Source organism: Hibiscus syriacus, unplaced genomic scaffold, assembly GCF_006381635.1.
Source record: "Hibiscus syriacus cultivar Baekdansim isolate YM2019G1 unplaced genomic scaffold, ASM638163v2 tig00110499_pilon, whole genome shotgun sequence".
Lineage (NCBI taxonomy): Eukaryota > Viridiplantae > Streptophyta > Magnoliopsida > Malvales > Malvaceae > Hibiscus > Hibiscus syriacus.
The window spans coordinates 181,876-326,054 of NW_024062761.1; the positions used below are offsets into that span (position 1 = coordinate 181,876).

General features: G+C 32.9%; 2 pseudogenes; one reads left to right on the forward strand and one right to left on the reverse strand.

Moving 5' to 3' along the window:
- Positions 1 to 27,075: 27,075 nt before the first annotated feature.
- Positions 27,076 to 65,395, forward strand: LOC120129403 (annotated as a pseudogene).
- A 211-nt stretch (positions 65,396 to 65,606) lies between these two features.
- LOC120129401 lies at positions 65,607 to 67,230 on the reverse strand (annotated as a pseudogene).
- Between the last annotated feature and the right edge of the window lie 76,949 nt (positions 67,231 to 144,179).

The following is a 144,179-nucleotide window of genomic DNA, read 5'->3' on the forward strand; positions in this document are numbered from 1 at the left end:
TTGCCATTTCATCATCAACCATCATCAACATCCTTCATCAAGACAATACAACTTCATTATTCCGCAGCCATCTCTATCTTATCTTTATTTCATTTCTTTTCATTTACATTGCTTATATTATTATTCATTTCTTAAACCCATCATTAATTCATATTTCTTTCTTATTTTATTGTAGCCCAAGCTTATTAATTCAAGGACATCAGTACTTGTCAATCTTAGATCGGGAGACAATAAGGCTAACTACTCTTTTCACCAAAGCGTGTAGATCGCCTTACATCATTTTGAGTCGCATATTTGACAGAATTTAAAAGAATGTTTGGAAAAGTGTTGGAGTCGCCATTAACAATATACTTTATGCATGAAAACAATATGATAAGAAAATCAAAATTGCATACCATTTATATCTATAAAACTATACTATATTATTTACAACACTATAAACTATATTTATACTATGGAAATTATACTAATTTTGCTTACAAAATTATATACAATAAAACCATATATCATATATTATATTTAATAATAGCCCACTAATATGACAGATAATGAAGCCATCACCCTGATTAAATTGGTGATGACACTATCTAATCACTCTGAATTTAGAGCACACACAATTCTCATCGATGAAATCACCCATAAAAATCATGAGATCACATCAGAGTTTCGAATTTGATATGTTCACGAAGACGTCCATCACAATTATTGTCCTCGAGGGCATGATCGAAATCAGAATAGGGAATCAATTCTTAATAGCAATGATGTCTTGTTGAAATAGTTTCATGGGTTACCAACTTAAGAATGAACATTCACTTTTCTTCTATAATGTTTCAATTGATTAATTGTGGATCAAACAAACAATTTAAAAAAATCAATTATTCATTCTCAGGCTAATTAAAATATTTCATCTTCGTTGCACACTCTGATATTCAAAATAAGGCTGAATAAGAACTTGCAACCTCACTTTGCATCAACGATACCAATTAGAGAAAGACATATAGATTTACTCCTATTAGTAGGAACCACTTGTCACTTTACCAAAATTACAACTCTACACATATCTTATTACCAACTATTTTTTTTCATTCTAATCTCACCACATCACTTCTAACAAGTTTACCTTAGCACTTTTATTTATTGATTTAGAAAACATATTCCTAGCTTATTAACTAAATGAATAGGTTCCTCACTCGAACCTTTTGAACTCAATTTAATATTTTTCCTTTTACACTGAAAAGAATTTAACGCTCGATTTTTAATCACGTTAGAAAGTTTTATTAGATTTATTACTATTTTACATTGATTTCACAAGGATAATATATTAACTTATCGATCAACAATGGACGAACAATATCAAATTTTCAGTATGCGAGTACATATTTCAACTTTTAAAGGCACGTGGGACTCAACCAAGTTAACCTAGAATAGGATAAACTCTAGCTCTGATACCATTAAATATAACACCCTCAACTCGACCCGGAAGATGAACCTGAATTGAAGATGTCACATTATACCATTGAGGTGATCCCGTAATCACAAAATACAAAAAATACAAATTACATAAAATATAAAACAAATAATACAATATACAAAAAATGTAAACATTTACAAAAGACAGAGCTCCTTTATTTAAAAACCAAAATTCATAAATAAGTGATTTGCAACAAACTCGAATAAAATCAAAATTTCTACATGTCCACTCAAGTTCTAATCATTGTACTCTAGTACTTTTGTTATGACTCCCCTAATGATATCGTTATCCCATCGTGGTCTATAGAACCTATGATTCAACTATATTCATTTAAGTCTCATAAAGATAAGCATGTTATCCAATTATAAACTTATAACCATAAATCTTCTAATTTTATATCATAATCTCTTATACAAATTTACCATAATTCGTACTAGGAGTCTACCTAGATTCATTATACAAAAGTATTATAATCCTTTTGGTCTAAAAGGCCACATTTACTCATAATCATCAGTTTTATCCTGAAGTATAATAAATAAATCATGCTTTTATCTTAAATATGATAATCTCATGCTTGAGGTCAAACCATATATACAATCCATGTACATGTTATAATAAAAGCCATGTCATGTTTACACAATAATAAATCATAATCACAAGAGTGCCCGAAGTAACATAGAAGAGCTACCTTAGGATACACGATTTGGCAGAATGGCGTGAATGCCCATAATGTACCAAAGTTCTATATAATGCACTGAAGTGCCACAATGCATCGATGTACTATAGAATACACCAAAGTGCCCAAATGGAGCTGCTAGACTCTATGGCATGCAACTTGTACCCTAATGCCCATACAAATTATTTGGGTATTTTATATCACAATGTATATATTGATGAACATGGTACATAATGTTGTAATGGTAACATAATATGAAAAATCTTACCTTACCCAAATAGGGATCATACATGAGAAATATCTTACCACAAGCCTCATAAGTCATCATGTAACGTATGATATATTACAATATCTATAAATAAATTATAATACACATTCAATCTTTCTTAACTATTAGAGATTCATCTCTTAACCATAAGGATATTTTTTTGTAATTTTCCCTACTCAGGGGTATTTTAATTTTTTACTATTCAAATGGATTTTCAATTCATTTTCAACCATGTAGGTTGTATTATTAGTCATTCCATATTTACCAGCACATTAAACCATTATTTTCTGATCATTTAGGTATACAAAGGCATATAGGTTATGTTTTCCTCTAACAAGTCTTTTTGTAATACTCCAAACATCAGGTTAGTGACTATAAAGAAAAAAATAAAATTTGGATTGTTAAACTGAATAAATGGTAAAGTACAGAAATAAATTGGGAAAATTGTGCTTAAGACCTATTAGTAAGAATGGATGAATGAAGTGGGTATTTTGGTTCTTTAGAGGGAAATAGATTTAAAAGTTTATTTTATTAGGGATATTTAAGAAGTGGAAAAGGGGAAAATTAGTTAAGTTATTTTCTTCTTCTCCGTTCTTCTCGTAATGTGCTCTCATCCACAGCCAAAGGTAATTTTGCTTCAAGTTAGATTTTGCTTTAGTTTAAGTGCTGGTTTTGAACCCTTAAGTGATATAGAGGCTTAAGGAAAATTCAAATATGATTAAAACTAATTGATTAGTGAATTATTTGAGATTTAAGAAAATGGGTTTTTGAGTGATATGATGAAATATGAGTTTTTATGGAGGTTTACAAGTAAACTTGACTTGTAAAAGATGTAAAAAATATATTAGAAGCTTTGGGTGTGATTAAAACATGTTTGAAAATATTGTGTGATTCTTGGTTTGGAATGTTCTTTGGAGATTTTAGATATTATAGGAAGATTAATGGAGGAAAGTCAGTAAAGTTTAGTGATGATGAGTTTAATGGTATTGTTGGTGGTAAAAGTAAGAGAATTTAACGAAGTTTGGGCAAAAATTGAAATGAAAAATGAAAAATCTGGTAAGGATATAGGTACTGGAAGAACAGTACCAATACTATAGGTTTAAATTTAAGGAAATAGGATGAACAATATCGATACTGATACAATTAGTATCGATACTGATGTGGGTATCGATACTAAGAGGAAGGTATCGATACTAAGGATTCTAGAATGCAAAAATTGTAGCGATACTGAAGGAAGTATCGGTACCATAGTATAAAAGTATTGATACCATAGTAGGGGTACCGATACTATTGATTCAGGAAATTTTAGATGAGATTAATTTTAACAGAAATTGAATATAATAGTACTTTTAAGTAATATTAAAAGTATAAATTTAGAGAGTATACTAACATTTGTATGGTATGTATAATTAATGGATGCTTGTGTAGATCATAACCAAGCTCCAGAGTCAAGCAATAAAAAGGGAAAGGATAAAGTTGTCGAGTAGTCGGACATCATTACAGCATACTAGTGAAGCATATCAGGTGAGTGCATTTGTTGTACTTCTATGAAATGAAGGAAACTTACGATGAGTCACCCTTTAATGTTATGATAAAGCATGTTTTACAATACATTGATATACTTTCATAATGTTTATGGGAATGAGATTATGAATAAGTTTTAGAGTATGAACTACTCTAAAATAAATAGAATAATGTTGATGTTGTTCAATGGTTATTGATATTGAAGAAATAAATGTTTAAATCTGTGAATTTAACTTAAAAGCCCATTGTAGGTATATTGAGAGTCATAGGTGCATTTCGACATACTTCTTGTATGATGGTATTGATCGATTTTGTTTAATGCGTAACGGTGTATTTTTGTATCAGTATTATGTGTACTTTTGGCACTATATGTGCAATTATGGTATTCATAATAAGTTTGTGAATTACCATGTAGATACACAATTGTATATATAAGTTATCGATCAATTTTGTTTAATGCATAACGGTGCATTTTCAGCACTAAATGTGAAACCTATTGTATTCATAATGTGTTTATGAATGACCATTTCGGCACTATGTGTGCAATCCATGGAATTCATAATGAGTTTGTGAATTTCTATTTCGGCACTTCGGTGCAATGCATGTACCTTGCATTCTCATTTGGCATACATTGGGCAAAATAAATAATAAATTGGAAAATATTGATTGATAGGTATGCTAGGCATACTAAAAATAGTTTATCATGCTATTTGAATGAAGATTGGTTAGCCAAGCCAAGTTAATGTAATTGATATAAATTATACGATTTCATTCGTATTTTGACAATTTATGATATGCTTATATTTATGTATAATACTTTTTGTATTATTATACCTCACTAAGTAAATACTTAGCATGCGTTGATTTCACATGTAGGAAATAGAAAAGACTAGCAAAGTAAGGAGTGCAACGGACATCATTAATCAAAGGTTGCCTCATCAGTAACTGTAGGACATTTATTTCTATTTTGATAATTAGCTGGCATGCATATGGACTTAAGAAAATGCTTTGGAATGTATTAAAGTGATCATTTTCGTAATATGTTACTACAAATGTTTTATTATTATTATATAAATGAAAATATTTTGTTTTATTTTTGAAACCATAATTTTATGAGTTTACAAATAAAGAAATGTTTTTAAAGTCATGTGACACTTGTGACTTGTGTATGGAAACATAAAGGAGAAATGGGTATTACATTTATTGGTATAGAGCTATAGGTTTAGTCGATTGTCGACCGAAATCGGGTTTACTTGACTTTTAAAAAGGGTTACATGCCACTAAGATTGCCAAGGTTTCTGATATTGTGTCATTGGAATATGATTGATGTCAATCCTTACTAACTTTAGTGTTATTATTATGTATGTCCTATGAGATGTCGGAATCTTCAAACTCACAAAGAGCGGCTGAACAAGAAATTTTGGAAGGATCGGGTAGCGAAAGCTATGAGGCTAATAACGAGCATCTGATTCCATATGAAAATGCTAATGCGCCTTCACATCAGGGAATGCCTTTGCCAGAGTTTGGAGCTTTTATGCAAGCTCTTGATGCCATCTAGACTCAGTGTCAACCTCTTCCGCCTCCCACTGGTCCTCCAATACCGAGGATATTGATCCCACAAGAGCTGAAAAGTTTGGGAGCTCTTAAGTTCCAGGGAGAAGAGGATGAAGGTCCTATAGAGGCTGATTTATGGCTAAGCAATGTTATGGTAATGCTTGAAAGTCTTCACTGCTCGGATTCTGAAAAGCCAGGTAGAGTTGTATCTTTACTTCAAGGATCAGCTCGAGTGTGATGGTCAAATACTACGATGTATGCACCACCAGAGAAAATGATCTGGCAGTTCTTTTAGGAGGAATTTAAGAACAAGTACATTGGTGAGCAGTTTAGGTGGGCGATGCTACTGAAGTTTTTTAATTTGAAACAAGATGATCGAACAGTTCATGAGTACGAGGCTGAGTACAACAATCTGAGCCGTTTTGCTACTAAGGTAGTTCCCAATGACAAGGCTCAACGTAATTGGTTCATTGAGGGCTTGGGACCAAAGTTGAAAGAGATGATGTTGACTTTAAACTTGCCTAGCCTGTAAGAAGTTATTAACCGAGCTAAGGCTATTGAAAGAGCCCAAGAGGAGAATTTAGTAGCGAACCAGAGTATGCAAATGAGAAAAAGAGTTGGAGTGTCTTCAACTTCCCATCATGCTAAAAGAGGCAAGGTCTTGAGTTCCTAATATACTGATAGAGATAGTTCTGCTACAGCTTTACAGAAAACTAAGCAATCACAGTCTTTTACTGTTAGCTCAGGTAGAGCATTTGGAGAAAGAACTACTCCATTCCATACATGTGATAAATTGCACCGTGGAGTATGTAGATTTCTAAGTGGAGCTTGTTTCCAGTGTGATGAAATTGGTTCTATGCCCGAAACTGTCTTAAGAAATCTGGGGATAATTCAGCACAATATGAGAGATTGGTGGCAGCTTCTAATAGAACAAGAGGAATGGGTATATCCAGAGGATAATCTGAGTCATTGTTTGAAAAGAGAAGGTGTCGCCAAAATTTATAATATTAAGACCAATGAGGATCGGGATGACCCGGAGATCATAACATGTACATTCCATTTTTTTTGATGAACTTGTATTTGTTTTAGTTGACCCTGGTTCTACACACTCATATATTAGTACAAAGTTATTTATATCTAGAGGAATTCTTTAGAACCAATTTTTAGTGAGATGATAGTAGTAAACCCTATGGACACAGTGCGAGAGTAACGTGGGTATGTAGAAAATACCCGATAAAGATTCAATGGGTTGTGTTCCTGGCAAACTTGATGGAGTTTCCTTTTGATGCGTTTGAAATAATTTTGGGAATGGATTGGTTGTCTCCATATCATTGATGGGTTGATTGTCACAAGAAGAGTTTATTTTTTAAGGATGCGGAAGGCTCATAAATCGTAGTGATTGGCGAAAAAGCAAAATCACCATCCAATGTGATATCAACCATGATTGCAAAGAAAATGATGTCAAAAGGGTGTATAGATTTTCTAGCTAATATGATAGACACTCGAGTATCGAAAGCGAGATTAGACGATATTCCAACGGTAAGGGAGTTTTCATATGTTTTTCCTGAAGAATTATCTGGTTTACCTCCAGACCGTGAGGTGGAATTCAAGATTGAGGTTTACCCGGGTACCAAACCTGTTTCTATGGCTCCTTATCGAATGGCTCCAATGATGCTAAGAAAATTAAAAGCCCAACTGAAAGAGCTAATTAACAAGGGATTTATCAAACCCAGTGTTTCTCCTTGAGGAACACTTGTGCTTTTTGTGAAAAAGAATGATGGGTCTATGCGATTATGCATCGATTACCATGAGTTAAATAAAGTAACGATAAAAAAAGTATCCTCTTCTGAGGATTGATGATCTATTCGATCAATTGAAAGGCGCAACAGTATTCTCTAAGATAGACCTGAGGTCAGGATACCACCAATTAAAGATTAAAGAGGAGGATATATCAAAGACAACTTTCCGGACTCGGTATGGACATTATGAATTTGTGGTGATGCCTTTCGGATTGATTAATGCTCCTGCAACATTTATGGACTTGATAAAACGAGTATTCCAACCTTACTTAGATTAATTCGTGGTGGTATTTATAAATGATATCTTGGTGTATTCCAAGTCAAGAGAGGAACATGATGTTCATCTTTGTGTTATTCTTCAGAACTTCGAGAAAAAAAGTCGTATGCCAAATTATCCAAGTGTAAATTCTGGTTAGCTGGGATTTCTTTCCTTTGCCATGTAGTCTCCGCATAAGGCATCAGAGTAGATCCCAAAAAGATTCAAGCCATAGTAAATTGGCAACCCTAAAGAATGTTCTGAAAGTTCAAAGTTTCTTAGGGCTTTCTAGTTATTATAGACGGTTTGTGAAGAACTTCTCAATCTTAGCTTTGCCACTAAATAAGTTGTTATGGAAAGATGTGCCTTTTGTTTGGATGGAGAAATGCCAAGAAAGTTTTGAAATGTTAAAGAGAATCATAACAGAGGCCTCAGTGCTTGTAAAACCTGAGTCGTGTTTGCTTTAAAAATTTAGTGTCATTATCTGTACGATGAACGATACCATATTTATATTGATCACAAGAGTATAAAGTATTTGTTGACTCAAAGAGAACTGAATTTGAGGTAGATAAGATGGATCGAGCTTTTAAAAGATTATGATTTGATCATCAATTATCATCTAGGGAAGGCTAATTTGGTAGTTGATCCACTTAGTCGAAAGACTTTTTCCACTCTACGGGCTTTGGATGCACGTATATCTTTTAAGGAAGATGGTTCCTTGATTGCTAAGCTTAAGATAAAACTGATGCTTTTGAATCGGATTGAAGAGCTACAATGACAAGATGTAAAATGCTTGCCTGAAATTGCGCAAGTAGAAAAAGGTGAGTATAAAGACTTCGAAGTGAGGACTGGTGGATGTTTATATTATCGTGGAAGACTTTGTATTCTTGATAATGATGAATTAAAGAAAAATATTCTTTTCTAGGCACATTATACGCCTTTAACTATGCATCCAGACGGAAATAAAATGTATCAGGATAAATCGTCGTTATTGGTGGCCTAGCATGAAAAGAGTTGTATCAGAGTTTGTTATAAGATGCCTAACATGTTAGCAAATGGAAGTTTAACATCAAGTCTCGTCCGAATTACTACAACCAATATTCATCATCGAGTGGAATTTGGGAATGAGTTACAATGAATTTTGTTTCGGGGCTACCTTTGACCCCTAGTAAAAAAGACTCGATATGGGTAATTGTGGACAGATTGACCGAGACAACTTATTTTATTCCTGTTCGGGTAGGTTACTCGATGGATAAATTTGTAGAATTGTATATAAAGGAGATAGTTTGACTGCATGGAGTGCCTATATCAATAGTGTCCGATCGACACCAGAGGTTTACTTCACGATTCTGGAAGTCCTTGCACGAGGCATTGGGTACTTGATTGAATTTCAGTATAGCTTTTCATCCACAAATAGATGGGCAGTCAGAGCAAACTATTTAGGTATTGGAGGATATGCTAAGGGCATGTGTGATTGAATTCAAAGGATCATGGGAAAGGTATTTGCCTTTGGCGGAATTTGCTTATAATTATAATAATAGTTACCAATCGAGTATTATGATGGCCCCATATGAAGCCTTTTATGGGAGGAAGTGCATAACACCTTTACATTGGTTTGAATTAAAAGATCGAGATCTGGTTGGGTCGTATTTAATGAAAGAAATGGAAGATAAAGTGAAAGTTATCCAAAATAATCTGAAGATTACCTCCGATCGACAAAAAACTTATGCTGATCTAAAAAGAAAAGAGATTGAATATCACGTGGTGGATAATGTATTTCTAAAAGTATCACCCTAGAAGAAAGTGTTACAGTTTTGGCGTAAAGGAAAGTTGAGTCTGAGATTGATTGGACCATATGAAGTTCTAAAAAGGGTCAGACTGTAGCTTATTAGTTAGCTTTGACTTTTGATGTGGACCAAATCCACAATGTTTTTTACGTGTCGATGCTCAGAAAGTATTGATCAGATCCATCTCATGTCATCACACATGAAGAAATATAGATTCGGCCAGATTTAACTTACGAGGAAGAACCAGTGCGGATCTTGGCTAGAGAAAACAAGGAATTGCGTAACAAGAAGATTCCTTTAGTTAAAGTTCTTTGGCAAAACCACAAAGTAGGATAACCTACTTGGGAAAGAGAGGATGAAATGAAAAAGCAGTTTCCACACCTCTTTGCATCAGGTACGACTTAAAATTCGAGGATGAATTTTCTTAAGGGGAGAATTGTTATACCCCAAACATCAGGTCAGTGGCTAACAAGAAAGGATTTAAAATTTGGAGTTTTAAACAAAATAAATGGAAAAGTACAAGAAATAAATTGGGAATATTGTGCTTAAGACCTATTAGTAAGAATAGATGAATGAAAGGGGCATTTTAGTCTTTTAGAGGAAAATGGATTTAAAAGTTTATTTTATTAGGGATATTTAAGAAGAGGAACAGGGAAAAGTTAGCTAAATTATTTTCTTCTTTCATTTCTTCTCGTCTCGTGCTCTCCTCCATAGCCAAAGGTAAGTTTTCTTCAAGTTGGTTTCTCCTTTAGTTTATGGGCTAGTTTTGAAACCTTAAGTGATATAGAGGCTTAAGGAAAGTTCAATGATGATTAAAAATAATTGATTAGTGAATTATTTGAGATTTAAGAAAATGGATTTTTGAGTGATATGATAAAATATGAGTTTTTATGGAGTTTTACAAGTAAAATTGACTTGCTAAATAAGTAAATGATAGATTATAAGCCTTGGATTTGATTAAAAATATGTTTAAAAAGTAGTGTGATTCTTGGATTGGAGTGTTCTTTAGAGATTTTAGATATTATAGGAAGATTATTGAAGGAAAGTTGGTTTAATGGTCTTGTTGAAGCTAAAAGTAAGAGAATTTAATGAAATTTGGGTAAAAATCAAAATGAAAAATGAAAACTATGGGTAAAGGTATCGGTACTGGAAGAACAATACATATACTATAGGTTTAAATTTGAGGAAATGGGATGAACAATATTGATATCTATGTAATTAGTATCGATACTGATGTGGGTACCGACACTGATGTGGGTATCGATACTAGGAGGAAGGTATCGATACTAAGGATTCCAGAATGCAAAAATGGTATTGATACTAAAAGGAGTATCCATACCATAGTACAAAAGTATCGATACCATAGTAGGGGTACCGATACTATTGAGTCTGGAAATTTTAGATGGGATGAATTTTAATAGAAATTGAATATAATAGTACTTTTGAGTATTATTAAAAGAATAAATGTTAGAGAGTATACTAACATTTGTATGGTATGTGAAATTAATGGATGCTTTTGTAGATCGTAATCAAGCTCTTGAGTCAAGCAAGAAAAAGTGAAAGGATAAAGTTGTCGAATAGTAAGGCATCATTACAACATACTAGTGAGGCATATCAAGTGAGTGCATTTGTTGTACTTCTATGAAATTAGGGAGACTTGCGATAAGTCACCCTCGAATGTTATGATAAAATATGTTTTACAGTACATTGATATACTTTCATAATGTTTATGGGAATGAGATTATGAATACGTTTTAGAGTATGAAAAACTCTAAAATAAATTGATGAATGTTGATGTTGTTCAATGGTTATCGATATTGAATAAATAAATGTTTAAATATGTGAATTTAACTTAAAATCCAATTGTATGTGCATTGAGAGTCATAGATGCAACATACTTCGTGTATGATGGTATCGATTGATTTTGTTTAATGAGTTTGTGAATTTCCATTTCGGCACTTCGATATAATGCATGTACCTTGCATTCTCATTTGACATACATTGGGCAAAATAAAGGTTAAATTGGAAAATACTGATTGATAGGTATGTTGGGCATACTAAAAATAGTTTATTATGCTATTTGAATGAAGATTGGTTAGCAAGCCAAGTTAATGTAATTGATATGAATTATACAATTTTATTCGTATTTTGACAATTTGTGATATGCTTATATTTATGTATAATACATTTTGCATTTTATGCCTCACTAAGTAAATACTTAGCATGTGTTGATTTCATTTGGCCCTAAAGTGTATTTTTTTATTTTTCTTACAATTAGATACTTTTGTCTTTTCACACTTAATAGAACTTAATCTTTTATCTTAGTACAATTTGTTCCATTCACTTAAAAACATAAGGGTAATTTGGAAATTTTAACCCTCTAAGGGCATTTCGATAATTTATCATACTGTATCATACTCACAAGCATATTAGGTTTATTAAAGCTTATAAAAAAGTACTTAATCATTTATTAGTGTATTTATACCTTTTTACACTCATATCCTTACTTAACAATTATTCTCGTGCTTTATACATATTCTATCTCATTTATTATCATATTAACATTTCGGGCCTAAATGACCATTTATAGTCATGGGTTTTGAGGTTACAAAACCATTATGCAAAAAATGTTAATTTTTACATTTGGAAAATAGGTTTCAGAAGCAGTCAAAGGGGTTTCAAAACCTCTACTATATATTACCATGTTTTGGCTTCTTAATACCCTACAATCACCTCCAAACATCTTCTGATTGCTACAATATCTTCAAACATACTTGTGCCACTTTCCACATATTTTATGACTTCCATTACACTTACCAATAATCCTTTTACCATCAATAACTCATACAAAATCTCTAGCAACCATGAACAAAATATAATCTCAGCTTAACTTATTTGATCATTTACCTGAGTTATTTATCTTCATTTTTTTAGTGATAGACAACCCTATCACTAAGGCCTCATATTTTGAGTTGTTATTAGAGCATGGAAACTCAAATTAAAAAAAATAAAGATGTCCTTTTGGTTCTTTCAAAACTATTCCTACATAAAATTCTTCCTTGGTTATGGATGATTCATAAAAGTATAAGGTTCATTGCCCATATTCTACTATTACAATATATTCTATCTCACTAAGAAATTCTTCAGAAAACTCAATAGAGACTTTTTATGGGCCAATATGAATAAAAAAACTTGACAGCTATAACAACCATCGCGTTGTCCTTCCCGATAGGGTTGGGCTTGACAACAAGTACCTTATCGAATTAGCCCCCACAACCAACTTTATCTTATGCACCAACATAAATGTCTTAACTTTTGGACTGCATATAAATAATATATAAGTGCTAAACAATTTATCTATGCTTTAATGTATCTAGCTTCAATGTTCATAAATTGAAGTACATAAGTTTAGTGTACTCACCTCAAGCAATCATCCAATACCTTCATTAAAGATCTTATATTTGTATCATAGAAAAATCACCTTCTCATTTTCCCTTTAATCTTCTATAATACTTTTAGCACAAAATCAACCCAACATAACTAGATATACGTTATCATCCTTAAAACACAAAGATATAGCATGAATAAATAGATAAGCATAGAAACTCTTAGCCTTGATCTCCAACCTCCAAGAATTACTTCTCTCATAACTTGGTTTCTTCACTTACCTCAAGAGAATTCAACCTTGGAGGTGGAAGAAAATCCTCATCACTCTTCATTCTATCAAAATCTCTCAAATCCCTAAACTCTCTCACTAAAACTTTTAAGGATAACTTACGGTTTGAATATAACTCATCCAAAATCTTCATTCTTGTACTCATCTTGAAGGAAATTAGGAGATGAACACTTTTTGTCTCTCGCAATCTAACCTCAAATCTAAATAGAAATAGAGGAAATAAAGAAAAAAAGACATAGCTTATCTTGTCTCACTTTCTCATATTAGCTTAAAGAATAAGATGAATGATTCTTTTCATCTTTTCTTTCTTTAACCCTAGACATATAAACCCATTTTCTCATTTAATATAAATTATAAAATCTTCTAAATTATTTGATCTAATGGCTCTAATTAAATATGAGAACCATCATCCAATCTAATTGCTTATCTTCACTCAAGTAAAACATCTTATAACTTTTAGGGATAATTAATTCATTAAAGAGTCCAACTCTTCCCTTATTTTTACTTTTGAGATGCATAATTCATTTATTTCAATTTAGTCACTAGTCTTCCACAAACTAAATTCTAATAACTAATTCTTGATCCCATAATACGAATTTAATCTCACAACACATAGAAACTATCTAACTAGTCCTTTAAATAATTTTATTTACCAATTTAGTCATCAATGAAATTTTGGGGCATTACAAATTTAATGGTATCAAAGTCAAAGTTTAGTCGATTTTAGGTTAATTTGGTCGAGTTCTACATGTCCCAAGGTTGAAAAGTATGCTTGCATATTAAAACTCTGATATTGTTCATCCATAATTAATCAATAAGTTTAAAATGTTAAACTTGATTAATATGTGTGTAGAGAAGGATTTGATTGACGAACCTATTCCTTATTGTGATGTGGTGAATCTGTTTGCAAGGCAATTAATGAGAATGTTGAATAAAAAATAGTATTTTCATACTAGAAGAAGAATTTGTGCCCAAGTGATGGGGTTATGTAAGGAGGTTGTGATTCCTTCCTAACAGAATATACAAGTAGTTAGTTATGTGGAAGTTAGTTAGTTAGGAAGCTATTGTAAAGACTATATATATGTGTAAAATAATTAATGGAATACATAGCAGTTTACATTTTACTAAAACATTTTTGCATAATTTAATATGGTATCAAAGAATTTTGATTCGTCTAATACGTTAGTTTCGATTCAGCTTTTCAAGAATGATGATCCTAACAATGAATACTACATACATCCTAATGAAAATCCTTCACTAGTCTTGACTTCAACATTGTTGACAGGGAGAAATTATCATAGATGGGCAAGGCCTATGTAGATTTCTTTGATCTATAAGAAAAACTTTTGTTTTGTTGATGGTTCGATTAAAGAACTGAAGAAATATGATCTTTGGTTATCATGAATGATTGAAGTGTAACAATTTGGTTATTTCTTGGATACAAAGAACCTTGAGTTCTGAAATTGGGCAGATTGTGATGTGGATAGATTTTGTATATGATCTGTAACACCCTAAAATTTTGGTTAGTGACCAAAATATAAAATTTGAAAGTTTAGTGGCCAAAGTATAAAGTTTAGAAAAGCTTAGGGACTAAAAAGGTAATTTTAAAAAGTTTGGGGACCAAAAGTATAATTTTCAAAAGTTAGGTTTTGAACCCAAAAAATGAATAGCTCACCCCCAAGAATGATGTTTTGGTGGGAATCAGATTTTTGGTCCGGAATTTATGTTAGAAGTTATAAAGTGTTAAAGTTCAATAAAATTTGGTAAATGGGATCAAATAGAAATTTGAGAAAATTTGAAGGGTATTAAATTTATCTTAGACATATTATTTCCACATTTTAAAATGATGGAAAATAATATGGATCATTTGATTTGAGAATTTATTTCCATGTTCAATTTGGATCGTTAGATGCAAAATGGCAAGATAGAATTTTTTTTAAAGTTGAATGGATAAAATTGTAAAGGGTATAATATTTTTTTCATCATTGACTTTGGGAAGATGATAAGTGTTTTGTGTCTTGATATGGATGTAATTATCAAGTTTCATTAATGGTAAAATTATCATTTCCCATTAAATGAATTTTAAATTCATTTAAGCTTAATAAATGGAACATGTACATGAAATTAACTAGAAATTTCATGACAATTTCATCTTCAAAATCAGCCATGGACAAGAGCTTCACAAGTTATGGAGGAAAATTTTTATTTTTATTTTTGAGCAATTTCCTTTGGTTTTTGGATTAAGACGTGAAATATAAAATTGTTCTATTCGAAGAGCTCTATCATTTGGTACCATTATTGCATGCTAACCATACTTGAATACTTATTTCCTAAATTTTAGGGTTTATGTACATATTATGGTTTTATGAATTGATGATGATTTTGAGGTTAGTGATATTGTAGAATCATTTCCAAGCTTGATTGATGATTAAAACCACCTAGAAATACTTCCATTAAATTCGACCTAACCTAGGGTTTGGGGAAAAGTTTTGATTTAGTTAAATTAGGTTAGGGGTTTAATTATAGAGGTTTTGAAATGTTGAATAGATGTTGATTTCATGCTTGAATCAATTGAAATCAAATGAAAATATGAAACCCTACACTAAGACTTTCGGCCTAAGCTTTTGGAAGTGAGAAAAATTATGGAAAAATATTGTTAGGGTTGGAAATGATGTAGAAAGATTTTATAAGCCTTAGAAAGTTATAGGGACCCTATTGTAATTTTGGGAAAATTAGGGGACATATTTGGAAATTATAGAAAATTATGGGATCGATGTGTAATTATTCAATAATTGATGGAATATGCTAGAAATTAATGTTAGAGTGTTGAATTTGATGTTAGAGCATGAATTTGGGCCATCTTGGAAAGTTTGTAAAAGTTAAGGATCAAATCACAAATAGGAAAAGTTGGGAACTTAAGTGAAAATGTTATGTAAAGTTTGGATAAAAAGAAATTTGAATGGTCAATTAGAAGTGGTAAGGTCAACATTTATGTTGTGACATGGAATTTGTATCAAATAAGCATCGAAAGATTTTTAGGAATTTATTTTCTAATATGTGTCTGTGTTAGTAAGATTATAACACGTGGTTTGAATTGTATAGGTTTTGTAAATGGTGTTCATTTAGATTATGATTGAAATCAAGATCAAACAATATTAAAGCTAAGGAGAAGCTTAAGGATTAAATGTGAATTTCTAAGCAAGATTGCAAGCTAAGAACACCATGTGAGTGCATATTCAATTTGTACTTATGATATCGGATAAACATTGGCTTGCGATAAGCTAATGACAGATTTTCTATGGTAACAAGTGACACCTAATTTTATGTGACTTTGTGATTTATGCATATATGTGCATTTGGTGAGCTAATAGAATTCGTGAATAAGTTGAAAATACAAATTGGTGAAATTTGCCTAGATTTGTGATATGAACAGTAAGTTTATAAAATACCATAAATTCTAAAGAAATGATTAGAGGATGATTTTTATATTGTTGAATTTATATATCAATCTAGTATTTTTAAAATAAATGGCTACTGATTTAGAGGTGTATATAAAAATATATGAATTTTTAATCTAGGATAAATCATAAAACAGGGAGCAGATTTTACTCAAAATAACTTCTATAAGTCAACTTTCAAAAATTCATTATAAATTGTACAAATTGAACTGAAGGTGTTCCTTATATGGTTGGATTTGTATTTTAGTCTAGTTTATATTGGTGTAAATTGAATAATTTTTAAGTGTTTATGATGTGATCCTGTCTAGCACCAACTTTTTGGATGACATACTCACACCATTGAAGATCCATCAACATCAATCTAAGGGAGTTCTTCCTTACTTTATATTATATTTACTCATTTATGCACTGTATATTAGTATGAACAGATCGTGCACGTTAGTATTTAAATATGTTCAGCATGTTAGAATAGTTTAGCATCTCATATCATAATAAGCATGTTTTCATTCATTCATCAACTCATGTCATGCATGTTATTTTCTCATATTAGTTTTTGCATTCATCTAATATGTTTCAATGATAGCATACTTATCATTCCATCATACACATTGATATTTAAATATGTTCAACATGTTAATATAGCCTTGCATTCACATTCATCATGACATCACACATACATTTGTGTAACTCATTTGGATTCATCTTAGTACGTAAGTTTCACATGTTGTTTAATAACATTTGCAGTAAATAAACATGCAAAAAAATTCACAGGCACAAAACATGCACAGCAGCAAGTTATTTCGTTCATAATAGATTCATACCATTAAATAACTTGTTTTTCATACACATATAGGAACATTAAGACTTACCTTATTTTGGGACAGCAAGTGGAGCACTTAGAAGACCCATCCAGCTCACAAACACGAAAGCAAGGTTTATAGGAGCATGAAACAAGATTGGCAGCTTGTTTGAGCATTAAAGAAAGCATGTACAACCACCAACAAATCATCAAAGACATGGAAAAACGTGGGGCACTAAGAAATGTTTATTTCGGCTAGAAATGCACAAAGCTAAATGAATCACCACCAGGCCTTTATTTGTTAATTAATTATTCACTCAAAAAAGCTTGGATTCACTCCACAAACACGTCCAAACTGCTGCACATGGACAACATTCATCTGCTGGAACAAAACTGCACTAAAAGGTACAAACAACATGGTACACGTTGATATCACTTTAGTGGAGCATTATAGAGACATAAACAATTCATTGGACCATAACTCGCGTTGGGACAAATTGATGAAACACTTGGAAGACATAACTCATTACACTAAGCAGTCCATGTTCGTAAAACAAGATGCTTGTCTCCACTACACAGCCCATGTGCGTGACCAGCAAAGCAAGGTGTTTGTTTCCACCAACTTGAGAGGATTCGTCCATGAAGACTTGTTCCCACACTATGACCGAACCAACACCTAGTTATATATGATAATTATGTTTAAATTATACATTTAAATTATGTTTGATTATGTGGAAAGGATAGCCACATCAACAAGCACCATTCGGCCAAATTATAATGTATCATTTGGCCATATGCATTCAAGTCCTATAAGTAGGCATTCATATTGCATTGTAAAAAACATTATATTTGAATTAAAATTGAGAGTTTTCTCTTATTGAGTCCTTTGTGACTTTTATTGACTTATCAAGTAACTTGTTACTTATGGCGACATTCCTTTTTCACATTGATACTTGTGGTTCCTATCTCTTTTTCGATAGTGGGTCAAAGTCCTAATTACTATCTTTCATATTCATTTCCATCGCGTTCATTCTACTTCCATTACCATACTTCATCATTTTCATTAAAACAATATCACCAATTTACATATATATTTCGCTGCCATATTTATCTATCAATTCCATTACTTCCATTTAACCATTCTATTTTGAGCTTCTTATTTGTTCAGGATCCTTGTTGCTTTCCTAGATCGAAACAAATCAAAGGTATAACCTTGTCTTCAAAGGAATGCTAGGTTGGATTATATCATGCGGTAATCAGAGATAAGGTGGATTGCAACAAGAACAAGCAAAAGTAATATCCTACCATTAAAAAAACGAAAATCAAAAGAGAAGTACAAAAATTTCAGCAAGTTAATCCCAGCATCAAAGAGGGATTCCAAGCAAAAGCACTTCTTTGCCAAAGGTGACAAACAACATCCTCTAGAAGTTTTCAAGACCTTTGATTGTTTCTTCTAGAAGGTGGTGAGTATCTTTGCATAGTAACTGAACCTTTCTTTCTTTTAAGACCACCCTTAATTATTTAACCTTTCTACCTTTCTATTTTTTTTCCTCTACACTAATGAACTTTTCAACCATCGTCCATAGCACTTGTAAGGTCTCGAGTTAGTTCTTTTAAGAACTTTGCAAGAGAGGAACGAGTGGAAAAAAGCTAATCGAGTGTGTGAGTTCAGAAGAGGACAAGTAAAAGCCTTAAAAGTCCTAGAGTGAAAACACGAGCAGATTGAGTGACATTCAAATTTTCCTTGGAGTGAACTCATAGAGCTTGTGAGAGTATTATCTTGGTAAGGTCATTTTTACACATTTCCATTCTTTATTTTGCTGAAAATATTTTTCATCTTTTCAATGGAGTACAAACAGAAAAGAACAAACATATTTCATACTCGTTGCCATGTAAATGATAAAGATGGTAAAGTATGTCTTGTAGCCATTAATAGTGGAAGTTGTGCAAACCTTGCTAGCACATATATGGTAGATAAGTTGGGACTTATAACATTCAAAGATTCCAGTCCATATGTTTTGCAAGGATTAAACGACGAGGAAGAGTTAGAAGTCACTGAATAAGTACTTGTTCCATTCTCAATCGGAAGATATGAAGATGAAATCTTGTGTGATGTTGTTTCCATGGATTCAAGCCATCTTCTTTTCGGTCGACCTTAGTAGTTTGATAAACGAGCAACACATAATTGCTTCACCAATCGATTCTCATTCATCCATAATGAAAAGAAGATCACATTGGTGCTAATGTTACCAAATCAAGTGCATGAAGACCAAACTCAACTGAAGTCATGCATAGAAGAATGGGAGAAAATGAAGGCCATAAAAAGAAGCTTTGATGAAGATGTTTTGAGGTGACAAGTACAATTATAAATAAATATGTTGGAGTTGAAAATGAAACGATTGAATCTTGGAGCAAAGAGGAAAAGGAAAGTGAGGGTGAAAATAGATTTTATCTAATCCTACTCATATTCTTTCTTTTGTTGTACAGGAAAATCCAATAGGCATGCCACTTCAAATTGAAGATTCAAGAAACATGCCTTTTGAAGAACCAACAGTTATATCCCTTGACGTTCCAAAGGATATATCACTTGAAGTGATAAGAGTTGGGATCATTACATTGCACATATTGAAGGGAAATTAGCAACCAATGGAGTTTTTCATCATTAAGAAACCAACGCCCATTAAACATCCACCCTGGCTTGATATTTCCATTCATCTTGTCAATAGTTTTTCATTTACTAACTTTGATTTTTTTTGCAGCAACGTATTTCATCCTTATGGTAAAGAAATCATACCAACCTTCAAGGCATACAATTTGGAGAATTCACTTTTCGATTTGAGGACAAATCGCTCAAAAGAATGGGAGGATGATGTGATCCTGTCTAGCACCAACTTTTTGAATGACATACTCACAACATTGAAGATCCATCAAGATCAATCTAAGGGAGTTCTTCCTTACTTTTTATTATATTTACTCATTTATGCATTGTATATTAGTATGAACATATCGTGCACGTTAGTATTTAAATATGTTCAGCATGTTAGAAAAATTTAGCATCTCATATCATAATAAGCATGTTTTCATTCATTCGTCAACTCATGTCTTGCATGTTATTATCTCATATTAGTTTTTACATTCATCTAAGTATGATGGAATGATAGCATACTTATCATTGCATCATACACATTGCTATTTAAATATGTATAACATGTTAGATAGCCTTGCATTCAATTTCATCATGACAGCACACATACATTTGTGTAACTCATTTGCATTCATATTAGTACGTAAGTTTCACGTGTTGTTTAATAAATTTTTAGTTAATAAACATGCAAAAAAATTCACAAGAACATGCACAACAGCAAGTTATTTCGTTCATAACAGATTCATACCATTAAATAACTTATTTTTGTACACATATAGGAACATTAAGACATGCCTTATTTTGGGACAGCAAGTGGAGCACTTAGAAGACCCATCCATCTCAAAAACACGAAAGAAAGGTTTATGGGAGCATGGCACAAGATTGGCATCTTGTTAGAGCATTAAAGAAAGCTGGACAACCACCAACAAATCATCAAAGACATGGCAGAACGTGGGGCACTAAGAAATGTTTATTTCGGCTGAAAATGGACAAAGCCAAACAAATCACCACCAGCCCTTGATTTGTTAATTAATTATTCACTCAAACAAGCTTGGATTCACTCCACAAACACGTCCAAACAACTTCACATGGACAACATTCATCTGCTGGAACAAAACTGCACTACAAGGTACAAATAGCATGGTACACGTTAATATCAATTTGGTGGAGCATTATAAAGACATAAACAATTCATTGGACCATAACTCACATTGGGAAAACTTTTTGAAACACTTGGAAGACATAATTCATTCCACTAAACAGTCCATGTGCGTAAAACAAGATGCTTGTCTCCACTACACAACCCATGTGCGTGACCAGCAAAGCAAGGTGTTTGTTTCCACCAACTTGAGAGGATTCGGCCATGAAGACTTGTTCCCACACTATGACTGAACCAACATCTAGTTATGCATGATAGTTATGTCTAAATTATGCATTTAAATTATGTTTAATTATGTGTCAATGATAGCCACATCAACAAGCACCATTCGACCAAATTATAATGTATCATTAGGCCATATGCATTCAAGTCCTATAAGTAGGCATTCATATTACATTATAAAAAACATTGAATTTGAATTAAAATTGAGAGTTTTCTCTTATTGAGTCCTTTGTGACTTTTATCGACTTATCAAGTAACTTTTTACTTGTGGTGTCATTTCTTTTTCACCTTGATACTTTTGGTTCCTATCTCTTTATAGATAGTGGGTCAAAGTCTTAATTACCACCCCTTAGAATGATTTTTAAGGTTGGGTCTTTTCTCTTTATTGCACTGTTTCTTCCATGGTTATTCTAAGATACTATCATTTTCACCATTCCATTATTTCATAAACCATATCATAACCACAACCAAATATTTTCCGCTACCATCTCTCATAACTAAACTGACCATTTACCATCACGTTTACCACCTTAACCCCTCTATTTGAACCATTTATCTTAAGTATGTTATTTTGCTTCCTTCCTAGATCCACAATCAATCATTTAGACCATGCCTTATTACATCAGTTTATATTAATACAAACTAATATTTCTTTCATGGTAGCATAAATTGTCACAATATGAAATTGTGATATATTTTAGGATCAAACCAAGACGAAAGCAAATGATCAAGCTTAAAGCTTGGTGAGGCTTATATTTTTGACTTGTTTATATAGTGTCAAAGTGAGTTAATGCATGCATGACATTATACATGGATGTTTTATACATCATTAGGAAGACTCGCGATGAGTCTACCTTGTTAGTATTAGCATGATACTTATGCCATTTATCATATGTTTGACATATTCTAAATATGTCAAAGGTTGAATATAAAATGGATTGATCACTAAATATATATATATGATGTATTGCTATGGATGTTATTTTGGGTATGAATTTTTCCAATGTTAAATTATATTGGTATACATTAGCATGGAAGGAATAAAAATAGATTGTATGCCCAAGAAAGTCATTGAGGGAAAGGGTATAGTTGGCATGCCATAAAGTCCAGCAGTAGGGCTGCATATCCTAGTTAGCACTAGAGTGTATACCCAATACACTTAGTGCAGGTGGTGGGCACAACCTTATATCTCATAGCACTATAGTGCAGGTATTTTACTCAAATATCCAGGGTCCTCAAGGTTTAAGTTGGGCTATGGTTTATTGGTTAATAATTAATATACATGTGAATAAGCTTATGAGCTTATGGAATAAATGGCAAGTATATTGGTAAGAAATATCATATGTGGTTCATATCATGTTAATATTAGTAAGAAATATCATGTTAATATGTGGTAAGAAATTATAGGTAAAGTGATCATATTGCATTAATTGTTGTTACTTATTTGGTAAAATGCTCATAATGTCTTAAATATTGTTACTCATTTACATTTATGTGTTGAATATTTATATGATTGCCTTACTAAGTGTATACTTAGTGTGTGATTATTTTCACGCATAGGTAAAAGATATCGAGAGGAGAAAGGAGATGAGCTTCACATCAATCATCAAGGAATATTTACAGGTATCAATAATCGCATCCTACTATTGTTTTGGAATTCTATTTGGCATGTATATGTGTAGAAAAAGTTTGTAATATTTTTAAATATTACTTTTCGATTTTACACGATTAAATTATTTATGTGAAATTGTCTGATTTCTAAAGAAACAAAAAAATTTACAAATTTTCAAATGTAGATTGTCTGTAAATGTTTTTGTGACATCTCTGACTCGTGTTCGAGGTCAGATACGAGAAAGGTGTGTTACATGATCTTTGGTTAAAACTTTTTTAAAGATTTTGTCAAGGGGATCTCATGTGTATTTCAGATCTTTAACAAGATTTTTTTTTCTTTGCAACAAGGTTCTTTCACTATGACAACTTATTATATTCAGTTAAAGATAATATGGGATGAAATTTGAAACTTCAGACCTTTACATGCTTTTGAATGTTCTGCAAAGGAGTATAGAGAACACTTAAAGTGGTGACATGTATAACTATAGACGCCGCTATGAGTCAAAAAATACTTTAGACACCTATTTATAAAAAGCGATATAGTTTGAATACTTATTTTGGTATTAATCCTTCTTTTAACTAAGAACTTATAAATTCCCATTAGCATGTGAAAGCATTCAATGCAAAAAGGAAAACAATTAATTATTTTAAGGTACAATGTTTTCGAAAATAAGAATTGTTGGCACATGTCGCAGCCGTCTTTCGGTTGGGCCCCGAATTGGACTTCAACTTGAATAATGAGTTAGAGTCGCTACCGATCATTTATTTTAAGAACAAATGTGTTGATTGGATACCTTGATTTCTTACCTGATCTGCATCTTACCAGCGATATGTCAGATTCGAGAGTCGGTTACAGTCAAGGAAGAGTTAGCACCCTTGAACTGTCCTTTCGGTATTAATTAATTTTTAGTTGTCTTAATTAAGAAAATTGAAAGTTAAATTAAAAGGTAAAAATTGATCCAAATTACTTACCTTCAATGGTTTTAAAACGTACCCTTAAAAAATTCAAAAAAGTATTAGGTGATTTAAAGTGCATAATCGAATTAAAATATAAAAACAAAATACATGCTGATGAATTAAAGGAAATAAAAAAAACATAAAACAAAATAAAAATAAGGAAGAAAACAAATACCAGAATTATCTCCAAAACACAAACACCAAGAAAAAACATATAATAAGATATAGTATTTAATAAAATAAGTAAAAATAATAATAAGAATATATATATATATATATATATATATATATATATATATATATATATAATATATATATATATATAATTAGGAAAACTAATAAAAAAAGATAGTAAAAAATAAAGCGAATAAAATGAAAAAATATATATAATAATAATAAGGGAAAAATAAAATAAAAATAAAAAATAATATATATATATATTAATAATAATAGGGACAGGGAAAAAAATAATAAATATAATAAAAGAATAAAATAATACATAAATATATATAAATGAAAATGTTAAATTAAATAAATATAAAAGAAAATATAAATTAAGTAAAAAAGACTAAATTGAAATAAAAAATTAGGTGGCCATATTAAAAAATAGTTGGTGTAAAAGTCGAATTTGAGGGCGAGAACAAAAGCTTTAAAAACTAGGTGGACCAAAATTATAATCCCCTTTGTTATTGAAAACGAGTGGCACCTAAAAGTGGATCAGGTCGCGCGCGGGTCGCCTAGCGGGTTGGGTATATAACCCAAACTCTTAAACACAATTTCAAAATTTTCTCCCCCTCTTAAAAGATCAAAACCAAAAACCCAACCTTTCCTCTGATACCTTCAACTGTGTTCTTCATCATGAAGAACACGGCAGCCCCAAACCCAAAAACCGACAGCCACCGTCTTACCGGCCGTCATAGATTGGTGCCGGCCTCCGTTCATCGATGGTGGCCCCAAAACAAATTACACCATTTTAAAGGTTTTATCATCCTTTTTTATAAAAAAATAGGGTCAATTTTTGAAAAATAAGCCTCGAGAGGGCTAGATCTAAATAAAATATCTCAAAAATCCCTCCCCCGGTCATCGGCTGATTTACCCTTTTTGGGTTTTTTTTGAGTCGAAATCGAAGAGAAAAAAACAAATCCTTCATACAAGCACAAAATCAAAAAAATATGAGAACTTTTACCCTTCTATTGCTTTTTGAAACTTTTACAATGCTCGTATTTCCTCTTCGTACTTTCCTAGTATTTTCTGAGTATTTCTTACGTAATTTTCTTCCCCTTATTCGTGTTGTTACATGCTTTATTTATAGTCTAAAGAATACCCTAGTTTTAGTGTTTGATTAGAGTTCTATGTGAACTAAAATTTCTATTTTGGGTGTTTTTGGTGTCACACGTCGCCGATGTGTTGTAGCACCGAGAAAATTGGCGTTGGTTACGGCTGGGACGACTCTCCTCTTATGACGTTGAGAAGAGAAAGGGTTAAGGTTTTGGAAACCCTAATCTACCAGTTCAAGTCAGGCTTTAGTGGACCGGTTCGGGTTAGGTTCCAGATCCGGTCTGCAAGGGTGTTGCATCCGGGCTACTGTTGGGATTGGCGTGTAATGGATCAGCATATTTGTAATGGCTTTGGGACTGTAAAAATAAACATGCATTATTTTAAATTAAATAATATATATATATAATATGTATTAACAAAAATTAGTTTCCACAACACAATATTGGAGTTTTCCTGGAAAATAATCACTAGAAAAATGAAACAAACGAGTGAGAAAAGAAAACAAAATGATGAAAACATATGTTGGTATAAATGGACAGTGATGGAACTCTCCCTCACCCTCTGGCCTCACCTCCTCTTCTCTGCGTATGTACACTGGGAAAGTTTTAGTAATTTAAGCTTTCATTTTCGTTCTTTTTTACTTATTTTCTTTTCAAAAGAGGCACAAGAAGGAAAATATCAGTTGGAAACTCTGTCTCCGGAGCTGCAGTTTCAAGGTGCGTCACCGTTTTCTTTTCCATTTTGATTCCGGTTATGATACATGCTCTTCTTTTTTTCCTTTTGGTTTTAAACAAGTTTTTACGTGCATTGGCTTTGCAATATAGAATCAGAATAGTGGGGGGATTTTCAAGTGTCAGTAACTTCTTTGTTGGTTTCCATCGGAGATTTCCCCAATATAGAAAATTTCGGTTACTTCCCTCCTTCTCTATTGAACTACGTTTTCATTGTTGAATCTTAATTTCCTTGCTCTTCCTCATAGTTTATATTTTCATATTATATTCTTCTCTTTTTTACCGTCTGGGAAAAGATAAATTGCGAGTGAAATAGTATTTTTGTAGTTTTCCATGAAATTTTTTTGGTAGCATTCATGTTCCTTAAATTATTCATTCCTTTTGGAAATTTTGGGTTTTTTAGTTTTTATTAGTTGATTAAGCCTGCCATTAACCATTCATGAGTGAGTCATAGTGGAATCCACCCTTTTTTTGGTCACATTATGTTTATCGATGTTGCAGATATGACCTGTGCTATTGTGGTAGTAAATTTTTTAAAGAAGTTGATTTTTCTTTTAAAAATGAGCTGATTTGTTTTAAAGAATTAAAATAGCATAAAAAGTGGGTCTGCTATTGTCGCCATTGGCCTTTACTGATTAAATTACTATCACCATCCATCACTATTGGTGTGATTTCACTTCACATTGCTATTTTCCATAAACATTAGAAGTCCATTCAAGGGGATAATCAAAGACAACAAGTGCTACAAGCAAGATTGGGTCAATGGATTTTGTTTCGGCTTCCAGTATATTCATCATTTGGGTGTTTTTGGCACTACATTATGTTCCACTTATGAACATAATTTCTATTTTGATTCATATTTAAACTTTCATTTCTTCCAGGATATTTGCTCTAGCTTTCTATATCTTCTTTGCTTCTGCTCTTCCTGTTATAGCCTTAGGAGAGAAACTGAGTCGAGATACATATACTGCATTTGTTTTGAGAAAGTTTAAAAGCTAGCATTATCTGAGGCTACTTCAATGCAAATCATATTATCTCAAAGATTATTATTGTGGGATGTTAGTGCCAAAAACTCATTTATCCTATTTTTTCTTGAGTTTATGGCTTTTCATGTATAAACCTTAATATTGTTTATGTTTTTCTTGTTTCATATGGTACCCTCAGCACAGTGGAAACATTATCTTTTCATGAATAAACATTTGTTGATAGTAGGTGTTGAGGAACCATCAATTTTCATGAACACTTATTTGTACAATTTCAGCAAAGGAAGGCCAGAGTTGGGCCATGAACTCTTTTTGGCTTGGACAACATGGTAATGAATATCATTCCCTCTCTTTTTCTTGTTGTAATTTTAAGATCATTATTTAATATTCTTCAAGATTTTTGATTTAGTTGAAATGTTCTTAGTGTTAAAGTTCATTTCTTTTCTTATATTTCCTAGGGTTTGCGTATGGACAGCTATGCTGCTCATTCTTCTTGCTATATTCAATGCATATACCATAATCACCAGATTTACAAGAATTGTAGGAGAGCTTTTTGGCATGTTAATAACTGTCATTTTCCTTCAAGAGGTTGTTAAGGTCATGAGATAGAGCGCTAGAGAATTCGAAAGGACATTCTCCCTCCAGTGAGGAATGAACAATATTCGTGGATAATCTATCAATAAATATACAACAAAAGCGTTAAAAGAACTCTTCCTTTACCATAGTCCAACCGTTAGGTTCTTTATACGAGTGTTATGAACAAACCAAAGTACGAAGCTTCGACTTTCACTTTTGATCAGTTTGCTAATGATTCTGGTATAAGGAATGCTATTTTGAATTCAATAGTTCATGGATTGATGGGAGGAAAGTCTTTGTGGGGGTTGCTAAGTATCAGAAGGTTCGTAAAGTAGTGGCCGACGCAAGTAATGTCCAAGTGGAAGCAAGAAAGTCATACGAAGGTGGAAGAATATTTATCAGAGAGAGATTAGAGTCTCTGAGGAGTTTAAGGGATGATAGATCTTACAAAGAAGTGGTGGTCTCAGATAAAAGGTTGGGGATGAACCTAGGATAGTGGTGGACAAATGGGGTAATCGGAAGGTTGCTTTAAGGGTGAGGAATGTTTTGGAGATGCATATCCCTCCAGAAGAGTCGAGTTGGATGAAATATTCTTTAACAAGGACCATAAAATCTTCCTTTAAGTTGGAACTGGTGCAGAAGGCTTTATCCAGTGATGGTATCGAAACAAGGGTCGTTAATTGGGACTACGTGTGGAATTCATATATTATCACCTTTAGATCAATAGAAGAATTATCGGAGACGTGGGATTAGAAGAAAGATGAGTTGTATTTCTTGTTTGAATGGTTAGCTCCACTTCTGAATGAAGACGGAGTTCTATTGCCATAATGCTCGATTGAACTTAATGGAATCCCTCTATTTTTCTGGTATGAGCCATTCTTGGAGAGGCTTGCTAGAAGGTGGGGGTTACTAGTTTGCATTCAGGAGTCGACCAAGAATATAGAGGACTTGTTGGCGGCGAGATTGCTGGTGAGAGTTGTGAGTCCCTTCAACGTTCTGAGTGTGATTACTCTAGGTTCTTATGGGAGATCATTCAAGGTGAGAATTAAGTTGAGTTTGGTTTTTAAAAAGCCATGTAATGTCATGGTGAAGTCGTCGGAAGGAGTCTTAGATGATGGATGGTATGAAGGTTTATCGTCAGAAGATCTTAGCGATTATTGGAATGAGTTGTTTGAAGTGGAAAACGAACAGATATTAGAGGAGCCTTCAAACAGGGTGGACATGATGGAATGTGGCTTAAGGAGGGAAGGAGAAATGCTATCGAGGAGGATGCTTTGGGTCAACAATCATTGCTACCGGAGAAAGGAAATGGTGATATTAATGACCGAGGGACAAATATCCTCGGTAATGGGAAAGACTTTATTGGTGAATATATGGGTTTGGGTTTGAAGAATATAGGGGATCTGAATTATAAGGAACAACCCCAATCAATTGATTCAAATGAGCCCATTACTCCTAATTTTAGGATTTGTCCTAAAGGGCCTGTAGTAAACATAACCCAATATGGGTTTCCTAAGGAAAATGGTATTGGGGCCCATTCACAAGTGGATCTGGAGCTAGATGTACGTGAAAATGTGGAGATAAAGGAGAATAATCCTATACTTGATGGAAGGGATGGTTTGGAACAAATCTGTGAAGTTTTGAAGAAAGGTTTAGAGCTAGAAGATGGGATGATGAGTCTGCAATATGGAGATATTATCAGAAGGCCTTTGTCCCGAACTTCGTGTCATACCCCTTTTGTTATGGGCTCACTTTATAGGCTGGGAAATGTCTTTTTTGATAGAGTTTATAGTAGGTCCAATAAGAAAAGGAATAGGAAGGGCCCGGAGGTGGGCGATTCACGGGGAAAGTTCCTGAAGAGGATGATGAGTTGAATTCTACATGGCATGTAAGCAATAAGGCTGTCATAACTTTCAAGGGTGGGAAAAGAGTTTTCCAAAAAACTTTTAGAGTTGAATAAAACCAAGGTAATGGAGGTTGGGTTTTAATTTCCAGTTTTTGTAGCAGGTGTTAAACTCGTTTCCTCATGTCAAGATTCTCGTGTATATATTAGAATATTAGGGGTTTAGGAAGGAAGGAAAAGGTGAGATTGGTGAGAAGTCTGGTAGTAAGTAGGAAACCAGGTGTTTTATTTATACAAGAAACAAAATTGGATCTAGTGAGGCCATATTTAGTGAGGAAATTAGGTGGATGATCATTAAGGGGTTTTATTGTGCTCCCTTCTGAAGAAGCGACATGTGGTATTCTCAGCCGTTGGGATGAGAGTTAGTTTGAGATGAAGGAACAATTTATATTTAGTAGGTTTATAGCAGTGAAAGGGAAGTTTAAAGTCAATCTTGGGGATTATTGCTTTGTTAATGTGTATGGTTCGGCTGTGGAATCAAAGAAAGAAGCTTTTTCTTTGAAGTATTGTTAGATTTTTTTAGGACAAGTGGATTGACTAGTTTATGTGGGAAGGGATTTTAACACGTATTTAAAAGAGAATGAGAAGGAGGGGAAGTCACAGAATTTTCACTTGATGAGGTTATTTATAGATTTTGTGTTTCAGGCGAAGCTAGTCGATTTACCTTTAGCCATAGGTATCTTTACATGGTGTAAAAATAGGGACTCTCCATCCTATATTAGACTGGATTGTTTTCTGGTGGATTCCAATTTCTTAGTATCTTTTTGGGACATTGTTCAGATATTACTTCCGAAGTTGTTATTAGACCATAATGCTATTTTAATGGAAAGCTGTGAGACTAATTGGGGGTCAAAATCGTTCAAATTGTTCAATTATTTGAGGAAGATAAGGTTTTAAAGAAATGGTGGCGTCGTCGATCAGTGGGTTGAAGAAGGATGAAAAGACGATGAGAATCATGAATATGCTAAAAGAAGTTAAGAAATGGATTAATAGCTTGTCTAATAATAATCACTTGAAGCTGTCGAAAAGTATTTCAAAGCTGGAGAAGGCCATCTTAGAAATGGAGCTAGTTGTTCAGCAAGGGTCTGATTTTGTTTTGATGAATCAATTATGAAAGAAAAGAAGGATTTGTACAAAAAGAAGAGCAAATCTAGTTTTAAAAATCCCAGGCAAAATGGATATCTGATGGCAATCGACACTCCAGTTATTTCCATTAGTGTGCATCAAATAAGGGAATGATTAGTGCTTTAAAGATCTTGAAAGTTGATGGCAACATGGTTTCGGACCCGGATCAGATTAAATATGAAGTTTTTGGATTTTTCAAAGAGGTATACAATTCGAAACATACCTTAGAGGAGGAGGACTTGGATCTGAAATTTTTGAAACTCTCCGAGGCTCAAGTTTCCTTTCTTGAAAGGAATTTTTCGGAAGAGGAAATTTGGGAGGCAACGGCTTCGTCAGAAGTAACAAAGTACTGGGCCTAGATGGGTTGAACATGGGATTTTTTTAAAAGGTTTTGGCCACAGTTGAAGAAAGATATATTTAAGTTTTATTAATGAGTTCTATTTGGGAAAGAAGTGGAATAAAAGGGTGAACCATTAGTTTATTATGTTGATTCCAAAAATGTCCAACCTTATATGAGTTTATAGGATTAAAGACCAATTAGTCTTATTGGAGGCTTATACAAGATTGCGTCCAAAGTATTAGCGAGAAGACTTAGGACATGTATTGATTCCCTTATTAGCTCGGCTCAGTTTACTTTTATTCCAGGTAGACAGATCCTAGATTGTTCGTTTATAGCCAATGAAGGCATTGATTAATGGAGGAAAAAGGGACTGAAATGTGTGTCTTCCAAAGTGGATTTTAGACAAACGTATGATACAGTGGACTGGTCAATTTTGTTGAAAATTATGGAATATATGGGTTTCGAGAAAAGATGGCGGTCATGGACTTACCTATGCTTATTTTCAGCCTTTATTTTAGTATTTGTTACTAGATTCCCACGGAAGTTTTTGAGATTTCTATAAGTCTTCTTCAAGGCTGTTCGTTATCACCGTTGCTATTCAATCTCGTGCGAGAGTTGCTCAGTCTCTTGATTTTAAGGCAGTAAAATTGGGGATCTTCAATGGGTTTCAGAGCTTCAACTAAATTTAACGAAGAGCAATATCTTTGGTATTAATGTTGAAGAACCTATTATCAAAGATTTTGCAGCTTCGATTGGTTGTTCTGTAGGTGTTTTTCAGACAGATTATCTTGGGCTTCCCCTTGGTTCCAGGAAAAATTCAGCTAGCCTGTGGGAGTCAATTTGTAAGAGATTTTACCACAAATTGGTAGGGTGGAAAGCAACCATGATATATCTCTTGCTGGTAGGGTTGTTTTGGTGAAATATGTTTTAAATACTCTGCCTATATATTATATGTCACTATTTTAAATCCCATGTAGTATCCGGAGGAAGCTGAATTTTTTCTGGCCAATTTCTTATAGGGGTGGTTCGGCTCAGAGAAACTGAATCCATTTGGTTAAATGGTCGACAGTGTGTAGTGTGAAGGACTATGGGGGTTTGGGCATCATTGATTTAAACCTTATGAATAAGGTTCTTCTTGGGAAATGGGTCTGGAAATTTGGGAATGAAAGGGATCATTGGTGGAGGAAGGTTATGTGTTGCAAGTATGATTGTAGTCACCAAATTTATCCCAAAAAATTAATTTAAAATGCAAAGTTCAATCAGCCATACCTCATTGTCACTAAATCCCAACATCATCTTTAACCTATGCCCGATTACATCTCCAACTACAACACCACCATACACTGCTACACAAAGAAGAAAAATTAGCATTGTCAAGGGTTTGGTTTCTTTTTTATTATTGTAAATAAGATCATAAAACCCAAAAAATGAGGGATGTAAAGGGGGCTCTCCAGATTCGAAAAAATAGAAAAGATGACTCCCCATCTCTCTGGCCGATTCCTCTAAAAAAAAGGAGAGCATTGTAACAATTTTTCTCCCCATATTCGAATACAAGCATACTAAAGGTTTCTTTCTTCATTTTTTTTTTGAAATTTCTTTCCATTTTCAAAATAAAACTAAGTAGAAAGAAAAGGAGAGGGTCGATTACCTTGGGTGTTTGAGCTCCTCGTCGGAGTTTTCTTCCATCACCGGGGTTGGTTCAAGTTTTTTCGGATAGATAGGAAGGTGATTTATGGCCATGAGAGGGGACTTTGAGCTCCCGGTCGAGAGAGGAAAGGAAGAGGGGAGAAGAAGAGAGTTTAGTGGCTTGGGGGAGTTTGGTTCTGAAAAAAATAAAAGAAAAAAGGGGAATTTTTTTTGGATTTTCACGTGCTTAAGGAAGGAATAAAAGGAGGGGGTTTTGTTTTTAAACTTTTGGGTAAATTAGGTATTAGGTCCCCTATTTATAGCGTATTTCAAGATTTTTCCCTAAAGTTAAGGGTTAATTAGGCTTAGGTCCTCTTACTTTAGACGCATATTTATGTTTTGGTCACCATTCTTAGGGATAAATCACGCTAGGGTCCTAGACCTTTAGCTTGTTTTTACATTTAGGTCATTATTTCATGGGTTAATCACTAATAGGTCCTCAGAACTTTGCCTTGTTTTTATATTTTAGTCATTAAGTGCTTATTTTGTTTATTTATTTTGATTTTAACATCCTATAGCATTTTATTTTAATTAGGTCATTAATCTATGTTTTTTCTTTATTTCAAACTAATTGCTGACTTTTATTTTCTTCCATTTTTTTAATTTGAGAACTTTAGTTCCCTTTATTTACATTTGAGTACCTTTTATTTACTGTAATTTACTTCCGTCTCTTTATTATTTAAGCTTTATTATTTAGCACTTTAACTTTTGTAATATTTCATTTTAGTATTTATTTCTTGTTTGCTAATATTTTGTGATGTTTATACATTTGGCTTAATAATTTTTATTTTGGCCCCACATGTTTTTTGTGATTTCAATACCTACATTTATGTTATTTACGTTTTGATTTTGGGTACCTTGGCATATTTGCATTAATAACCTAGTTAAAAATATTATTACGTACATTAACTTGCATTACCATATATTATATTATTTAAGTATTTATATATGTATATATACATGTATGTTCCATATTTTTATCATATTGAATACCTTATTTTGCTATCTTGCATTGTGATCCTTATGTTATTTACTATTTCATTTTATTTAATCACTTATATTTGTGTGGTACTTATTTTTGGGTCTTTGCTTTTTATTGAGTTTATATTTTTTCCATTCTAGTTTAATCTTTCATAATCTAGCATGATTAATATAATCTTGATTAATTGGCTTAATTTTTATTTAGTGGATCAAATTATTTTAATCTTGAATTTTTGGGAGAAATTATTATATTCTTTTTTTCAGTTCGAAAGAGAAATATTCGTCCTAAAGTATTTTAGGGATTATTTTCTCTTCGATTAGACATATTAGAATATTTTATATTTCTCCTTAGAATTTCACGTTAAATAAAAATTGCATGGTTCAATTTGGAATAATAGCATCGTAACTTAAATTTATATTCGAATTCTTAGATTTCCACTATTAGAGACAATTTATAATCAACGGGGTACCAATTTTGGGCTTTGTGGGGTGCATATTCTTCCCCACGCATAATCGACCCTTGAAACCCTTTTTTATTATTTATAAAAAAGAATGAATTTCTGGTTACACGTATACTGATGCATCTTTTAAAATGGGGTTTTTCTTAAAAGCTCTTTTGAAAGGCGATTTATGGGTATTCGACTTACTTAACCCAAAAGGCCGATGATGACTCTTCACATTTCAAAACCTTTTCAAAGAAAACCTCCCAAGTTGTACCAAGTTTTTCCTTGCCCAGGCGAAAAACGATGTCGTCATCTTGGCGACTTCGCTGGGGAATTAGTGGATCAAGCCCTAAATTGATTATATAGTCTCTATAGTTGGAAATTGAGAATTCAGTTTTATTTAATTCACGATTCTTTTGATTTCTTTCAATTATTTTATTCTTTTATTCTTTTTATTTTATTTATGTCATTGTATATTAATGTTTGTATTTGATTGATTTTCAGATATTGAAATTTTGGATTCATTTTAGCTCGATTTTAATGTGTTTGTTTTTCAAAGGTTTAAGAATTTCTCCTCACACACAACACGTGCATTACATAACATAAACTCTATATCTGAGCTCTTCTTTTTAAGTAGGAGTGAAAGTGACGTCTTTGTGATAATTTATTCTCGGTGTCAGGCCTAGCAAGTAGCTTCCAGGGTTCATATGCCCTATGTCTTCGTGAGGATTTATTCTCTGTGTTAGGCATAGGAAAATGTGCCCTCTAAAATTGAACTCGATCCACTTAAGCATATAATGGGTGAGGATTGAGGGTCTGGCTCACACAAGGGGGCACCGACAAGGACAATTCGAGTACCTTTACTCCTAAAACCAAAACTCTACATATAGTAAACTGTCGAAACCCACCCGATCTAAGATCATCCTGAAACTCTGTCCATAAGTACACAGAGGAGAAATGAACTCTAACCTTCGTCTTTTAATTTTTTCGATAGATTATTTTTTAATAAATGTATGTGAACTAGAAATTATGCGGTTAGGGTTTTAATTTTCTCTATGTGTTTTATTCACTGTATTTTATATTTCATTTACCAGTTGAATTTAATCTTTTCATATTTCACTAACATACATTTCCTCTCTTTGATTATTATTTTTGCTAACATCTTTTCCTTGTCATGTTCCTTTATTTGTGCATAAACATGTTGTTAATGCCCGAGTTATTTATCAAAATTGGAAGCCTTTTAAAAGGACAATGCCACACGAAGGGGTAAATATTTTATCTGCTTTAACATGTTGGGACATTATGAGTTCTTTGAAAGTTGTTCTAGGATAATTACCTTGGAATTAACACATGTTTCATACATGTCATGTCATAAAAGGTATCGATTTTCAAATTAATAGTTACATTAGAAGGCTTCAATACGACAATGTCACTCGAATAGGTAGAATACAAATGCAAAAATATATCAATGGTTCAGAAGGGTGCTCCAGGAAATAGCTGAAGATATACATCAACCTAGAATACATGAAGCTCAAATGATGCAATAAAACAAGCTTTTCAAGGGTGCTACGAAGATGTTGATACAACTAGCCGAAAAGAAATAATATGTTTAAAGTCGTCAACCAACAATGATAGACAACATGATACAGTGGATGATGTTAGTCGAATATGGTCGCTCAACAAATGCATTTATAGAAAAGAAGTCGAAGCGTTGGAATTTTCCATCAATCCAAGGATAACAGAAGATTGTTTCCTTGCATGTTCGATCAAAATTAAAGAAATCAAGTAGTATGACGTGAATTGTAGTTTCCATATGCCTCGGTGTATTAAGACATTGTGTGTTCTTTGGAAGTTGTTTTATGACAAATATTTTGGGATCAATTCCTTTGTTGTATTTATATTTTACATTTTGCATTCCCATTTTTGCATCTTTACATTTGTTCATCTTCGCATCTTTGCATTAGCATCTATACATTGTACATTGCATCCCAGCGTGCATTAATCACGGATCTTGGGAGTAACCCATAGAATTTTTAAGGTAAATTGAAGTCACCCCTTCGTACTTAGAAAATAATTGAGAGCTAAAGAAGTTATGTTAGTGTTGTCTGAAGTTTGAGGCACATCATTGAGATCTTTGGGGCACCGAAGAGCAAGGTCTAGAATTTGTTTGACCCAGGGGTATTGACCTTTAACGTGTCATGAGACATTCTAGTGCCGATCAGGAAAAAATCTTTCATTCACAATGAAACCATATTACACTGGCATTGTCATGTTTGAACATGTTTTTGTTTTTTCTTTGTATACTCAATAAATATTTTGTTGATTGAACTTATATCGTTTTCCAAGGTTATGAGTAATGAATCAAGTTTTAATCTCGTAATTCTTTGAATAGTGAAAGAATTAAATGTTCTTTTACTACATCATTAATTATATGCTTTTGACAAGCGATAAGATTAGACATTTCATACCCCATCCAAAGCCAAAAAACATTACTTGGTTTCTTACCTAAAATAACAGAGATCGAAACTTGACATCACTTCCATCTGAAACAATAAATTCATGTATTTATCCTTCTCGAGGCACCGAAATTTGTCCTTTTACCTTCCCAGACAGAGTTGCTCCCTCCTTAACACTACATTTTCCAAGATAGATGGATTCAGATTCACTTATTTCCCTTCCTAAACAAAAAAACCAACATTCATTTCCCAACCTCAATAAAGCTTGGAGGCATAAAGTAAGAGATGTTCGTGTGTATGATAACTATTCCTACAAGAAATACAAGATGGAATATTACGGATTAAGTTTTTGCAAGAGAAATCGAATAATTGGGGCATACCAGGGGCAAATGGAAGAATAAAAATAAAAGGAATCATTGAAATAATTCTATCATGCATTAATTACATTGTTTTCATGTAAATAAGGTTAATTTTGATTACTCGTCTCCCTGGGGATACCTCTTTTACAAGGACTTCCGTGTATGAGATTATGAACGACTTTGTTTCATTTATCCTTTATATATATATATATCCTTTGTTGTCCCCATTTGAGCCTATAGTATTTTTCTTCTGATTCAACCGTAACCAAGGATCACCCTCCATACCAGGGCAAGGTGAAGGAAATCTACTGGCAAATATGAAAGCCATCAATCCATATTTTGTTATAGAGGCAAGTCATGGTGAGAAATAACAAGACACCACAAGGTAGACCAAATATGAAGGCTCAAAGATCAAATTGAGTTGACAACACAAAGAGAAAAAAAGAAGAGATACAGGAAAAAGAAGAAAAAACATAAAAGAACAAAGAGATAAAAAAAGAAAAAGAAAAATACTTCAAGACGATTGACTCAATAATTTGTAAACCAAAAGGGTTATCAAGTACGACTAGTTTGAAGATTCAGATTCAATAAGAAGATCAAGAATGTGATGACATAGCGAGATGGAGATGAACTCTCGGGTGAAAACCCAAAATGGGTAGTCTAGAGGGATCCAAGAAAATGAATAAAATGAAATTGTTGTAAGCATTTTCAAACCATGCATAACAAGATTAAAGATAGCAGAACAATTGATCATTGGTTTGATCACCCTTAAACACTTTTTTGGTCCTATTTATCCTTTTCTTTCATAACCGTAAGCCCTAGCCTACAATACGTGCCTGAAAAGTCCATTATAATCATACATGGATTTTTAAGTAGAGATACTATCTTTAGATTTCATTCCGCCCCTTAGGGTTAATTTTACTTGAAAAAAATAGTTTTCTAAAATCTTTAATCCATGCTAGGGAAAAATAAAAAGAGGGTTCAGGACGTAAAATTTTAGATAACGTCTTGAAACCAAAGGAGAATTGAGTTAAAAAACTCAAAAGGATGCTCGAATATTGAAGATTGACAACCACTGCACATAAGACGATCTTATTCATCTTGATAAAGCACTGCATAACCCATGGGCGCTCAGAGGGTTTCGAACCAATGAACATTTCTGAAAGATAAGCATAACGGCTACTGCATCAGATAAATAAGCACTAGAATCAAGGACATGAGAAGCCAAAAATATATTACCTCATCAAATTAACCTGAAACACATTACCTTCCCAAGGCATCCTAAGCCTTATATCAACATTAATCTTTACACTCTTCAAATGTATATAATTTTTGAAGGATTAAAAGAGAAGTTGACTTATTTGATATTCAATGAACTCTTATTTTTACAATTTGTTTTGATTATGAGCCTGAAGAAAATGAAAACATTTTTTAATTTATTTAACAATTTTTTTCACATTTCTAAAATAAAAGAAATGAGAAAAACATTTTCAAATAGGACAATCTCAAGTGAAAAAGGTCATTGAAGCTGGTAAGGGTCATTGAGCCTCGATCAAAGAAAGAAAGAAATTATGCCAGAGTAATTAAGACATTTCACATAATTTTAAAGATCAGAAAGACTGTAGGATAGATTTTCTAACATTTCTTTGTGATGTTGTCGGTAATCCATCAAGAAGCAGATGATCACCTTAGTCAAAAGGGGCACATATCTCATCTAATGGCAAAGATTCAAGACATTTATGTTAGGAGAATTGACCACTTCTTAAATGTCCATCTGATTGTGGTATCATCGCTCAAGTTATTCGATAAAATTGTTGTTTGGTGACACCAGAGTGAGACCAGTCGAAATTAAGATCTTGGCACGAAGAGAGCCATGAGTACCCACATCGGGGTATTACCAAAATCAGATCTCGCAGAGATAACAAGATTCAAATCAAACAGACATGGTGAATGAGCTTCACCATTTGGGAGTGCCAATGGTAGATTAAGGACAATAAGAGTTTACCTCGAAACTTTCCTGATAGAACCATTGAATTAGAGCTAGAAAGAGGCATCAAGACCATATACCTGACTACAGGAGATCATTTCATCTAAGAATGTAACGAATAAACCAAAGATAAAAGACAAAAAAGACACAATTGCACAAGATAATCAGATTACTTTTTGGAAGATGCAAGATTAGGCTGCCAAGTTTCCATTGAGGCAGAATCCATTCAAAGATTATCAAGTGAATGAAGATTGAGTTCTCCACTTTGATCCAGAAGAAGAATCGATGATCAACATTTTTGTATTCAAGAATCTCATGCAGTACATATAGATACATATCTATTGCATTCACATTTCATGTATCAAGCCATATTGTACAGATTTTCTAAGAAAACAAGAGAAAGAAAAGTCAGAATTCAAACCTCAAATGGAGGGAATTACATTAAGAGTGGAAGAACCTCAAGAATTGAGGAACTCAATATACAAAGAACAATCATCATTTTTAAAATGTGGCACTTTACCCAGCTAATGTGTTTTTTTAGAAACTAAGTCTGATTTTCGGAAGTTTCTTAATGATTTTTAAATGAGCTTTCAAAGAAACTATGTCTTATTTTCAGAGGTTTCTTGGCATCGTTAGCTTTTAAAGAAACTAAGTCTGATTTTCAGAAGTTTCTTGATGATTTTTAAATGAGTTTTTAAATAAACTAAGTCATATTTTCAGAAGTTTCTTGACGATTTTCAAATAAGTTTAAAAAAACTAAGTATAGTTTCAGAAGTTTCTTGACAATTTTTAAATTAGTTTTTAAAGAAACAAAGTTCGATTTTCGAAAGTTTCTTGATTATTTTTAAATGATCTTTCAAAGAAACTAAGTCTGATTTTTAGAGGTTTCTTGACATGATGAATTTTTAAAGCTAAGTTTGATTTTCAGCGGCTTCTTGACAAATGAAATTTAAAGAAGCTAATCCTAATTTTTAGGGGTTTCTTGATGTTTTCAAATGAATTTAAAAGAAGTTAAGCCTGATTTTCAGGGGTTTCTTGATGTTTTCAAATGGATTTTTAAAGAAGCTAATCCTAATTTTTAGGGGGTTCTTGATGATAATTGTAAACGAAATTTTTAAGAAACTAAGCTTGATTTTCAAGGGTTTCTGGATGAGTAAGTCCTTCGGGCCATCAGTAAGTCATTCAAGAATGATGCTTAAATCCTACGGGTCATCTGTAAGTCTTTCGAGCAAGATGATAAGTCCTTCGAGCCATCCATAAGACTCTCGAGCAGGATATTTTCATATTATTTTTGAAAAATGAGAAAGTGATTTCCAAAGATTCTCATTTAAATATTTTCTGAAAATTGATTTTTGAAAAGTAAGAAAATGATTTCCAAATTTTCTTACTTAGTAAGTTTTGGGACCGTCGGCGCACCCCATGGCGCAGTGGAAACAAAACTCGACGGTCTCACCAACGATCCAAGTACAAAAAACTGAAAACAGGAGGAAGAGATGTGAATACTTTTAGCGGGTTCCTTGAAAAAAAACAAGGACATTAGTAAATACTGGTGGTGTAGATCGGTTCGAATCGTAAGCCTCTACGAAATCATGTCTCGGCCTCTACTCAGTTCACCCGATTGAGAGCAATTTTGTTTTTCCCCAAAACTATTTTTGAGAGAAAATGGCTGAAGGTTTTCTTTATGTGTGTTCTCTCTTGAAAATGGTTGCTAGACCTAGCATACCCTTTTATAGCCAAGTTACCCTAATTATATTAGGGTTTTATTATTTTAAATTAATTAAATCTATATTTAATTAATTGGAATTTAATAATCATTTTATATCCAAGTTACCCTAATAATATTACGGATTTTATTATTTCAAATTAATTAAATCTATATTTAATTAAATTGAAATTAAATATTCGGGATTATTAAAACATATACTTAATTAACTCTAGATATATTTTAGTAACGTACAACAAATTGTACATCTTTGCTCGTTTCAATCCTAGGGTGTGACACTGTAGGTTCTTGTAACGTTAGCAGTAATTATTAAAACAATTTTAATATTACATACAATGAGTGACATCTAGCAATATATCATTGTCACCTAAGTTACAAGAAAATATGATTCGACATATCATCTTGGTGATTAACTCTTTTATGTATTACATCCTTATGTTCTTTGTATCTAGAATAGGCACAAGTCTTGGAATAATCACACTTATATAGCCCATCTATTTTTTCTTGATATCTAGAGTAGACTTTAATTAACGAATAGTTTATGATATCTCATATCAAATTATTCGAGCATGGCCATGCGTTTCTAGTCTTACTCAATCAAGTGGCCTGTGATATATTTCCTATTATGTAGGAAGGATAAATCCTATCTTAATCATACACACCCACTACATATATTGAGATATATTCAAAAACAGTCTTTATAGAGCAACTAGTTACGGAGCTTGTTTAGCTGCATCAAAACATACAACAATATATGTTGGGATAGTATTGATCTCAAGTCTGAGGATCATACATATAGTCATCACCATGAGCAATGTTATGACTGTCACATAATAATCTAAGGCATATGCTAATGTTGGGTAAATCCAATACATTGTTCTCTAACAATATAATCATGTATCAATTCTGACATCTGTATGTCAATGACAACATGTTGTTATCAATCAATAACATGTTAGTCTTAAGCGTATTATTATTGTTCATGCCCATAATAAAACTTGACTAGGGATCTTTTTAATAATAACATTTATGTCATTATATTGACTTCATTATCTTCCAGTTTATGTTAAACACATATATATAACTGAAAATAATAGCAGCAGTGCCTTTATTCAATAAAATCGGTAAATAAAAGTACTATTACAATCATCATATGATTGGTCTTTGGGCATAATCTAACAATCTACCACTAGCACTAAGACCAATCACTCACATATCTAATATCGAGTGACTCAGAGTGACGATCATGCCTCTGCTTTGTAAGAGGCTTCATCAAAGGATCAGCAATGTTGTCATCCTTGTGTATTCTACATATTTCCACATCTCCTTGATCAATGATCTCTCAAATGAGATGAAATTGCCTAAGAATATGTTTGGATCGTTGATGAGATCTGGGCTCCTTTGCATGTGCAATGTCTCCATTATTGTCACAACGGAGTTCTATAGCATCTGATATGCTGGGAATAACCCCTAATTCCATTAACTTCTTGATCCAAACAACCTCTTTTGCTTATTCGCTGGCTGCAATGTATTCAGCCTCTGTTGTAGAATCAGCTACTGTGTCTTGCTTCGAACTTTTCCAGCTCACAGCACCTCCATTAAGACAAAACACAAAACCCGATTACGATCGCGAGTCATCCTTGTTAGTTTGGAAGCTGGAATTAGTATAACCCTTTATACAAAGCTCTTCCTCCCCTCCATAGACAATAAATTTATCCTTAGTTCTTCTTAAGTACTTAAGGATATTTTTAACCATAACCCAATGATTTTCACCAGGGTTCGCTTGATATCGACTCGTCATGCTTAAAGAATACGATACATCTGGTTGAGTACATATCATGGCATACATGATAGAACCAATAGCCGAAGCATATGGAATCTTATTCATCCATTCTCTTTCTTGTGGAGTTGAAAGACACATTTCCTTTGAAAGAGAAATGCCATGTCTCATAAGCAAAAATCCTTTCTTGGATTCTTCTATACTGAACCTTTTCAGCACTTTGTTTATATATGTACTTTGACTTAGACCTAGAAATCGTCTTAATATATCTCTATAGATCTTAACTCCTAGGATATACGCTGCCTCACCCAAATCTTTCATAGAAAAACAACTACTTAATCAAGTCTTAACAGACTGTAAAGTATGTATATCATTTATTATGATGAGTATGTCGTCTACGTACAAGATTAGGAAAGAAATAATGCTTCCACTAGCCTTCTTATAAACACAAGGCTCATCTTCATTTTTGATAAAACCAAACTCTTTGATTACATCATTGAAATGAAGATTCCATCTTCAAGAAGCTTGCTTAGTCCAAAAATAGACCTCTGTAGCTTACAAACCTTTCCAGTATTTCCTGGAAAGACAAAACCTTCTGGTTGTGTCATATACACATCCTCTTCAAGTTTTCCATTAAGGAAGGCAATTTTGACATCCATTTGCCAGATTTCATAATCATGGAATGCAGCTATTGCGAGCAAGATCTGGATGGACTTAAACATAGATACAGGGGAGAATGTTTCGTCATAGTATACACCATGAACTTGTCGAAAACCTTTAGCGACTAATCGCCCCTTGTATGTTTGTACATTACCATCTATGTTAGTTTTCTTCTTGAAAACCCATTTACACCCTATAGGTAACCAAAGTCCATACTTGGTTTACTGACATGGAATCCATCTCAGATCTCATGGCTTCAAGCCATTTCTCAGAGTCCGGGCTAGACATTGCCTCTTGATAAGTCCTGGGCTCATCTTGATCCATAAGAATAACATCTCCATGTGTCGTAACGAGAAATCCAAATCTCTCAGGTGCACGATGTTCTCTTGTGGATCTACGTAGTGATTATGTTTCTAAATCTGTTGAATGCTCCTACACTACTTGTGAAACATGCTCAACTTCAAGTTCATTTATCTGTTGCTCTTGAACTTCTCCAAGTTAATTATTTCCACCCTTCCCTTTCTTTGAGAGAAATTCTTTTTCGAGAAAAACTCATGTTCGAGCAACAAACACTTTGTTCTCGTTAGGGTTGAAGAAATAGTATCCCTTAGTCCATATCTTCACAACCTTAAATCTTCATAAAAGACATACTAGGATGTTTCGTAGTCCATATCTCATATGGTGTCTTTTGTACCGATTTAGATGGAACACAATTTAGTTTGAAAGCGGTTGTTTCAAGTGCATGTCTCCAAAAAGAAGTCAGAATATCACTATGACTCATCATCGATCGAACCATGTCTAATAGTGTTTGATTCCTTCTTTCAGAAACTCCATTCCACTGTGGTGTACCAGGTGGTGTAAGCTGTGAGACAATCCCACATTCTTTTTGGAGTTCATCAAAGTCTATACTTAAGTATTCTCTACCTCGATCTGATCGAAGTGCCTTAATACACTTGCCTGGTTGATTTTGTACTTCATTTTTAAATTCCTTAAACTTTTCAAGGGCTTCATATTTATGGCGCATAAGATAATATACCCATATCGACTGAAAGTCATCGGTAAAAGTAATGAAGTAATGGAATCCACCTCTGGCTTATGTATTCATTGGTCCACATACATCACTATGTATTAACCTCAATAAATCACTTGCTCACTCACTTTTACTATTAAAAGGAGCTTTATTCAGTTTTCCCAACAAGCAAGATTCGTATACATCATATTGTTCGAAAATAAATGAATCTAAGAATCCATCTTTATGGAGTTTTGATATGCGTTTCTCACTTATATGGCCTAAACGACATTGCCAAAGATAAGTTTGATTCGAGTCATTTGTTTTTGATCTCTTAGTATTTATGTTATAAATGGTGTTTTCTTGATCCAAAATATAGAGATCGTTAACGAATTGTGCCGAACCATAAAAAACACTATCGAGATAAAAAAAACAACAATTAGTCTTAATAATAATCTCAAAACCAATCTTGTCCAAACAAGAAATAGAAATAATGTTCTTAGTCAAACTAGGCACATAATAACAATCCTCTAAATTTAAATCAAGTCCAATAGGCAAAGATAAAACATATGTCCCTATAGCTAATGCAGCAACTCTTGCTCCATTTCCCACTCGTAGGTCCACGTCTCCTTTAGCCAGATTCCTTCTCTTTTGCAGTCCCTATACAAAAGTACAAATATGAGAACCACAACCGGTATCTAATACACAAGAAGTAGATGTTGACAAATTAACATCAATAACATAAATACCTGAAACAAACGTTCCGTTTGCTTTTGCCTCATGACCTCTTTAAGGTAAACATGACAGTTTCTCTTCCAGTGTCCAGTCTTATCGCAATGGAAACATTTTCCTTCTTTTCTAACTCCCCCTTTAGGTTCCAATGCATTTTTACCTTTTGGTTTGGTCTTACCATTGCCCTTAGACTTTGCCAGTACCTTTTTCTTTCCCTTTTCTTTGTCCTTGTGGACCATCAGAATGGGCTCAGGTCCAACCTTTTTCATGTTACTTTCAGCAATTTGTAACATGCCAAGTAATTGTGGCAAAGTCTTGTTAATTTCATTCATGTTGAAATTAAGGACAACTTGGCTAAAGCTATCTGGCAATGATTATAGGATAACATCGGTAGCCAATTCATCTTTGAGAGGAAATCCCAGCTTTTCCAACATTTTGATGTAGCCCATCATCTTGATGACATGAGCTCCTACAGGAGTTCCCTCTGCCATTTTGCATTGAAATAGAGCTTTAGAGGTCTCATATCTCTCTTGACGTGCTTGCCCTTCGTATATTTCTTTGAGATTTTGAATCATCTCATATGCAACCATGTCCTCATGTTGCTTCTGAAGCTCAGGAGTCATGGTGGCAAGCATTAGACATCCAACATCTAACATATAATCCATATGTTTATTGAATTTGTCTTTGTCAGCTTTTGAGGCATTAGCTGCCAGTTCATCAGGAACATGTTCCTCAATGACATATTCCTTCATTTCCAGTTTGAGAACAATTCTCAACTTATGAAACCAGTCAAGGAAGTTTATGCCATTAAGTTTATCCTTCTCAAGGAGTGATCACAGTGATAATGTGTTGTTTTTCATTAAATCTATAACAATGGAAATATTAAAGTAAGTAAATTTACCGAATTAAAATTTATAAATAGGACTTTATTTACAAATTACTCCCACTATTTTATTTAAAATTAAAAACCCTCTTTGTTTTAATCTCTACAAAATCAACGAAAATTTTTCTAGAGGGTGAGGATCCATAATACATCAATTTCCTAAATCAGTTTTGGCTATTCTTTTAATACAGTGATTATTTAGGTAAGTAACACTTGACTAGTTATATCTCATGTAACTCCTTATTTTGGTGAACAACTTTTGTTCAAGTCATCTCATGACTTATCCAATTTTAACCTCTAGGTTTCTAATCCTATTAGAATAACCTAGCTAAGTTATTACCAATATTTTAACCGGTGAATATCACTTGCTTATTCTTCACATTTTTATGAACCAAATGCTTTGGCAAAGCTCACACAATATCGATCAAAGCCTTAACAAGGGTAAATATTGGACGGTTAAGTTAAATTTGATTATTAAAGAGGGATTTGCGTAATTATCTCATCATTGTTCGTTTTAATATTAGGCCTTATTGATCTCATCAATATTTATTCTTATTTTATCATTTGATGCATTGCATACATAACAATATAGCAATAAATAAGATGCAATGGTTATAGCCCAAAATAATGACTAAGGTGGCCTATCCCAAGCCAATGGGAGAACCAAGAACCCTAAAGCCTAACAATGCTCTCTAGGCATCTTCTCACCATTCTTCTTCTCCTTGTGAATCTTCATAGGTTTACAATTTTAAAAGAAACTCGTTTTACATACGAGGGAGTAAGATGAGAAGAGAAATACAAAAGAGATATAGAGAGGCACGGCTCTCAGACCGTATTTCAAATTAAACCATTTATAAAGATAACAAGGGCTATAACCATGCATGTCAAACACCGTTAAAAACAAACATATCATATATATATACACGTTCTTACGCCTTTGTTCAAAAAAATTAATATGAGCCTTCAATTTGTACTACTGATGAAGGTCAAGGGGCGAAGCCCCTAAAACAGTACTTATATTTCCATAGAAAAACATCACGATTTGATAAATAATTATCAACAAAATCGTGCTTTTGGGATTTTCAATCCCAAAGGTTTTCTGCATCGGAACAACCATTATTCCACTTCCAAACGCGATCTGCTATCGCAATCCCACATATCATCCAACAACAAATCGATTGAAAAACATATTAACAAATTAACATATTAATCGTTGTGGTTATCGATTCGAACAGTGATATCAACATATTTACCGAAATCGATAAAACTAGAACATGCATCTCATACATATCGGATCAACCAAAAATTTAACCTAAATCCAGATCGTACAAGTGGCTTTGATGCCACTGTTATGACCGCAGCACACCCTTTTATAGCCAAGTTACCCTAATCATATTAGGGTTTTTATTATTTCAAACTAATTAAATCTATATTTAATTAATTGGAATTTAATAATCATTTTATATCCAAGTTACCCTAATCATATTAGGAATTTTATTATTTAAAATTAATTAAATATATATTTAATTAATTGAAATTAAATATTCAGGATTATTAAAACATATACTTAATTAAATCTAGATATATTTTAGTAACGTACAAAAAATTGTACATTTTTGCTCGTTTCAATCCTAGGGTGTGACCCTGTAGGTTCTTGTAACGTTAGCAGTAATTATTAAAATAATTTTAATATTACATACAATGAGTGACATCTAGCAATATATCATTGTCACCTAAGTTACAAGAAAATATGATTCAACATATCATCTTGGTGATTAACTCTTTAATGTATTACATCCTTATGTCCTTTATATCTAGAATAGGCACAAGTCTTGGAATAGTCACACTTGTATAGCCCGTCTATTATTTCTTGATATCTAGAGTAGACTTTAATTAACGAATAGTTTCTGATATCTCATATCAACTTATTCGAGCATGGCCATGCATTTCTAGTCTTACTCAATCAATTGGGCTATGATATATTTCCTATTATAGAGGAATGACAAATCCTATCTTAATCATACACACCCACTACATATATTAAGATATATTCAATAACAGTCTTTATAGAGAAACCAGTTATGAAGCTTGTTTAGCTGCATCAAAACATACAACAATATATGTTGGGATAGTATTGATCTCAAGTCTGAGGATCATACATATAGTCATCACCATAAGCAATGTTCTGACTGTCACATAATAATCCAAGACATATGCTCATGGTGGGTCAATCCAATACATTGTTCTCTAACAATATAATCATGTATCAATTTTGACATCTCTATGTCAATGACAACACATTGTCATCAATCAATAACATGTTAGTCTTCCATGCCCATAATAATACTTGACTAGGGATCTTTTTAATAATAACAATTATATCATTATATGGACTTTATTATCTTCCAGTTTATGTTAAACGCATGTATATAACTGAAAATAATAGCGGCAATGCCTTTATTCAATAAAATCGGTAAATAAAAGTATTATTACAATCATCATATGATTGGTCTTTGGGCATACTCTAACAGTAAGTCCTTCGGGCCATCAGTAAGTCTTTCAAGCATGATGCTTAAATTCTTCGGGTCATCTATAAGTCTTTCTAGTAAGATGATAAGTCCTTCGGGCCGTCCATAAGACTTTCAAGCATGATGTATTTAAAAGGATAATAGAATTTGCAACACTAAAATGCCATCATATTCAGGAATTTGCAGAATATGAGCACACACTTTCTTCCTATAAAATTTTAAATATCTGATAGGAATTCAAATACATAACAAAGATGTTATTTCATGACTTCAACAAAGAATCAATCCATATTTTTCACCATTGAAAGAAATGGATCTCAGGAAAATTCGATGACCTTTGGGTCAATACCTTTGGATAGTTCAAACACAATTATTACTGATATATGATAATCTTTTGCAAGTTTAAAACTCTTCAAAGAAATTATAAATCAGTCAACATTTCCAGTGGAGAGTTCATAATGAGAAGAACTCATCCGATGAGGGAGAATAAGTTCATAATGAGAAGAACTTGTTCAACCTTAGCTCGATTCATCGCATATAGAGTTGAATCAATAACACCTCACTCGAGGGATCAATATTTTCATTGGAGGGTTCATAATGAGAATAACTTGTTAAACCTTAGCTCGATTCATCGCATATGGAGTTGAATCAGCAACACCTCACTCGAGGGATCAACATTTTCAATGGGAGAGTTCATAATGAGAAGAACTCATCCGATAAGGGAGAAAAAGTTCATAATGAGAAGAACTTGTTCAACCTTAGCTTGTTTCCATCACTTAAGGAGTTGGAACATCATCGACTTTTGCTCGTTCATCAAATAAGGAGTTGGATCAACATCACCTTGGGTCAACCATTGTAGAAGGAGGTGGATCAATATGTCAATGAAAGGGTTCATAATGAGAAGAACTCGACTGAAGAGAGAGAGAAGAAGTTCAAAATGAGAAGAACTTGTTTCGACCTATTGCGCGATTCTATCACAGAAGGAGATAGATCAACATCAACATTTTGCTCGATTCCATCACAGAATGGGGTGGATCAACATTTCAATTGAAGGGCTCATAATGATAAGAACTCGTCCGAACAAAAGGAGTGAAGAGTTCGTAGGGGTGTTCAAAATTCGGTTTTAACTGAATTAACCAATCGAACCGAATTAGTTCGGTTAATTCGGTCGGCCACCAAATTAGTTCGGTCGGGGAACAGTTAAGGATTTTTTTACAATTCGGTTCAAAATCGATTAATTAACCAAATTAACCTTTAAATATAATTATATTAAGAGACTTAACTGACCCAATCCATTTAAAACCCAAATCAATATTAATTAACTAAAATAATCTCAAAACTAAATGCAAAATGTTTGAATCAAATTAATTAGATATTATTTACAATTAGATATTATTTAAATTAATTGTAAATTATTTAATTAAAAAATATAAAATTCTAAAAAATTTCGGTTAATTCAAAAATTAACCGAATTAACCAAAATTTATTCGGTTCGGTTAATACTTTCAAAAAAAAGTTTGGCTCAATTAACGGTTAAAGAAAAAAAATTCGGTTAATTAGATAAGGGTATTTCTGTTTGGTCGGCCATCATATTAACCAAATGAACACCCCTAAGTGTTCATAATGAGAAGAACTTGGAGCTCAGAGATATCAGATGACCAAGCTGGATAAAATTGGTGTTTTTTATCTTTGCCCTATCCTGTTTCACAGTAATAAGCAAAGAGGGGCAGCTGTAGTCACCAATTTTATCCCAAAAAATTAATTTAAAATGACAAATTCAATGAGCCATACCTCATTATCACCAAATCCCAGCATCATCAGTAACCCATGCCCGGTTACAGCTCCAACTACAACACCACCATACCCTGCTGCACAAAGAAGAAAAATTAGCATTGTCAAGGGTTTGGTTTGTTTTTATTATTATTGTAAATCAGATTATAAAACCCAAAAAAATGAGGGATGTGAAGGGGGCACTCCAAATTCCAAAAAAAAACAAAAAGAAAGATTCCCCTTCTCTCTGGCTGATTCCTCTTAGAAAAATGAGAGCATTGTAATAATTTGTTTCATATTCGAATACAAAAATACTAAATGTTTCTTTCTTCATTTTTTTACAGTAACTTCTTGCCATTTTTAAAATAAAACTAAGTAGAAAAGAAATGAGTGGGTCGGCTACCTTGGGTTTTCGAGCTCCTTGTCAGAGCTTTCTTCTATCACCGGGGTTGGTTCTACTTTGTAGGAGAGAAAGGCAACGATTTATGGACATGGGAGGGGGCTTTGAGCTGTCGGTTGAGAGAGGAAAGGAAGATGGGAGGAGAGGAGAGTTTAGTGGCTTGGGGGAGTTGGTTCTAGAAAAAAAAAAGAAAAGGGAAAGTTTTTTTTTAGATTTTCACTTGCTCCATGAAGGAATAAAAGGAGGGGGTTTTGTTTTTAAACTTTTGGGTAAATTCATGATTCTTTCCCCAAAGTTAAGGGTTAATTAGGCTTAGGTCCTGATACTTTATGAGCATATTTATGTTTTGGTCACCATTCTTAGGGGTAAATCATGCTAGGACCCTGGACCTTTAGCTTGTTTTTACATTTAGGTCATTATTTCGTGGGTTAATCACCCATAGGTCCTAAGAACTTTTCCTCGTTTTTATATATTAGTCATTAAGTGCATATTTTGTTTATTTATTTCGATTTTAACATCCTATTGCAATTTATTTTAATTCGGTCATTGATATATGTTTTTTTCTTTATTTTAAATTAATTGATGACTTTTATTTTCTTCCATTTTTTAATTTGAGCACTTTAGTTACCTTTATTTACATTTGAGTACCTTTTATTTATTGTAATTTACTTCCGTCTCTTTATTATTTAGCACTTTAACTTTTGTAATATTTCATTTTTAGTATTTATTTATTGTTTGCTAATATTTTGTGATGTTTACACATTTGGCTTAATAATTTTTATTTTGGTCCCATATGTTTTTTGTGATTTCAAAACCTACTTTTATGTTATTTAGGTTTTGATTTTGGGTACCTTGTCATATTTGCATTAATAACCTAGTTAAAAAAGTATTGCGTACATTCACTTGCATTACCATATATTATATTATTTAAGTATTTATTATATATATATATATATAATATATATAATATATATATATATATTATAATATATGTATGTTCCATGTTTTTATATTAAACTTATTTTGCTATCTTGCATTGTGATCCTTATGTTATTTATGATTTTATTTTATTTAAGCACTTATATTTGTGTGATACTTATTTTTGGGTCTTTGCTTTTATTGTGTTTATATTTTTCCCATTCTAGTTTAAACTTTCATCATCTAGCATGATTAATATAATTTTGTGTAATTGCCTTAATTTTTATTTGGTCAAATCAAATTATTTTAATCTTTAATTCTTGGGAGAAAATATTATATTCTTTTTATTTCAGTTGGAAAGAGAAATATATTTCGTAAAGTATTTTAGGGATTGTTTTCTCTTCGATTGGAAATATTAGAATATTTTCTATTTCTCCTTAGAATTTCACGTTAAATAAAAATTGCATGGTTGAATTTGGAATAATAGGACCATAACTTAAATTTATATTCGAATTCTTAGATTTACACTATTAGAGACAATTTATAATCAACGAGGTACCAATTTTGGGCGTTGTGGGGTGCTCATTCTTCCCCCACGCATAATCAACCCCCAAACCCCTTTTTTATTATTTATAAAAAAATAACGAATTTTTGGTTATACGTAGAGAGATGCATCTTTTAAAATGGTGCTTTCTTTAAAGCTCTTTTGAAAGGCGATTTATGGGTATTTGACCTACCTAACCCAAATGGTCGATGGCGACTCCTCACATTTCAAAACCTTTTCAAAGAAAACCCCCAAGTCATACTAAGATTTTCGCTGCCCCGGTGAAAAACGGTGTCGACAATAATTTGATAATAGGTTTATCTCTCTGAATAAAATTGTGCATTCTAACTCATCTTGACTTTGGAAGGGTGGGCTAAAAAACTTTTGGTCGAATGATGCCTTTGGGTCATGTTTTCGTAATCACCTCCAAATTCCAGTGGGGAAGGGAGATTCCATTCTTTTTTGGCATGAGTGTTGGCTAAGCAGTGTTCTTCTGAAGGTAAGATTCCCTAGGCTTTTCGCACTCTCCGTTAAGAAGGATAGAGTTATTTCGGAGTATGGTTTTCCCAGCTCAGAGGGATGGTGCTAGGGGATATTCCTTTGAGGAGGAAACTGTTGGATTGGGAAGTTGATTAATGGATTGAGTTATTTCCATTGTTGGTAAATGTCAACATTGGCTCGGATAGGGTTAATTGTTGCTTATGGCGTTGAAGTGGGGATGGTTCTTTCTTGGTAAGTTATTGTATTAAATTAGAAACTCGTCTGTCCGATTATGATCTGATGTGGTTGGATTTGGTTTGGATCTGGTTAGTCCCTCCTAAAGTGGAGGCATTTCTTTGACAAGTTCTCCATCATATATTGGCCGTTAAAATCGAGCTTATTAGATGTGGTGTTAATGGGATTGAGGATAATCTATGTCCTTTGTGTGTTCTTGAGGATGAAACTATTTCGCATATCTTTTTTACTTGCAGTATAGCGTGGGGTTTATGGGTTCACTTTTTGAATTTATGAAATTTGGTTGTTGTTTTGCCTAATAACCCAAAGTATTTTCTGTTCTTTTGGGCGCTTTTATGTCTGAAGTCTATAATATGGAATTATATCCCAGGGGCTGTTCTGTGGTCGTTATGGAAATGTCGGAATCATTTGGTTTTTGAGAAGGGAAGCTTGGATCAGACTCTTTTATTTTTTCCTTTCTTTAGCTGATCATTGCATTTCTTCAAGGAAAAATAAGTCATCCTCCTCATATTGGAGGCCTCCGCCTACTGATTTCTTTAAAGTAAATGTTGACGGGGCTGTTAGCAGGGACTGAAAGAGTAGTGGCATTGGAGGCCTTCTTAGGGATGCTGATGGCAAGTTGTTGGGTTCTTTCTTGCTTTCATCCGGACTTGGCCCTCCATTATTAGCGGAGCTAAAAGCTATTCAAGTTGGATTATCTTTGTTTTTGGATTAGGAATGGGGCGATAAGGGTCGATTAATCTTGGAAAGTGATTATACTAATGCGGTGGATTAGATTAAGGATCTAGGCGGTTGTCCGGCTTTTGTTTCTTTTCTAATTAAGGACATTGCTAGTTGTGTTAAGGTAGTGTAGTGTGATTGTTTCGCATGTTAAGAGATGCTTTAATTGGGAGGCGGATAGCCTAGGTAAAGTTAGCATGGTAGTTGTTTTTTCCTTGATGTTATATATTGTGTGTCTCGGGTGAGGGAGCTTTAGACCTTTGGGATCTGGCTTGTAATTGCTTGGTTGTAGCCTTGGTGTACTTTGTGTCTTAGCAATAAAATTATGGGCACTATTTTCCTCCTTTCAACATCCATTAGGTTACTCTTATAGCTCGACGATCAGGGTCGGTCCTGACTATTTTTAGGCTCGAGGTGAAAATTAAAAAAATAGGCCCCTAATATAAAAAAAATTTATGAAATATATAATATAAATATTTTATTAGATTTTTTAAAACTAAAAAAATAGTAATTCATTACAATATAAAAGATGTCAAAAAATACATTTAAGAATACAAATACTTATAAAAAATATTACATTCGAATATTTTAATGCAAAACCATCGATGATAGTGTCAACATTAATGCTTTCCAACATATTTTTCTCAATACATAACATAAATTTTGAAAATGAAAGAACGATCTTTTGAGTTAATCGATTGACAAATATGGCCAAGAGGGGGTGAATTGGAAATTAAAAAATTTGGTGGAAGCTTTTGCAGAAAATTGAAAGAAATTGCACAGCGATTTAGAGTGGTTTGACTTTATCAACCAAAGTCTACGTCCACTACCTTAGCTATCCACACTAAGGATTTTCCAACAAATTCACTAATTTGTTCTTTCTTTTGAGGCCAAAGAGATAACCTTACAACTCCCTCAAGAATATACCTCAATTTTTGAGAACACTCTTTTCTCAAAGAGAAATACAAATTTGCAAACTTACAAGAAAAACCTCACAAGGCAAATATGTTTGCATAATTCTAGAACAAAGAAAGAACACTCAAGAATAAATACAATTGAGCACAATAAGTGTTCTTGAAAGCAAAATGAATATTGAATGAAAAATAGGCTTAAAATGCTCAAACTTGAGGTTTGATGCTTTCTCTTTGATTCTCTCTTGATTCTAATTGCTTGATGTTTCTTGTTATTGATCAATGGCTTCTAAGATTGCTTAAATACACCTTGAATCACTTCTGAACGTTGGGGATAATTAGATAAAATAATATAGCCGTTTTAGTGTGAAAACAATTAATAAAACAGTTTGGAGCGTGGGGGGAATCGATACCCCCTATGGGGAATCGGTTCCTAAGTGTAAAATTCAAATATTTCAACCGTTACACAAGGGGGAATCGGTACCCCCTGGGGGGGAATCGGTTCCCTCCGAGCATACTGGAATTCTCGGAGCCAAACCATTCAGGGGGAATCGGTTCCCTCTGAGCAATCTGGAATTTTTGGCTTTGAAATGGTTCGAATACTTTGTAAAATTTTTTGAAATTGTTTAAGTTTAAAACTTAATTTACACTTTGAGTAAGGATTAAAAATGATCTTTGAAAGATTTGGAGTAATGTTTTGATATTCGAATAATTCTTTCGAATATACTTAGAAATCATTTGGAAAATCTTAAAATTCATTTAACTTAATTGTTATATCGAAATATCAAATGTTTTCAACAATCTCCCCCTTTTTGATATAACAAAACATTTTAGTAATTTTAAGATTTTGAAATCAATCAAGTTTTGAAATTTACTCCCCCTTACTTTAACACTTCTCTCATTTATCATTTAAAAACACCTTTAACACTTCTCCCCCTTTTTGTTAAATCAAAAAGACATTTTAAAGAATTTAAACAAGGTTTTGAAATCATTTAGCCAATTGATTATATATAATATAAGCTGGTAAGATCACAAGCAAGAGAAACGTTAGCCATTAGTTTCATAATCAATATTCATAATTAATGTGAAATGGCAAAATTGGTCATATATCTAATCATGAAGTAAATGATGCAATAATGAATAAATTTAATCACACCAAATAGATAATTTCTAACCATTCATGAATCCAAACAACATCAAAATCCACTCAATCTCATCCTTCAAGGTAAAATTTTCTAAACTCCCTATTTTATTGATTTTGAACATAGGACTTGTTTTAATTAGTTCTAGGATGAACTTTAGATCAGGCATTGATTGTTTAGTGATTAGAAACTAGATATTACAACCAATTTCATCAAAAACACAAGAATTTTCCAATTTTTTTTTTAAATTTTCGAAATTAAAAAAATATGTTAATTTTCAAATTATTGTGTTTTGATTAAATTATGTTGTTGTTATGAAAACTATACATATATTGTTTCTTAAAACCATATTTTTCAAAAGTTTTTCAAAAGTTTTTCAAAAACTTTGCCCATTAGGATTGATTTAGAGAACCTTGAAATATTGAGAACTCAATTGAGTTTTGGGATTGATTGAGTTGCATACATGTGTTTTCTAAATTGCAGGTTATCAATTCTATTCCGATTTCCTAAACCATGTCAAATCCTAAACGTGCTAGGTCTTCATCTAGTCGTTCACACCGTCAACCAAATCCACCTCCAAATCCTCCACCTATTCCAATTTCTAATCCTAATCCTATTGATCCTAATTTGACTATCCAAAATTCGTGTTTCAATCATCCTGGTCCTAGAAATCATCGTTTTTGGTATTATCAATATTTCGACTCTTACAAAATCCGAGACGAACGAAATTCTCGTCAAGCTATGTTAGCTATCATTTTAAATATCTTCTTCTTTTACAAGAGTGGAAATTTGATAAACTCTTTGACCTTGAACCCATCGTTTACCATCAACTTGTTCGTATTTTCTATTTAATGCCGTTGTGTTAAAAACCAAACTGAAACCGAAACCATAGGAATTCGTTCCTACCTTCTAGGACAATTCTTATATATTGACTCGGCTTACATAGCCAATACATTCGGATTAGATAATGATGGAATTTCAAATGAAAAACAGGTTTTAGGATCTCGTTATAAAAGAAGGGATAATGCAAGTGTCCTAGACCTTCATGAACGTTTTCTTCATCTATTGATTTCTTGGTGGTTTCGACCATCCGGAGGTCGTTATTCTCTTAGAGCCTTAGATCTTTGGTGGTTACATTGTTTCGAAAAACAATATTAAAATCAACCTACCTCAGATTATTTTTGCTGAAATTGTTGAAACCGTAAATCTTGTTCCTAACAAAAAACTCTGTTCATCTCTTGTTTACGGTTGTATTTGAGTAATCTATTTTCCAAAGCTGGGCTTAGAGTCGGTCTAGATGCCGTTTTCCTCTAAGAAACAATTAACCTTCTTTCCTTAACGAGAGGGATGGATTAAGGATAAGGAACCGGTGAATGGGTTCCATCTTTTGCAAATACTCCGGGAGCTAGTTCTTCATAAGCTCCACCCGAAGCTGACGAAGATCTCGAGCTTGAGCAATTAATGCGAGACATCGATGAAGTCGAAGATGAACCTGAGCAGCCCGAGGAGCAGCCCGAAGAGCAAGCACAACAAACGCATCCAATGCCTCCATATTTCCAATCCTTTATGGAGACATTCGATTTTCGATACGCTACTATGGATTCGCGCTTTACTTCTATAGAGTCCCATTTATCCACAATGGGAGCTCAATAATTAGAAATTCTTCAGGAAATGCGTGCAAATAATGAAGCAACCAACGCACGTATTAATGACCTCACTAACAAAATGGCCGCTATGCGAGCTCGTTTTCCTTCTCCTAATCCGGATATGTGATTCAATGTTTTGCTTTGAACTCCAAACTTGTTGTTTTAACATTTTGAATATTTTGGAATGTTTGAATTTGTTTGGATTCATGAATGGTTAGAAATTATCTATTTGGTGTGATTAAATTTATTCATTATTGCATCATTTACTTCATGATTAGATATATGACAGATTTTGCCATTTCACATTAATTATGAATATTGATTATGAAACTAATGGCTAACGTTTCTCTTGCTTGTGATCTTAGCAGCTTATATTATATATAATCAATAGGCTAAATGATTTCAAAACCTTGTTTAAATTCTTTAAAATGTCTTTTTGATTTAACAAAAAGGGGGAGAAATGTTAAAGGTGTTTTTAAATGATAAATGGGAGAAGTGTTAAAGTAAGGGGGAGGAGAATTCCAGTATGCTCGGAGGGAACCGATTCCCCCCCCCAGGGGGTACCGATTCCCCCTTGTATAATGGTCGAAATATTTGAATTTTACACTTAGGGAACCGCGTCCCCATAGGGGTACGATTCCCCCACCTCCAAACTATTTATTAATTGTTTTCACACTAAAAGGCTATATTATTTCTCTAATTATCCCCAACGTTCAGAAGTGATTCAAGGTGTATTTAAGCAAGCTTAGAAGCCATTGATCAATAACAAGAAACATCAAGCAATTAGAATCAAGAGAGAATCAAAGAGAAAGCATCAAACCTCAAGTTTGAGCATTTCAAGCCTATTTTTCATTCAATATTCATTTTGCTTTCAAGAACACTTATTGTGCTCAATTGTATTTATTCTTGAGTGTTTTTTATTTGTTCTAGATTGTGCAAACATATTTGCCTATGAGGTTTTTCTTGTAAGTTTGTGTATTTTCTCCTGAGAAAAGAGTGTTTTCAAGAATTGGGGTATATTCTTGAGGGAGTTGTAAGGTTATCTCTTTGGCCTCAAAAGAAAGAATAGTGAATTTGTTGGAAAATCCTTAGTGTCTAAGGTAGTGGACGTAGCTTTGGTTGATAAAGTCGAACCACTCTAAATCGTTGTGCAATTTCTTTCAATTTTCTGCAAAAGCTTCCACCAATTTTTTTAATTGCCAATTCACCCCCCTCTTGGCCTTATTCGTCAATCGATTAACTCAACACGATCTTTTCTAGAATTTGAAAATATATAAAATTAAAAGAAAGAATTTGAAAATATGATCTAACTAGAATTTTAAGAACAATCTTCAAAATTATTCAAGCACCATAATTGATAACAAACAATTGTGACTTTACGTGAAATACAAATATGATAAATTAAAAAATGAGAATAATAATTTTCAGATGAATCGTGAAACATGAAAGTGAAAAAAAACATACTAATTATACTTAAATTTTTTCCTCTTATTAAGTTTTGAAAAAAATAATATTAATAATTTTTTCATTGATATGAAAAATTGGGAAAGAAATTTGGTGAATTGATATTGGGAATTTGGAAAGACCAAAATTAAAGAGTTCAATTGATTTTTTTTTTAATTTTGAGAAAGAAATATTAAATTATAATTTTATGGAAGAATAGTGTATTAACGTTAATATAAAATTCAATAAAAATAATTGACACCTTAATAAATTAATGGGCCCCATTATTGTATTGAGTAAATTATGTATTTAGTACCTAAATTATCAGTTTTGATATGTTTTAGTACCTAAACTTTTAATTTTTTTCAAAATCATACGTAAAGTTTAATTTTTGTTTCATTTTAGTATCCGCCGTTAAAAACTTTAGTTTTTTTTATTTCATTTTAGTATCCATTCAAAATTTAACATTAAGTTTTAATTTTTTTTTTTTGAAATTTTAGGTACTAAAACAAACCAAAAATGATAGTTATGTACTAAACGCGTTAAGTTTTTAACGACGGATACTAAAATGAAATGAAAACTAAAGGTTAGATATGATTTTGAAAAAACAATTAAAAATTTAAGTACTAAAACGGATCAAAACTTATAGTATAGGTACTAAATGCATAGATTACTCTATTTTGTTTAACAATAATTTAATTTATTATCATAAAAAATAAAAAATATTATACTGAAAAAAAATATTTTGTGGGCCGTGGGCGGGTGCCCCTCCTGCCCTGGCCCAGGGTCGGCCCTATCGACGGTTATGAAGAGGTTTTTTAACGAGGCTATTTTCTTATCCAAAAAAAAAAACAAAATGACTTACGCAACAAAAAATTTGCAATGTTTATGATGACAGAATCATATGGTTTAACCTTGATAGTTATAAATGTTTGGATAATAGGGAGTGATCGGTGAGTTCAATGTTCCCAAAGGTGAAAATCCTTAGTTGGAGAAATATCAGTTCCCCTGGCTATATACAAATGGTTTGCTTGCAGTCATTTTCTCATTTGGGGTTTTATTCACGTCCTTAAAGACACGTAAGGCAAGATTGTGGCATTACGGAACAGGTACACCGGCTCACTAACCGGGATTTGCCGATTTGTCGGTTTAGATGGATATGATTTTTGGAACTTTTTTCTTCTTTAAATCATGTTCTTAATGGCTCTACTTTCAGGTTGGCTTCGAGGTTTTCTTGCAGATTATGGGGTACCCCTTATGATCTTGTGTTGGACAGCATTGTCTTATACGATACCTCAACAAGTTAATTCCGGAGTTCCCAGGAGGCTGTTCTGTCCACTTCTTTGGGAACCTGAATCATTACATCATTGGACAGTAATAAATGCAAGTTATGATTCAATTACTTTGTCTGTTCCATTTCCGCAGGTCTTATGTCGTCGATATCGTATAACTGAACTGTCTCCTGTTACAGGATATGGGAAAGGAACCAATAATGTACATCTTTGCTGCCTTTATACCAGCAGTAATGATAGCAGGTCTATACTTCTTCGATCACAGTGTTGCTTCACAGTTGGCACAACAAAAGGATTTTAACCTTAAGAATCCCTCTGCTTACCATTATGATATCTTTTTGTTAGGAGTTATGGTACTTAATTCTTCCACCGTAGTCATTACCCCTGTTTTTCACAAGTTATATATATCATACAAATACCAAGCCTAAATTCTTCGTGTCAATTTTGGTTTCAGACTTTGATTTGTGGATTACTGGGACTCCTTCAAATGGGGTCCTTCCACAATCTCCCATGCACACCAAGAGCCTTGCAGTTCTCAAAAGACAGGTTAGACGCCGTACAATTAGAACCTATTCCAATAATTCTTTTATGTTCTCCATCAATCTACCTTCTTAAACTATGCAATTCATCGATTGCAGCTGATTAAAAAAAATGGTAAAAAGTGCCAAGGAGGGCATATCGCAACTAGCGAGCAACTCGGTAATCTATGGAAGGATGCAAGCTGTGTTCATAGAAATGGATGCATCTTCTTCTGTAAGTATTGTAGGCTTGTATACGTACACATGCTCGCAAGCATATTTGATTGGCTGCAAGACTTACTATAGAATAATTTGGATCGCAGCCTACTTCAGTAGATAAAGAGTTGAAGAAATTGAAAGAGGCTGTCATGAAACGTTACGATAGGGAGACTGCAAAAGAAAATTTTGATCCTGAGAAGCATGTTGATGCTTATTTGCCGGTTAGAGTCAATGAACAAATAATGAGCAACTTGTTGCAGTCATTCCTCGTTGGACTTTCGTTATGTGCTCTGCCTGTAGTAAAAATGATAACTACCTCGGTACTATATCGGGGTACTTTGCCTACATGGCCATTGACAGTCTCTCAGGGAACCAGTTCTGGGAAAGGGTGTTGCTGCTGTTCATATAATACCCCAAAAATTTAGATAATGACCAAAATGTAAATTTTGAAAGTTTGATGGTCAAACTAGAAAATTGATAAAAAGTTTAGGGAATTAAGTGAGAAATTTTCTAAAAAGAATTTTATTCCATAAAAAGATGGTTTACTCTTGAGAGTGGAGTTTTATAGAAATCATATTTTTGTAATTGAAATTTTAGTAAAGAAAAACTAGAAAGGATTAAAGCCGGTAAGGAAATCGGTATTTAAGATCGAATTGGAATTTTACAAAAATTTGAAGGATGTTATAAAATGGTTGGAAAAATTATTTTAATATTTTGGATCAGAGAAATTTGGTCTGGAAATGTGCAAATTTTCAGATTTAACTGAAATAGTGGAATTTAGTGACTAAAACGCAAGATTTGAAAATTCAAGGTGAATTTTGGAAGTCAAAGTCAAAATAATTTATGTTTGACTTTGTAATATGATAATAATCAGATGACTTGGTTTTATGGTAATTATGGAGATTCATTAATGGCCAAAAATGGAATTTCCTATTGAATTGAATAAAATAATTCTATTATAAGACATGTGCTAGACTTATTTAATATTAGAGTTTTATGATGGGGAAGCATTTTTCAGCTCATCTTCTTCTCCAAGCCGTGGGTTTCTCTTAAGGTAAGAGAAATTTGAACTAAATTTTTCAAGCAATTTACTTAGGATTTTGAGTAAGTTGTAAAAACAAAATTGTTATATGTGAAAAACGCTATCTTTTGATACCAATATTGTATGATAATCTTGTTGGTGTTCAAAGATCCCAAATCTAAGGGTTTGTGTTCATATAAGAGATCATGAAATTAATGATGGATTTTGATGTTTGTGAGGTAGTTGATTCATATTCTAGCATGAAAGATGATTAGAACATGTTTAATCTTTCTAGAACTTGTTCTTTAAATTTCGGCCATGAATGGTTTGAGTGAGAAAAATTATATATGGGTTGAAAATGATGATGGAAGTATTCTACAAGCCTCTGAAAAATTGGGGATCATTTCGTAAGTTTTGAAAAGTTTGGGATAAATTCGTAAATTTTGGAAAATTGATGAAGAACCTAGGGATGAAGTTAAAACAAACAATTAGATTCTGGATTTGGCAGTAGGTTCGAAAATTCACCATAAATTATATAAAAATAATTTGGAGATTATTTTTATATATTGTGTTCATATATGGATCTAGTTTTGTTTAAACCAAACAGAGATCAATTTCAAGTTGTATACAAATATATATGAAATTTTAACTGAGGAAAGGTCAGAAAAGTCGGACAGCAGAATTCTGTACAAAACAGATTCTGTTGGTGAACTTTGAAAATTTACCATAAATTGTACAGAATGAATTAGAAGGAGTTCTTTATATGGATAGATTCTTATTCGAGTCTAGTTCTTAACAGAAGAAACGGAATTGAATTCCAGTGTCTATATCAATACAGAATAATGATTCTTTAAGGGTAGTGCGAGTTGTCTGAATTCTGGAGATTTATGGGTTGTTGTGTAAGAGTTGTATAATTGATGTACTATGCTGGGAATTGTTGTTGAGAATTGAAATGAGTGTTAAATGTGAAATTGATTATTTTGGGAAGATTGAAATGATTGGTGATTTACGTACAACAATTGCATAGTTGGGATACGTAAATGTATTTATGCTTTTGTAAAAGCATTTGAATGGAAATAATTTCAATGTTGGAATTATTGGTATTAAGAATTTAATTGGTAAAATGGAGAAGACTATTTTGAGTAAATGGGAAAAGTTGGTTCCAATATTATAAGGAATTATTAAGATTTAAATATTTTGATAGATGATGAATTTCAAATATAGTATGGAGATATGGTGGAATGTATTTATGTTAGTAAAATACTAACATATGGATTATTATGAATTGATGATTTATACAGATTGTGATTGATTTGTAATCGAAGCAAATCATATATAAAAGGGCTTATGGTGGACAATAGTGAGGCTTATATATTTTGAAAGACATAAAGTGTCAAGATGAGTGCAATACATGCATGAAATTATACATGGATGTTTTATACAATAGAGCTTAGTGTTGGATTGCGGGTTGCATCGTTGTTCTAGTTCGGTAGCGGTTCCTTCATCAAGTTTTCTCTTTGGTTGTCCGCTCGGGATTTTTGGAAATCTTGGGATGCCTCTGTTCGCTTTTGGTGATTCTGTTTGCTTAGACATTGTCGAGGAAGCCTGTTCGGTTGGATCTGTTTTGTTGTTTTCTAGTTTTTGTACGTTTACATGGCTGTTGTTTCTTGCTCCTTTTGGTCGGTAGTGCTAGTTTCTCTTGAACTACCTTTATTTAGGTGATGGTGATCTTTGTTTGTCTGGCTTTCGTTTCTAGTCTTTTTGTGTGTTGTGTTCTCTCATGTTGTGCTCTTTTCCTCCATCTAGTTTAGGGAGGTTTTTAATGATGCACATAAGTGTACGTCGACTCTTGATTGATAAATCTTCTTTCTTATAAAAAAAAAGACTTGCGATAAGTCGACCTTGTTTATATCAACATGATTTTATATCATTTTTATAAATTGACATTGATATATGTCAGAGTATGAAACTAAAATGCATTGATCATGAAAAATGTGATATTTTACCATGAATGTTTTCGGGTATGAACTGCCCAATGTTAAATATTGATGATATACTTTGCCATGGATGGATCGAATAAAATAGACTATATGCCCAAAGTAAGTCATTGATGGACAGGGTATAGTTGGCATGCCATAGAGTATAACAACTGCAGGTTTATATTAGCACTATAGTGTGTAAGGACACTAAGTGCAAGTTTATGTCCGGATTAGCACTATAGTGTAAGGTTAGTGTAGGTGGTGGGCACGACCTTATGTGTATTGTCCGGATTAGCACTATGGCGTAAGCTTAGTGCAGGTTTAGCACTACGGTGCATGTATTTTGCTGTATACCTAGGGTCCTCAAGGTTTAATATTGGGCTATTGGCTATGGATTATGTTTTATTGGTTAATAAATGGTAACCATGCAAATAAGCTTATGAGCTTACAGAATAATGGCAAGTGTATTGGAAAAATAAGCTTACGAGCTTATGGAATTTAAATGGTAAGTATTTTGGTAAAAATAAGCTTATGAGCTTACGGAATAATGGCAAGTATATTGAAAAAAAAATAAGCTTACGAGCTTATGGAATTTAAATGGTAAGTATTTTGGTAAAAATAAGCTTATGAGCTTATGGGATAAAAGGTAAGAAATTTATATTATTTTAATCATGGTAAAATATTGAAGATGCTATTAGCATGGTTTTATGGCATTGGATTTGAAATCTAAATTCATGCATGAATTGTATTGCACTATATATTGTTTTAATTGCCTCACTAAGTTTATACTTAGTGTGTTATGATTTTCACGCGTAGGTAAAAAGCAAAGTATAAGATAAAGAGTTCAGAACGACATCAAGCATCGAGAGGTATATTTCAATATCAGTATATTTTCACTACAGGGAATCGATTCCCCCACTGTTCACTGTTCACGGGTACTATTGACTATTCATAAAAAAAATCTTTTGAATTAAATTGGTTATAACGAAACATAATTTTTATGATATGGTCTTTTATAATATCATTTACTATCTTTAAAAATAAATTTTAAATCGATTTTGAAAAGGTAATGGTTTTCGAGAATTCGGATAACATCTGTAATCTGTATAAGTATAATTATACGGGTTACGGGTGTTACAGTTCATCACCCCCAGAAGACGTTACAAGTAAGTTGACATACCTAAAAGTAAACTTAAAATACAAAACAAGCATTTTATGAAGATGGTTGATGATTTATACAAAGATATATCGTATAGAAGCAGTACAATAACTCTGATAAGAAACTGAATTTGATGGTTGATGTGATTCTGCACCTTATATCTTCGAACAGAGTCCTCCAAGGTGTTCACTCGTCATTCGTGGAGTCTGTACCTTTCAAGCTCATTTTGATGTTTACACTTCCAATTGGTATATTTTCTGGTATGTTTTGGTGTGACAGGGATACCTATAGCCGGAATACTGTTTCCACTGCCGCTCTTCCTCCTCATCAGCATCAGACAGCAAATCCTTCCAAAGTTTTTCTCACATGAATATCTTCGAGAACTCGACGCTGCTGAGTACGAAGAAAATGCTGGCACACCCCTTAGAAACTTAAGTATATCATTCAAGGTACATCTTTTTCGGTCCCTTCCTCATAATCTGCTGTTTTAGAACCAGAACAAAATTTCCATTTGGTTTCAACCTGCCAAATAAACTTGTGGGAATAGTTTCCTCTCCATAACCAAAATCTTACTGTAAATGACACGGTTTTGCTCTAGTACTGTTCAAGTCATGGATACTCCTTTGGTTTAAAAGATTTTATGCAGTTTGTTCACATACTTAGTAATGTTCAAACAGGAAAGGGAATCATGTGATTATCACAGTGAAGGACCTGAAGACAACTTTTCTGATGCTGAGATATTGGATGAAATGACAACCCACAGAGGAGAATTGAAGCTTAGAACTAAGCTTAAGGAAGAAAAGTTACATCAGGCTTATTAGTGTTCGATGAGCCAGCTAGGACGTAGGATCACCAATTCATAATCATCATCCTCGGTTTGATTGAAGGAACGATCATAATCCTAATGGGAAAATGTCCAAGAATGTTGCCTCTTATATAGCCAGTTACCTACCAAAGCTGACCGAAAAAGGATTCAACACTTTTCTGGCTAGAATATTAACAGTGAGGTACTTTTCATGTTGGAAAAAATGGAAATGCCAATTCTTTTATTGATTTTATCTTCAAATTATGCTTTTTCCCCTTCTAGTTATAATGAAAAAGATTATGTTCATTTTACTTTTTCTCCTTCGGCCTTTGATTGATGTCCCTCAGCATCAGACAATGGTGGAAACCCTTGCCTTTTCTTCCTTCTCAAGTCATTAGTTTCTAGTTAGCAGCTGGATAGGCATCACAGAGTACCAAGTTACATGTTGAATCAAGAGTTTGGCCTATAAATAACTATTTGGTTCCCTGTTTCGAGACCAAAATCAATGTTCAACCAGCTGGAAAATGTAGGAGGTGAGGTGAATGTGCTGAGAATTAAAAAAAATGTTATTTGAATATTTTTTTTGACAGTAAAATTTTCCTTCGCCTGTTCTATGTTACATTTCCCTTCTCCCTCCAATGGTGCAGACCAAGTCTAGAAAGAGAATCATGGCAATGGTTCCTTTGAGTCTCCCAAACGAGACAAATGAAGATATGAATCAGTTCCTGTCAATCATAACACAAAGGATGTCAGTTTGTATCTGGTTTTATATATGAACAATCCTTCGATTGTCGCTTTCTACTTTATATCAAAGTGTCGGTGCCGGACTTTAATGTCGCAGGTAATTTTATGTGTTTAAGAGATCAAACCGTTGCAAACTACACTCACCATATCCTTCCATAGAGATAACTTGAAGATCCCCTCCAAAATACTGTGCGTAGAAGCGGCTTATAGGTTCATTGTTACTTCATCATCCGTTACGAGAGCTGAGTACTCATCCAAGGGGGTTTTGGCAGTGCTATAAAGGTATGTGAAAATCTTGGGAAGACCTTTTCTTGGTATCCCACCCCCCTCATCTGAAATCTGCATTGCCAGATAAGAAATACTTATGATGCTAGACAAAGACCGAGACAGCATAGTTCATCAGGCATGAGAAACTACCTTTATGGTCACATCCTCAATTCCCTCGGCAACTATTATTCGAACAGGCGTCGTGACTTTATCCAAATCCATAAAACGCTCTTGGACAGCACGCAATGAGTTCTTGACCAACTCGAACACCATAAGCTACAAGTGTGTTGGAACGTACCTGCTATGCAAGAAAAACAGACGATACACGTGACCGAAAACAAAAGATCGTCTGTTACCATATTAATGACCGAACAAAAGACACACGACAACTTGGGAGAACGCAGTATATAAAATCAACTTACGGAAATGTAAAACTGGGATCGCCATAGATAACAATTTCGGGTGCAGTCCCGTATTCACGCAAGCAAAGAGCGCGAGCACTTTCGCTAGCATTTCGTGCCACTTCCACCGGAGACATTTTTGTATGTATATAGCCAACAACATACGGAGGATTCGGCTTATGCAACTTGACATGCTGCCCCTGGTTTCACCCAAATTTAAACATGCAGACAGTGCTTACAACCAGCTCCAAGATACAAATAAAGAAGAAGAAAACAATAGATCTATCACACTAAAGGTAATGAAGTCTAAAACTAACCGATAAGCATTCTAATCCCGATTCTCGACATGTAAAACCGATCGAGAAACTGATGAATCTCATCGAGATCCTCGTAAACGATCTTTGGATCCATTCCTTTCTTCAACTGTTGACCCCCCAACGCCATAGTAGGGACGACGTTGTTGTGTCTCACCTTGATAGCCTTGATCATATGTGTAAATTCCCTCTCATCATGTATATCCTTGATCTCGGGAAAATTTCTCATGTCACGGAAGGAATCAATGTACCAGTCCCGGACCTGAGAAATCAGAAATCAAAGTAGATAACTTAATCTCTCCCCATCTATTACTCGAATTGAACAAATCCCTCACAGAAGAAGGAATGCAAGTATCAAAATGTTGACAGAAGATGCAGAAACTTAATGAACATGCAAACAATTTCTTTGATTCCATTAGCAGTTAGCAGAAGCAAAGCAAGGATAGTTTTGGGGTCAGAGTATTACATTACGGCCGCATCCTAAAGTTATTTAAGATCACCTTCACACTGCAAATCACATCGGAAACATAAAAACATGGTTACTTTTAAAAAATAAATCACCTCTAAACGTCCACCACACCCACAACAAGATATCATAATGATAGTCATAGTTTACATATGAAATTGAAATATTTAAAAATTTAAAGACTAATTTGAAATAAGAGTCATACTTTTAGGACATGTGATGTAGTTAACTCTTTAATTTACGGTTGCATGTTAACCTCAATCATTGTTACTAAATGGTAATTAAGAAATTACTTATTTTTAAAGTGTTAAATAAATATTAATCTTATTGAATGGTGTAAAATTATATTTTTAAGGACCCTCTTTTATTGCTTGATTTCTTCGATCTATTTCATTATCTTCTATGTTGTCCTCCTCTTCTCTCTTCTTTTCATTGTTTCATATTTTGTTAATTTCCGTAGTGGTTTCCTCAGTTGTATTTTCATACGCCTTTTGTTTAGGGTGCATGTAGAGGCAAAATTGTTCCAATACCGTGGGTAGGTTAATTATTTAGTTCAATATAGCACAAAACAAATTATTTAGGAATCTACGATATTTATTATAGTGACATGCAACTCGTCATGTTGATGTAACGAGTTCCAATAAAATATATTTTTATTCAAAATTTTCACCCTAATATATAAATTCTAATAAAAAATTATGTTTTATTGAAATTCATCACGTCGACGTGACGAGTTTAAATAAAAAATATTATTTGAATAAATTTATCACATCGACGTGACGAATTTACTTTACATTGTAACATTTGCTATAAATTGCAAAATAAATTTTGAATTGACCTATTGGGCCACTTAATTTTTCCGTATGGCGTAATGGGCAAAAAAACTGCATGCAGAAGCCTCATTAGTCAATCCCTTAGATTTTGGTTTGGTTCGAAACCCATATGAATTTGGGTGAGTCATGTTTAAGTACATCATGAATAACCCAAACCTGTGCCATAAGAACTATGCATCTTGCACGAACCGAACAAAATTATTGTTACTTTTTAAGGTATTAAGTTTAAGCATTAGAAATATTAGGGGTATAAATATTTAATATCAAATGATTTAAAATTATCTTCGAACAAATATTGTGGTGTACTTACATTAATAATAAAAAGAACCACGCATCTTCCAAAGGCTGCGTGTGAATCCTTAAATCCATGCTCATTTCTTTTTACAGCATCGTATCTTTCCCATCCAATTCCACCAAGGATAGTCTCCCATAGTTGCCAACAATTATTAGCATTTAAAGACAACGACACTACTACTTTCTATTTATACTATCCTCTTACCCATAGTTTATCCTTGTTTGTTATTCATTGGAAGCCTATTTTCATAAGAAACATATCATTTTGGTTCTGTAAACTTCTAAGGTTGACTCTTATCAAATTTTATTACATAGATATCAAATACAACCTAATCTATATATTTAAAAGAGAGATAATTATTGTAATTATCAAACTTTATTAAAATATATATTTATATGATAAAATCTTATTTGAGTTGGAATAGGTTTATAAATTTAAAAAAGAGATAATTATAATAATTATCAAACTCTATTAATATAATATATATCGTTATACCATTGAACTTCCATTTTTTTCAATTATACCACTGAACTTTAATTTTTGTTTCAATTATACCATTGAACCGCTAAATTGTTAATAACACAATGACGTGGCTGACGGCTACTGATATAGACAACTCAGCAAAACGACATTGTTTTGATCCGTTAACGATTTAATGACCTCTTAGTATAATTGAAACAGAAATCAAAGTTTAGTGCTATAATTGGAAAAAATGAAAGTTTAGTGAGATAAACGATACGTCTAAATTTCAGTGGTATATGGTTTAATTTACCATTATTTTAATTATCAAATATATATATATATATATTTGATATAACATAATATGAGTTGAGATAGGTTTTTATTTTTAAAAGAAAGATTATTATTGTAATTATCAAACTCTTTTTTTTAATTTATAAATTAGGTTTTTGAGTACTATATAAAAACATAAGGTATAACAACCAAATTATGCCTTGAGTGTTAAAATTCCCTAACAGCTAGAGAATCAAAATTGTTTGTTCCAATTGGGTTGAGTACGTAGAGGTCGTGATATAATAGCGGTGACTTAGAAATGACATAGTGTGAAGGAAATCAGATTCACAACACAATTATGAAATTTCGTATTAAAGTTTCCCGATGAAATAAGATAACATTTTGATACCTTCTTCTAGATTAGATTTTCATAATTGGATCTATGAAGGAGATCGTCATATTAATTTCTACTGTGCCATTGTAACCCCTTTTATTCGACCTAGAAGAAATAGGTTAGATCCAGATAGTCCATTTAAAATCTTATCTCTCAAGGAAACCATGTTTTATTCAAAAACATAAAAACAAATCACCATTTAAATTATATAAACATTTTCTTAGGTTCAAACTTCATAAACATTTTATGTAGTAAATATTTAAGCGAAAAAATCTAGATAATAGTTTCATCAGAATAATGAATATGATTCTCCAAGTACTAGATCGACTGAGTATTTGAAAGAGAAACTAAGGAGGATGTAAGCTATAATGTAACACTCCAAAATTTTGGTTAGTGACTAAACTATAAATTTTAAAAGTGTAGTGGCAAAGTATAAAGTTTGGAAAAGTTTAGGGATCAAAGTGTAATTTTAAAAAGTTAGGTATTCTGACCCCATAAATGAATAGTTTACCCCCAAGAATGACAATTTCATGGGAATTATATTTTTGATCTGAATTTTGTATTAAAAGCTATAAAGTGTTAAAGTCCGATAAAAATTCGGATAAACGGATCGAATTGGAATTTTTTGAAATTTTGAAGGGTGATAAATTAAGGTTGGAAATATTATTTCAACATTTTAAAATGATGGAAAATAATATGGAGCATTAGATTTAAGAATTAATTTCCATGCTAATTATGGATCGTTAGATGAAAATGACAAGAATGGAATTTTTGGAAAAGTGCATGCGTAAAGTTGTAAAGGGGAAAAATAATTTGTTCATCTTTGAATTTGAATGATGATAATTAACATGTGACAAGGTATGGTTGTAATTATCAAGTTTCATTAAGGGTAAAATTGTCATTCCCATTAAATGAATTTTAATTTCATTTAAGCTTAATAAATGACAAATTAACATAAAATTAACTATAAATTTCATGATGATTTGTTCATCTTTTCCTCCATGGCCGTGTACCTCCCTAATGTAAGAGAAAATTTTTCTTTCTCATTTTCAAGCTTAGTTCAACAAATTTGGTGGGTGAAAAATGTTAGGGTTTATGAATTGATGATGGATTTTGAGGTTATTGATATTGTAGAATCATTTCCAAGCATGTTTGATTATTAAAGCCACCTAGAAATACATCTATTGAGTTCAGCTTAAACTTAGGGTTTGAGAATTTTCTGATTTGGTTAAATTATGTTAGGTTTTTAATTGTAGAAGCCTTGAAATTTTGTCTAGGGCTTTATTCATGCTTGAAACAAGTTTCCCTAACCCTAGAAATTCAGCCATGAAAAATAAAATAGGAAAAATTTCCCTAAGCTTAGAAATGATATTTGGAAGGTTCTACAAGCTTCAGAATGCTGATTGGACTCATTTGTAAATTTTCACAAGTTGATAGACCTATTCGATAATTATGAAAAGTTATGGGCTTAATGTGTAATTATTTAGTAGTTGTTGTATATGATGGAAATTAATGTTAGAATATGAAATTAGACCATTTTGAAAATTGGTAAAGTTTGAGGACCAATCACAAATATGGAAAAGTTGGGAACTTAAGTGGAAATGGAGTAATTGTTGATTTCTATGTGTGAATTAAATGCTGGAATTTTAATTATTTTAGTTGAAGTTTGAGTGGAAGTTAAATAGTAAAAGACCATTTTGAATAAAATGGAAAAGTTGAGATGAATTATAAAAGAATTCATAATTTGTGGTTAAAATGCAAAGTTAAAAATATTATGTGGAGTTTTGATGAATTTGGAAAAAAAAGGGACTTGAGTGGTCAAGTTGAAGTATTAAAGTCAATATAGATTTTGTGACATGAAATTAGTATCTAATGGGCATCGAAAGATTTTTAGGAATTTATTTTCTAATGCATGCCTATGTTAGTAAGATTCTAACATGTTATTTGAATTATTTATGTTGTGTAAATGATGCTCATTTAGATTGTGTTCTTAAATTCAAGATCAAACAATATTAAAGCTAAGGAGAAACTTAAGGATAAAATGTGAATTTCTAAGGGAAGTTTGTGAGCTAAGGACACCAGGTGAGTGTATATTTAATTTATATTTATGTTATCAAGCAAACATTGGCTTGCGATGAGCCAATGACAGAGTTACTATGCTAAGAAGTGACTCCTAATGTTTTGTGACTTTGTGATTCATGTATATACGTTCATGTGGTGAGCTACTCGAATTAGTGAATAAGCTAAAGGTGCAAAATAGGGAAATCAACCTAGAATCTACGGTCTTAATGGTAAGTTTATAAAATCACCATAAATTCTAAAAAATGATTAGAGGATGATTTTTATACCGTTTGATTTTTATATTATTCTAGTTTTGTTTAAAACAAATGGATACTTATTTTGAGGAGTATAAAAAAATATATGATTTTTAATCGAGGATAAGTCAGAAAATAGGGCAGCAGATTCTGCTCAAAAATAGCTTCTATAAGTCAGTTTTGAATATTCACTATAAATTTTACAAGTTGAAGTAGAAGAAGTGTCTTATATGGTTAGATTTGTATCCAAATCTAATTTTCATTGATATAAATGGAATAATTTTAAGTGTGTATATTAATACATAATAATATTTATTTAAGGTAGTGCAAATTGCCAGAATATGAAATTTTGATAAATTTTGTTATAGAAGTGAATTGAAAGCAAAGGATCAAACTTAAAGCTTAGTGAGGCTTATATTTTGACTTGTATATAAAGTGTCAATATGATTGCAATGCATGCATAGTATTATACATGGATGGTTAATACGTCATTAGGAGACGTGCGATGAGTCTACCTTATTTATATTGGCATGATATTTATGCCATTTATCCTATATTTGACATATTCTAAATATGTTAAAGGTTAATATAGATTGCATTGATCACTAACTTATATATATGATGTTTATCATGAATGTTAATTTGGGTATGAATTGCCAAATATTGAATTATATTGATATACAACGCCATGGATGAAATAAATATAGATTATATGCCCAAGTATGTCATTAAGGGACAATGTTATAGTTGGCATGCCATAGAGTCTAGTAGCAAGTTGCATATTCGGTTTAGCATTATGGTGCATATAAATGACACTTAGTGCATATGGTGGGGTCGACCTTATGTGTATTAGCACTTCAGTGCATATTTGACTCGTGTACCCAGAGTTCTCATAGGTTTATATTTGAGCTATGGTTTATTGGTTAATAAATGATAAACTATGAGCTTTCAGAATGAATGGAAAGTATATTGGTAAGAAATTTTATATGTGGTTTATATCATGTTAATATATAATAACATGGTTGAAATACAGGTAAAGTGATCATGATGCGTTGAGTAATATTATTTATTTATATTTATGTGTTGTATCGCATTGACTATTACTAAGATTGCCTCAATAAGTGTATACTTAGCGTGTGATGATTTTCACACATTGGTAAAAGAAAACGAGTGGAGTAAGGAGCTGAGCTTGGCATCAATCACCAAGGAATATTTACAGGTAACAGTAATGGCATCTTATTATGTTCTAAATTTTCTAGCTGGCATATATACAAGTAAGAAATGTCTACAAAATGAAATTAATTGTATGAATAAATATTATTATATTAAATTATGGTTTTATATATTAATTAATTGCATTTTAAAATTAGATAGTTTTCTTTATTATACGAAACATAATAGAACTGCCTAAAACCGAATTTGAGTTAGATTTTGAAATATTATATTTTGATTTTCTGTGAATAATTATTTTATAATAAATGTTAAAATTTGGAATTTTAAAAGAAACAAAATTTTACCCATTTTGGGTTAGGAAATGTTTTGAATAATTAATGTGATATCTTTAACTTGTAATTGTACATGTATATGAGTTAAGGGTGTTACATACTAAGCTTAATGTATCTCTAAAGTGCAACCAATCACACACATCTCAATTCAACAAATCATAATCACAATCTAAATTATAACACTCATGGCAAGATAAAATGCATGTGTAAATGCACCCCCAGTCTCCTTACATCATTTGAAGTGTAGGTTCCCTAGAACCACTCTCTACTAACAGCTTCTGAAGTGAAAGTCTGTCTCAAGGGAGGAACCACTAGAGCTGGGTATATGGGCTAAGGCCCGCAGGCTACCCGTTTAACCCGCGACCCGTGCGGGCTTCGGGCCTCAAAAATTGAAGATCGCTTAAATTGCGGACTTTATAGCCCGGACCGTTAAACCCACGGGTTTAATGGGTATAACCACGGGCTACCCGCGAAACCCGCTAAAGCTCGCTTAATTTAATTTATGTTATCTATTATTGTATTATATGTAATAGTTTACGGTAATCATAAATTTAATCTCCATAATTTATTAACATAATTTATTCTTGTATTAACATAATTTAATCTCCACAATAAAAATGGAAAACAGCAAATAAAACCAGAATTCGGGGACCTTGTAACAGACAATGCTCCCAAAGAAGAGTATACCCGCAATCAAAATTTAACATTATTTTTTTAATAATGAAAAACATCTTTCTAGGTCACATTTCCATTAATATTGAACTGTTTTATTATATTAAAATAATGAAATTAATGGTTATCCTAATCCCACTAATTCCCTGATCTGACTTTTATTTAAATTATAATTATTCAATATATGGTGGTGCCTTGTTTTATATGAATTCTTACTTCATATCTACTTTTTTGACTCAAGACTCTTGTGTTTCATTGTTTTACGTAGATGCCTACTTTATATTGAAATTATTGTTAAATAAAAAACAAGAGGTTAGGTCCAAAGTTTCTTTTGCATTTCTGCTTACAGTGCTTCTTCTTTGCTCAGCTGCAACCCACGAACTAGGGTCGTTGACGTCTTCTCCGCAACCACGAACAACCTAGACATCTCCTCAACCGAGAGTCCATCAGAACAACACCTTCCTCAACCCACGTAGTGAGTTTTTGTTCTTTGTTTAATTGTTATGCTTATAGTACTTGTGTGTGTTCTTGAGTTTTTGTTCTTTGTTTGTTAATTGTTATGCTTATAGTGCTTGTGTTTGTTCTTGATTTTTTTATATTGATTTTATTTTTAATTTTTCTTATGGTATAATGTGATTGATTGACTGATATTTCAAATCTGGTTCTGGTTTGGTCAATTGATTGTTGCAGCTTTTGTTTAACTATGGATTTCTCTAGTGATCCCTTAGATGAAAGTGTTGGTATGGTGGATGATATTGGAATGAAAACTAATGAATCAAATGTACGTGAACATAATGAATCAACTGAATCAACAAAATCAAATAAGAGGTCTAGGACTCTTACTTCTTCTGTGTGGAATTATTTCGATAAACTGCCTGATAAAGATGGGAAAGGGAGAGCTATGTGCAAGATATGTGCAAGAGAGCTTGTTGGGGGTGGGACTTTAAATGGAACTTCAAGTTTAATTCTTCATGTTGGCGGATGTAAGCTAAAGACAAAAGGGTTTGTTGAAACTGATGTTGGTAAACTTATGGTTGATCAAGTTGAAAAATTAAGAGCTAAAAAAATTGATCAAAAGGTAGTGAATTATATGATAACCATGATGCTAATAGAGCATGACCTTCCATATTCTTTTGTTGAAAATAGAAGGTTTAGACAGTTGCTGAAATATTTAAATCCTGATGCTAAAGTGCCTTCTAGGCGTGCTGCTACTATATTTGTGACCAATATGTATGGCATGAAAAGAGCAAGTTGAAAGAAGTGTTGTCTAAAGTTCGTAGTAGAATATGTTTAACATCTGATTTGTGGGGTTCATGTACCACAGAGGGTTATATTTCTTTGACTACACATTTTGTTGATGAAGATTGGAAACTTAATAGTAAAATTATTAATTTTTGTCATTTGCCTCCTCCACACACTGGTTCTGAATTAGCCAAAGCTGTGTATGAATTCTTGGAAGATTGAGGGATTGAGAAAAAAATATTTTCTTTAACTTTGGATAATGCATCAACAAATGGTAGAATGGCTGAAACATTGAAACATAGACTTCTGAATAATTATAATGGTTTGTTATGTGGTGGGGAATTTTTCCATGTTTGATGTTGTGCTCACATACTAAACCTTATCATTCAAGAGGGTTTGAACGTTGCTAGTTGTGCTTTAGACAAAATTAGAGAAAGCATAAAGTATGTTAGAGGGTCAGAGGCAATAATGAATAATTTTAAAGCTTGTGTGGTTAAAGTGGGTGATATTGATACCAAACTTGGTTTGCATTTAGATGTCCCTACTAGGTGGAACTCCACTTTTTTTATGCTTGAAAGTGCACTTCCATACCGACGTGCTTTAACTAATCTTGCATTTGAAGATGTGATCTACAAGGATTGTCCTAATCATGAAGAGTGGGACAAAGAAGAAAAAATGTGTTTGTTTTTGCATCCATTCTTTTTGATCACTGAGTTGATGTCCGGTTCTTCTTATGCAACATCTAATTTATATTTTGCACAAGTGTGGGAAATTGAGTGTTGGTTGGTAGAAAATAGTACCCATGATGATGAAACAATTAGAAAAATGGTAGTTAATATGAGAGTGAAGTTTGATAAATATTGGAGTGATTATAGTGATGTGCTTGTACTTGGAACTGTTCTTGATCCTCGTTATAAGATGCAGTTTTTGAAGTTTGCCTATTCAAAGATTGGTCTTGATCCAATTTCTTGTCAAGAAAAATTGAATATTGTGCAACACAAATTGAATTCTCTCTTTCATGAGTATGCCAAGATGTCTAAGAAAGAGTCAATTAGCAATAATAATCATATTCAGAATAGAGTGCGTCAAATGTCTACTCCAAGTAGCATGCCTTAAGGAAAGTCACTAGCACTTGTGGATGTAAGTCTATATTTTGTTTCTTTTTACTTTCAATTTCTTATTTAGATTTTCAAATTTTTTCTGATTGTTTCTTTTAATATAACTTCTAATTTTGTGTAAATGATGTAGGAGTTCCTACAATTTGAGAATGATTTTTGTCACAAGAAGGAACTTCTCAATTTGATACTTATTTAAATTAACAAAGGCTTTCTTTAACTTACCATCCAAGTCTTGATCTTTTGCATTATTGGAAGGAGAATCAACTTAGATTTCCAGATCTTGCATTGATGGCATATGACATTTTAAGCATTCAAATTACAACTGTTGCATCAGAATCAACATTTAGCATTGGCTCTCGTGTTCTTAACAAATACTGAAGTTGTCTCCTTCCGGAAAATGTTCAATCTTTGATATGTACCAAAAATTGGTTGTTAGGATTTGAGGTTGAAGGTAAATATTACAATTCTTAATGTTTAGTAAAATTGTTTCTTTATAAATTTACTTTTGATTTCAAAATTTAAACTATCTAATATATTATGATTTTTCTTATATTGTAGATGAGGTGGACATGTCTCCGGTGATTGGAAAAATGGAAGATTCAACTACATCCAAGGATTCAAAAACATTGAATATTATTGATGTTGATTTTATTTAGACTTATTGAGAATTATTAGTGTTATGGTGTTATTTATTTTAAACTTATTGAGATTTAATGGTGTTATGATGTTATTTATTTTAGACTTATTGAGACTTAATAGTGTTATGGTGTTATTTAAAGGTGTAGCAAGTTAGAATATTATTTTTTATTGCATTTAAAATATTTAAAATTATTATTATTTAACGGGCCGCGGGTAAGCTTGTTTAGCCCGCGGGTTAAATGGACTGGCCACAGGCCTTAAAATTCAAGACCGTTTATGATTGCGGGCTTTTTAAACCGCTCCGTTTAAGCCCGCACCGTCAAAACCCGCGGGCTAAATAGGCGGGTAGCCCGTATACCCAGCTCTAGGAACCACTGATAATATAAAGTGAATTTTATCTTGAAGCGTGAATCCACTAAACTTCTCTGATCATAAATACCCAAACTCAATGTGATATGTCAACCAATCATACAAGTTTCTGATCTGATCCAATGTTTTATATTTATTTAATTCAATACATAAATAGGGTCTGACAAAACAATATGCAACTCATTACAAAATCCGACATAATTACATGTGTTATAAAACATTACCTGATGTGCGTAAGAGACAACAATTACTACAATACAGTCAAGCTCACAAATCGAACCGGGTTTATGCTAAACAAACATATATATACAATTAAACTATAGCACAAGATAAAGGCGCACCTCAACACTAACTATACACGTAACGTTTTTCTCTTTCAGCTCTGAATGTAGATCGAATCTGATGTGATCCTGTCTAGCTTCAATTATCTCCACGGCTTAATCACACTATAGATGATTTACATTGCTGTTTTTAAGGGAGTTATTTCTTACCTTGTGTTTTATCATGTCATTTATTCATTGTATTCTATTATAATCATGCATCCACATGTTAGGGTAAATTATCATATCATTCATTCCATCCTATACTTAGTTGATCATGTTATTCATATCATTCAAATCTATGCTAAGAATACATATTATTTCTTAGGATATTACTATTACATGTTTACATTTATCATTTACTATGAACACCATGTTAAATGATATTCGGTGCACATTGTAAGCATGTTAGGATAGTTTTGCATATCATTTACATATTATGTTTCATGTTTTCATTCATTCATCAACTCATGTCATGCATGTTATTATCTCATATTAGTTTTGCATTTCATCTTAGCATTTAAGATGTTCACGTGTTATGCATTCCAAGCATATTTCAATAACAACATACATATCATTCATGTAGCTCATTTCCATTCATATTTAATTATTTATTAGCTCATTAGCATTTATCATATTAGCATACATGCATTCGTGTAAGCCAATAAATTCATTTTAACACTTATAATTTTTCACGTGTTGTTTTGCATTCACATGACAGTATATCATTTGTGAAATTCATTGTATTCATATTTGCCATCCTAGTATATTCACGTGTTGTTAATGTTGTTTGAAGATAATAAACATGCAAATCAAAGCTCACAATCACATACACGCATGGCAGCAAGGTACTGATCCAGTCCAACACATTTAATTGATTTACCTTGTTCTTCTTTGCACATGAAGGCTTGTTAGAGGCTGACACACGTGGGGGACAGTTTTGGAGGAGCTCAAAACCAACATTTCTTTAATCAGCCCATGCTTGATGACCAGCTATCCAGTATCCACTCACACATTATGGAGGCAGATCATACACGCCCATGTTGCACATTCCAGCATTTTTTTAATCAGCCCCATACTTGATGACTAGATCATCACTCACGCATGTTGGAGCATTATAAAGACATATCCAATCCTTTACAGCATGAGACACGTTGGGAGACATAGCACATTTAGTGGAGAACACAAGATAGCATTTTTTTCAGATTCTTTAAGTCACCTAATCTGCTGCACATGGATAACACTTCTTATTTGGAACAAAGTTGCATTACAAGTTTATCTCCATCACCATTATGCACACCAACAAAAAAAGCCACGTGCAAGACTTGTTTAAATCCACTTAAACAACAAATTGAAGGATACACGTGTTAATTCAACCATAGAGACAAGTTCCTACAATTCCACTTGGCTTTCTCTTCACTAGACATCTCTTGAAGGAATTCGGCCAAAGCACACTTCACCTACAATTGACCGAATTTATGCATGAAATTGTGCTCAAAATATGTTCAAAATATGTTTAATTTTGTGCCACATCAACAAAGCACCATTCGGCCAGATTATGGTGTAACATTCGGCCATTTGCATTCAAGATATAAGTAGGCATTTCTATTACATTGTAATCAACATTGAATTTGAATTAAACTTGAGAGTTTTCTCTTATTGAGTCCTTTGTGACTTTTATCGACTTATCAAGTAACTCGTTACTTGTGGCGTCATTCCTTTTCAACTTAATACTTTGGTTCCTATCTCTTTATAGATAGCGGGTCAAAGTCCTAATTACCACCCCTTAGAATGATTTGTAAGGCTGGGTCTTTGCTCTTTATAGCACTGGTTCTTCCTTGGTTATTCTAAGATACTATCATATTTACCATTCCATTATTTCGTAAACCATTTCATAACCACGACCAAACATCTTCCGCTACCATCCCTTAAACCGACCATTTACCATCACATTTACCCCCTTAAACTGTCCATTTGTTACCATTATCTTATGCAGGTTGTTTTGCTTCCTTCCTAGATCCACAATCAATCGTTAAGGTAGAAACGCCTTACATCAAGTGGCCTCAGAGCATACATCGAGCCGAGCCATATTACATCAAGCAGTAATCGAGGCTTTGGTAGAAGAAGAAACGTGCAACAAAAACAAAAAAATACAAAAAGAGAAGTACAAGTGTAGTGCAAGTGAAAAATTCAAAAATCAGAAAAAGAAAAGTTGAGGAGCACTTATCAACAAGTTTTATCATCAAGCCAATCAAGTAAGCCTTGTTAATTGATTGTGGTGATAGAAAGGTTGTAAAGTGACTTGTGTAAGTAACCTTTTTATTCTTTCTTTCTATTTCTAAAGCCACCTTTTCATTACATATTTTGTTTTTCCATTCCTACTAACTATTTTTTTCAGCCGACGCACAACAAGTAAATATACTTGATACGGTTTTGAGTAAAGTCACTTAGAACTTTACAAGAGAGGAACGAGTGGAAAAAGGCTATTCGAGTATGTAAGATCAGAAGGGGAATTGCAAAAGCCAATTTATTTCCCGAGTGCAAAACACGAGCAGATTGAGTGATATTCAAGTTTCCTTGGAGTGAACTCGTGAGGCATTGTGAGAGAATTATTTGGTAAGGTCCTTTACACATTTCATTTTTTTCTTATTTTGCTAACATGTGTTTTCCATCAAACATCTTTGTAGTCAAAAAGACTTTGAACATTCAAAGTCAAGAAGATGAACAAAGAAATAATATCTTCCATACAAAATGTCATGTGGGAGATAAATTTTGTATAGTAATCATTGATGAAGGTAGTTGTACAAATGTAGCAAGTACTTACATGGTGGAAAAATTGGGCTTAAAGACGTCTAAACATCCTCATCCCTACAAACTTCAATGGCTCAATGATGTGGGAGAAGCCAAGGTAACCAAACAAGTTGTAGTTCCTTTTTCGATTGGAAGATACAATGATGAAGTTCTTTGTGATGTGGTGCCCATATGTGCAAGCCATATTATATTAGGACGTCCTTGGCAGTTTGACAAGAAGGCTACCTATGATAGATTTTCCAACAAGTATTCATTCCAACACCAAGGGAGGAAAATCATATTGGCGCCTATGCTTCCAAGTCAAGTCCAAGAATGCCAAGAGACCCTTAAATCTTGAATAGAAGAATGGAAGAAAACTAAAGCCATGAAGAAAGCTGAAAAAGAAGTCTTGCAAGAACAATAAGTTGAAAAATTGGAAAATCAGATTGATATGACAAAAGTTGGAATTGATGAGTGTAGAGAAGAGAAGCAAATTGAAGAACATATTTTAACTAACCTTGCTCTTCCATCTATTTTTCCTATTGTTTTGTAGGACAATTCAAGAGATGTATCTTTTCGGGAGGATGATTCAAGAATCATGAATTATGGAGGACTAAAGGATGTGACCTTTAAAGAATCAATAGGCATGACTCTTTGTGATTCACAAGACATGTCTCTTGATGTTTTGAGGGTTATACCATTGAAGTTCCAAATGAAGGCATCACTTGAAGTGCCAAGGAATGGAATCATTGATATTCCAAGTGCATTGCAATTTCCATTCATATTATTTATAGTTTTTCATTTACTAACTTTGCTTCATTTTACAGCAATTTGATTTATGTAAATGGTGTTATTCTATCAATCTATGAGGGCAAGATCATTTGTCATTTTAAGTTTGATTGGTACATAAAAATCTTCCAACAAAATGGAGATAAAAAGTCAAAATTCTTCACCAACCATCATGATGATTCAAGGAGACGAGAAGTTACCAGAATTGAAGCCAAAAGGATGAACATTTTGTGTGAATCATCTATTGGAGGAAAGCATAATAAATCAATCCTTCCAACATCAAGAAAGTCTTCAATGAGAAACCCTTTCGATTTGAGGATAAATCGCCTTAAAGAAAAGGATGATGATGTGATCCTGTCTAGCTCCAATTATCTCCATGACTTAATCACACTATGGATGATTTACAGTGTTGTTTGTAAGGGAGTTATTTCTTACCTTGTGTTTTATCATGTCGTTTATTCATTGTATTCTATCATAATCATGCATCCACATGTTAGTGTAAATTATCATATCATTCAATCCATCTTATACTTAGTTGATCATGTTATGCTAAGAATACATATAATTTCTTAGGATATTACTATTACATGTTTTCATTTATCATTTATTATGAACACCATGTTAAATGATATTTGGTGAACATTGTAAGCATGTTATGATAGTTTTGCATATCATTTACATATTATGTTTCATGTTTTATTCATTCATCAACTCATGTCATGCATGTTATTATCTCATTTAATTTTGCATTTCATCTTAGCATTTAAGATGTTCACGTGTTATGTATTCCAAGCATATTTCAATAACAACATACATATCATTCATGTAGCTCATTTACATTCATATTTAATTATTTGTTAGCTCATTAGCATTTATCATATTAGCATACATGCATTCGTGTAAGCCAATAAATTCTTTTTAACACTTATAATTTTTCACGTGTTGTTTTGCATTCACATGACAACATATCATTTGTGAAATTCATTGCATTCATCTTTGCCATCCTAGTATATTCACTTGTTGTTAATGTTGTTTGAAGATAATAAACATGTAAATCAAAGCTCACAATCACATACAGGCATGGCAGTAAGGTACTGATCTAGTCCAGTACATTTCATTGATTTACCTTGTTCTTCTTTTCACATTAAGGCATGTTAGAGGCTGACACACTGGGGAACAGTTTTGGAGGAGCTCAAAACCATCATTTCTTTAATTAGCCCATGCTTCATAACCAGCTATCCTCTCACACATTATGGAGGCAGATCATACACGCCCCTGCTGCACATTCCAACATTTTTTTTAATCAGCCCCATACTTGATGACTAGATCATCACTCACGCATGTTGGAGCATTATAAAGACATATCCAATCCTTTATAGCATGAGACACATTGGGAGACATAGCACAGCTAGTGGAGAACACAATATAGCATTTTTTTCAGATTCTCTAAGTCACTTAATCTGCCGCACATGGACAGCTTCTTATTTGGAACAAAGCTGCACTACAAGTTTATCTCCATCACCATTATGCGTGCCAACAAAACAAGCCATGTGCAAGACTTGTTTAAATCCACCTAAACAACAAATTGAAGGATACACGTGCTAATTCAACCATGGAGATAAGTTCCTACAATTCCACTTGGCTTTCTCTCCACTAGACATCTCTTGAAGGAATTCGGCCAAAGCACACTTCACTTACAATTGACCGAATTTATGCATGAAATTGTGCTCAAAATATGTTTAATTATGTGCCACATCAACAAAGCACCATTGGGCCAGATTATGGTGTAACATTCGACCATTTACATTCAAGATATAAGTAGGCATTTCTATTACATTGTAATCAACATTGAATTTGAATTAAACTTGAGAGTTTTCTCTTATTGAGTCCTTTGTGACTTTTATCGACTTATCAAGTAACTCGTTACTTGTGGTGTCATTATTTTTCACCTCGATACTTGTGGTGTCCTAATTACCACCCCTTAGAAAGATTTGTAAGGTTGGGTCTTTGCTCTTTATAGCACTGGTTCTTCCTTGGTTATTCTAAGATACTATCATATTTACCATTCCATTATTTCGTAAACCATTTCATAACCACAACCAAACGTCTTCCGCTACCATCCCTTAAACCGACCATTTACCATCACATTTACCCCCTTAAACTATCCATTTGTTACCATTATCTTATGTAGGTTGTTTTGCTTCCTTCCTAGATTCACAATCAATCGTTAAGGTAGAAACGCCTTACATCATAATAGAATCAACTCCTACCTGATAATTAATAACAAACTTACTACTCCAAAGTAATAATAGAACCAATCGAAAACTAAAGTACTATACTAAAGTTCACGGTCTACTCTTGTAACACGATTCAGTTCAATATGAGAAGATAAAAGTGGGGGAGCTGGTAACTTCATCTCCGGATCGATGTCTCCTGCAAAAATACAAAGTTTAAATTAAAATTCCAACATCCGATGTTCAAAATAACTTACATTAATACGACACTAAACAAAAGTTCTGGTTCGAATCGAGACTGTGGTAGCAAGCTGCCGGTCCAAATGGTGGCTGCCAAAACTCTCACAATCAAGGTTGCTGATGATGACAGTGGCACACTCAACCACGCACGGTGTGGCTCGAGATAAGATACGAGCAGAAGCCCCGTTCAATAGAGAAGAGATCGACCCCAACCCGTCTATTCAGCCTTTCTCTTCACGAAGCCCGACCATGCGAATCTCTGACCAAATGACCAGTCAAGAACAACCGTGGACAGTTCAACGGCGACCTAAGTATTGGTTTGTGAATTACCAAAGCTTGAGCCAATGCCAAATCTAGAAATTAAAAATTGGGAGTCCAAAACTTTAATATTTTTTCTTAAAAAAATAGATATGCAAATTTTTTATTTTATTTTATTTTTCCTTAATATATTAAACTAAATTTCATATTTTTTCCTAAAAAATGGGATGCACTTGAACCCCTAGGGCTTAGAGCATCCGCCCTAGGCTTGAGCAGTGAAGATGATACGACAAGCAAAGAATGAGAGAAGGGTCACGATCGAATTGTTAACAACGACAACATTGTTCTAAGTAAACCAACGACGAGTGAGAGAGCCGAGAAGAAACGAAGCTGATCATGTAAGGAAAAGAAAAAGATGGAAAAAGGTAAATTTTATTTTAGAAGGATGTCCCCTTACTATATAAATTAACGAAAATTGAAATCCAGTTATGTTGGAAGTAATTCCATTAACTCACGACGCAAAATAACATTGCCTTTAATCAATTTAAAAAATGAGAAAACAAATGAATGAAGCAAATATTAAATGACATGAAGATAATGAATGAAATGTCAAAAATAGACAAATTTATATAAATACATATACGAGAATTATCTATATTAATTAAGTTTAAATTGACGGGATGGTCATTCACTCATCCATCTTAAAGGATAGAACTCCAAATATTTTGGAGGTTTCCTCATAGATCACCATTCGTTCAATATTTTACCTATAAAATAAGTATATTCAATTTTTTATTAAAAATATTTTATTTTATTTAATCAAAAATAAAATGAATACCCTTTGTTTGAGTAACCCTTAGAATGATACTCCAGGTAGTTGGAGGAGTTACCTAGGTTAATCTTACAAAAAGGGTAATGTCTTAATTTAATTCAAGTGAAAATATATATAAAATTAGGGTAAAGTATAGAAATTGTCCCTAAACTTTTAGGGTGCTTGCATTTTGGTCTTTTGTCCCTAACTTTTAAAACTTGCAATACAATCATCTAACTTTTAGTTCATTTTCAATAAGGTCCCTGTCGTTACCTCCCTTCAATTTTTGCTGACAAGGTAGTTAAATTCCGTTAACTCTTTTTCTTCTTCTTCTTCTATTGTCAAAGTCTCCAATCCTTAAATCCAAATGAAAAGGAGAATTCTGCTCAAGAATCCCAAAAGCTTCCATATAAACCCTAAAAATTATTGTAAACCATCATCACATACTTGAACCTGCATTTAAACTTAAACTACCATCTCATCCATTTTGCTGAAGTATGATCAATGACCAACCAAGTGCTTTTTTCTTACTTACAACAAGTAGAATAGAAGTGTTAATGATTTTTTAAACGTGTGTGACTCCTGCAGAGGGAGAGTGGGAGTTGAATAGGAACGACCATCGATGGTTTTTAGATAATATTTGAGTTTGAGTTAAACTTAATGTACACGACAGCCTCCACAATGTATTTCAAATTGTCCTGTTCTTTCCCTTCTCTGTTTTATTTCCCTAAATATGCCACCCTTTGACTTCTTCCTCAAAACCCATCTCTCCTTTCACTTTTTCACGCTTCTTCTTCTCCACCATGGCCTCCTCCCAACCACCACTCTCTCAGATTTGTTTTCTTTTACATATTTTTTTGTTCATTTTGGATAATACTAGTGATATGGTTTGTCAAGTAGTTGTTATTGATTCTCATCTTAATTTATAGTTTCCAGTAGTACATTAATACTATAAAATTTAACGTACATTTTATCAAAGTAAGATTGTAGGTTGATTTTTAGCTTTCATGTCATGAGTATCATGGCTTCACTGGTTATGACATTAATGATCACAAGACATGTTATTTTGAATGATCAATTCTTTTGGCAATCCAAAAGTCATGTTCTTAGGTGTCACGTCCTTTGTATCATGAAGAGTCACAAATTTTGGCACTTGAATGGACAATTTTTTCAAGACTTCATGGATCATTCCTCTTAGTTCTTCATTGTGACAAATTGGATCTTTTGGACTGCCATGCAAATCAAAAGAAAAATCTACATTCTCACGGTTAGAAAGTTTGCCCTCAATCTTTCTTCTTGTTAAAAGGCATTCTCGAATCAAGCACTTAGTTGGATAAGAACTTATCTTTTGGTCTATTTCCTTCACATTTGTTATTGTTTTTCCTTTCCTTATGGCTTCAAAGAATAGATTTATCTTTATTTGGTTGTGTTGAACTTGTTTGGGCGTCAAAGGTGTAAGGATGATCTTCTTGCCTCCATGATTAAAAGAATATTGATTTGTGAAGCATTCGTGAATAGTTCTCTTATCGTACTACTATAGCATTCCAAGAAGTAAATGGCTTGCATGCATTGGAATTAAATCACATAAAAGCTCATCTTTAAACCTTCCAATTGGGAAATGAAATATCACCTGTTTGTTAACGTTCAGTTCTCCCCTTTCATTGAGCCATTGTATCTTGTATGGTGTAGGATGTTTCATAGTTTTCAATCCAAGTTTTTCCACCATAATTGTAAATTCAATGTTAGTGCATCTTCGTCTGTCTATGATCACGAAAATACCTTATCATTCACATGGCACTGGGTGTGAATATGTTTTCTTTTTGTGCATTGTCCTCAACATTCAAACTCCTTTTGATGACTAGAATTTCTTCATCAATGGGAGCTTAAATCTCTTCATCTTCTTCTTTAATGGCTTATTCTTTTACTTCTTTTTCATGTTCAGATTCAATGTCGCCATTACCAAGTAGAAGCATAGTATTTATGTAGGACATTGAGTAGATACGTGTCCTCTCCCAAGACATTTAAAGCACTGAATGTCTCTCGAACGCTCAATTGTTTGTTTTCCTTGGTTGTTGTCATGGTGCACTTGTTTGGACTTGGAATATTCGGCTTTTTCTTTGCTAGGAGTAGGATTGGACTTCTTCAAATTGTTTTGGCTCCATTTTGAAGTGGTAGGCATCAAATTACGAGATGAATGCCTTCTCTTGAGTTGCCTTTCTATCTTCATCGTCATTTGTACCATTTCATCTATTTCAATGTAATGCTATAACTCCAAAGTGTTGGCAATCTCTGGATTAAGTCCTACAAGAAACCTAGGCATGGTTGCTTCACGATCCTCCTCGATGTTGACTCGAATCATTGCCATTTCCATTTCTTTATAGTAGTCCTCTACGCTCCTATGGCGTTGTTTGAGATTCTGCAAATTTTGAAACAAATCTTGGTGATAATGAATGAGAATGAAACATTTCCATATTATACCTTTCATTTCATGCCAAGTTGAGATTGGTCTTCCACCACTCCTTCTTCTACTAATAGTAACTTGATCCCACCATATCAAAGCATAATCTATGAATTCCATGGCTGCCAATTTTACTTTCTTTAGTTCTGAATAGTTCTGGCAACTAAAGACATGTTCTACTTTGCTTTCCCAATCAAGATAGGCTTCGGGATTAGTTTTCCCTTGAAATTGTGAAATTTTGATCTTGGTGTTACTCATGTTGTCATCAATATTAGCACGCCTGGGTCCTTGTAATTCTGCGAGTTCTTTCTTATCATAATTATCTTGGTTGTTATGTTTTTATAGAGGTTATTATCTTCTAGGAGCACTATTTTTCCGTACTTATGTAACCCTTCTCGATGATCCATCCTTTTATGAAGAGCATCAAACTCTTCACGAAACATTAACATCATTTCGCCAATTAATGATTGCATTTGTAAGTTTGATTAACCTTCATTTTATTTGGGAGAGCTTTGAGACATTGTTAGAAATAATAATTAAAGAAAACCTTACCAGCACACTCACAAAGCCTCACAATCTTCATTCCAAAGAAAAGTAGATGATCACTCCACTTACGCTCGTGTTTACTTTCGGGAATATATGTTTGGCTTTTAATAATTCCCCTGCTGATCTCACATGATCAAATTACCTTTTATCACTCAATCTCTCTTGTTAGGTCATTTCAAAGATCTAACTAAAGATTTTGGCAAGTAATTTTCAACTTGTTGCGTCGCTGAAATGATGGGTTATGAATAGAAATGGAAATAGAAAAATGAAGAACAAAAGGGTTATAAAAGAAAAGAAGAAAGGGATATAAATAAAGAAAGATTTTGGATAAGAAAGAAAGAAGAGAAAAATGTGACTTACAAACCAAGAACAATACTTACAACCTTTCCTTTATGATACATAATAAGGTAATCTCTTCAGTATGATTGTGCGTTGATAGACTTTCACCGTTCTTTTCTTGACTTGTAATGCACTTCATTTTTGTTTTTACTTGTTGGAAATTTCTTTCTTTTTGGCTTTTCTTCTTGTTGTGCTTTTCTTTTTTATTTTGAACTCTTGATTGATATAGGAGCTTTCTATCTTTGCAATTTGTTTTGTTTTGTTTTTGATGTAATTGCATGCCAATGACTTGCTTTGTCAATTCCAACTATGCTCTGAATACCTCTTGATGTTAGTCTATCCACAACCTTCAATGGAGAAGATAATATATAGCCCTATTGTGTTGTCCCGATCTAGGAAATGATAACAAGTATTGCTCCTGAATTGATAAGTATGGCTGCAAATAAGAAAAAGAAGGAAATATGATTAGTATACGGTAGAAAAAGATAGAGTAGAAATGGAAATGAAATGAAATATAGTAAGGTAGAAGTAGGGTTGTTGTAGAAGTTGATAGATGTAATGGTGGCCATCAATGGATGTTGATTATGAAAATGAATTGATATTGTTGTATGAACGGCAATGAAAGATGATTGAAAGAATGATAATGGAAGATGATAAAAGGATAGTATCTTGATTAAGTTAAAGAAGAAACTATACTAAAGAGTATAGCCCCAACCTTTATAAACTTAATAAAAGGGGTGGTGAGAAGGACTTAAACCCACTAGATATATGATCTAGGAATTATGAGTATCTAGATGAAGTGAATGATGCCACAAGTATAAAAATTATACTTTTTTAATCGATATAGTTGTCAAAGAACTTTGAAGAGAGATTTAACTCACAAAGGAAGTTTTATAAATTGAATGAGATGTTTACAAATGATGAAGCCTTTCCTATTTATAGGAAATGAAAGGCTTGGCCAAATAGACACCTAATGTTTTAGAAAAGTACATGTTTTTAAATGAAAATACATAATGATTAAGTGAATGAACAAGTCCCTTAGCCTTCATGTTAGTTCGGCTTCTCCTCAATGAATGTGCATGATGTTTCAACTAGAATGGATAAACATCTCCCTTGGCCGAATGGTCTTGTGATGATTCATTTGGGCACCAAGGATATGTTGATATGGTGTGACCGAATAGCCAAAAGGCTTACCTCATACCTCTTCGAGAATTAACCCTCATTTTGATGAGATATCTTCACAAACGTGCACCTAAGAGTTATGACATCTTCAGGGACAACAACTTTCACGAAATATTACAATGTTCGGAAGATAACCTTTCATGATTGAGCTAGTTCCAAAGTGATTGAGCTGAAAGTGAGTTGGGCATAGGTGAGTTTTATCATGATGAGTCTTTTGGCAGCTCATTGTGAAAAGTCATCTCCTAGAAAGGCACCTATTCGCAAAAAGGTATGATTTGTGAAAATTTGAATTAACCCATATTTAAAGTACTCTGATGGGTGATGATAATGGTGCATATCCCGAGCTAATTTGAGTAGCATAGCTAGTTCAAAAGTCCAGCTCAATTCAGCTATGAGCTCAGAGTGCAGCTGACAACCTTTCTCCAAATTGATCATTAGTTTCCCCGGAGTTCTTCTAGTTAAGTTCCCATAACTTTGGACTATGTTTGCTAGCTTAAGTCAACTAAGTAATTAGCAAAGAAACATAATATAAATAAATATGTCCATGTCATAATAAATGAAATATGAATCATATATTATAATCATCATAAACATAATGTAGAATAAGTTAGAGAAAATCCCCTATGAACTTTATGAAAAGTTGGAGATGCAAGGACAAACATTATGCTGAATCGGTTCACATCAGAATGACTATGGTGAAATCATCACATGCAAAGGCAATGGAGGAATATAGATCTTATCAGCATATATTTGCCACTTGTGATTTCTTTTTTCATAATTAACATAGTCTATCTGCATCATAGCCCAATAATATCCATATCTCATAATCTTTATGGCCATAGAGAGTGTTCACATGTGTTCCACATATTCCACCATGGACTTCTTCTAAAATACTTCTAGCTTCTCTAGCATCCACACACCTTAACAAATTTGATCATTGCCCTCTCTGTACAAAATTTCTTCTTAAAGGAAATACCCAACAACCATCATTCTGAGTGTTCTCCTATCAATCTCATATGGATGTTGGGGATAAGTTTCATACTTGATATACTGCAAAATATCATAGTACCATGGATAACCATCTGCCTATTCTTTTATGCTACAATAATGTGTTGGTGTTTCATATACTTGTATTCTGATTGGCATCAGATCAAGTTTCTTATTTTCTTTAAACATTAGAGCCAATGTAGCTAAACCATCATTCATTTGATTATCTTCTCGGAGGAGATAAGTAAAATTAACCTCTTCAAATTCTTTTATTAGTTTAAGGATAAAATCCAAGTATTCCACTAGTTTTGGATCTTTTGTCTCCCATTCTCCTCGTAATTGATACACCATTGTCAAGGAATCTCCATACACATTGAGTACTTTAACTTTTCTCTCCACGGTTGCTCTCAACCCCATGGCACAAGCTTCATATTCTTCCATATTTTTGGTACAAAAGAACTCCAATCTTTTTGTAAAAGGATCGCAGACATTTTTTTAGGAGAAATTAACACTGCCCTAATTCCTCGTCCCAAAGCATTAGAAGCTCCATCAAAATAAAGCCTCTAGGAATTGTTGTCAGAAATAATTTCTTCTTCAGTTGAGATGAACATCAAATCTTTAATTGGAAAATTAAAGTTTAGGGACTTGTAGTCATTTAAGGTACGACTTTAAAAAAAATATGCTATGGCACTCCATTTTATTACTTTTTGGCTAACATAAATGATGTCAAACTCAGATAACAACATTTTCCATATATCCAATTAGCTAGTCAGAGCAGGTGACTGCATCAGAAACTTCAGTGGATCGAGTCTAGATATTGACAAAGTAGTATGGTATAACATGTATTGCCTAAGCCTCATTGTAGCCCTTACCCAATCACAACATAGCTTCTAAATTGATGAGTACTCACATTTAGTGAACTTCTTGTTAAAAAAATAAATGGCTCTCTCATTTCTTCTAGACTCCTCATGTTGCCCCAAAACACATCCCATTGAGTTCTCGAAGACTGTCAGGCAGATAATTAATGATCTATTGGGAACCGACGCTACTAGAATCAGAGCATTAGACAAATACTTCTTAACTATTTCCAAAGTTTCTTGGCACTCATCATTTTATACTTCGAGGTTATTATTTCAAAGTAATTTGAACACTACATCATATTTTTCTGTGAATTGAGAAATGAATAGAGATATATAGTTTAGCCACCTAGGAACCCTCAAACTTCTTTTTGTCTATTATGTGTTGGGAGATTTTGAATTTTCATCACTTTATATGGATCAATCTCTATTCCTCTTTGAATGAAAACAAAATCCTTGAGCTTTCCTAATGTTACCCTAAAGGTGCATTTAGTTAGATTGAGCTTTAATTGATATTTCCTCAATCTTTGGAAATGTTTTCTTAAATTATAAATATGCTCCTCTTTAGTTCTAGATTTGGCAATCATGTCATCCACATAGACTTCGATCTCCTTGTGCATCATATCATGGAAAAGAGTCACAATAGTCCTCTGATAAGTTCCCCCCACATTTTTTAACCCAAACATCATTACTTTGTAGCAGAAAGTTCCCACATGGTCACAAATGTCATATTTTCCATATTCTCAGGGTTTATCTTTATTTGGTTATACCATAGAAGTCATCCATAAAAGAGAACCATGAATTCCCTGTAGTGTTATCCACTAAAGTGTCTATATGAGGCAGAGGAAAGTTATCTTTTGACTAGTGCTGTTGAGGTCTCTATAAGCCACACACATTTGAACTTTCTCATCTTTTTTAGCACATGAACTATATTTGGCCACCCGAAGGAACCCTGCATCAAACTGCTTCACCCATTCTTCTTTGATTTTTAACAACATTTTTGGCCTCATTCTCGAGCTTTTGCTAAACTGGCTTACACAGAGGTCTGATCAGAAGTTTGTGTACTACTACATCTATATTCAACATTAACATATCTTTGTAAGAATAAGACAAAAATATCTTTGAACTCTTGAAGTAGATCTATCTGTTATTATCTTTTTTCTGTTGATAGAGTAGTGCCATTTTTTACATCTTCTTTCTTTTTTCGGTCCCCAAATTCACAACCTCAATCTCTTATTTGTGAGGTAACATCTATTTATCATCCTTTTCCACCAGCCTTAATAATTCGCTAGGAGCATCACATTCTACCTCATCCTCACACTTATTGACTTCTTTTAGTCATATGGGCCACTCAAAATTTATCTTAGGATTAGGTTCAGAAACATTCATGTTAATAACATTGTAACATATGCAAAGAAAATTTGAATCGAATATACATTTGGGTGGAGAGACCAAAACTTATTTAATGAATTTAAAAATGATAAAAAAAGAATGTAAAGAATGATTGCCACTTGAGAAATAGAAGAAAACATCTTTTATTGGAAAATTAATGGATTTAACATGGTTTTCCTTATAAAAGATCCCTTAATGCTTGCGAGTAAAAGAATAAGGTTCGATTTTAAGTATTACTCTAAGTTAAGCTTAAAAACTATAGGAAGATAATCTATAGTCTAGTTTTTTAGCGTTTTCCCAAGGAAACAAGGGCGGATCCCAACCAAATATTTTCCAATATTGTGATCCCTAGTGATCATGCTGATCAACAATCCTTCCACAACTTCATCAAACATGACCTTATCTTTTATTAACTTTTCTTCTTGGATGGCATTCATCAGATACTACTCCAGATTATCCACCTCTCCAAATTTGAAAATGTTCCTCAAATGAGGAAATGACATATGCTTCCACATGATATCTTCTCCTCTCAATCTAGCTCTTCTTGCTTCACTTTGTTTTTCAGTTCTTTGTTTCACTGAAGGAAATTGGGCTTGAATATTAACCCAAATTGGTCCCTCTTCATCTTAAAAACCATGGGATGTAAGATTCCTTATAGACGCTTACCAAAGCCCTTTCCAGTTTTGACTTCTCTGTGCAAAGTCTGTCATATGATCATCTTGGTGAAATTAGGTAACCTGGGGTGTGAAACCTTGCTTCCCTTAGTGAAGTATGTTTCATTAACGAACTCTAAGTTAAAAAAATATTAGAGCATCTTCATTTGTCTCGATATACAATTCATCAATTATCACAGAAGTGATCCTTATCTCCAAGGTTGATTAGTTTTCCATAAATGATAAATTTCAATTTCTAGTGTAGAGATGAGGGAATGCTCCTACAGAATGAATCCATGGTCTCCCAAACAAGAAATTATAGGTTGGATGTATGTCCATTACCAAAAATTCAACATTATAGACATTGGTCCCTATCAATAATGAAACCTCAAATTTTCCCATCAAATTTTCCCATCAAATGCACTAACAACATCATGCTAATCCTTCTTGTGTGATATGTCTATAGGTATTTTTACAGAGTGGCCAAAAGAATCATGTTAAGAGCATACTTATTATCAATTAGGACCCCTGGTAAGACATGTCATTAGAGTGAATGGTTATATTCCAAGGCTTCATAGATCCCCTTCCACCTTCAAAGATCTCATTATCAGTGAAAGTGATTTAGTTATTGGCATCTATGTGCCCCACAATCTGATCTAACTTATTTACATATATATCTTCTTATAGAAATGTCTGATTAAGCACTTTTAACAAGGCATTTCGATGTAGTTTTGAGTTTATCAATAAATTCAGTACCAAAATCCTGATTGTTGTTTGTGGAGCTATTCAACAATACTATACTTGTTCTGCTTTCAGAATCTTAGGAACTCTTGTGCTTGAGCCTCCATCACTGGCACATTAATTACTGGTGGAGGTTTATCATTGAATATCTTTGGTGGGTCCAATGTTATCTTTGCTTTTGCTCTTATTTTCTAAGCTTCTTTAGATGTTTTGGGGGAGTAGCATCTCTCACTTTTCATGAAGTGACCTACTTTGCTCGCTATCTCAACGGCTGGGTTTTCTTCTGCCATTGCTCTAGTCTCTTATTTTGTTTTCAGTCTCTTAACCAATCTTGATTCTTCTGGTAAATCACACATTAGCAGTGTAGTTCCAAGAGACATTTCGAGTATCCTTAAATGAAAATTATGAAGGAGTTATAATTACGACCTTTGGGGCCACTGTTACTGGGTTTACTACTCTATGCCTTACAGTGATGATGATTGGCTTACCTGCTCCATATACAGGATTAGAGCTCTCTGATGTACAAACATCAATTTCCATTCTTTCTTCATCTTTTTCAAATAACTAAATTTCTTTGTTGTTTATCATGTTTTGAGTTAGACCTCTAAATTCAGGATAGCACTGAATCTCGTGGCCCTTTTTCTAATGGTACTAACAATATATTCCATATTCACTAGGCTTTGTATTAGAATCTTGGCTAATCAATCTAGACTCAGATAATTGTTTGAACACCTAGCTAAAGGGGAACTTGATTTTTGAGCCATCCCTGTTTACATTTCTACAGTCTTTGTCATGGTTCATGTTCACCCTTTGACCTCCATAATTTGATAATGGGTAAGCTGTTGCACATGGTGAGTTGAATTCTATGTTCCTTATATCGATCAAGTTTTGGACCATATTTTTGAAGGCTAGGCAATTCTCAATATAATTTATTACGGTGTCAGTATGGTAGTCGTATTATGTATTTGTGTCGTACCAGCGAGGATACTAATGCTAGAGAGGGGTCAAGTGATATGGTTATACCACATCCACGTTTAGTAAGGAAGCATATATTTCTGAATATGGTATTGGCAAATGTGTTATGGTTAATTTCTTAGCTTTTCTCTTGGGTTCTCTACTCTTATTCCTATTGGCTTTCGTGTCCACCCTTTTAACTTTGGGTTGGGTGATCATGATGCTCATTGTAACATTCTTGTTATAGGCATTCATATTATTCACTTCTTTTTCTTTTTTTATACACAAGCTTCTTGGAGTTTGACCCATTACCTTCCCCAATCTTGTCACTTTTATGGTATTCTCGATAAGCTCAACGGAAATGATAAGATTAGAAAAATTCTTGGTGGCATTCCCAATGAGATTTCCTAAGTACGAGGCCTTCAACGTGTTCACATAAATCACTATAGCCTCTTTCTCTAATAGATGTGGTTGAACCTGGTCAACCATGTCACATCATCTCTAGGCGTATTGGTTAAAGGTCTCATTATGTTGCTTCTCCGTGTTCTAGAGAGTCCATCGGTTTGGGGGACCAAGTCATTGATATGGAGATATTTCTCCAAAAATACCTTCGCCAAATCCCTCTATAACTTAATGTGAGCCCTAGTAAGATAGTTATACCATTTGGCAACAAATCTTGATAAGTTATACTAGAAGCAATGAATTAATAGCTTATCAATCTCTAAATGACCAACCATCCTTTTGTAGAACATCTGGATGTGGGATGAGGGTTAAGTGCTCCCATCATACTTCTTAAAGTCTAGTGCCTTGAATTTGGGAAGAAGAATCAGATTGAGGACCAGACTTAGATCTTTGTTGTCAATCCCACATAATGATTCAACCAGCTCAACAAACTTCAATCTTTCTTCTAAATTCTTTAACTACTAAGTGAGTTTGTTATTTGATTATCCCTCTTAGAGATCTCATTTAGTTCAGGGACTTTATTATTAGCATGAAAATCCTCTGGTTCACCCCAAATGTAGTGGGATAGTTAATGTTAAATGACATACAAGCTTGTTATTGTGGTAGGTATAATATCCCTAAACCTGAATCATGGATTGGGAGTATTACCGAGACCGAAAGTAAGAACAAGATCATTGAACGATGAATCAAATATACGCAATAGACAATACAATTGAAGATCTATATTGTTTAATACAATATTACACTTTTTAATCACTACTTATCAATCAATTCGATTAGGACATGAATCCCAATTTAGCTATGGAAGTTTCCTTCGATTTGAAATCTGTAATTCCTTAAACATATTACTAATATCAAACCACATGCATAGCTAGGAATTTAATGAACTTAACATACTACATCATCAATTCATAATCTACTTATATATATTTCATTACAACATAGACCCTTAATAGATTACACCAAATGACATGGTAGTAAGCTAGATACATTCCGAAAAGAGTCATTATCGATACACACATTAGGGTCCTTTAACTACATGGACTATACTATTTCTTTATGTTTTCAGGTATTTTTTATATACAGCATAATTACCCACCATATGCATGGAATTTGAACCATTATATTCAAACCTAAGCCACCAACTAGGAGTATAAGGATAACGAAACAAGCCATACTTTAATTCTTCCCTTGGATTGATTAGCTAAGGAGGTAGAGCTTCGAATACTCTAGAACTTGTGGTTTTGGGAAAAAAGGAACAAGAATGACACATACTTATAGTAATTAGTGAGGTAACATTTAATCCCCCTTTAAACATTTCCATTAGTCATTCTTAATCCTTATGCATACTTATTCGATCATACATATATATATATATATATATATATATATATATATATATATATATATCATTTGGTCATACCATATAATATACGGAACAAGTAATTCAAACTCAGACATGACCATAGAAACATAATTACATGCATGTACTTGAATTATACTACATTATTCATTTAATTATCACGCACTTGTAATTATTCCATTCAAATAAGAAGATAATTTCAAAATTTGAATACATGTACAACCCATGTATTTTAACCGAATACGATTAATCAATACATTTTTGTATGCCTTTGTCATTAGTTTAGCCAAGATAATCAAGTCTTCAACCAAATTGTCGCCAAAAATAATGCATCGTAGTGTTGGTCAACCCTCATACTATTTCCAAAGACTAACTAAATGTACCCTTCGTTTGTCGCCAATATGCACCGTAGTCCCCCATTTCACAAGAGCACATACTCTAAGGCATGATGTTCTATCTAGTACCAAATATTAACCGAGGGCTTATGTGATTTAAACATACAAGTCATATATTAATTACTTGTATATCAAGCAAAATTTCATATCAAGGCAATTCGAATGATACTCTTCATGCATCAACATACAATTCGAATGATACTCTTCATGTATCAACATGCAATTCGAATTATACTCTTCATACAATAATCGAATCAAGATTATTCTATGAATTGCCCATAGGCCAATAAATTAGAATTGTAACATGGATTCAATGAAGTGAAAACAACAACCTTTATCTCAAGTATCAACATGGAACATAATTTAATCAAACTTGGATTCATACATCAACACATTCATTAACAATTCAAATTAGTTTCGTTAAGTTTGTATATATTTTGTTATTCTTTTCTTCCCTTTGATCTCAAATTTATAGTATATTTAAGTTTCATTTAGTAACATGCTAATTAAATAAAAGTTGATATGCAATAACAAAATAGTTGTTGGGACCTAATTCCCAACCCAAAATAGAGTTACACTCACTATACTCCAGCTAGACGCGGATAACTATTCCCTTTAGCTTAGCTTTGGTAGGTTCTTGCTTAGATACTTCAGTCACTTCTCTAGTTCCTTTCTCTTCTAGTTTATATACAATGTATAAAGATCATTAAAGTTTATTCGTTAACAATTTAAACTTAATTAAATGATATTGCACTAAACAGTTTCTGGTTCTGGCATATTATACACCCTTTAGTATTTTGTTTATATCTTTTAATATACATATTAGATTTTAAATTAGTTTATACCACTGGAAATATAATTCGATTATCTTTCCAACCATATATGGCTCATAATTTATTTATTTCTACATTAATACATATTTGCAATTAAAGTCAAGTCAAACTTCAGTGACTAATGTCTCTTTTTGTAGTTTAATGCACTTTAATATGTTAATTCACCTAAAAACATTACTAATTCCTTTTGATACTTTTTACCATTGTTTAATAGGTCTTTGTTATTTATTTTTAAGTCCACTTTAGTCCTAAATAATTCAATTAAGTCCACCAATTAATATATTTTTTGAAACTGTCCAGTTTTGCCATTTTTACCAATACATTCATTTAAAAGCTATTAATTATGTCTAATCGACCATTAACATGGTGTTATTTAATAAGTTGAATTCTGGTCCTGTTTCAAACTAGTATTACCAGTATTCCTGATCTAATTAATCCCCAAATGTTTTAACTTGTTCAAAATAATCCCTAATTTATTTTTCAGAAACAATTGTGACTAATTTCAATTATAAGGTCAATGTTCATAATTTTACAACATTTCTTATTATTTGAAGCTTCAAATATTTAACAAATATCAATTTCAAGTAAATCCATCATACAAAAAATTTTCCAGTTTAGTCCACAACATTAGAGTCTTTGTGATTTAGTCACATTCAAGCCTTAATCTTTTCAATTATTATCTTTTAAACCAAATCAATCTACAATTTGTTTAAATCCTATAAAGTTTTGGTCATGCATGTTCATTCCAGCATGATCTATGTTAAATTTTAATACTTTGCACTATTAATAATAAATAAATCTATGCTAAACAAAATTTGAGTATTATTCAAATTTATCTTTAACAAATTTAGAATAGAAGAAGAGAAGAAGCTTACTTGGATACTAGATTAATTTTTTCCTAGCTAATCCAAGTTTGAAATTAAGCTTGCAATTGAACATGTAATGCCGAAACTCCTATTTCTTTTCTATGTATTTTTCTTTCTCCATATTTTCTAATTTTTTTCTTCTTTGGTCGGTTACCAAATGAATTTGATGAAGGTGGTATTACTTCACCTTTAATTAAGATATAAATTTCCTAATTAGTGTAACATCCTCAATACCGGGTTAGTGATTTAAGTGTAAGATTTTTAAATTCAATGACGAAATTAAATAAATTGAAAAGTGAAGGAATTAATTGAAAGATGTTGGTATACGATTAATTAGCAAATGAAGAAAGAGTAAAAGGAGATAATGGTCATTTGAAAGGAAAAATAATTAAAAATTGGGATGGGTTTATATTAACCCACGTGGAAGAGGAAATGAAGGCAAAATTTGTTCCAGAGTTCTCTTTCTCTTTTTCTCCTTGTTTTCTTCTTCTTCAGGTGGCTTTGGCTACAAAGGTATGTTGGATTTTTATGGTTAATTTTTGGAATTTTAAAGAGGGTTTTGATTCATTGAGTGTTAATTAAGCTTAACAAAAGCTTAATTTGTTCTAAAACAACAAGATGAAAGGTATAGGAGAGATTAAAGATTAGGGGTTCTTAAATGAAATCTTGAAGTAAAGTTCATAATTGGAATTGAAAGTGAAAATTGACTTGTCATCATTCTAATTAAGGAATATGAAGTGTTATAATTGAATTTAGAACATGTTGAAATTTGAGTTTGATTCTTGAATTTCATAAAGATGAGAGGATATTGAGGTTAAAGATGGGATAAATGAATATTAGTGAGGCTAAGCATGTGTATGTATGTTAGCGATATTAAAGGAGGTGAAAGATGAAGATTTGAGTTGAAAAGAGAGTGAATTTGTGCATAAAATGGAATTTTTGGGTTGTGTGCATTGGTACATCTTCAATGTGTACCGATGCACTCTCAAATAAATGAACATCGAATGCAATTAGTGCATCGATGCATAAGGAGTGCATCGATTCACCCCTTAAGATGAAAACATCGAATGGAATTTGTGTACCGATGCATAGATAGTGCATCGATGCACACGTTAAGGGATGCATCGATGCACACGTTAAGGGATTAATCGATACACTGTAGAGTGCATCGATACATACCTTAATTAAGAGATAAAAATAGCCTTTCTTTTAGCTTAAGAGGTGATAGTTTAGAATATATTAATTAGTATACTGATATGTATCAATGTATTACTATATAGATTTAGAGCGTAATATTGTTCCGGAACAATCGAAAGATTAGAATCGAGTCAAGCAAACAAGGCTAAGGTGAGTGCACATACTAGATAGAATTGTATGGAGATAAGACTTGTGATAAGTCTATCTCTTATAGTTGAATTTATGATTTCATATTCATGTACATGCATCCATATATATATATTGGATACAGTGATTTCATGCATAATTCATTTATGCTTAAATATGATATTATATGAAAGAATACAGTTGTCAGAGAATTAATCCAGGTATGTGAAATAATGGAAATGATCATATGTGTACATGTGAAGTGAAATATGTGCTTATATGAATAGTGATGAAAAAGATATGAAAATGAGAAATGTACTTATATTTAAGCCCATGTTATTTAGTATGAGAGTTGTAGGTATAATTGGCATGCCAAGAGTCGAGGGTTATACAGTGGTCCTTCGGGACATATACAGTGGTCCTTCGGACAAATATTTAGTGCCCCTAGTGGGAATTTATTCGAGCTGTGGTGGCAACATTCGTGCACAACCGCAGTGTACTCATTTACCTCATGTTCTCAATAATGTACATGGGCAATACAAAGATAAAGTGAAGTGAAACTTGTATAAGACGATAAATTTCTTATATGCATGACATGATTATATATGTTGTAGTGTAATGGATACATGCAAGTTATAATGTTACGATTGAATGTTAAGAGTGCATGTTTCATGAATTCATTGTTATATATTTAATTATGCCTCACTAAGTCTATGACTTAGCGTGTAACTAATTTACACGTAGGTACCAGGAAACAATAAGAGCATAAATAGAAGTGGCAAAGACACTACCATTACTAGAAGATAAGATCAGAAGTAAACAACAAAGTATGTATTTTGATTGTATATAGTATGTTGGCATGTAAGAAATGTTTTAGTACTAACGCTCTGATGAATTTTCTAATGTTTTAAACGTATTTATGTAAATATAAATGTATAGTAATGAACGGTTAAATTTTTACGAGTTTTATGTACGTTTTACGAAAGTTACTGTAGCAGTGCATCGATGCACAATTTTGCTTTGAAATTTTAGTGCATCGATTCACTATAGCAATGCATTGATGCACTGTAGCACTGTTCACGGTACAATTCATTACTGTTCACGGTATTCTTCATACCGTATTTTACTGTTCATAAAATGTATATTTTCTTAAATTGGTTATAACGAACATAATTAAATAGTATATTATTGTATTTTCTTAATATGAATTTAAAAGTTTTGTTATTTTGTAAGAAAAGTGTTTTAAAAAGTCAATGTGACATCTCGGATTCGTATCCGGGTCGGGTATGGGTTGGGGGTGTTACAATTAGCCTCCCTTAATGCTTAAGATATCAACTATTCAAGGGTAATTGTAGGAATCTAGAACTTTAGCATGCAATTATAACATTGTATCTAATTCCTACTTGATCACCATAATTATGTCATTACTCTTTCACTCCTTTCAATTAGGTCCTTAACTATATTCAATTATAATGTTTTCTTATTTAATTGAAATTATGTTCCTTTAATTTGATCAAATCAATTGTTGAAACTTCTTAATTATGTTTTAATTCAATTCAATCCCTAGGTAAATTGGTTTAATTCAATTAATCCAAGTTTTAATTCAACTCAATAATTATCCTAAACAATTCGATTAGGTTCTCTTTCAATATAATTAATTAAATTTTCAATTCAACTTGATTCATTTTCTTAATCAATTTAATTTATCCTATGTAATTCAATTAATTTAAAACTCAATTCAATAAAATTCACTTTTCATTTTAGACAAAAATAGTTTAATTTCCTAGATTAGGATTTCATGGTGTTACAATTCTCCCCCCTTTAAAAGAGAATTTGTCCTTGAATTCTTACATGGATTAAATAGACGAGGATATTATTCATCCAAAAGACTTTCACCAAAGGAATATTCTTGTTTCAAAGTCGCTTGACTTTGCTTTCAAGGATTTGAATTGGTTTCTCTTCATAGGATAAGTCAGGGTTTAATTCAACTTCTTCAAGTTCAAGATGTGAGTTGGATATGATCGATATTTTTGGATCATTGAGACATGGAAAACATTATGTATTTTATCGAATTCACTAGGGACTGATAGTTAGTAAGCCACTGGACTAATTCTTTCAACAACGTCGAACGATCTATTAAGTCGAGGGTTGAGCTTCCCCTTTCTACCAAACCTGAAGACCTTCTTCCAAGGTGATACTTTGAGGAAGACCTTATCTCCCACACTGTACTGGATGTCCCTACAATTCCATTTGGCATAGGGCATTTGTCTATCAAAAGCTTGCTTCAATCGATCATGAATAATGCAAACTTTTTCTCCGATTTCCCTAAGAAACTTAGGCCCAAGGACTTTGTTTTCACCTAGTTCAGACCAATATAGGGGTGTTCTACATTTTCTTCCATGTAAAGCCTCAAAAGAATCCATTTGAAACGAAGCTCTATAACTATTGTTATAGCGAATTTGACAAGAGGTGTATATTTTTCCTAGTTCTTTCCAAAGTGAATAACACAAGCTCTAAGCATGTCTTTGAGTACTTGCATTACTCTTTCAGATTGGTCATCACTTTGAGGATAAAAGGCCATACTCAGTTTCACTTTAGTGCCATGGGCTCGTTGTAATAATTTCCAAAATCAAGCTGTGAATCGAGGATCTCAATAGAAAATGATAGAAGTAGGAACCCCGTGTAATCGAATTACTTCACGAATGTAAAATTCGGCTAGAGTATCCAAACTATAGCTCATTCGAATTGGGATAAAATGGGATAATTTAGTGAAGCAATATACAATTAACCACACAACATCGAACTTTATTGGTGAACTAGGTAGACCACTTACAAAATCCATAGTTATTTGATCTCATTTCCATTAAGGAAATTTAATAGTTTATAGGAGTCACGTGGGAACTCGATGTTTGGCTTTGATCCTTTGAAAATTTAGGCATCTAGACACAAAATCTGTAATAGCAGTCTTCATGACAGGTCACCAATACAAGGATTTAAGATCTTTATACATGTAACACCCATAAACCGTACATGCAAACCAATACAAGTTATAGACGTCACATCAGAAATTCAAAACATTTCTTTAATTGAACTGAGTAAAATTTTGTTTCATTCAAACATCACCAATTTCATAACTCGAACAATTTTCATAAATTAATTAATCAGAGAAAAATTGTAATATAATATTTTTGGTTACCAATTCAAAACCAGTTTCAAGTAATGATAGACAAGTCTGTTCTGTTCCATAAAATAAATAAGATTGTATAACACGTTTTATTTAAAACCCAAATTAATTTTTAAGCATAATTTAATATCATAATATTAATTATAATTAATACTAACTATATTAAGAAATTACATACATTTCATTCTCGAATACATGCCAGCTAAAACTTTTGGAACACAGTAGGATGTCATCATTGTTACCTGTAAATATTTCCTTAGGGATTGATGCTAAGCTCAGCTCCTTACTCCACTCGCTATTCTTTTTCCTACGTGTGAAAATCATCACATGTTAAGTATAAACTTAGTGAGGCATTATAATACTAACAATAATAAAATAAGAATAATAAATAAAACATATAAGAAAATCCAATAAATATAACATAATATGAAAACATCATACAAAACATTAATTTTAATAAAATCTATCAAACCTGCACATTTCACTTTCATCCTAATTCACTTCACAATGGAAATCAATGAGAATGCATGATATGCGAGTCCAAAGAGCACACACTATAATGCACAAGTGTTGTAGAACACAAAATCAAAGTGCCACTTTTAGTAATACATCACACTTTCAACCTATATGTGCAGGCATTATCGCCAATTAGACATCAAACTCGTGCCATAAAATGTATTCCCGGTACTTTAGCACCACTGTCACATAAAGTTTGGGTTACATGCTAAGTACCAGTGCACCAGCATCACACATACATTAGTTTACGTGAACAATATCATGTAATAGAACCACCGTCACACTCGTGACATCAGGTAACATGCTATAAATATAATGCAGCTGCTAGTGGCACCACTGTCACACACGTGACGTCAAGTAACATGCCAAGTATCATATAATGCTCTAACCCTATGGCATGCCAATTATACCTACGACTCTCAATGCATTTACAATGGGCATTTCCATTATTTCACATTTCATTCACTTTTCAAGGTTCTTTACCATAATCGATAAAAGCAATTACCATTGACATTATAAAATACGGTTGGCAGTTAATAGCCGAAATAACATTCACAATAAACATCATATATAATAACCAGTGATCAATTCATTTTATATTAAATCTTTGACATATTTAGAATAGTCAAATATATGATAAATGACATAAATATCATATCAATATAAACAAGGTAGACTTATCGCAAGTCCTACCCAATGATGTATAAAAATCCATGTATAATGTTATGCATGCATTGCACTCATTTTTACATTATATACAAGTCAAAATATAAGCCTCACTGAGCTTTAACTTGATCCTTTGCTTCTAATTCGGTTAAATCCCAAAATTCGTCATAATTTCATATTCTGGCAGTTTGCACTACCTTTAAAGAAATATATTCTTTTTTAATATACACCTTTAAAAATTATTTTGTTTATACAATTGGAAATTAGGCTCAAATACAAATCTATCCATAAAGGAACTCCTTTTATTTCAATTTGAACAATTTCTGGTGAATTTTCGAAGTTGACCGACAAAATCTATTTTGAGCATAATCTGTTCTGATCTATACTTGATTAAAAATTTATATCTTTTTGTATACACCTTGAAATCAGAAGCCATTTGTTTAAAAAAACTAGACTAATATAAGAATCCAACAGTATAAATATAATTCTATAATAATTTCTTTAGAATTTATGGTGATTTTCTTAACATATTGTTCATAACACTATAGACAAATTTCACAAATTTGTAATTTTAGCTTATTCACTAATTCTATTACCTCACCAAATGAACATATAAGCATGCACCATAAAAAGAATCACAATTTGGAGTCACTCCTTACCGTAGTAACTCCGTCACTGGATCATCGCAAGCCAATGTTTGTTCGATAATATAAGTACAAATTAAATTCGCTATCACCTGGTCTCCTTAGCTTGCAACCTTCCTTATAATTTCCCATTTCATCCTTAAGCTTCTCCTTAGCTTTAATAATATTTGATCTTGATTTCAAGTTCTCAATCTAAATGAACATCATTATCAAACATATACAAATTCAAACCAAATTATAGAATCTTACTAACATAGACATACTTTGGAAAATAAATTCCTAACAAATTTTCCGATGCTTATTCGATATAATTTCCATGTCACAACATAAATATTGACCTTAATAGTTCTAATTGAACACTCGAGTTCCTTTTTATCATAACTTCACATAACATTTTCACCTAAGCTCCCAACTTTCCATATTTGTGATTTAAACTTCAATTTTTACAAGCTTTCCAAAATAATCCAATTTCACATCCTAACCTCAATTCCAATACTCAAACATTAATTTAGAGCATAGTACATCAAATACTGAACAATTACAATACAATCCACAACTTTCCAAAAATGATCAATTTGGTCCTCTAACTTTTCAAAAATTATATAATGATCCCCAAAACTTTCTAATACTTGTACAATACTTCAAACATCATTTTTAATCGCTAAATAAGTTTCCATAATTTTCCTCATCCTCTATAGTTTTCATGATTTTACTCAATTTTTATTCGATTCAAGCAAGAAATCAACTTCAATTCAACCTTATAAAATATCTACAATCAAATCCCTAACTTAATTTCACCAAAACACATCTTTCCCCTAAAGCTAGGGTTTTGCCAAAACTTTATATGTTCATATAACCATGTACAAGTGATTTTAATCATCAATCATGCTTGAAAATGATTCTACAACCTCAAAAAATCAAAATCTTTTATCAATTCCATAAACCCTAATATGAATAGAATTTGGGATCATTGAACACGAACCTAATATTAAGCAATAATGGTACCAAGTGATAGCATTTTTTGAATAGAACAATTTTCTATTTAACGACATGATCTAAAAACCAAAAGAAACTGCTCAAAAATGAAAAATAAAAGTTCTCTTACCTTGGTATAAAGGAGCACGGAATGTTGGCTGAAAAATGGTTTGTTTTCATGAAATTTCGGATAATTTCATGTTAATTTAGCCTTTATTTAAGCTTAAATGAATAAAATATTCATTTAATGAGAAATGTCTATTTTACCCTTATGAAACTTGATATTTACCTTAATATCGAGCCACATAAACCTTGTCATCTTCCAAAGTCAAAGATGAATAAAATATTTCTCCCTTTATAACTTTGCCCATGCCATTTTCCAAAAATTTCAATCTTGCCATTTTTCATCCAACGATCCTAATTGAATATGAAAATAAATTATCAAACACAATGCTCCATATTATTTTCCATCATTTCAAAATATGTAAATAATATTTATAAGATTAATTTATCGTCCTTCAAATTTCCTAAAAATTTGATTCGATCCGATTATCCAGCTTTTTTTCCTGAACTTTATATCTTTACAACTTTTAATACAAAATCCGTAAAAAAAATCTAATTCCCACGAAAACATCATTCTCATGGGTAAACTATTCATTTACGGGGCCGAATTAACTTTTTAAAATTACATTTTTGTCCCTAAACTTTTCTAAAGTTTATACTTTGCCACTAAACTTTCAAAATTTACATTTTGGTCACTAGACGAAATTTGGTGTATTACAATTCTCCCCTCCTTAAGAAAATTCATCCTTGAATTTTCAACACGTACCAGATACAAAATGATCTAGAAATTGCCCTCTCATAACTTTTTCTCTTTCCCACGTATCTTCATCGACTTTGTGATTTCTCTAAAGAACCTTGACTAAAGGAGCCATCTTTTTTCTTGAGTTCTTTTACTCCATAGTCTAATATTTTCACTGATTCCTTTTCATAAGTTAAATTTGGTTGAATTTCAATTTCCTTCAGAGTGATAACATGCGAAAGATTCGAATGATATCTTTGAAGCATCGACACATGAAAAACATTATGGATCTTACACTTCTAGTTGATAAGTCACTGATCTAACTTTCTTTCTTTCTTATAATCTTATAAGGTCAAATAAATCTCAGACTCAACTTTCCTTTATGTCTGAACCGCAATATTATTTTCCCAAGGTGATAATTTAGGAAATACTTCTTTATCACATTCTTGGTATTCAATCTATTTTCTTTTCAAGTCTGAGCAAGACTTTTGTCAATCAATAACTATCTTAAGATTATCTTAAATGATATTTTCCCATTATAAGGTCTATTGTAACTCGTTCCCATTCCCAATAAGGTATAGAAATCGATTACAATAATTCAGAAGACACTCGATACTTTGCTTTAACTCACTGACATGTCAGCCATTTAGAAACAAGCTCGATGATAACTCTTTTCATACATGCTTCTAAATTCTTTCCTCGATAATATAAACATTCATCAGACTTAAAGTCTTTAGTTTCTCCTTTCCTTCTTGTTCTATCTTTGACAAGCACAAAAATTTTCATCTTTTCTCTAAAGAACCTTTATTTGATCTAGCAACATAGGCTTTAAATTTAATTCTACAATCAAAACTCCATCTTTCTTTAAATACAATCACGTATTCAAAAATCTCATAATAGAAATGTCTTTCAGCTTTATCGTATCAGGCACCACATTAGCCTTTCATGTTTGCAGTTGATAAGCACGTCATCATTCTTTAAGGAATTCAATCCATTTACTTTCTTTTCACTCCTTTGAGTCAACACATAGTTTTGACTTTTGAGATCGATATAGATATAGAGTCACTCACCATGTAGAAGTGGTGTTATATCAACAAAGTAAACATAATTATTGCCAACTCGAGATCCTGAGTCAGATAGTTTCTTTCATGATTCTCTAGTTGCTTTGAAGAATAAACCAAAACTTTTCTTCTTGTACGATCATACATGTCAAACCATTAAGAGATGCATTACTATAATTCACATAATTTTTCCAGATTCTAATTATATTGACCTTGGAGTTTATGTCAGTATTCTTTCTAACATCTCAAAGTTTTCTTGGCACTTAACCATCCAAATTAATAACACGTCTTTCTTCAATAGTTTGGTCAGAGGAAATATAATCATAAAAAATTTCTTTATGAACCTTAGATAGTAACCAACAAATCCCAAGAAACATTAAAATTTGAAAACATGGTTTGGAATTTATCATTCGACTATATCTTGTGATTCCTTGATATATATCCTTATCCCCTTAGTTGAGTCCACTTGGGTAAGGAATACAACCAACATTTACACTTGGTCAACTTAGCATGCAATTTTTATCATGAATAGTTGGAAGAGCTATATAAAAGCAAACATCGTGTTTTTCCCAGGTCTTATAATATATCATAATAACATCAATGAACATTACTACCAATTAATCCAAGTATAACTAAAATACTCGGTTTATCCAATCCATAAGTGTCGCAGGAACATGCATTAAATTCAATGACATTATTGCAAGCTCGTAATGTTCATATTGAATTCTGAAAAATTGTCTTAGGAAAATCTTCTTCCTCAATTTTAACTATTAATATCCTGATAGGATATCCAACTTGGGAGGCACCAAAACACCCTTTTAATTGATCAAAAGATTATCAATCCTCAGAAGAGAATACTTGTTCTTCTTTGTTACCTTATTTAATGGATTTTAATCCATGCATAATTTCATAGACTCACCTTTTTTTCACAATAACACTAATGCATCCCAGATGACACGCTTAGTCTTGTAAATTCCCATTCTTAACAATTCTACTAACCATGCCTTTAATTCTCTAAGCCCAGTCAAAGCCATTCAATATGGGCTATAGAAATAAACGTAATATATGATAACATCTTTATATCAATTTCTACATCTCAATCTAAAGGTAATCTAGGTAACGTTTGCATATATACAATTGGATACCCTCAAACAATTGGAATATCTTCCAACTTAACTAAGGAAGTTTGAGTATCCACCTCCTTTACTAAGAAGGTTTGAGAACCTAGTAGCAATCAATTTATAGAAGTTAATGCTGAAATCACATTAGAAAACAAATTTACTCTTTTTCCCAATCACAAATTTCTCAAAACTTTTCGAGTTCTATAAAATCAAACGCCTTAATCCATAATTCATTTTGGTATGGAATGGGTAATCAATCCATTCTAAAAAAATTACCTTCAAAAGGTAACTTTATCAAGTCCATTATAAATCAACACTTTGAATCCTTCCAGACAGTTGTTGTCTACAAATACTACTCACCCTCGCCTTCAAGTCTAAAGGGTTAGGTGCACACATTACTTAAGATCAATTCTATAAGAATGTTTCATTCTTTAATCCATACTATACTTATGCATGAACGAGGGGTTTTCTTAAAATTACATTGACACTTCTTATTGTGCCAAAGCATCAACATATTTAGACTCAACATGAGAATGATGGTTAACATCATTATTATCACTATTAGTTTATTTTGAACCTTCTACTCGATCACGTTCTTCAAACCCTCGAATACACACATCTTTTTCATACACTATATTTGTTCACCTTTATAAGTAAGGAATGTCATCAATCGAACCTTATAATCACCAAATCAATAACAATGACATCCTAGTGGCATGCATACACTTTTTAACTCAAAGCAAGCTCGATTTAGTCTTAGAATTAGCTAAACCCGTAGCTCCGATACAAATAAATGTAACACCCATAACCGTATACGTGAAACAATAAAAGTTACAAATGTCACATCAAAAATTAAAAACATTTCTTTAATTGATCTGAGTAAAATTTTGCTTCATTCAAACATCACAAGTTTCATAACTTTAACAATTGTTATAATATAATTATTCATAAAAAAATTGTAATATAATATTTTTGGTTACCAATTCAAAACTAGTTTCAAGTAGTGATAGACAATTCTGTTTTGTTCTATAAAAGAAATAAGATTGTCTAACACGTTTGATTTAAAACCCAAATTAATTTTTTTAAGCATAGTTTAATATCATAATATTAATTATAATTAATACTAAATATATTAAGAAATTACAGACACTACATTTTCGTATAAATGTGAGCTAAAACTTTTGGGATACAGTAGGATGTCATCATTGTTACATATAAATATTTCTTGGTGATTGATGCTAAGCTCAACTCCTTACTCCTCTCACTATTATTTTTACCTACGTGTGAAAATCATCACACACTAAGTATACACTTAGTGAGGTATTATAATACTAACAATAATAAAATAAGAATAATAAATAAAACATGTTTAAGAAAATCCAATATATATAGCATAATATGAAATTATCATATAAAACTTTACTTTTAATAAAATCTATCTAACATTCATATTTCACTTTCATCCCAATTCACAACACAATGTAAATCAATGAGAATACATGGTATACGAGTCCAACGAGCATACACTATAATGCACAAGTACTGTAGAACATAATATTCTTGCACCACTTTTAGGAGTACATCGCACTTTCATCCCATTTATGCAGGCATTATTGTCAATTACACATTAAACTCGTGCTATAAAATGTATTCACGGTACTTTAGTACCACTTTCACACAGACATCAGGTTACGTACTAAGTAACAGTGTACCACCATCACATAGGTGTCAGATTACGTGCGCAATAATCATGTAATAGCACCATCATCACACTCGTGACATCAAGTAACGTGCTAGAAATACAACGCAGCTGGTAGTGGCACTACAGTCACACACGTGACGTCAAGTAACATGCAAGTATCATATAATACTCTAACCCTATGGCATGCCAATTATACCTATGACTCTCAATGCATTTATAATAGGCATTTCCTTATTTCACATATCATTCACTTTTCAAGGATCTTTACCATAATCGATAAAAGCAATTATCATTGATAATATAAGATACGGTGGGCAGTTCATACTCAAAATAAAATTCACAATAAACATATATATTCATGATAAACATCATATATAACTAGTGATCAATGCATTTTATATTCAGCCTTTGACATATTTAGAATATGTCAAATATATGATAAATGACATAAATATCATGTTAATATAAACAAGGTAGACCTATCGCAAGTCCTACTCAATGAAGTATAAAAATCCATGTATAATGTTATGCATGCATTGCACTCATTTTGACATTATATAGAAGTCAAAATATAAGCCTCACTAAGATTCAACTTGATCTTTTGCTTATAATTCGGTTAAATCCCAAAATTTGTCATAATTTCATGTTATGGCAGTTTTCACTACCTTTAAAGAAATATTTTTTTATTAATTACACCTTTAAAATTATTTCGTTTATACCAATCTCAAATAAAAATATATCCATATAAGAAACTCCTTTTATTTCTTTATACAATTTATGGTGAATTTTCAAATTTGACCGACATAATCTGTTTTGAGCAGAATCTGCTTCCTCGTTTTCTGACCTATACTCGATTAAAGATTTATATATTTTTGTATACACCTCAAAATCATAATTTGTGTATTTTAAAAAATATACTAATATAAAAATCCAACGGTATAAAAATATTTCTCTAATAATTGCTTTAGAATTTATGGTGATTTTCTAAACATACTGTTTAGAACATAACTCTAGGCAGACTTAACCAATTTGCAATTTTAGCTTATTCACTAATTCTATAACCTCACCAAATGAAAATATGCATGAACCAAAAACACAAAATATTTAAAAGTCACTCTTTACCATAGTAACTTCGTCATTGACTCATCGCAAGCAAATGTTCGTTCGATAACATAAGTACAAATTAAATTTGCACTCACATGGTCTTCTTAGCTTGCAACCTTTCTTAGAATTTCTCATTTCATCCTTAAGCTTCTCCTTAGATTTATTAATATTTGATCTTTGATTTCAATCACTCAATGTAAATGAACATAATTTCCAAACATATAATTCAAACCAATGTTAGAATCTTACTAACATAGACATATTTTGGAAAATAAATTCCTAACAAATTTTTCGATGCTTATTCAATATAATTTCCATGTCACAACATAAATGTTGACCTTAATACTTCTAATTGTACACTTGAGTTCCTTTTTATCCCAACATCACATAACATTTTTGCTTAAGCTCCCAGCGTTTCCATAGTTGTGATTTAAACTTCACCTTTTATAAGCTTTCAAAAATAATCCAATTTCACATCCTAACTTCAATTCCAACACTCAAACATTAATTTCCAGCATATTACATCAGCAATTGAACAATTGCACAACAATCCACAATTTTTCCAAAATTATTGATTAGGTCCCCTAACTTTAAAAAAATATAGAATGGTCCCCAAATTTTTCTAAGGCTTTTAGAATACTTCATATATCATTTCTAGCCCCTACATAATTTTTCCATAATTTTCCTCAAGCTCTATAGTCAAGGTCGATTTCTTTGTATGTTCAAAATTAAGGTTTTCATGATTTTACTCGATTTTTATTCGATTCAAGCATGAAATCAACTTCGATTAAAACTTATAAAATATCTACAATTAAAACCCTAAATTTCACCAAAATATATATTTCCCTTAAATCTAGGGTTTGTCTGAAACTTTATATGTTCATATAACCATGTACAAGTGATTTTAATCATCAGTCATGCTTGGAAATGATTCTACAACCTCAAAAACATCAAAATCATTTAATCTATTCCATAAACCCTTATGTGAACATAAACCCTAGAATTTGGGATCTTTAAACACAAACCAAATTACCAAACAATAATGGTATAAATGATAACATTTTTCGAATATAACAATTTTCTATTTATCCAAAAACTAAAAGAAATTGCTCAAAAATGAAAAATAAAATTTATCTTACCTTGGTATGAAGGAGGAAGAAGTGTTGGCTGAAAGAATTTCCAGTTCACTTGTTGAGGTGATACATACATCTTGTATTTGACCACCACATCCGAGTTGATCCTTGGAGTAACGATATAGCTCCACCTAACTTTTCTTGATCAGAGCACTATAGACTTTCCAACATCACCATAACATCGTTCAACCATAAATCAGTATCCATCGAACCTTCACTTTCTTCTCCTCGAAGCTCAGGAGCTCCCAAACTTCTTAACTCCTTAGGGATTAACATTCGCGGTGCTGGAGAAGCAGAGGGAGGCGGAGGAGGTTGTAATCTTGTCAAAATAGCATCGAGATCTTTCATAAAAGCTCCAAACTCTGGCACAAGCATACTTTGATGTGTTAGTGCCCTGGCGTTCTCGGACAGAATCGCATGTTCACTATTCTCTTTATAACTTTCACTACTCGATCCATCTCTATTCTCTCGTTCAGCCTCTCTTCTCGAATTTGAAGAATTCGACATCTAGCATAACATACATAAAGATAATATTTAAGTAAGTAAGGAGAGACATCTGTCATATTCTTTCTATACCTTATCAATTACCTTGACATCTTAGTGGCATATAAACCCTTTTTACGTTAAAATACACTCAATTTCGGCCAAGAATCGACTAAACCTGTAGCTATGATACCAATAAATGTAACACCCATCTCTTGTATACCCTTTCGTACATGAGATACATATGTCAAATCTCTTTTAAAACAGTCCACATTTGAAAAACCATAAATATTTTATAAAAGATTTTAATTTAATAATAATAAAACATGCATTAAGCTTACGTATATGAACAAAAGTAATGTTCAAACATTTCATCATTTAACATCATGGTTAATAACTTCCTAAAAATGCTACTTTTAAGGCCTTTTTCACTTAAGTTATTATTTGTTTAAAAGGTCATTTTAGTCATTTTAGGATCATGTAGTTGCATATAGTTGTATTTGTGGTGGTATTGTTGTTTTTTCTCTTGAAAGTGTTGTATGAGAGAAAGGTATAATTGTTTGTGGTGTGCACGAAATAGCAAGCAAAAGATCTCTTTAGGAAGGAATGTCATGGCATCACACATTGCTAAAGAATATTGAAATGCCTTGGCATTTCTGGCACAGAAAACGACAAAAATATATTTATATACGAGGACAGCTGGCACTGCACGTGAAATGATGGTTGTAACCGCCTGCTCGGGGACCACTGTCACCTGGAGGATAAGGTTCACGCACAAGATATGATTCTAGGGGTATAAAGGGTATTTAGCATCCAATAACCTCATCATTACCCCTAGATATTTTTATTATATATTACACATCACAAGGGAGAGAGAGATATTGAGAATCAATTGGGAGATAATGGATTTTTAGCAATATTTTATTTTCTTTTTCATCGTTTCCCTTTCTTATTCCTTGAGTGGTTTTCCTCCATTGATAAGCTCCAAGGAGTTGCGAGATAGGCGTCCGAGATGAGCTATCGAGCTAAGGCTATTCGTGGTGGCCGAAAAGACCTCTGGTGGCGCGCGTCGAAGGCTTCTTCTCACTTCCCTTTGCTACTATTTTTCTATTATTTATTGGGTTGTTGGAACAAATATTTTCATGGCTTGTTATATGGATGATTCGAACCCCACCATGACTTAACCTTATTTGGTGGGGTTGTTTTAATGGATGTTTAAACTTTATTTTAATGGTGGATTTATGTTTATCTTTGTTTTTTGTTTTCTTTGCTTATGTATGCTTCATCATCTAAGCTTGTAAGAGGCATGAAAGTGTCTATTTCTTATATGAAGGTTAGGTGTTTGAGAAAAACCTAGCTAAATATATTTGTAGTATTTGAGAGAAGCACAAGGCAAGATCCTCATAATCAATGGGCTATAGTATTTTCATAAGCTTTGAATCGGCCTAGGAATACTATATCCTAATCCCTTAGTACTCGAGAGAGACTAAAACATGATTTCAATGACTAAAATGGGTAGTTTTTATCAATAGTGTAGACTGTCATAGCTGAGAGTAAGAGCAGATGTCGTGGCATTCTATTCTGTTAAGGTTCATTTGACTAGAGATAGCGGAAGCATTTTCAGCAAACCCTATCGAGTAAGTGAAGTTTAGATAGCTTATATCTGCCTGAGAGATAAGTTATAGCATCCTTAAATCAATCTCTACCATTCATTCCAGTGGAAGCTTGTCGTGTGTGGATTATATACTTATCATTTATTTGCTATTTATTTACTATTTTTACCATTTTTCATTGCCTTGATCATTTTCAATATTAAACATCTGCTCTTGCCACTACATTTCCATATACTACACCATCATACCATTAATCCATATCCACCAACATACTCTTTCCATTACTGTGACATTTGTGCATATCAACACTAACTATACATAGATAGAGTAGTGCTTTTCTTTGGTTAGACTTTTAAAATTTCAACCAATCCCTGTGAATACGATACTCACTCGTCACTTTATTACTTGAGCAATTGTGTATACTTGCATATTATCTGTGTATAATTTTATAGTACTCACAACACGCAATAAGGTTTTGGCACCGTTGCCGGGGATTGGTAGCCTAAAGTTAATTAGTTTTTCCCGAGTATTTTATTTTTTTGCATTTTTATTTGTGTATAGTTTATTTTATATTTTTTAATTTTTTCAAGTTTATTTAGTGTATGCCTAGAAGAAATTTTGAAGAGCCATTGGAACCGATGGAACCTAAGATTGAAAGACTCTTTAGATAAAGGAGACATGCTCAACGTGCTCGAGGAAATATGTATCATATTGAAACCAAGGCATTGGTCAAGATGATAGAATTTCGAATGTCGCGACATTAGAAAATGTTGAACCTGCTGGTAGGCTATGTGTTATTCGTGATCATTTAAATCCGATACTGGATGATCTGAATCCTAGGATTGAGGCACTTGAAATTCAAGCTGTACATTTTGAGCTTAAACCATTCATGTTCAACATGTTGAATTCCTTTGATAGTTTGGGGGTATGCCAACTGAAGATGACAGGCATCATATTCAAAATTTTCTGGAAGTTTGTGATTCTTTCTTCCAAGGAGTACATGAGGATGTTCTGAATCTAAAGTTGTTTTTGTATTCACTGTGTGACCGAGCAAGGACTAGGTTGAGTGATGTTCCATCCGATTTGATGGAATCATGGGCCGATCTTTGCAAGAGTATCTTATTTCGGTACAACCCACCAAACATGAATACTCAGGTAAGGAATGATATACCATCTTTTCGCCAGGGCAACGAAGAATCCATGTATGAGTGTTGGGACCGTTACAAGAGTTTGCTTCGAAAGTGTTTAAATCATTATTTTCACGACTGGAATCAAGTAGTTATGTTGTATAATAGAGTTAATGCACCCACGAGGATGTTACTGGATGCCTCAAAAAATGGGACATTACTGGATGAATCACCTACTGAGGCATTTGCTATCTTGGAAAGAATTGCTAATAATGATTATCAGTTTTCTCCCTCAAGACTTGGGAGTGTGAGGAAAGCACCTGGAGCATTTGAGTTAGATACCAAGGATTCAGTGTCCGCTCAACTCTTAGCTATCACTAATATGCTGAAAAATTTACAATGTTCTGCTGATGTGAAGAAAGTGAAAGCAACTAGCTTGGCATGTCTGTTATGCCAAGGCAATCATCACGAGAGCGAATGCCTAACCAACTAAAAGTCCATAAACTTTGTAGGAAATTTCAATTGAGGCAACAACAATCCTTATTCTAACACTTATAATGCAGGATGGCGTCCTAATTTCTCATGGGGAAATCAAGGAACCCACAAAACTAGTAAACCCACTAGAAAGCAGAATCACAATGAGCCTCAAGGTTACTAAAATGTTATACCATGGCATAATACCAACAAAGGAGCTTCATCTTCAGCGAGCATGAGTTCATTGGAAGCTACAATTCAAGAGTCCATATTTACTACGAAGGCAATGCTGCAAGAGCATTCTATTTAAATTAAGAATCAAGGAGCTTTACTTCATAGTCAAGGTCAAGTTGGTCATATTGCTATGGCATTGCAAGAGCGTCAGCAAGGACGTTTTCCAAGTGATACTAAAGTCACTAAAGTGCACGGAAAAGTGCATTGCAACGTGTTAACTCTTAGGAGTAAAACACAAATCAATCAAGAAGTCAAAGCTAGTGGAGCACAACATGATGACTCTACTCCCACTATTGACAATGGTGAAGCTAAATTATATGATGATATCATTTCTGAGAAGGACAAGGAGGGGGATTCTACTACTGATTCTACTAAGGCTCCAGATTATGATGCCAAGGCAAAAGCAATTACTACTCCTGCAGTTAAGGCCCCTACCACCCTTCCCACAAAGATTGAAGAAGCATAACGATGAATTTTAGTTCAAGAAGTTCGTGGATATTCTTTATCAGCTCCATATCAACGTACCTCTCTTGGAAGCTATTGAACATATGCCGACGTATGCCAAATTTCTCAAGTAAATTTGTACCAAGAAGAGGAAAGTAGAGACTTATGAGTCTGTTGCCACGACAACATAATTTTGTTCTTCATTGAGTAAGTTACCACCAGAGCGAAATGATCCGGGCAACTTCATTATTCCTTGTTCTATTGGAGCTAATTTCGTTGGAAATGCAATGTGTGATCTTGGCTCGAGTGTCTACTTAATGCTAAAATATATATTCTTGAAGCTTGACATAGGAGATGCAAGACCCACCTTGGTTACTGATAGGGAAGCGGTGGTGGATTGATGAACGTTACTCTTGTTGAAGAATCAAACCTGGAAAAACTCTAGACTCAATGAAGAATAATAAGAAATAAATAGGGAAGGTGGCGATAATAGCTAGGGTTCTTTAGGGTTTCTTTTTGGTACTGGAAACAAAGTAAGAAACAAGATTAAAACAAGAAAAATAAAAGATAAAGGAATTGAAAATAAAGAAAAATAACCAAGAAATCAAAAGATCTCCCTTATGAAAGTGAATGATAAAGATGATTGATGGCGTGGATGGAAAAGTGGAAAATCGATGGATAATGTCCTATCGAACCCTCCTAGTCGCAATGAAAAGGCAAACACAATAATATAATGAAAAGGCAAATTGGAGTGTGAAGATTAATCTCCCTCATGAGAACTTGAAAGAACTCCAGGAGAAGAAGCTTCAAAGGCACAAGGTAATCAGCACTTCCAAAAACGAACTCTCGTTGTATTATTAATCAAAGAAATCTTAATTACAAAGTTGAATGAAGCCTCCTTTATATAGTGACTGAGTTCTAAAGGTCCTAAATAACTAATGAATAAAATAATAATAAACTAAACATGTCTTAACTCTAATTCCTAATAAAATAATAATAAATAAAAATAATATTTTAACCCAACCTTAATTCCTAATAAAATAATAATTCTAATCCTAAATGATAATACATCATCCAATATTAAATTATATTACAAATAATCAATAAAAATATTGAAAATTCATAATATTTATAAAATCTCGTATTAATACCAGTAAAATGGCTATATCTTGAGTTCCTGATATCGGATTGATGTGATTCAAGAACCTTTGGAAAGATAAGAGACAGAAGGTCGTATCTCCAGAAGACATATTGACCAAATAAGATCAGGATATCTTTCAAAAAGTCATCGCAAATCTGCTTCTGTTCTGATCTTCATTTCCAATGCTTGGACGAGTGGATCATTCGGAAGAGTTATTACTTCTTCCTTTGATGTGAGCCTTGTGATGAATGTATCATCCTTCCTTTATTCAAAAAGATTTGACCTCGAATCTAAAACATTAAAGGGAGCAACATTAGAATCGTTTAATGATTCATTCACATTATACTTATCGAATAGTTATGTTTTGAATCTTCGAGACTTTGTTCTTCTAATAGGTTCGAGTAGAAACATTAGTCCAAAGAAGCATGTATTATAGACTCTGGTGCATGTATCATTCCCCCACTCCTCAAATGGATTCGTCCTCGAATCTGAAAATGCAAGAGAAAGAGAATTAGATGTGTTGAATGGAAAACTTGTGAAACATTTACCAGGATCAATGTGATGTGTCTTTATGCATTTTAGTCGATGTTTCTTCTTTGTAGGAACTGATTTCTTGTAGTCTTCAAATCCTCTTTTGCATACAAGTCTTGTAATCTAATGTTTAGGTTGAAATTCAACATGGCGCCGACCACTTTTGGCTTTCTGTATGACTGCTTCAGATAATTTCTCCATGGTTTTATTCGTGTGTGGCGAGAATGAGTGTTTAAAAATCATGCAAACTGGTTTGTTAAAGTAATCCCTTTGGTCTCCTAAGTGTGGTTCATGAATTTAGAATTCTCGGTAGGAGATTTGTGGATTGTAGAATCTGTTTAGTTGGCAAGGAAACTCATATACAAGATAAATCTCATTAAAAGCAGTTTTAAAAGTATGGGTAGAAATATCAGAAATATCCGAGTTATCGTTATATATATCTTTGATATGTTCAATTCTCGGAATAGTAGTTTGCTTAAGAGTATACCTTCACGGTAGTGCATCGTCTATTGTGTTTTGCTTACCTCGGTCTGTTATGCACTTAAAGGAGTTGTGTTTAGTATGGATGACAACTTCACGAACCTTACCTTGTAAAAAGGAGAAGAAGTATATTACAATGTCATTAAAATGAGTAATAAAATACTTACCTTTGGACTCCCATAAATCGTGACTCTTCATTGATATGGCATAGTGATTAGGGCTTTCAGGTGGTAATCCGCCAGGAGGGTCACCTAACATTATTCGACAACTCTTGGCTATGGAAGATGGTGTGGGCTAGTCTCGTGTTGCTTTTAATTTTTCATCATTTACATGGATTTCCTGTGCACGAACTATAAATCCTGTTGAGTTGTTCAAATCATGTTTCGTCATTAAGATGGCGTCTGGAGTAAGGCTTTCCTGGATGTAACCTTTTCGTAATAAATCTAACTCTTTGGTTTCTTCGATATTGTATGTTTGACGAGGTATGATGGAACCTTGAATTAGATTGGTTTGGTGTTTTCTTCTCTTTGGTGGTAATTCGTTAGGTGGATCACCTAACACTTCTCAAAAATCCTGTAACAAAGATGAAAACACACTAGGCAAATCCTTGTTAATGTTAGAAATCGAAACAATTGATTCCTTAAAGTGAACAAGGATGGATGGTTGTTTGTAAAGAAGGTTCTCTCTCAATTCTTTTGTGCTCACACATTGATTTTAAGTCACTCTTTTCTTCTCACATTTAGGTTCACTCACCTCCCATGGGTCATTATTCTTTTGGCTTTTGTAACTAGTGACCTCTTTTGTTTTTGCCTTTTTCTCATCTTTTTCTTTTTTTGCTTTCCTACCTCCTCACAAATTATCATTTGATCTTTAGGGGGTAGAAGTGTGTCGTTCTTTACTGGTAATTCTTTCTCCTTGTCAGGTTTGTCATCTCTTGGCTTTTTTGAGAAGATGGGGAAGGATTTGAAGGATTACCTTCGTAAGAGGATGAAGTACCTTCATAATGTTTTCTGAATCGGAATCTCCTTTGGATCTATGCTTCGATTTTCATTGTTTTCTTTAGTGTATCTTCAAGGTTTTCGTCTCCATGGAGGTAAAGAAGATCAGTGATGTTTGAGTTCAAGACAAAGACAAATCTTGACTCGGTGACCTATTCATTTTCAGTTATGTTAGCCCTATTGAGTAAGGACTACATATCCTTGTAGTAGTCTTCAACTAAACTTCTACCTTATCGAAGTCGGTGCAGTCGTAGTTTAACTTCCCGTGTATAATGTGTCGGTAGGAATCGCTTCCTCATGGTTTGTTTGAGGTCGGTCCAAGAAGTGATTGTTGGAATTTGGAAGTTCTGGATCTTTTTCTTTGTTTGCATCCACCAAGTTCGAGCATATCCTTCAAATTGCATGGTGATAAGGGGAACTTGTTTAGCGTGGGGGTAGTCATGGTATGTGAACATGAGATCAACTTTTCCTTCCCAATCGATGTACATGTCTGGATCATTGTCTCCTTTGAAAGACGGAATCATGAACTTTGGTTGTGTTAAGAGTTCAGGTGCTTGGAAACGTGGTTGTTCTCGCCTAGGTACCAAAAATTCAGCATTGTTTGGTCTTAGATTTTGGTTTGGTAGATCCAGTTGTGATTCTTGTCGTTCTCTCACGGTTTCATCAAATCTTTCAACTTGAGTCGTGAGTCGGGAAAGTGCGTCTAAGATAGCCGTAAGTGTCTTGTTATTATTGTCGCCCATTCTGAAATCATAACACTCAAAAGAAAATTTTAAAGTAAAATAAAAATAAAAGAATGAAAATTCAACAAAGCAAGAAACCTCACAAGTCACTCCAAGAAAGTAACACAACGATATGCAAGTAAGCCGATCTTGTACTCTTTAAAACTCACTTTACCAAGTAGTCTTCCATAGTTCGTATCGGAGTTTGATTATTAGAAAAGGCAATAAGAAAACCTAAAAGTTCTAAGAGGCCAAACAAGGGTTAGACTCCAAGAGAACAATAATGCAAGGAAGGAAGAAGTGTGAAAACTCTTTAATCCTACTAACATAAGAAATATAATGTGTTAGATAATGCAAAAGAACAATAAAAAGGAAAAACAAAAGACCTAAAGCACTAAGAGTCAAAGAAAAAAAAGAACCAACCTAGAAACCTAGAAAATGCTGGATCAACTTGAGCAACGTTTTTGAAGGGGTTACCGGTGTCAAAATTTTGGAAAATTTATTGAATGTCTTTTGATGCCTCAAGAAACCATCTGTGAAATTTAAGAACCAAATACCTTCATTAGTATCTAGTAGACTATGTTGAACAGTAAGTCCTCAAACAATCTGTTTTTCTTGATTGCTTTGTTCGAAGGTGTTCTTGATCTCCAAAAATTCTGATTTTTTGTGTGAATGATCTTCAATATATTAAGTTGCAATCTAGAAATTTCACCACGAAATTATTCCTGTATAATTTTCAAGAAATTCGACAAGATCCTAGACCGAATCTGCAGATAAAACTTGAAGGATGTCTTTGAAGGCTCTAATGAACTCCGATTTGGGTGAATTTTGGACTGGAAATTTCTATTATGACGAATATGATATATGGAGAAAATCAGTCCTAAATACCTTTCTTTGTAATTTTTTTGAAATTTTGGATTTTTTTTTGGCTTTTTTGAAAAAAAAATAGCAAACTAACAAGAAGGATTTGAATCTAAATTAAAATTAAATAAAAATAACCTGAAACGATGAATCTTCTCTGAACTAGCTCCATGGGGATACCTTTACGGTTTTGTGTGTAAGAATAAGAATATTGCTTGCTTCTTTCCAAGAATCGGCCCAAATCTGATACCAATTGATAGGAAAGCGGTGTCGGATTGATGAACGTTACTCTTGTTGAAGAATCGAAGCTATAAAAGCTCTAGACTCGATGAAGAACAATAAGGAATAAATGGGAAAGGTGGAGACAATAGCTAGGGTTCTTTAGGGGTTCTTTTTGGTGCTGGAAACAAGGTAAGAAACAAGATTAAAGCAAGATAAATAAAAGATAAAGGAATTGAAAATAAAGAAAAATAACCAAGAAATCAAAAGATCTCCCTTATTAAAGTGAACGGTAAAGATGATTGATGGTGTGGATGGATATGTGGAAAATCGATGGATAATGTCCTATCGAGCCCTCCTAGTCGCAATGAAAAGGCAAATTGGAGTGTGAAGATTAGTTTCTCTCACAAGAACTTGAAAGAACTCCAGGAAAAGAAGCTTCGAAGGCACAAGGCAATCAACACTTGCAAAAATGAACTCTCGTTGTATTATTAATCAAAAAACTCTTAATTACAAAGTTGAATGAAGCCTCCTTTATATAGTGGCTGAGTTCTAAAGGTCCTATATAACTAATGAATAAAATAATAATAAAATAAACATGTCTTAACTCTAATTCCTAATAAAATAATAATAACTAAAAATAATATTTTAACCCAACCTTAATTCCTAATAAAATAATAAATCTAATCCTAAAAGATAATACATCATCCTATATTAAATTATATTACAAATAATCAATAAAAATATTGAAAATTCGTAATATTTATAAAATCCCGTATTAATCCCGTATAGGATTTTCTGCATGCACCATCTTCAGTAAAATGGTCATATCTTGAGTTCCTGATATCGGATTGATGCGATTCAAGAACCTTTGGAAATATAAGAGACAGATGGTCTTATATACCAGAATACATATTGACCAAATAATATCATGATCCCATTCAAAAAGTCGTCTCATATCTGCTTCTGTTCTGATATTCTTTTCTAATGCTTGGACGAGTGGATCATTCGGAAGAGTTATTACTTCTTCCTTTGATGTGAGCCTTATGATGCACGTATCATCCTCCCTTAAAAAATATTCGACCTCGAATCTGAAACATTAAAGGGAGCAACATTAGAATCATTTAATGATTCATTCACATTATACTTACCGAATAGATATGTTGTGAATCTTCGAGACTTTGTTCTTCTAATAGGTTCGAGTAGAAACATTAGTCCAAAGAAGCATGTATTATGGACTCTGGTGCATGTATAAGTTATTTTATAACTTTCCAACAGATCTCATGTTAAACCTGAAGGGAGAGTCGAGGATGTCATAGTAAGGGTGGATAAGTTTGTGTTGCCGGTCGACTTTTTAATTCTAGACTGCGAAGTTGATGCCAAGGAACCAATTATTCTGGGAAGACCTTTCCTAGCCACTGGACGTATTTTGATATACTGTGAAAAAGATGAACTCACCATGAGAGTGGTTGACCAGTGTGTGACCGTCAATGTGTTTCGAACTCTCAAATATGTAGATGACACTGAAAAATGTCAAGGTATTTTTGAATTGAACTTAGTAATTGACGAAGAGCTTTGCCAGAACAATTTCATTCAACTAGCAGAGAAGGAATATTGGGTGGATGATGAAAGCTTAGTGGAGTACGACAACTTCCCAATTTTGGAGGTGCAATCTAGCTTACTACAAGCTAGATAAGGTATGAATTTTGAACCTCTGAATTTTGATGAATTTATTCCTCCTAAGCCTTCATTATTGCATGCATCTACTTTAGAGCTTAAGACTTTGCCAGGGCATCTTAAATATGTTTATTTGGGTAGCGATAGAACTTTTCCTGTGATTATTTCCACTCACCTTACTGCTAACGAAGTGCAAAGTTTGTTAAGTGTGTTGATGCAATATAAGAAAGAAATTGGTTAGACTATGTCCTTTTTGAAAGGAATTAGTCCTTCGATCTGTATGCATAAGATTCTGCTTGAAGTTTGCCACGACAATTCAATAGAACCACAACGAAGACTCAACCCTATTATCAAGAAAGTGGTGATGAAAGAAATTATGAAATGGCTTGATACTGGAGTGATTTAACCTATCTCAAATAGCTCATGGGAGAGCCCTATCTAATGTGTTCCAAAGAAATGAGGCACAACTGTGGTTACTAATGATGATAATGAGCTATTACCCACTCGAACTATTATCGGATGAAGGATATGCATGGACTATCGAAAACACAATAAAGCTATAGAGAAGTACCATTTTCCTCTACCTTTCATCGACCAAATGTTGGATCGATTGGCCGGCAAAGCATTCTGTTGCTTTTTGGATGGGTACTCGGGGTACAATCAAATTTCCATCGCACCAGAGGACCAAGAAAAGACTACATTTACTTGTCCCTATGGAACTTTTACCTTTAAGAGGATGCCTTTTGGACTCTGTAATTCCCCAACAACATTTCAGCGCTGTATGCAAGCCATATTCTCAAACATGGTTGAGGATTTTCTAGAGATCTTCATGGATAACTTTTCTATATCTGGAGACGATTTTGAATGATGCCTCAACAATTTAGCAAAAGTTTTCAAAAGATGTGAGGGGGTTGATTTGGTCTTGAATTATGAAAAATGTCACTTCATGGTGACTGAAGGCATTATGTTAAGCCACAAAATTTCACACAAAGGTATCGAGGTAAACAAAGTGAAGATTGAAGTAATTGAAAAGTTGTCACCACCAACTTCGGTCAAGGGCATAAGAAGTTTTCTTGGACATGTTGGATTTTATCAAAGATTTCTCCAAGATTTCTAAGCCCTTGTGCACATTGCTTCAACAAAATCAACCCTTTGTGTTTGACGAGTTACGACTTGGCGTATTCACTGAGCTGAAACAACGATTGGACATCACCATTTAAGCTGATGTGTGTTGCAAGCGATTATGTCGTAGGAGCTATTTTGGGGCAATGCCAAGGTAAACTGTTTCATGTTATTTATTATTCTAGTCGCACATTGAATGAAGCACAATTGAACTACACCAACACTGAGAAAGAATTACTTGTCGCGGTATTTGCTTTTGATAAATTTAGACCATACGTAATATGCACTAAAGTTATTGTTCGCACTGATCATTCGACTATAAAATACTTAGTGAACAAAAAGGATGCAAAGCATAGACTTATTAGGTGGATCTTACTTTTGCAATAATTTGACTTAGAGGTGGTAGATAGGAAAGGAACTAAAAATCAAGTTGTTGATCACTTATTAGGCTAGAGAACAATTCTGAATGTCATGACACTGTAGATATTCAAGAAAAATTTCCTTATGAGAAAATTTTATATGCCACGACAATCCCGTGGTGCTGACCTTGTTAATTTTCTTGTTAGTGGAATATTGCCTTTTGATTTAGACAGCCAGGCTAAAAAGAAGTTCAAGCATGATGCAAGGCACTATTTTTTGGATAAACCAAATTTGTTCAAGTATTATGCCGATCAGCTCATTAGACGATGTGTACCTAAAGAAAAACAACGCGACATTCTATACCATTGTCATTCAGCCCCTTAAAGAGGCCATTTTGGTGGAGCAAGGACTGCTGCTAAGGTCCTACAATCAGGCATTTACTGGCCAGCTCTATTTAGAGACGCTCAGACATTTTACAAATCTTGTGATCGATGTCAGCGGACTGGAAAACATCTTCAGACGACATTAAATGCCACTGCAAAATATTTTGGAAATAGAGTTGTTTAATGTTTGGAACATCGATTTCATGGGACCATTCCCATCTTCTGGAGGAGATCTATATATATTACTTGCTGTGGATTATGTATCAATATGGGTGGAAGCAATAACAACATCAAGGAATGACTCTATAACCGTACTCAAGTTTTTGCACAAGTATATTTCCCTCGGTTTAGAGTACCTCATGCTGTCATTAGTGATGAAGGAACCCACTTTGATAACAAGTTAATTACCAAGGCATTAAAGAGATATGGAGTTTGACATAAGATTGCCACGGCATATCATCCGTAGAAAAATGGCCAAGAAGAGATATCTAATCGAGAGATCAAGCAGATTCTCGAGAAAGTGGAGAACCAAAGGCGTAAAGATTGGTCGCCAAAGTTAGATGAAGCACTTTGGGCTTATAGAACAGGGTTTAAAACTCATTTAGGGATGTCACCATTCAAGCTGGTGTATGAAACATCTTGTCATCTCCCGGTTAACTTGAACATAAGGCATAATGGGCCATTAAGCAGTTGAATTTTGATGCTCAAGTAGCTAGGGAACAGAGATTACAGGAACTTAATGAAATGGAAGAGTTTAGAGAACAAGCCTATGAGAATGCTCGGATATACAAGGAGAAAACCAAGAAGTGGCATGACCAAAAACTGATGCCACAATACTTTCATGTGGGCCAACAAGTATTGCTTTATAACTCCAAACTCAAACTTTTTCCTGGGAACCTCAAATCTCGATGGTCAGGGCCATTTGAGATGCATTATGTATATCCCCACGTAGCTGTTGACAACAAGAATATAGATGATGGGATGATCATCAAAGTCAATAGTCAACGTCTGAAAGCCTATAATGGAGTTCCACGACCGTACAACAAGGAAGTGTTGAATTTGCATGATGCTGAAGAGTGCCCAGCTGAGAACCAAATTTCGATGCCACGACATTGAATTCTGTGACTGTGCATAAATAATAAATTTAATCTTTCCTTTATTTTATTTTTTTTTAAATTTTAAAATTTTAATTCTTATTTTATTTTGTAGATAATTTTTGATTTGATTTGTAGGGTCTACATTACTGTAGTCGTGCAAGGAATGTTACCAAAGGGATGAAAGGTCATGCAATTAATTGGGGGAAATATTCTTTTTGATTTATTTTTTTTTTCTTTGATTTTTTTTCTGATTTTTACTTTTCTCTCTCCACTGTTTTGTCCCATCATTACTTTTGCAGGTTACTTTTTTCCCTTTCTCATAAACCCATTAACCCCCACCCATTCATTTCTTTCAACCGTCCTATCACTCATTTCTCTCTTATTTTTAACTTTTCTTTTTCTCTCTCATTTCTTCATCTTCTTCCTTCATTTCCCCAAACCCGAAAATTTTCAAACTTTCAAAGCTCTCAAACCTTCTTCATTTTTTTTTTTGCTTCACAAATATTGGAAAAAAAATGGTGCGCACAAGACCAACCAAAATTGAAGCTTCCACTTTTCAGCAGTTCGAGAATGATGAACTAAGGCACAGTTTCAAAATTTTAAAAACAATAAACTTTTCTTTGAGTTGGGTTTCATTTTTACCTATGAGGTTGACGATGGCTTTGGACCGGACGTGATGGACATTGTTACTCCACACAAATGGAAAAAAGTTTACAAGGCATCTAGGCTCGGTGAATGCTTCATTCGTTAAAGAGTTTTACGCCAACATCTACAAGCCGAATCAAAACTCCATTTTCTTCCGAGGTAAACAATTTGTTTTACACCATATGCGATTAATAGATATTTCCATTTGCAGGATGTTGAGGACTAATATGCCAAGTTCGAAAATGATGTTGATAGCACCACGTATGATGAGATCATGGAGGACTTTTGATTCGCCAACACCGCATGGAATGATCTCCAAGTAAGTCGATATTCAGTCAACCGTGAACATTAACAACTGCGCGCCAAGTTGTGGAACCATTTCCTCAAACACAAACTCATGCCTACATCTCACAATACGATGGAATCACTTTCTCGTTTAATGCTTTTACACTCGATCATGCTAGCCCATCCTATTGATGTGGGTCGAATAATTGTTCATCAAGTTCCTGAGTGTTTAGGTAAAAAGGCGAGTGCTTTAGTGTTCCCTAATTTAATCACTGCTTTGTATCATAAGAAAAAGGTAAATGAGAATGCTTTTGATGAGATTTTACCTGGAGTTTCGGGCATTACTAGGGATAGATTACCACTGCTATTGGGACTTGAAAATCCAAAATCTAAGGCCTCTACATGAGAAGTTTGTAGGAGTGAACAATCAAATGCCGAGGCAAGGTTGGTTGCTCTCGAAGAAGTCGTGATACAAACTCAAACTCACTTACATGCTTTACATGGTGACATTCGTAATTTCTTTGGCTATGTTAAGAAGAGAGATAATATGGTGGAAACAATGTTCCAAGAGATCGTTCCCCATGTTTAGCAGAATTTCCCAGGCTTTCTAGTTGAAATTCTATCAGCATTCAATGCCAAGGCATCTCCTGAGCTAGAGCAAGATGAAGCCAATCCTCCAATTGTTGAACCGACTCTTGACCTGCAACGTTCTATGACCCATGAATCACATATTGCACCTACTAAAGAAACATAGTCTCATTCCTGTACCCGATCCTTCTCCTGCACCACATAGTGGCAGACGCACCAAAACCTCAGCTGGATGCATCAATATAGCGTGTTACTACTCTAGTTCTTCAGACTCTAACCTAGCACCACTGCGTAAGCGCACCAGACGAGGAGCTGCCAGTAGCTCTAAGGAAACACCACCAACCATGAGGTACCTCACTTTCATTCATTTGCATTTATTTTGCATTTCATTGCATGGTATATAGTTTTTATTATTTTTGTTCTCTTTAAGTATTGAGGACAATGCTTCCCTTAAGTTTGGGGAGGTAGTGTTCTCAATAGAGCATATGCATGATAGCATTAGCGTAGTATTATGGCATGTCATCAGTAAATAGTAGAATAGTTAGATAGAATGTTTTAAGGATACTCGATGATGATGAATTCTTTAGGCTATAAATTGAATATAAATGATTATAGAGAATAATAGAACTCACTCTAGGTCTTGATGATTTATGAATTATATTTAGACGATTTACATGTTCTCTATACTTAGGAAATTTAGAGAAAAAAATTATAAAGGAACTCTAGTTAGTTTTGACATTGAAATTTAGTAATGTGCTTAAAAGTTAAATAAAAAATTACCCCATTATATATGAGACTGTGAATAAATGCTTAGGCATAGCTGTAGAGGGACACTCCTCTTTTCCGTGGCATTGCCTAGAACTCTCTTTAATATATGACAGCCTCGCGCATATGAGTGAATGAAAGTAGTCATGGGATGACTCTACTGAACTATATCAGGGGTGGAAGGTATGCTCCCTTTCACCTAGAGTGTGGGACAGTAGGTGTGATAAGCTGACTCCCTTCGTAGCAGCAATTAAAAAAAGTTTAGTAAAAAGGGAGTAAAAATGTGCTTAATGAATGAGTAAATGCCTTGACAAAAACTAGGGGACTTGATTAGAAATTGCCTAAGTTTGCTAAGTATAGATTGGATATAATCATGCACACACTACCACAAAGAGTCTTGACAGAGGGAAAAGTACTTGAATTCTTGATACGTCTAGCATGTTGAAGCCTATTTTTCTGAGGGTTGAAATTCAATTTTGTCCTACTGCTCTATTGTTCAGAATTTCCATGACATTCTGCTTGTGTAACTGATATCCATTGCTTGAGGACAAGAAATAGATTAAGTTTGGGGGTATGATAACATCCTAAAAAGGTTATTTTTAAGGCCTTTTTCACTTAAGTTATTGTTTGTTTAAAAGCTCATTTTAGTCATTTTAGGATCATGTAGTTGCATATAGTTGCATTTGTGGTGGTATTGTTGTTTTATCTCTTAAACGTATTGTATGAGAAAAAGGTGCAGGTGTTTGTGGTGTGTAGGAAATAGCAAGCAAAAGGTCTCTTTGGGAAGGAATGTCGTGGCATCACACGTTGCTAAAGCAGATTGAAACACCTTGGCATTTTCTGGTACAAAAAATGACAAAAATATATTTTTGTACGAGGACTGTTGGCACTGCATGTGAAATGATGGTTGTAACCACATGCTGGGGGACCACTGCCACCTGGAGGATAAGGTTCACGCACAAGATGTGATTCTAGGGTTATGACGAGTATTTTTCACCCAACAACCTCATCATTACCCCTAGATATTTTTATTATATTACACCTGACAAGGAAGAGAGAGACATTGAGGATCAATTGGAAGACAGAGGATTTTCAAAAATATTTTATTTTCTTTTTCACCATTTCCCTTTCTTCTTCCTTGAGTGGTGTTACTCCATTGATAAGCTCCAAGGAGTGGTGAGCTAGGCGTCCGAGAGGAGCTAGCAAGCTAAGGCTATTCTTGGTGGCCGAGGTGACCTCCGGTGGCATGCGCCGAAGGCTTCTCACTTCCCTTTGTTGCTATTTTTCTATTATTTCTTGGGTTGTTGGAATGAATATTTTCATGGCTTGTTCTATGAATGATTCGAACCCCACATGACTTAACCTTATTTGGCGGGGTTATTTTGATGGATGTTTAAACTTTATTTCAATGGTGGATTTATGCTTATCTTTGTTAATTGCTTTCTTTGCTTATGTATGATTCATCATCTAATCTTGTAAGAGGCATGAGAGTGTCCATTTCTTAGATGAAGGTTATGTGTTCGAGAGAAACCTAGCTAAAAATACTTGAAGTATTTGAGAGAAACACAAGGCAAGATCCTCATAAGCAATGGGCTATAGTATTTTCATAAGCTTTGAACTAGTATAGGAATATTATATCCTAATCCCTTAGTACTCGAGAGAGACTAAAACAGGATTTCAACGACTAAAAAAGGTATTTTTATCGATAGTGTAGACTGACATAACTGAGAGTGAGAGTAGATGTCGTGGCATTCTATTCTGTTAAGGTTCCTTTGACTAAGGATAGCGGGAGCATTTTTAGCAAACCGTGTCGAGTAAGTGAAGTTTAGATAACTTAAATCTTCCAGAGAGATAAGTTATAGCATCCTTAAATCAATCCCTAACATTTATTCTAGTGAAAACTTATCATGTGAGGATTATCTTTATAATTTATTTGCTATTTATTTACTATTTTACCATTTTTCATTGCCTTGCAATTTCATTATTTTCAATATTTAATATCTTCTCTTGCCACTGCTTTCCATTTGCTACACCATCAGACCATTAATCCTTATCTACCAACAAACACTCCATTACTGTGACATTTGTATATACCAACACTAACAATACATAGATAGAGTAGTGTTTTTCTTTGGTTAAACTTTTATAATTTCAACCAATCCCTGGGGATACGATACTCACTCATCATTTTATTACTTGAGCGATTGTTTATACTTCCACATTATTTGCATATAATTTTATAGTACTCACAACACGCAACAATGGTAAATCAAATACCTTTAAGAGCGTTTTACTAAATCTATTACATTCCAACTAAATACATCAAAAGTATAAATGGATGTCATACTGTTACTAACGAGGAGACACTTGCTTTGATGTACGATGGTCTCCTTACTCCGTTTGTATTAACACCTACGTGTGAAATTAACACACGCTAAGAATTACTTACTGAGGCATAAATAATCATACGCAAAATTTTAAACACAAGTATATCATTCCAATTCCAATGTTCATTAATTCTTGCAATTCATTAAACACTCTATAATGTCTATAGTGTCATTTTCCAAACATTACTATGATTTACATGGGTTACACACACTACCGATACCGAGATTCCTATACTTATTATGAACTTCTTACTTTTTAGTTTTGCAAACAAAGTGCCCATACGGAAATTCATAAACTCATTATGAATTTCTTAGTTTTTGCACAGAAAGTGCCCATACGGAAATTCATAAACGCATTATAAATTTCTTAGTTTTTGTACACAAAGTGCTCATATGGAAATTCATAAACTCATTATGAATTTCTTAGTTTTTGCACATAAAGTGCCCATACGGAAATTTGTAAACTCATTATGAATTTCTTAGTTTTTGCACACAAAGTGCCCATACGGAAATTCATAAACTCATTATGAATTTCTTATTTTTTGCACACAAATTGCCCATACAGAAATTCATAAACTCATTATGAATTTCTTAGTTTTTGCAAATAAAGTGCCCATACAGAAATTCATAAACTCATTATGAATTTCATAGTTTTTACACACAAATAGTGTCATTTGATAATCCCCATACATACATTAATCAACATACATCTATAACTATCACAGCATATAAGTACATAATCAATGCACTCACTTGGCTTGCCTCGCTATTATATCCAAAATGCAACTCTGATTACTCAGATACTTTGCCTTTGCCTTTCATTTTGCTTGACTCGGAAGTTTGATTACAGTCTACACACGCATTTATGAAAGACATATACCATACTAAATGTTTGTATATTCCTTAACATTTATAGTTTAATAATGTTCATTAGTACTATTATTTACATTTCTATAACAATTTCAGTTTATCTTACAATTTATGGCTCACTAATATCGATACCCATATCATGGTATCGATATTACTATAATATGGTATTGATACTTTATTACGGTATCTATACAATTTATTCATTCTGTTATCAATGGTATCGATACCTTCCTCATAGTATCGATACCCCTTTCGATATTGATACTACTTGCATCAGCATCGATACTACACGGCTGATTCTTCCAATTTTAAACTTATAATATCGTTACTGTTTTATCAGTACCGATACCCTAACCCATATTTTCCTTTTTTCTTCCCAATTTTTACCCAAATTTGGTCAAATTTCCTTATGTTTACACCCAACAATGCTATTAAACTCTTCTTTACTTATCCCTACTAACTTTCCTTCATTTAGCTTCTTAAAACATCTAACATCTCCCAAGAACATTTCAATTTAAGAATCACAACACTTTTTCTAACTTGTTTTTAAACCCATCCAATGCTTCTAATCTCTCATTTACCTCTTTGACAAGTCAAATATACTAGTAAACATCAATAAACACTCATATCTTAACATATCATTTCAAAATCCATTTCTTAAATCTCCAATATTCCTCCATCTCATAGTTTTAATCTTATATAACCTTTCCTTAAGTTTACATGTCATTTAAGGTTGCAAGAACCAACTAGAATCGAAAGAAAACACTAGTTAGATGAAGCTTACCTTAAGCTATGGATGAGAACACTCAACCACTGGAAGAATAAGAAGAGGAGTAAAATAACATAGTATAGTTTTTAACTTTCCCCTTTTTCTTAAATCCCTGATTTTAAATGGGTTTTAAATTCATTTCACTCTAAAAGAACAAAATGCCCTTTCATTATTCCATTTCTTACTAATTGGTCTTACTCAAATCATTTATTATACTTTACCATTTATTCAATTTAGTTTTCCAAATTTTTAATTCCTTTTAAAATAGTTACTGACCTACTATTGGGGTATTACATTAAAGTTTAGGATCAATTTGTTGCAAGTCTTTAATCCTTGAGACTAAGCTATATTGAACTTATAATTCACACATGAATCCACGCTTTTGATAAATTTGAAGATGAACATTAACAACATTTGGGATCAGTTTATGACTGAGAGCATCTACAACCACATTGACTTTTCCATGATGATAATCGATGAATAAATCATAGTCTTTGAGTTGTTCAAGCCATATTCTTTTCCACAAATTGAGATCCTTTTAAGCCAAGAGATATTCGAGGCTCTTATGATCGGTATATAGATAGCACTTTTCGACATACAAGTAATGCCTCCAAATTTTAAGGGCAAACACAATAGCAGCAAGTTCCAAGTCATGCATTGGGTATTGATCTCGTGAGGCTTTAACTGGAGAGATTCATAAGCAATTATATTATCACCTTGCATTAAGACACATCCAAGACACAAATGTGAAGCATCACTAAAAACAGTGAATTTCTTGCCCAATTTGAGTTGGATGAGAATCGGGGCATGAGTAAGAGCTTGCTTGAGTTGATTAAAGCTTCGTTGTTGCTTCTCTGTTCATTCAAAGGATACATCTTTTCGAAGGAGTTTGGTCAGTGGTAATTAAAAAGTATAAAATCCCTTAACGAATCTTCTATAATACCAGGCAAAACCAAGAAAATTTCGAACTTCACTTACAGTCCTTGGAGGTCTCCAATCCATAATAACTTCATTTTTTTATATACTTTGATTCCCTATACTAAGATAACATGTCAAAGGAATTAGGCTTTCGATAGCTAGAATTCACACTTCGAGAATTTTACGAAAAACTAACATTCTCGAAGTATTTGCAAGACAATCTGGAGGTGTTCGACATGTTCCTCCTTGTTATGGGAATAGACAATAATGTCGTCAATAAATACAACCATGAACTTGTTAAGATAGGGATTAAATATGCTATTCATGAGATCCATGAATGAGTTAGGGACATTAGTTAATCCAAATGGCGTAACAAGAAATTCATAGGCGCCATAGCGAGTTCTGAAGGCTATTTTTGGCACATCTTCCTCTTTAACCCTCATTTGATAATAACCCTATCGAAGATCGATCTTTGAAAACACTAAAACAACCCTAAGATGATCGAATATATCCTCTATTCTTGGAAGTGGGTATCGGTTCTTGATAGTGATCTTGTTTAGCTGGCGACAGTCAAAACAAAAACGCATCGTACTATCATTTTCTTTACGAACAAGACAGGTTCACCCCATAGAGAAAAACTAGGCCGAATAAAACCCTTTTCTTGAAGCTCTTCTAGTTTCTTATATAGCCATTTCAGTTCAAGTGGCGTCATTCGGTATGGTGTAATGGACACTGGATTCGTTCCAGGTTGGACTTCAATCACAAACTCTACTTCTCGAGTTGGAGGTAGACGAGGAAGTTCCTTAGGAAAAACATCGGTAAAAATAAAAACAACAACTGTATCAATTAATCCAAATTCAATTTGATCTTGTAAGACCGTAAAATAAAAAAGAAGGGTAGGCTTCTTATGAATTAGGAGTATATATTCTTTTCCTAAACCTCAAAGATACTATCTTTTGTTTTAGAAATCTGTCTAAGCTTCGTGTTTGCTTAACCAGTCTAACCTCAATATTAAATCAAACTCACAAGATGGTAAAACGTATAGATAGGTGAAAAAGGGTACATTTCGAATAGTCAAGAGGAAATTTCTACAAATCAAGTTAATGTTTGAAACTCTCTTAACGGATTATAGACTATAAGATAGGTTTTAGCAAGTTCAGTCTTTAATTTCAATTTTTCTATCAAATTGGAGCATACAAATGAATAAGTTGACCCTGAGTCTATTAAAGCATAAACAAGAAATGAGTTTAACTCGACGGTACCTGTGATAACATGGAGAGCTTCTACTTCATCATTTCCCCAAATGTAATAGATACAAGCATGTGTTCAATATTCCTGGTTCAAAAGAATTACCTTGACTTTGTCTTAATGGCTTGATTGAGCTCTAATAGAGCTTTTGTTTCAATTTTCAGGATTAGAACTTGTAATAGCAGAATATATGTCTAGAACTTTATTTGGATTTTGCGGACAATCATGGATGTAGTGGTCCGAGGCTCCACACAAGGAGCATAAGTTCTACTGAATCCTACATTGGCCGAGATGATATTTTTTTTGGTAAAATTTACAAGTAGGATATTGAACAATCTTCCTAGAATTCCCCGTACTATCCACAGAGACCATCAGGACTACAGTCTTAGAAATTGACTAAGGCTTCGGAATATAGTTTCTCTTCTGAATATAGATACGATTAGATGAGTTTTCCTGACTATGTGTGGACTTATTGGATTGCCAATGGGGCTTGTCATCACTCCTGTATCATTTATCTTTCAATAGACTACCACTCTTATATTTCTCAGAAGCTTTCATATTCTCCTCTGTAGTGATAGCTCGGTTCACATGCTCTAGAAATTAGTAATATTCATGGCAGTAAATATAGGACTTAGCATGTCATTCAGTCCATTGAGAAACATCTGACACTTTTTGCTCTCCTTGTTGATGTCTTTTGACTCATACTTGCAATTTTTGCAGAAGTAGTTCACATACTGCTTGATGGGTTAACTACCTTATTTAAGGTACAAGAAACGCTTCCTGCATTCAGCCATATATTGTTGACTAATATACTTTTTGTTAAACTTTTTTACAAAGAACTTCCAAGTAAACGATTTAACAGGAGCAGTCAGAGTATTAGTTTCCCACCAACTCAATACCTTATTTGCCAATAGAGCCACAACACACTCGAGTTCATCCGAGCATTATAATTGCTTGGTCAGAATTTGGGTTGTATTCTCAAGCCAATACTTAGCATGTTCGGGTTTTTATTCATTGACACCAGTGAAAGTATATACACTGTGTTAGGCCAGCTTGTCGATACGAGCTTTGTTAGATACAACAGGAGAAGTAATAGGTTGATCACGTCTCAGGTTGACTACAAGTTGATAGAACATCTCTTTCATGCTAAGGAGAAATTCTTGTTGGATTGAATTTAATGTATGTTTTCCCTATTGATCAGGAACATGATCTCATTACTGAGGTTGTTGTGTAGGATTTCGATCCATCCCTACACTGTCTCCTTAATTTGAGGACCCCTTGGGACTCTCACTATCCCGAGCCATTCTAAATTATACAAGAACACAAGTATGCTTGTATACAAATCCTAGGTGGCTCAACATAACCCTATATGATACATGAGACTCTATTTAATCCTATACTCGACCCAAAAAGCTATGATTACCATTTAAATGTAATAGCCCTAAACCTGAATCATGGATTGGGAGCATTACCGAGACCGAAATCATGAACAAGATCATTGAATAATGAATCAGATATACACAGTGGACAATAAAGTTGAAAAACTATATTTTTTTAGTACAAGATTACAATTCTTAATCACTACTTATCAATTAATTTGATTAAGACATGAATCCCAATTTAGCTATGGAAGTTTCTTTTGATTTTAAATATGTAATTCATTAAACCGATTACTAATATCAAACCTCATGCATAGTTAGGAATTTAATGAACTTAACATACTACATAATCATTTCATAATCTACTTATATATATATATATATTCATTACAAATTGACCTTTAATAGATTATACCAAATGGCATGCTAGTCAGCTAGATAAATTCCCAAAAGAGTTGTTATCGATACATACATTAGGGTCCTTTAACTACATGGACTATACTATTTCATTAGGTTCTTAGGTACATTTCATATGCAACCTAATTACCCACCATATGTATGAAATTTTAACCATTATATTTAAAACTAAGCCACCAACTAGAAGTATAAGGATAACAAAACAAGCCATACTTTAATTATTCCTTTGGATTGATTAGCTAAGGAGGTGGAGCTTCGAATACTCTAGAACCTGTGGTTTTGGGAAAGAAAGGAACAAGAGTGATAAGTACTTATAGTACTTAGTGAGGTAACATTTAATCCACTTTTAAACATTTCCATTAGTCATTCTTAATTCTTATACATAATTATTCGATCATACATATATATAAATCATTCAGTCATACCATATAACATAACAAACAAGTAATTCAAACTTACATATGACCATAGAAACCTAATTAAATGTATGTACTTGAATTATACTACATTATTCATTTACTTATCATTCGCGTGCAATCATTCCATTCTAATAAGAAGATAATTTCACAATTCGAATACATGCACAACCCATGTATTTTAACCGAATACGATTAATCAATACATTTTTTTTGTATGCCTTGGTCATTATTTTAGCCTAGATAATCAAGTCTCCAACCAAATTGTCACTAACAATAATACACAGTAGTGCTGGTCAACCCTCCTACTGTCTCCAAAGACCAACTAAACGTACCTTACGTCTGTCGCCAATATGCACCGTAATGCTGGATCGTAGTCCCCATTACACAAGAGCTCAGACTCTAAGGCATGTCATTCTATCTAATACCAACTATTAGCCAAAATCTTATGTGATTTCAACATACAAGTCATATATTAATTACTTGACTATCAAGCAACATTTCATAACAAGGCAATTCAAATGATACTCTTAATGTTACACTATTCCACAATAATTGAATCAAGATCATTTCATTAATCACCCATAGGACAATAAATTAGAATTATAACATGGATTCAATGCAATGAAAATAGAAAGCTTTATCTCAAGTATCAACATGGAACATAATTTAATCAAACATGGCATCATGCATCAACACATTCATTAACAATTCAAATCGGTTTCGTTAAGCTTGTATATATTTTATTAGTCCTTTCTTCCATTTGATCTCGAATTCCAATATAGTTAAGTTTCATTTAGTAACATGCTATTTAAATAAAAATTGATATGCAATAAGAAAAGAGTGGTTGGGACCTAAATTATTAGCCCTAAATAGAGTTACACTCACTATACTCTGGCTAGTCGCATATCGTTATTCCCTTTACCTTAGCTTTGGTAGGTTCTACCTTAGTTCCTTCTGTCACTTATTCAATTCCTTGCTCTAATAGTTCATATACAATGTATAAAGGTCATTAAAGTTTATTCGTTAACAGTTTAAACTTAATTAAACGAACCAAACAGTTTCTGGTTATGCCATATTTTACGCCCTTTAGTATTCTGTTTATATCTTTTAATCTACTTATTAGGTTTTAAATTGGTTTTTACCATTGGAAATATAAATTTATTATCTTTTTCCAACCATATATTGATAATAATTTAGTTCTTTCTACATTAATACATATTTGCAATTAAAGTCGGGTCAAATTTCAGTAATTAATATGTCTCTTTTTGTAGTTAAATGCACTTTAATGAGTTAATTCACCTAAAGCCATTACTAATTCCTTTTGATACTTTTTACCATTATTTAATAGGTCATTATTATGTATTTTTAAGTCCACTTTAGTCCTCAATAATTCAATTAAGTCCTCTAATTAATATAGTTTTCAAAACTATCCAGTTTCACCATTCTTAACAATACATTCACTTAAAAGCTAATAATTATGTCTAATCATCCCTTAACATGTTATTTTTTAAGTTCAGTTCTGGTCCAGTTACAAACTAGAATAACCAGTATTCTTTCTTTTATAATTAAGCCCAGGATATTTCAATTTGTTCAAAATAGCCCCTAATTTATTTTCCAGTAACAATAGTGACTAATTTCAATTCTAAGGTCCATTTTCATGATTTTACAACATTTCCTATTATTTGAAGCTTAAAATATTTAAAAATCTCAATTTCCAGAAAATTCATCCTTCATAAAATTTTCCAGTTTAGTCCACAACATTTGGATCTTTGTGATTTAGTCACATGCAAAACTTAAGCTTTTTTATTATCATCCTTTAAACCAAATCAATCTACAATTTGTTTAAATACTATAAATGTTTGGTCATGCATGTTCATTCCATCATGATCTATGTTAAATTTTAATACCATACACTATTAATAATAAATAAATCTATCCTAAACAAAATTCGGGAATCATTTAAATTGATCTTTAGCAAATTTAGAATAGAAGAAGAGAAGAAGCTTACATGGATACTAGATTAATTTTTTTCCTAGCTAATCCAAGCTTGAAATTAAGCTTGCAATTGAACATGTATAGTTGAAACTCCTCTTTGCTTTCACTCAATTTTTCTTTCTCCAAATTTTCTCAACTTTTTTTTCTTCTTGGGCCGGTTAACAAATGAATGTGTTGAAGGTGGTATCACTTCATCTTTAATTAAGATAGAAATATCCTAATTAGCCTCCCTTAATGCTTAGGATATCAACTTTTCAAGGGCAATTGTAGGAATCTAGAAATTTAGCATGCAATTATAATATTTGTATATAATTCCTACTTTATCACCATAATTCGGTCATTACTCTTTCACTCCTTTCAATTAGGTCCTTAATTATATTCAATTATAATGTTTTTTATTTAATTGAAATTAGGTTACTTTAATTTAATCAAATCAATTGTTTAATCTTCTTAATTAAGTTTTAAATCAATTCGATCCCTAGGTAAATTGGTTTAGTTCATTTAATCCAAGTTTTAATTCAACTCAATAATTATCATATATAATTCGATTAGGTCCTCTTCTAATACAATTAATTAAATTTTCAATTAAACTTGATTCTTTTTCTTAAGCAATTTAATTTATCCTATGTAATTCAATTAATTTAAAACTCAATTCAATTAAATTTGGTTTTCATTTTAGACAAAAATAGTTTAATTCTTCTAGACTAGGATTTTAGGGTCGTACAATAGGTTTTATAGCGGCAAAGAAAACTAGTGGTCGCATTTCTTGATGCATAGGAGTGTACACAGGGACATGAGTAGGCATGCAACTCGAAGGATACATAAGGTCTTCAGCGACACTTTTCCCCAACTGTCACATGTTTCTTGAATATCTCCTTCATCTTCTTCAGCAAATGGAGTTGAGAATTAGCAATATCAGCTTGGATTGTTGTAAATATGTCACTTACATCTTTCTTCATATCTTTCTAGTCTTTCTCCATTTTGTTTAGTCTTCCCACTGTTTCCTTAATCATTTTTCTTGTATCGTTTGTTGTTTATGTTGAAAACATTTTTGTATTTCGATATAACAAATTAGTTTAAATGAATTTTAATATTTTACAAATGATTTCCCACTGATGCACCATGGGTATGCATCGATGCACTAACGCTCCCAACTGAATTTATTAATTGTTTTCACACTTAAACGGCTATATTGACTCCACTAATCATCCCCAACATTCAGAAGTGATTCAAGGTGTATTTAAACAAGCTTAGAAGCCACTGATCAATAACAAGAAAACATCAAGCAACTAGAATCAAGAGAGAATCAAAGAGAAAGCATCAAACCTCAAGTTTGGGCATTTCAAGCCTATTTTTCATTCAATATTCATTTTGCTTTCAAGAACACTTATTGTGCTCAATTGTATTTATTCTTGAGTGTTTTTTCTTTGTTGTAGAATACTGCAAACATCTTACCTTGTGAAGTTTTCTTGTAAGTTTGTGAAATTTGTTATCTTCTCTTTGAGAAAGAGTGTTCTCAAAAATTGGGGTATAATTCTTGAGGGAGTTGTAAGGTTATCTCTTTGGCCTCAAAAGAAAGAACAAATTAGTGAATTTGTTGGAAAATCCTTAGTGTGGATAGCTAAGGTAGTAGACGTAGACATTGTTAATAATTAATTGTTTGCTATTAATAATTTGAACACTTATTTTTGTATTAATAATTAATTGTTTGCTATTTTGTTTGCATGGCTGTGACGAGGCCGAAAAATAGTTGATCTGGTGCTGCTGGCGACGGTCGTGGCTTCATCGTGGGGTAGTTGGAATCATTGCTTGCTGCCGTATCAATTTAGGAGATGTATTGAGCAACTTGAAACAACATTGAATTGCCGTACACGTGCAACGTAGCCGAGAAATGTTTGCAATAATCTACACTCGACGGGCGTACTCATTTGCACAGGTTTAAACATCCCTCAAAGTTATCTGCTTTAAACTCAAAAACCCAAATGAAACTGCCATTTTTGTTTTCTTTTGCTAATGATTAGGGTTTCAATTTTGTAGGTCACAGTTAAGATTGCCTACATGCTTACTTCGACTCTAATATATGGGAACAACACTTGTCCGATGATCGATTATTATTGGTCATTCTATAAAGTATTGTGGCATCAGGTAGGAATCCGTTCCAAACATCGTGAAATGTTCTAATCGTGCTATGCTGATTAGGGTTGTAAACGAATCGAACAAATACGAACGAGGGTATGTTCATATTTGTGCGTTTAATTTTAACTGGACAAACGAACGAACACGAACAATTAAACTAGTTATATTTCTTGTTCATGTTTGTTTATTAAGAAATATAGTTTTGTTCATGTCCGCTCATATTCGTTCGTTAACATGAAAAATGAACGCAAACGAATATAAAATATAATTTTCTTTTAAATCAAACAAAAATCCTTAAAAGAGTATAAATGAATGAATATAAATTAACATATACAAATCAAATCCCCATTGATGCTTTGATATGTGAAACCGTCTGTTTTTTCTCCTGTCATCTTTAGACTATGTATTTACTAAAAATATTATTATTCATATTATGTGAAAACTAAATATACAATATTATAATATAAATATTAAAAATATGTCAACTGGATAAATTGTTTAGTATTAAAAACTTTTATATATATATATATATATATATATATAACTACTAAATAAAATTAATTTACCTTAGTGGTTAAAGAAATTATTGTTGTTCCTAGAGATCATGAGTTCGAGCACCAGGGATTGTAGCAAGGTGATTGAGCGTTAGTTGTTAAATGAATTAAAATATTTAGAACATATACTATTTTGTAATCACCTTAACTTAATAAAAAATTATATTTTAAAAAAATATAATGTGCATTTGGAAAAATTTTAAATTAAATATTATAAATCAGATTTAGACTTAAATAATTATATAATATTTAGTATCATACATAAATTCAATCAGGGCCGGCTATTAGGGGTACACCATGAGGAACCACTCAAACCCCCATCTTTCATAGGGCCTTTAATTTTTGTAGTACATTTTTTATTTTTATAGTTGAGTCCTTTAATTTTATTCCATTTTTTTTTTTTATCTTTATAATTGATGCACCTAATTGTTGTAATCCTATTTTTATCTATATAATTGAGTTCCTTAATTTTTTTAAATCCCACATTTTACATTTATAATTAATGATCCTAAGTTTTCAATCCCACTTTGCACTTTTATAATTGAACTCCTAATTTTTCAATATTACTTTCTACCTTTATTATTGAGGCCCTTAATTTTTTAATCTCACTTTTCACCTTTATAATTTGGGCCTCTAATTTTCTCAATCTCAGTTTTACTTATATACTTTAGGCCCCTATTTTTTTTAATTTCACTTTTTTTCCTTTAAAATTAAGACCCCTAGTTTTTTTTTAATTTCACTTTTACCTTTATAATTGTGGTCCGTAATTTTTTAGATCATACTTTTTAATTACTTTTATAGTTTAATCCCCTAATTTAATAAATTTCTATGATTATTAATGTAATATTAAATTAATTATTCAAAGTAATAGAATATACTTTTGTTTTTCAAGGACCTATATTTCAGTTTCGCTCATGGGCCCGAAAATATGCGAGATAGCTCTCAATCCAATCTCAATAGACTAATTTAATTTAGGGTTAACTACACAGATGATCACTTATGTTTGTGTTTTGTCCACTTTTGGTCATTGATTTCATAAAGATAAGACATGGTCACTTTCGTTGTTAATTAAGATATAGTCACTTTCATTTTTATTTAATTAATATGTGTTCATCACGGGTTAAATGTTGTTAACAATTAACATAATATGTGTCGTGATAGTTGGTATAATCACACATTTGATCCCTATTATTTACATATTCTCTCAATTTAGTCATACTTTTAAATAAAATTTAAAGTAAAATATTTTTAAAATAAGTTAATAATAAAATATATTTAATAAGTTAATATAAAATATATTTTTTAAGTTAATATATATAAAATATTATGAATTTAAGTATTTATACACTAATATACAAAATATATACACTATGTTGTCTACTTTAGGCCAAGCAATGGTCTTAGCTTAATGGTTGGATACACGTTTAGTTTCTTAAGTGACCAAGGTTTGAATTTTTTTTGCCCCAATTTGCTTTCCTTTGTTTTCTTTCAACTAGAGGGTGACATATGTCACACTTTGATTGGTGGAAATAAATATATTAAATTAAAATAAAGTTAGCCCTCCATTCAAATGGTGACACATGGC